The 144,179-nt window shown below is 35.0% G+C and overlaps 4 protein-coding genes across 9 annotated transcripts; 1 reads left to right on the plus strand and 3 right to left on the minus strand.

Moving 5' to 3' along the window:
• Nucleotides 1-512: 512 nt before the first annotated feature.
• On the plus strand, nt 513-52,843 carry LOC136036890 (zinc finger protein 239-like). Of its 6 annotated transcripts, none has more exons than XM_065719270.1 (5): nt 513-575; nt 9,472-9,628; nt 23,796-23,967; nt 36,843-36,945; nt 51,528-52,843. In XM_065719270.1, the coding sequence occupies exons 3-5, from the start codon at nt 23,842-23,844 to the stop codon at nt 52,559-52,561; spliced, it is 1,263 nt and encodes a 420-aa protein (XP_065575342.1). In that variant the 5' UTR covers nt 513-575; nt 9,472-9,628; nt 23,796-23,841; the 3' UTR covers nt 52,562-52,843. The 6 variants fall into 6 exon arrangements, with proteins under 6 accessions (XP_065575342.1, XP_065575328.1, XP_065575350.1 ...); XM_065719256.1 differs by having other exon boundaries at nt 23,812-23,967; XM_065719262.1 differs by having other exon boundaries at nt 568-664; nt 23,812-23,967.
• Nucleotides 52,844-74,454: 21,611 nt separating this feature from the next.
• Nucleotides 74,455-75,213, minus strand: LOC136034039 (zinc finger protein 271-like). The gene has a single exon (XM_065715114.1). The coding sequence runs from the start codon at nt 75,211-75,213 to the stop codon at nt 74,455-74,457; it is 759 nt and encodes a 252-aa protein (XP_065571186.1).
• Nucleotides 75,214-76,563: 1,350 nt separating this feature from the next.
• Nucleotides 76,564-77,604, minus strand: LOC136034045 (zinc finger MYM-type protein 6-like). The gene has a single exon (XM_065715128.1). It carries the CDS (start codon nt 77,602-77,604, stop codon nt 76,564-76,566), a length of 1,041 nt encoding a protein of 346 aa, XP_065571200.1.
• Nucleotides 77,605-103,906: 26,302 nt separating this feature from the next.
• On the minus strand, nt 103,907-113,280 carry LOC136034053 (uncharacterized). The gene is made up of 4 exons (XM_065715155.1): nt 113,205-113,280; nt 110,256-110,326; nt 108,704-108,809; nt 103,907-105,463 (listed from the first exon to the last, which is right to left on the minus strand). Exons 1-4 carry the CDS (start codon nt 113,278-113,280, stop codon nt 105,147-105,149), a joined length of 570 nt encoding a protein of 189 aa, XP_065571227.1. The 3' UTR covers nt 103,907-105,146.
• Nucleotides 113,281-144,179: the final 30,899 nt, after the last annotated feature.

Consider the following 144,179-nt stretch of genomic DNA (forward strand, 5'->3'; position numbering starts at 1 on the left):
CTTCGTACTTGTTGGCTTATTAAGTACAAATAAGAGACGGATTATATCATTTTGAGTTGTTTCATTTTTTTTGCATATTGGTCTTTTGCAAAAGCACCATAAAAAATAAGGCCATAATCAACATGGGGTCTGATATGTGATTTATGACATTGGAGTTACGTTTTCTCATTGTAGCCCCAGTCTGTGGATAGTGGTCTCTTTAATGTTCTTGTTTTTCTATAGTTTTTTTTTACATTGTGTTTGTGATGTGAAAGTGGAAACTAAGTTTTTGGTCAACTATGAGACCTAGGTAATCAAGTTGATTGTCCTCTGGGATAATTATTCCATTTAGACTTACCCTTGCATTATAAATATTTTGCTTATGGTGGAATTGGGAAAAGAAAACTTGTTTTATCTTCTTTTTCTCCCTCAAAGCTGTTTGAGCTTAACTGATGCCGTCAGATTAAAATATGGCCCGTCAAAGAAAGTTCTCTACGGTCCTCGGTGGCACGTCGTCAACAAATTGGTATCCTTGAGTTGGCATTGCAACACTAATTTTTGCAAATATATTTGAAAATCGGAAACGTTGTTACATTGTATGTATACAAAAAATAGTGAATGAATATATCCATGTTTTAAGTTTTATGGTTTTCTAAGGAAAGCGATAGAATAGCAAAAATTTTAGGTTAGGGTGATTCCTCTATACTGATAATTTCACTAGCCTATCATATCACAAAGATTGTAAACAGTCATTTATCCTGAATGTCAGTTCTCTTTGAAGGAAGAAGGAGTGATGACAGTAGATTCAAAATAACTTTCTGTAAGATTTTGGATGCTCTAAATTGCTGCCTGTTTCAACCTCTATGCCTAAGTAGCCCTACTCTCTTAGGTAGGTTTGCCATAATCTGTAAGTTAAAATTTGTCCTAATATTTCCCTAAAACTCACCTAGTCCCTCTTATTATTTCACATATCTTATAGTCCTAAAAATATATATGTCAATTGTTTTTTAGCCTACTGGGTAATACATCATATATTCTTTACTTTATAAATAGCCAAACATGGGCTATTCTAAATTGATATACTATAGAAGTTATAAATGCTATTTCTAGAAGTGCATCCATTTCTGGTGGACCCTCCTCCTTCATGAGGCAAACTAAAAATGCACAAGTGGGCAGGGTCTGAAGCCGAGGGAAAAGTTAGGGTTATACACTATAAATGAAACTACATTTTAAACACTAATTCCAGTTATTAAAGGTAATTTCTATATAGTAGGAAGCAGTAAGACAATTAAGTACCTCATATATCCTTTAATGTTAATATGCAAGATGTTTAACTTTCACTTATAAGTTTAAACTAGCCAGCTGTTTCTGAACAAAACAAATGTCTGATTTTGCTTACAGGTAACATTACTTCTAGAGCAAAGTGCATTAGTCCATGAGCCCTCTGGGCAGCAGAACAAGGTCTATATTCTATATTTATTAAGTAAATATAGAATTCACACCTCGCCCTGCTGCCTGCAAGGCTTGTGGACTAATTTACCTCTAAGTGAGCTCACTTTACACATTTTTAGTTTGCCTCATAAAGGAGGAGGGTCAACCAGAAATGGATACAATTGTAGAATTAGCATTCCTAAGTACTATAGTATAGAAACTATGCTGCTTTGCAGCATAGTTTCCAGTTTAAACAGCTTTTAATGAAACTAAACAATTACCAGAGTATTTTTCTCTAAATCATCAGCTTGGTTACCAGTTAGCCTTTAACTGAGTGGCTTGGACCATACTGAAGGTATGTTCTTATGTCTCTTGAGGCAAAAATATCAATACTAAGGTAATATAATGTGTCTATACTGATCTTGTATTAAGAAACCAAATAGATTACAGCAGCAGTAGGCTTGACAAAGTTGGAATAAATTGTTTTATTTTTCAAATTGGGAATGCAAGGCTTAAGGTCTTTAGTTGGATACAATAAGCTAGTAGGCCTAGGGTTAAATTAATAACTTTTATTTTTAGGTGAGACTCTGTGATAAATATAGATCAGTCCATATTTTACACCTACAAATAAAGTGAATATACCTTTAATGCCTTTTTTATGCTCTTGCTGAATATAATAACTGCTTTTGTTACAAATTGAATTTTAAGCCTCTTTTGGACTCTTGTAATTGGTAATTTCTCTCTATCTACAAGCATTGATTTGTCACAATTAAGTTGGATAAACAAATTCAAAACAATTTTGTCATTTTCCCATCTTTTATGCTTCTTTTGTTGGCTTTGATATTTTTGAAATTTTGTCAAAAAGGGACTATTTGAGTGGCCCAACAGAACAGGAAGAAAACATTATAGAATTGTTCTGAATTTTTTCCAGCTTAATCATGACAAACTGATTCTTATGGATTGTATAACAAAATTGATTTATTATCAAATAGTAAGTTTTAAACCAATATGTTAACTCTTTTTATTCCCAAAAGCTAGGGTAAAGGCAGCAATGGTTCAACAGTACAGTTTTGGAAACACTATCAAAATTTTCATTTAGAACAGCATAACCCTGCTTAATCATCACAGGGAACACCATTATTGAAGCCATCATTATATTTTGACAGTATGAAATGTGAACACTATATCTGATATACCCAGATAAGTAAAGAATATTCAGTTTCCTGCTTTTACAATAAATGAGCTCCTGATAAGTTTTTAGCCATGCAATGTTGAAACTGTCCCTTGGTTAGTTTTTATAAACAAAGCTGGGATCAGCACCAATATGTCAAGAAAAATCTGATCTTCTCTAAAATATAGCCACATTAGCCCTTTCTTGATGAAATTAAGTAAAATTTAAGCAAATATTATATTGACAAAACTATATTCCAAGTGTTGAAGATTATTAATTAATGTAGTAGAACACCTACTCAACTAAAAATGTTCTTTCTGCTGAACTCAAATGTAGATATTGGCATCTATCATGAGAATCATTTCTTCTGAGAATATCTTATAGTAACCTTGTCAAAGTTTTGGACAGGCTGTGTCAAAATATAGGTGACTCTCTTGAAGCTTCACTAAGCATCTAAAACCAATTAGAAACAATTAGTGTCAAAATTCAAGGGTGCTCTGACACAAACTCAGTTGTCAAACTTATGGTTACTTTTGGTAATTGTTATTTCTAATAATCTTTGGCATGAAAAAACATTAAAAATGTTTTTTTTTAATTGTAGTTTTCCTTTTTTGATGCTAGAATTGTTTGTCATCTGAGCCTGTTGCTTGGCCTAATACCATTTTGATTTTTAAAATATTCAAAATGAATTAAAGAATTAAAATAAATTGAAAAAAGGATTTAGTAAAAGTAAAAAAAAAGATGATCAGCTGATCCTTGAAGTATATCATAAAAACATCAAAAGTGACCCCCTCAAAACCTTACCCACATTTTAGATGAAGCTAAGAATTTACACATGAAAGTAAATTTTACTAAGTCAAATATAATGACAATAAACTTCGTTCAAGGATCCTGGACTTTCCAGACAAAATATAAACAAAACTAAAATTTTGAAAGTGGATTAAAATGGTAGATTTACTTTGAGATGCACAAATGATGACAACACTTTCACAGTGAATAACAAAGAAATCTTTATTGTACTGTTAAAGCTTAGAGGAAGTAGACCATTCCAGATAGCATTTGGAGGTCCCATTCTTGTAGCATAAATACAATACTGTGAAAAAAGGAAAAGAGGCATATGACCTAGGTCACATGATTACACTCCATATGATTGTCCAATTTTTTTCCTATACTTGGGACAATTTTTTCTATTATTTGCTTCAACTATCTGAATAGTGTTTTATATGTTAATACAATAAACAAAGCTAAGAAAAATGAAGAAATAAAGTAAAAAGAATAGACTTGTTAAATGCACCAGGATTGGTCAACTAAATTCCCCAGTATTTCAAAACATGTCAAATTGGGCCAACTTGTGTTGAAAACAGGTAATTTTTATTGTTTTTGTCAAATTTGTAGATGAAAACATTCCAATTTTAGAAAATTAGAGTGTTGTACTCTTTTCTGATTCAAACTTCTAATCAAACACTTAGAATCCTAGGTGTTTTTCCTACATAGTGAAACCATTTTCAATCAAAAAGTCTTTAAATTGAGCCTTCCAGGGCACAAAAGTGTGTTTTTTTTTCAAAAGCTCTCTAGTTGTTGTTGCTTTTACCCTATCAAAAAAAATTGTAAGGCAAGAGTGCAAAAAGGGCTTAAAAAGGACTTAGCAACAAAAGCAATTATTATATTCAGAAAGTACATTAATACAATTTAATGACCAAGACTACCTACAAAATAAAGCAACACATAAGCAAGGTAAAAGCATGGTACAAACACAAGTATTATGTAAGCACAAGCATAGCAGGATGCTGTATCTTCTTTCTCTTATTCTTTCAAAAGACCCACAGTTCTTTCAGGCAAACATTAAGCAATCACAAAAGCCAAGCTCAGCAGGCTTACACACTATTATTGACTAGCTTCAAAAAGATATACATAAGAAGATGCAAGGCTTACTTCTTGTATGCACTACTACTCACTTCCTTTATATAGTACTACATACATAACTACTACTTCTATATATTGTCTAAGAATTTAACTATCTATATGAGGCATCCATAAAAAGGCGCTAGGCTTGCTTCTTGTATGCATTACTACTCACCAACTATTTCCACTAATAATTCATGCTGTCCTCTTACATGAACTCTGCCTACAGGTTCAGCCCTTTAGGTGGCCTGATAGCTCTTCCAATTTGTGTTTTGGTTGGTTCAGGAAAACCAATATCCATAGCACATGTACTGGCGCTAGGTATTATATTTATTGCTATTGGTGCTAGTGGCTTTTTGAATATGGGGGATCTGCACCAGTTGTGATGTGATCCTGCTGAGGTCATGGTACCTCTTCCAGCAAGCTTAGTTGGAGATCTTAAAATACACCTCAGCACTTGAACATTTCCTGTTTCAAGACATCCATTTTGTAAAAAAAAACTTTATTTGGAAGTAAATTCATATTAGCAATTTTTTTATATTTGAACTTAATAAATGTTACCATAACAGCCTTGCATATTGAAATAGCTACATTTGTCATATCATACACATGTTATTTTTGATTTGTTTTTAAAATCATCAAATACAAGTAAAAAAAGTGGTTTGTAACACTAATGGCCTTAATTAACTAAGCAATGGATCGTAATAGCAGAACATTCAGTCATTAAGATCATTTTCGACAAGATCTACTGGCAAACGTAGCTCCTCTCCTTCAGACTCAAATTCTGATGACTGTTTCTGCTCTAATTCTTTGATAAGGCTCTGAGGATTATGTATAAATATTTATCTCCAACCTCTCTTCATCTTTCCATTAAAACTAATTCTGTTATTATATGCAAACTTTCAAAACAACTGCTGAAATACAAATGGTGTGAAACTAGAAAAATAATTCTTAAATATACAGCATTCAGGAACAACACATTTGGTAGCAATTGGTTGAAAAACAGGCTAAATCCTATAAAAGAATATTGGAACTTTTGCTTTCCATTTGACTGAGCCTCCAATTTCATTTGACTGACTGAGCCTCCACAAAAATTATCCAACCACCCATTCCAAATAAAAAATGCTATATATTTGCCTCTAACTTAAATAAGAGAGTAGAAATTTCGATTTCCCTTCTAATGAAGATCTGGAATTATCCAGAAAAAATGGGGGATTTCCATGGAGGATGTTTTCCAGAGGATAGGATGATTGTCAGGTCCTGGGGAAAAACAGCAGAAACACAGTATTTCTTATTAACATGAAAATTAAAATAAAATGAGTGTACTTATCCTGCTTTAGTCCTCCACATCATTGAAATCAAGATAATTTAGTTCTTTATGACAGGGCAACTTTAATATCTTAAGCAAATGATTTCCCACATTCTCGTAGGAAGGCAATTGAAGTTAAAAATTGATAAATAAAAACTTTGTTTTAAATAGAGATACTGGAGATATTCCCACAAACCCAATTTACAATAACTCAAAATTGAAGGATTCAAATAACATCTTTTCTTCAGTTTCAGTTAAGATCATCTGACTATACTTTTAGTTAAAATTAGGTCAGTAGACAAGCTAAATCAATCTCTAAGCAGAGAATTCTTGCCCAATCTCATTGGTAAATAGTCTTTTTTTTTATTATGGCTTAGTTTGTTTGATTTAGTCTTTCTTCCACTATGTTAACAGTTACTTTAAAAGGTTAGTTTTCCTTCTTTTTTTGGGTACTGAAGATGGCTAGGCAGAAGTCCCTGACAAAATATCTGCTTCTGCCATTTTTGCTTCTTTTCTGTTCATTGGCTGACATCATCCTTGCTTTTCTTGGCTATTTAGTTAAAAAAAAAACAAAAAAACTCTTGTTTGTCATATGTCAATCCTGCCTGTAGTCCTTTCTGTCTTCAACAGCTCATCAAATTAGTATAGTTTTATTTCAGCTACTATTTCACCATTTCAAAATTATAATTACCTGTACTACAATACAGCTTATGGTTCTGTTAATAAGAGACTGAAGTCAGAAAGACAGCCATTTAAACTAGGTATTACAGCTATACACAAAACTAAATTATATCCAAATTTGTTACTGCCAGCCTTTTCATGCTTTTGTGCTGTAAAAATTGCAAATAAAAATTTTAAATTATGTCAGTAAAATATGTAAAATACTAATAAAATAGGCATAGTTTGCAGATTACATAAAATAGGTAAATCAGGTAAAATAGTTAAAATATCAATGTTTTGTACAGTAAAATACATAAAATTACACGATTTTACTATGACCATTTTTATCAGTTACAACACTACTGAATGTATGCTAAATAATTGTCACAAAATTTACTGCAAATATCTTTTTAGGCCTAAAAATATCACTAAAGTGTTCTAGCTTACATATCATTCGCCAATAGAAAATGCTTACCAAAAAGATAACTACACAGGCAAGTAACTATTAAGAAGAAAACACGGAGAAAAATGTAGCATAGTTTAGGGACTTCTTACTCTTTTAGAATTTTTTTTTTAAGATAAATGAGACTCAAGAATGTATTCAGACCCTTTAAGATCTAGTGGAAAGATATTATGTTTAATGGAAGCATGCAGCTCAACTTCTCTCAGAGGGCAACTTCCTTTGTTGACCTTTTACAATGTTTCAATGATAATTGTCAAGTCCTGTAAAATAGGTCTTCCAGCTCATATGAGCTATTAGAAAGGTGTTTTGAACATTGCACCTTTGCCCAATCCCAATTTAGAAAGTCTAATGAGCTGTATTTCTTATATTTAGAGGAAAGGCACTAATATAGCTGAATATTCTACTGAAATAATAGGAATCATATTTTCTAAAACTAAATCCTATGAAAAAGACATCAAATTAAGTTGAAATATTTTTTTGTCAGAGTTCTGATATGCATAAACTTGTCATGTAAGTATTCTTCTAACCTCTAGATTAGACATGTTATGTTAAACCTTCTTAGGATATATTTTTGGATTTTCATTAATTCCTGGAAGCTTTATTCACCTTGATCAACTACTTCTAACATAGCAACAATTTCTTTAACTTGAATTTTACCAAACATGTTGACATAAACAACAGTAAATATTTTTAGATTTCCCATTGATAATCTTTTGCTAATACAATATTTAAATTCTTGAAAATACCCATAAATAGTCCTGTATTTTCACTTAATGTTTCCGTTGTTAGATTAGTAACTATAGTCTTCACCTCTGGTATCAAAAGCTGCAGATCCTTCCCATAGACTCTAGATAAATTGAATAAATAATCTGTTTATAGCATTGGTAATTGTGGAAGAACCAAAATTATCTGATTAATAAGAATATACTGTATTCTATTAAGTGAGAAATTATTTTTTTTTATATTTAATGTCTACATTGTTATTTTTTTCATGTGTTTATGACTGCCAGTTTGCAGTATGATCTTGCACTCAGCAGTATAACGTAAAAAAGTATTTCACATATGTGAATATATCTGTATAGTGAACTGGTTTTCTAAACTAAATGGCTATTGATCAGTAGACTTGTTGTTGTGACTAACATTTGCTAGAATTTAACTGTGTAAAAAGTTTTAAAGAATTTGCTTTTGACACATAGGCAATTACAATTACTCAGGTGGGCTGTGCCATGGAAAGTTCAGTCATTAAGGAAGTTCCCATGAGGCATGGCCCTTACTTGAAGATAAGTACTTTTTGGTTGGATTTTTACAATTTTGAAGGCTTTTTAACTAGCAGAAATGACTGATCATGAAATAAAATTTTATGAACTTTTAACAGAAATGGCTATCAAAAATTTAGACCAAATAGGGGGAGACACAAGCATCATTAAACGAAATTAAACAGATTCCAAGTAGCAGACAAGGCCTTAAAGATGACATGAAATCTTATCATTCTATATAAAACAGTATTCATTTGCTTGGGCCTGACAAAGTTTTCTACTGAAGTGGAAATAATAAGACTAATATTGTTGTAAATGGCAAAGTTTATCAAAATAAAGATAAAAAATAACTCTCTTTTGTTGAAATGTAGTTATTTCAGAATAAAGAATTTTGTGCCAAGATATTTTGAATCTTGATACAAGTCCTACATCATAATCGGTTCTTCAGTATCTGGATTGGGGCTCTTTGGACCTTTGATACCTCTTTGGTACCTTATAGGCACCTCAAAAATGGAATAATAATTGTTAACTATGATACTCAGGAAAATCAATAAAGTAATATAGATGTCATGCCAGTCTAACAGCAGACACCAATGGGATTATCACATAGAAGGAAACATGGTTGTTATTCCATTGGTTTAACTCCCCTCCTCCACCTCCCCATCAAGAGTCGCAAATTTAAAATAATGGGAATTAAATGCTCAGCAAATTTAAGAATGCTAGTGTAGATGGGTTGACGGTATGATGGCTATAGATTCCAGTTGGATAATTACTTGCGAAAATCTTTGCAATAAAAAACCGAAGCCAATAGTCTGTAGACAGAAATATGAGATATTTGCCCGTTTATTTACTTCTCCCCACTCCCAAGAGCTAGAAATGTAAAGTCATAAATCAACCTCTGTCTACACATAATCAGGGTGATATAAAAGATTGGCAAAGCTTTTAGTTGTAGCTGCCTTACTGGTGTTTCATCTTTTGAAGTTACCCTTTCGTTTTCTTCTGTTTTACTTTTTACATTTGAAAACTTTTTTACATACTTTGTTTATTGTTTTTTTTTTTTATTGTGTAGTGTATTGTTTACTTTGTTTTTACATTGTTCATTGCTTTACTTTTCACATTTTTTAATGCAAACTTTTTTTTTATAAAAAACAAGGCTGTTGTCATTGGTTGTGTATTTTTCTGTAGTGGGGTAAGTTTCTAGAAAGCTGTTTTTGTATCTGAGATTTAAGTTTTTTACTGTCTTTTTTTTTTAGATCAAATAGAAATCGAACTATGTTATAGTTTTTTAAACTATTTTCAGGTCATTTCCTCTTTGTCTTTTTCAAGATGTAATATTCAAATTTGCTAATTATTCTGAGTCTGAGTATTTCTACTTGGAAAAGCTATTCTGCATCACTCATTTGATTTGTGAAATATGGATACAACTTACCTATTCAAATCCGCTGATGTTAAACAAGGTAGCATTTTTTTCTATCAAACAATGCATAGATTTTTTCATTTAGTTTTAGTACAATGACTTTAAAACTTACTTTTGAGAATATATAGAAGAAGTTGCAAATTTCAGTATCACAAGTGAAAACATTGAAAGTCAAACCAAGACAGGAAATAAAATTGTAAACCCTCTCCTGTCTCGCTCTTGATTCAGTAAATGAAATGAATTTTTTTAACAGTTTTTTACCCCTTCCATGTATCTCTGTAGCCAATTACAAACAAATGTAGTACTTATCTATTTAGTATAAATAAATCATAAAAGCTTATATTTACAGTTTTAACTTCAAGAGATAATTTTGACTTGTTTTTCTTAAAAACTTATAGAGGTTCCTGAGGGATGGGGGGAGGGGAGCTAAACGGGATATTCTGCTATCAATGTGGGAAAATATAACTGTTTTATTGTTTAGTGTTTAAAACTACAATGTTTTCTCTTTGGACTAAAATATCTTGATAAAGCATGATGATAGTTGAATGAAACAAAAAAATACAAAATAAAAAGTAGACAATAAAATTGTTAATGTTTCCATACTTTTGACAGGATTAAATCTATCTAGACCTCAAATACCAATTTCTTATTAGTAAATATTATGGTGATAGGAATTTATGGATAGTTAATGAATAATTTCTGAGACCACACTGGCTAATGACAAAAAACTGTCAACCCTAACTGGTTGTTAATTGTTCGTCAAATTTTTTTTATTGGCTGTTATTTGTCCTTGTTCTTCTTGTCTTTGCGATTTTGTGTTTGTCAGGAATTTATGGATTCGAATTAAGATTATGTGAGAAAGCTGGAAGCGTTTTACCTCTTTTTTCTTCTTTTTTTTTTTAGGAAAATGCGACTGACCCAGATTTGTGATTATGACATTACATTAGAATATTTGTGTCATTCTTGTTGAGTATTTAAAAAGATGATTTTGGAAATGCAGCTAAAGAATTAAGGACAGTAAAATTTAAATTTAATTCTTAGATTTTATAAGTTGAAACTTTTATATCTACGTTAGTCATAAATAGAAGGAAAGCCCAAGAACTTAGTTTTAAATAAAATAGACCTTTCATATGTAAATACATCCTTAAGCCACACTGGGTATACCCAATGTCTGACAGAAAAAAGAAAAAATGTAATAAAAAAAAATTACAAAGGAAACAAGGGGGATTTTCAGCCAGTGGAAAAAGATAAACAAAATACAAAAGCAGATACTTTGGTGAGGACACCTCCATCAATCTATTCACAGTTAAAAAAAAAAAACAAAAAAAACAAAACACACAAACAAACAAACTAAAACTTTGGAAATGAAATCTAGCAAAACAGGAGAAACACTAAAACAAACAAACAAAACCAAGCCACAACAAATGATTTTCCATTAACAAATTAAATTGGCAAAGTATCTTCTCTGTAATAATAACTTAACTTATCTGCAGACCATTTTTATGGCACATGGTATTAACCAAGTGACATATAGCAATCGTAAATTCTGTTGGTCTGTTGGTCCCAATTTTGCTACATCAGGCACTTCTAGATAAGCTAGGACGATGAAATTTGGCAGGTGTATCGGGCGTTTTCCCGATTTGACCATCTGGGGGGGGGAGAGTGGGGGTCCCGTTAATTTGGAAAAAATAGAAAAATTGAAGTGTTTATACGTTACGAACGGTTGACCAGATCTTAATGAAATTTCATCTTCGGAAAGATATCGTGTCTCAGAGCTGTTATTTTAAATCCAGACCGGATCTGGTGACATTGGGGGGAGTTGGGAGGGGGAAACCTAAAATATTGGAAAAAACTTGAGTGGAGGGATCGGGATGAGACTTGGTGGGAAAAATAAGCAGAAGTCTTAGATACGTGATTTACATAATTGGAAAGGATCCGCTCTGTCGGGGGGGGGGGGGATTAATTCTGAAAAATTAGAAAAAATGACGTATTTTTAACTTACGAAGAAGTGATCGAATCTTCATGAAACTTCATATTTAGAAGGACCTCGTAACTCGGATCTCTTATTTTAAATCTCAACCTGATCCAGCGTCATTGGGGAGGGGCAGTTGGGGGGTACCGGAAATCTTAGAAAATACTTAAAGTGGAGAGATCAGAATGAAACTGGATGGGAAGAATAAAACTTGTCTAAGATACGTGACTGACATAAGCGGACCGGATCTGCTCTCTTTGGTGGAGTCGGGGGGGGGGGGGTAATTTGGAAAAATGGGCTATTTGTAACTTACGAAAGGGTGACCTGATCTTAAAGAATTTTCATATTTAGAAGGATCTGTGCTTTATAGCTCTAATTTTAAATTCCGTCCAGTTCTTGTGACATTGGGGGCAGTTGGAGGGGGGAACCGGAATTCTTGGAAAACGTGAAAATTGGGGTATTTTTATCTTACGAATAGGTGATCGGATCTTAATGAAATTTGATATTTAGAAGGAGTTCATGTCTCAGAGCTCTTATTTCAAATCCCGACCAGATCTTTTGACATTGGGGGGAGTTGGAGGGGGAATCTGGAAAACACTTGGAGTGGAGAAATCGGGATGAAGCTTGGTGGATAGAATAAGCAAATGTCCTTGATACGTGATTGACGTAACCGCACTGGATTCGCTCTCTTTGGGGGAGTTGAGGGGAGACTTTCGGTGATTTGGCGAGTTTGGTGCTTCGGTACGTGCAAGGATGACGAAAATTGGTAGGCGTGTCAAGGACCTGCATAAATTGACTTGATAAAGTCCTTTTCTAGATTCGACCATCTGAGGGGCGAAAGGGAGGGGAAAAATTCGAAAAAATGAAATATTTATAACTTACCATTGGGTGATCAGATCTTAATGAATTTTGATATTTAGAAGGACATCGTGACTCGGAGCTCTTATTTTAAATCCTGACTGGTATTAAGCCTCTGATTTTCCTTTTAAATCAATCTATTGATTCTTAGAATTTTGTTAGAGCTCATACCATATGAGCTCTTGGCTCTTAGCTCTTCTTGCCTCGTCACAAGTGCCATATGAGCTCTTAGATCTTGTTTTAATTTAGTCAAATGATCTTGGTTTGAAATGAGAAAGAATATCATTTGATTTTATTCGTTTAGATATTATAATTGGGGTAGACCGGGGTAAAAGATTTTGGTAAACTATTTATTTTAGAAATCAAGTTTAGTTTGTCAAAAAGAACTAAATGATATGGATGTACAAAAACATGGAAGGCAAGGCGTTGTCAAACTTATCACTTTCATTTTCAGATTTTAGAGATTTATTTATTGAAAGTTTGCGTCCATGTAGTTGTTCCCACAACGGTTGATGGCTTTTGTCAATGTAAACATCTCAAAAGAACGGAATTTTGAGATGAAACACATTTCTGTGTTTCAGGATATATTGTAAAATGGTGAAATTTTAGGTTTCACGTGCTAATAACTGAATTCATTGTTTCTTTGTTTTTTACTTTTAATATTATACTTGTAATATTTTCGAAAAGTTTAGTAGGGGAGAGGGGGGCGAAACCGTCCGTTGCACCCCTCATCCAAAGTCTTTGTACTAATCCATTCAGAAAATCGCCGCTAGATGGCATTTTTGTAGCGCACATTAGGCGGAAGTTTTGAATATTTGATGGCAAAGACCACTGAGATAAGAGGTAAAGAAATTTTTATATACTCTCTGGAAATTTTGACACCTGTAGTCCTCGTCGAATATTTTTCAAGATATTGTAGCTATAGGGTCGTAAGTTAGAAGAATCATATGAGGAATGATTCCGGTATTTTCATCGTAATTTTCATCAATAAATGTCTGGTGGTTTCCAAAAAAAGGTAAATTTTTCAAAATGGCGTTAATAAGGGGTGACTCCGGACAGTTTTTTGGGGGCGACTCCGGACACATTTCGAAGTGTCCAGTTTCGCCCCATGCTGATGGAAGGATCTCCGAGTCTGAAACTGGAATTAGCTAGAGCTAGGATACCAAGTATTTCAATTTTATTATAGACTAGGAATAGGAATTTATTGAATTCAACTTTCAAAAAACAAAAACAATATTATGCCCCAACAGAGAGCAGAGCTCGTAATGCTGGGACAGTACAAATGCATAAAAAAACACAACACTCGTCATAAAAAAAAATACAAGATAGGAGATAACAGAGGAGTTCACCCCAGCGCGAGAATTCCACAACAAAATATATACTAAAATCTACTATTCATCAATCCAAACATCCGGGCAAAGAACTATTTTTGAAATATGTTTTTTCAAAGAAAATCAGCTCACGAAACTTCAGGGTGTTTCTGCTAAATTAAGTTTATTTACAATATGAGGACATATAGGTTCTCTCTGTCCTTGACATTTTAGATTTTTCTTTTACTTATGGTTCGTACCTATATTCGAAAAGGGGGTGGCCACCCAGATCCAGAATTACTGAAGCGTGCTGTGAGACAAGTCGTAAATGAGAATTCATCTTTCTGATCAGCCGCGGAAGAATTTTCTTTGAAGAAGTCTACCCTTGTGGATGCCGTGAAACGCTACAAGAGTGAAGTGCAAAAATGCCCAAGTGCAAAAATGATAATGATAGTTTTCAGGAGAGTTCTAAGTTCGTTTTTACTCCCAAACAAGAGAGAGAACTCACTATATACCTCGAAAACTGCTCAATATTGAACCACGGACTAACTCCGAATGCAACGAGAAAGTTAGCCTACCAATGGGCAACAACCCTGAAGGTCAAATTCCCACCAAGTTGGGAGCTGAATGAAAGAGCAGGAGTCGACTGGTTCAAAGGATTTATGAACCGTAATGCTGGTTTGTCAATTAGAAAGCCGGAAAACACAAGCCAGGCTCGTGCTGCCGGCTTCAATGCCACTGTAATTGGTACCTTCTTCCGTAATCTTCAGGGACTGTATAGCAAGTTCCATTTTCCTCCTGGTAGGATTTAGAAATGCGACAAAACAGGAGTGTCCACAGTTGTTCAGGCTCCAAAGGTGATTGCTAAAAAGGGGGCAAAACAGGTGGCACAGACCTTGTCGGCAGAAAGAGGGGAAAATACCATAATGCTGTGCTTTGTGTCTGCAACTGGTCAGACTATTCCACCAGTGTTTGTTTTTCAAAGAGTCAAGGTTCCCGAGAGAATGTATCGAGATGGACCACCAGGATGCATTGGCTTAGCCCATCGCAGTGGATGGATGACCTCGGGGAATTTCCTTTGTTCATTGCAGCACTTCCAGAACGAAGTTAAACCCAGCAAAGAGGATCCTGTTTTGCTCTTGTTTGACAATCATGAAAGCCATATTTCAATTGAAGTAGTTTCCTTGTGCAAAGATAATGGCATTCATCTTCTGACCTCTCCTCCCCATTGCTCTCATCGCATCCAGCCCCTTGATGTTTCGGTTTATGCACCATTCAAACATGCCATCAGAGGGTCCTTCGACACTTGGTTGCACATAAATCCAGGTCGGAGGATTTCAATACACGAAATAGCAAAGTTGTGCAAGCAGCCCTATCTAGAAAAGCTGAACCCTCATAACATCACAGCTGGTTTCGAAAAGGCAGGAATTTGGCCTTTGAATCCAAATGTCTTCACAGAAGCCGATTTCCTACCAGCTGAAGTGACAAACTGCCCTGACCCAGCAGAACAGTATCACACAGATTCTACTAAGGATGATCCTCACCCTGGTTCAGTTCATTCTTCTGCTCCTGTCTTGGTGGATCAACCAAAGGACACACCAAACCTGCCTATAACTCCTGAAAGCATAAGACCATATCCAAAAGCAAGAATGCAAATGGGTCCCCGCAAAAAGCACAAGATAGGGAAAACTAGGATTTTGACAGATACTCCAGAGAAGAAATCGTTTGAAACAGAGGCTCAGGCAAAGCTTGACAAGAAATCTAAAAAAAGGGTTCCTAAATGTAAACCAGATGAGTCCTTGAAATCGGAGTCATTAAAGAAGTCCAAGGTTTCATCCATTGACGAGAAGGCTGAAGATAGCATTTCAGACAAGATATGCAGCTAATAGACTATTCAGACTAACGAAGAATTCTCTCCAGGAAATTTTGTACTTGTGAGGTATATGATGGGAAAGAAACCAAACTCCGCTTGTTTACTGTGCTGGTCTGATTGAAGAAGTGAGTGGCAGAATAGCTAAAATAAACTACCTCCGAAAACCAAGTGAAAAGTTCATCTTCCCAGAATGTCCAGATTGTGCTGAAAATGATTTTGTTTATATAATTATGAGGTTGCCTACTCCTTTTACTGCAGGAGGGACAGGGTGAGCAGTCAAAGGCCTTGTATTTGGGTGTGACTTGTCTCGCTATGCCATAAAATAATGATGTGAAATGCCTTTTGAGTTCTTTTGATATTCCAGTTAATTCTGCTACTTTTATATTATCTGAATACACTGTTTGAATCGTTAACTATAGATGTCCAAAAATGCCCCTTATGTGTCCGAAGTCGCCCCACGGTAGGGGCGACTTCGGACACTTTAAGAGGTCATATGTTTTAGGGTCTCACTGAGAAACGACTTGATGGAAGTCATTGAAAAAAATTCCTAAGAGAGATGAATAAATAAGCGTTCTGTACATGTAAGAAGAAAGTTTGTATCTTTAGAAGAACATCTTATAGGGGGCAAAAACCTAAAACCGTACGGTTTCGCCCCCCCCCCACTCCCCTACAGTTTAATAACTTTAAAATGTTTTAAATATTGTATAATTAGGAGATTGCGTGAGTGTGTGCAAAAATTTTTAGGACATGGTTGACCGTAAAACAACCAGGTTTGTTTCAAAGAAGCAGAGTGGTTTCACAATAAGAAAAGAAGAAAAGAAGAAATCAATTGATGAAAAAATTTATATTATTGATTTCATTTATTTTCTGACTGAAAGGAACTAAAGCTCTTGCTTCTCCTTTTGTTTGAGAAGTATTATTTTGCTTTTTCATATAAGTTTATTGCGTGGTTAGAGTTTCTGGAATTTCCCTCTCCTGAACTCAATGTTTCCTAACTCTTCTAGTCCCCTCAGGGAAGGGGGCCAAGCATCTAATTGGTTATCAGAAGCTGATATTCCTATTGTTGTGTCTCCAATATCCAATGATGATAGCCTGAATGAAACCATGATTACTGTCTCTGAGTCACCAATCTCTGAAACTGACAACCTGCTAAATGAGGATTTTCAGACAGTGGGCAGAAAACAGAAACGAAAAAAGCCTTCTATGAGTCCTCCTGAAATAATGGGACTCTCAAACTCAAATCCAGCTCTGGAGATAAAGGACAAACCCATTATCCTTTTTACTCCAACAGTAAAAGATCAATCTTCCTCTATCAAAATAATTACTAACATTAGAATGAATCTTTTCAAAACTTTTAGATGCAGCTTCACTGTGAATGTGAACAGAGATATTTCACTAAGGGTTATGTTTCTAGACAGAAATGAAGCCTACAAAGCCCTTAGCCTACATAAAATTGGCAATATCCCTGTTACACCTGAATGGTGGAAACCAACCCTGAAAAATTCTCAGAAAATAGTACTGTACAACATACCATTGGAACTGTCAAATGATGACTTGAAAGATGGTCTTATGAACAATAAGGGGGAACTGCTGGAGGTTCTGGATGTTCATCGTATGGGCAAACTAGATTCTAAGGGAACAAGAAGTAGTAAGAGTGTCCTCTTTATCTTACCTGCTAGTTCCCAATTTGACTCGGCATTCCTTTTTGGTCAGCAAAAAGCTCATAAAACACACCAATAAAACCTCTTCAATGCTCAAAATGTTTTAAGCTTGGTCACTCATCTAAGTATTGTTCTTCTTCTGAACCAGGGTGCCCTAATTGCCTTGGTAATCACTCCTTGTCTACAGAAAGTATATGCACTGAAGTGCCTAAATGTACAAACTGTGATGGTATACATCAATCAACAGATAACAATTCATGTCCTAAATATGTTCAACGAGCTAAAGTTTTAAAGATTGCTCTTCAAGAAAATGTCCCTTTTCTGATAGCTGCAATGGAGCTGGCCAAGCTGTCCAAAGTACCATCAGGTCCAAGAGTTAATGAGGCCAAGGAATGGAATTTAGCCCTTCCTCAAAAAACCCTGGCTACAGGTCCACAAGAACAACCCAAATCAGGCACTCATACCTCCTACTGAGACTTCTTACCCTCCGTTGGCTAAGGAGCATCCCAAGGTGGCTGAAGCTAGTCCATTCCTCAACAATCCTAAAACTAATCCTAAATCTTGGTCTGAAAGAGTGGCAGCTTTTCCTAATATTTCTACTCAAGCCATCACTATGCAAGATAGAGTTGGACCTCATATTACTAATTTAATTAAATATGTTGCATCAGTGGACCTAATATTACAATCAAATATGGCTAAAGATAAAAAAGCCAGTATAACAAAGAAATTGCAGAACACTACTTTTCCAATTCTATTTTCAATGAAATAGGAACAGAATTATCATCCATTCTCTCAAAATATCATGCATGTCACCTATTCAACGCTTCCTATGTTAACTAAGCTGCAGATCCTACAATGGAATGCGTCTCTTTAAATTCAATAAACTTGCTGATCTTATCCAATGAGCAAATGATGATAGAATTGGAATTATTTGTCTACAAGACACTAATCTTCATCAGTACAAGAAAATCAAAATGCTTGGGTACAAGTGCTACAGGAAAGATAGATCAACTAACAGAAAGGGAGGGGGTGCGGCAATTTTTGTTCATGTTTCAATCCAACACTCCCCTCAACCCTTAACTATCTACAGGGATGAAATAGATGTTGTAGATATATTAATTACCTTAGCCAATGGTAACCATCTTGTCATAAAATCCTTTTATAATCCATGTGGGAGTAAGGACATCCAAAGTATCTTGGAAACAGAATTCTCTGGTAATAATACCTTTATTTTTGGTGATTTTAATGCCCATAGTCCTCTCTGCGAACAATCAGCTGGTAGCAACAAAGCAGGAAGAGGAATAGAGTACATATTTTCCAATTTTCCTGACACCTTGATTTTCACTCCATTTGATTTTCAGACCAGGTATAATATTTCTTCTAACTCTTTCTCAACTATAGATTTGCTTCTAGGTCCTTCTTCATATTATGATTTAGTTCAGATGGTAAAGGTGCCGTCTCTTCAATCTGATCATTGTGCAATTCTTACATCATTTCTAGATTTATGCTACACTCCCAAACCCTACGTCCCTACATTTATCAACTCCAGAGGTAATTGGTCAATTTTTCGTGAGATATTAAATGAAGTAGATTTTTCCTTTGTTTCTCCTAATTATGATATTAATGCCATTGAGTCTAATTTGAGATCAATCCTGCTGGAGTCAGCTAAATCGGCAATTCCAATGACTAGGGTACATTTTTACAATGGCTCCAAAAGACCCAAGAATTGGTGGAATGATGAGTGTAGGGTTGCAGTTCTGGCAAAAAGAAAGGCTAGTAAAATGTTTCAAAGGCACCCATCTCAGTCAACAGCAATCTTTTATAAGCAGTCATGTGCTAAGGTGAAACTAATTTGTAGGAGAGCTAAACAGAGTACATGGCTGAATTTCAGCTCAAGTATCAGTTTTAGAACCTCAATTTCAAAGGTCCATAATTTCATCAGCCAACTAAATAGTGGAAAGCAGCCTAATGATGACCGTAGATATGATATCATTCAGGATGGATATCCAATTGTCTCAGATAAAAAGAAGGCAGATCTGTTTACCAATGTTTTAAAAAATGATTGCTCAGATTTTCATCCTAGCCGACCTCCTTTTTGTAATCTCCCTCTTACCTGTTCTTATAAGGGTACTCTGATGAAACCTTTTTCCCAAGATGAATTTTGTGTAGCACTTAATTCTCTTAACATCAAGTCTTCCCCAGGTTATGATGGTATTTATATGAAGTGGATTCTTGAGTCCCCAAAGGTGGTTCATACAGCCCTCTTAAGTCTTTATAATCTTATTTGGTCAAGTCAAAAGTTCCCAGATGCCTGGAAGATTGCTCAGGTATTTCCAGCTTTAAAACCTTCTTATTCATCTAATTATCTCAAGTCTTACCATCCTATATCGGTATTACCTTACTTTAGTAAAGTTCTGGAAAGGCTTGTCTTATCAAGAATTGAGTGGTTTGCTGAAGTCAACAATCTCTTTCCTAGTGAACAAACAGGTTTCAGAAAAAAACATAGCTCTTTAGACAACATTACCCTGCTAGAAATTGATGTTTGTAAAGCTCTCAAAATAAGACATGTCACAATGGCTGTTCTGTTTGACTTGTCGAATGCCTATGGAAATGTAGTCCACAATAAATTGTTGGAAATCCTAATAAATCTTGACTTCCCATATCCTTTTATAAGTTTTATAAAGTCTTTTCTAACTGATAGATATTTTTACGTTCAAGTAAATCAGTCTAGAAGTGAGCAATGCCCCATTACGAGATGACTTCCTCAAGGTGCAATATTGAGTCCTCTTCTATTCAACTTGTATGTTTTTGAATTTCAAGTATCTCATGCATCATTTGGCCTTTATGCGGATGATTTGATCATTTGGAAGTCAGGAAGGGATATTAGCCTTCTTCAAAGCCTTATTCAACAGGATATAAGTTTAGTCCAGAGATTCTCTTTAGCATTTGGCTTCCCAATATCAATCAGTAAAACTAAAGCCATTATATTTACTAATGGTACTCTAGATCCTCCTAATCCACTGACAATTTTCTCAAGGGAGATCCCATATTGCAATTCAGTGAAGTTACTTGGTTTATTAATGGATTCTAAAATGCAGTGGCATTAACGTATTAATTCTTTGAAATATCTGATTATTCAGAGACTTTGTATTCTAAAAAGACTTGCTGGAAGTAAGTGGGGATGTCACCCAAAAATTATTTTGGATTTTTACAAATTATATATTCGTTCAAGTATAGAATATGGGATTCAAATTTTTTCAGCTCGTCCCCCATCCTCATTCAAAATCCTTGAATCTTTACAAAATTCTGCTATTCGAATAGCTTTGGTGTGCATAAGCATACTCCTCTGTCAAAGTTAAGAACACTGTCGGGATTGGTGTCCCTAAGTGAAAGAGCATCTAGTCTAAGGATAAAGTATTTCTCGCATATCCAGGCTTATGGAGCCAAGCATGCTGTATATGCACATACCTTTGCTGAGAAGTCAGCCTGTCCCAATGCCCATTCATCATGGAATCAGTTTCAACTGGAGGTCCCAAACTGGAATCAACATTCGCTTTATGCATATCCCATTACTGAGTCCCCCCCCATGGGAAATGAGTCCTCCAAGTTGTCAAGTAGAACTTATCTCTATTAGTAAAGATTTGATTCCTAATTACGAGATCCAGACTATTTTGGCTGAACACATCTCAAAGGCTTACCCCAACTATAGAAAAATATATACAGATGGATCCGTCCAGAGGGAAAGAGCTGGAGCAGGAGCATGTATCGCATCCCTGAATTTGAACATTTATTCTCCTCTCCCATTGGGATCTTCTATCTTGTCTGGTGAATTATGCTCCATCCGCCTGGCCTTGGATGCACTTATAAATTATAACATGGAATCTGAAAATATACTCTGTCTCTCCGACTCTAGATCAGCATTACTACTGATCCAAAATATTAATAGAATTGCTAATGACAAAGGTTTATATAATATTAGAAGACAGCTTCTTAAGATCAAGGAAAATGAAGTTTATTTTCAACATGTTCCTAGTCATAAAGGTATAAAATATAATGATATGGCTGATTCTCTAGCTGCAAAGGCTTCCATGTTATCTCCTAGTCCTTCTTCTGAGCTCAATTCACGAGATATTATCAGGCAAAGATCCAAAGTTAATCACAGTAAATTAATGTTATCTCCATTTCATACAAGATTATATACAGTGCTATATTACCGGCTGAAATCAGGTGCCCTACTTCTAAATAGCTTGTTATTTAATTGGAAGCTACATCATTCCCCTTTATGCCGAATCTGCTTTTCAGCAGGGGAAACAATCCAGCATATTTTATTTGATTGCCAGGCTCAGAGTGAGGAGACTGTTGCTCTTAAGCGTTTCTGCTCCTTGGCTAAGATTCCAAATACTTATACAGCTATCCCGGATTCTAACCTGCCATGGGAAATTTATCGTAAGATATTTAAGGTAGCAATTGATACCTTAAAGAAGAGAAATATTGTTTAATAAAGATTAAAGCTTGAAGAAGTCAATTTTTAAAGGGACGCGATTTATCCTTAGTTTTTGATTGTGCAGAAGAGAGCGGGAATGAGTAGGAAGAGCCGTATTGGTACCGGCCGGCCTAGTGCCTTAAACTGCTGGGGACAGGTAGCTCAGGTACTCGCACTTCCCACAATCAATAACAGTGTATTATTGTTCATAATCGTATATATCCATTGTTTGCAGACTGGAGGGGAATAGCGCTTCCAGTAGCTAGTTTTTCTGGAGAAGAAGTCAAAGAGGTGAAAGGACTTGTTGTTAGTCCATATAACTCCTTACAATTTGTGGGACTGGAACTGGATAAATGCAGACAAATATCGTTAACAGTGGATTACTATATAAAAAATTCAAGATTTGGATTTAATTTTAGAAGTAGAACAGCTAAGAAAGAAGGGTGTTCCTCCTCCAACCTCGATTGAATATTTGAATTGAAAGACTTTAAAAACGCAAAAAAATCGTTAATAAAATCATGCCCATGCTCCCAAACAGACAAAATCGTCTAGAAAAGGAAATAGCCCAGAAAAAAGTATCCCAAGAGGAAACTATTCTAACCAGAAATTTTGGTGAAACCCTTGTAGTAACTTGCCAGAAAGGTAGAAAAAAGGTTCATATCATTAAATCTATACTTTGTAGAAAAAAAATGTCTACTTCAAAATAAAAGGAAAATTTGTTGTTGAGGCAAACAAGGGTTATCATAATGTTGGTTTTAAAGGCGTATAATCAGACAAGTCGAAATGATCCTGTAATTTTCTTTGTAAGGCCTGTTCACATTTGTTGACATCAGAAGAGATGCACATGGAAACTACATTGAAACTGGCTAAGATAGTGTTTTCTGTGATACTTTGTTAAGTTTTCAACATTGAAAACTGTGTTGTTTATAGAAGATTTAAATGATCATGTAATAGACTTAAAATGGCGGCTATTTTCAGTAAAGCGTAAATAACGTTATAACTTTTGGCAGCCTTAAGGGTATAGCTAGGCTTTTTTTCGATTTGATTTTAATTTAATTATTTATTTGTTTCTATTTGGGTTTAGGTTTATTGATTTATTGGTAGCTTTTTATATTTTCGTCTTAAGCCTTAAGTGTCATTTTACTTTATTTCTGCTTGACTGGTGCATATTGCAGCTGTTTACTTTTATTTGAAAAATTGCCGTCCTGGATTTTTTTTTTTTTAATTGAAGTAAAGAAAAGGCAAGGTGTAAGGAAAAAAGACGAATATCATGAATAACACTGAAAATGAATTAAAAGTCTTTTATTTTACTTTCCCAAAGACAAAATTGAACCCACCCGAGAAACGAAAATGTTTTTTGGGAGATAGTATCAAACAAAAATATGCACTGAGAGGGCTCTGAGGTTTGAATCTCCACCACTGCAGAAAATTATGTCTGTATAATTTATTATATTCTTATTGTAATATTATTTATTTTATATATTATATTGATACTATATTATGCTATAATTATTTTACTATTTACTATGCGCATAATTTATAATATTATCACTTGATATATATTCTTTTCATAGAATTGCTGAAGCTAACTTTCCCCACTGTTGAAAGTAACGAGATGAGAAAAAAAATGATAAATCTGGCCAATAGTTGGAAATTTAAGTTTATATTCCAAGTTTGAATATCTTGATATCCATTGTTAATGGTGCATACAAATATTTAAAGATATTACATGGGACATGGACTATGTTAGTAAGATGTCGTGTTGTTAACAAAGAATCTTACATTCAATGCATCACCCATTAAAGAAGGAGGGGTGTAATCCATTGATAAAGTACATGAAAGATAGAAGAAAAGCAACAACAACAAGCCCCACAGACAATATTCAGTAATGAAATATAAAAGCTTCTCACTAATCTATAAACGAGTATATAAATAAACAAATTTAGTCTTTTTTGAGATAATATGTGTCACCATGCCACCTTGATTTCATAATGCTTATTACTTTGTAGACCTTGTACACCACTGAAGTAATCTTCGAATTACCTTTTAGATGTAATTCTTTTTAGAAATTGAAGATACGTTTCCAATTGATAGAAATGAGTTTTTTGGAAGGACAAATCCTATTTTTTCATCTGAACATGTTGGTAATCCTTTGGATGTTTTACCTACCCTACCTGATTCCGATCGGCATGAAGTGCAATCACGAATTGGGGAAAATGGAGGTATTATTTTGCCATATAAACCATTGTTCATTCTCACATGAAAAACAATCGACCATTTGCAGGAATAATTTTCCGCACTGGGCGATTCCACCATGACCTGAGAAACGAACAGAAATTAAATAAAAACTGAAATTATTCTGTATATTATTGGGCTGCCTCCTTCTCAGTACCCTGCTCTTTACGTAAAAGTACGGTCTTTTTTCCAAATTTAAGAACAATTCCTTAAACACAAGGGTGATTTAAGTAGAATAAGAGCTAAAACTTGCGAATTCCAATCAGATGAGATCCATCTCCGTTTTCCCCAGTCACAAATTGGGGAAAATGGAGATGGGGATTGTATAAGCCATTGGTCATTTTTGAGCCCAAAAATTAAGGGTTGTGTCTACTTTCTGTCCTTATTTTTTCTTATGTTGTATTGAATGTGAAATGCAGTCCACATATACGTGAAATATGTCTTTTTGTCAATATTACTATATAAATGCTTGCTTTTCTTCCTCTCTAGTGCTACTCGACAAGTTTAATATAGATCTAGGTAATCAAGCATATTTACAACAGTTGCGAGTGTCTAAGGGTATTAAGTTGCAACTTTCTGTGGATATTCAGGGAAGAGTTGACAAAATGGTCTGTCTCTAATAGTTCAAGAATTACTATGGGTATTAAGTTTCGAATCTTGAGACATCTGTGGCGGATGGGTGTTAAACTATATCAAAAGAAACTATTTGTATCTGGGTGGTTAAATTAGCGTATCCGCAATTTTTAAGAAGTAGCTAAAATACTAATTTAAAACTTTTAAGGATTGTTGGAACGACTGTTACATTAAAATGTTAATAGGAAGTTCTACCGTTTCCAAGGTATTTTATGAGAGACTAAAGTCATTGAGTTGAGGCTTTCATGGAGTGTCGAGGGTGACACTGAACAAAATTAATATATATTTTAAGTATCTACGTTGGCCCAGAGTACTAACCTCCCACTCCCTGACGCCACTCATTTCCCCAAACACATCTAATAACTATTTTGATACAACCATTCTGTTCAGCATAGTTGAAAGGTCCAGTATCTTAGTCTTTGGATAAGTCAACTTTCTCCTTCCTCCCTCCACTGCCCTCTGGGCAAGGGCATTAATTTATGCAATTTGTCGTTTGTTTACGTATATAATATGTTACTTAGAAAAGTGGATATGTTTGACCTTTCCAAAACACGAAGGGAATTTATGTGAGCTTTTCAGAGAATGTTGAGGGGAGCATTGAAGTAAATCAATGCATATTATGTGCATAGGAAATTTCAAAAGGGCGTAACTCTGGAATGGCTGAATATATTAATTTGGAACTCTGAGGAAATGATAGTGGACGTCATCATTTGACCAGAAAGACTATTACCACGCCAATACTGCTGCTACTACAATCAGCGCTACTTCTACTACCACCTAGACTACTTCTTCTGTAGTGAGTACTAACAAGGCTGAGGATATTGAAATGAACAAATGACGGAATGATGAAGGAAAGATTAAGTAAATAAAGACACACTATGTGCATAGAGATTGTCAAAAAACCGTATTCGAAATATTTTTGGAATGACTTACCGTATCAAGATGAAACTTTTGGGGCATCAAGAGGGGGTGTTCAACTGCTCAAAAGGAGACATGTATATACTGCCACTACTATTGTTAGCCGTTGTTATTAACGTTGATAATATTGGACTGTCTAGTAACAGTGCCACTATTAAGGCTAAGTGCATGGAGGTGTAAATTGGAAAGAATATTGAAGGGAAATCTGAACAAAATCAAAACAAACTATGGGCATGCAGGTTGTCAAAAGGGTGCATATTAAGAATGGATTTGGGTATTTACTTCTATGGTAACTTCTTGTTAGGCTAAAATTTCCAACATTAAAAGGAGGTTAAAAGGATATATCAGCAATAATTCTTGAACGGCTTACCGTATGAAGATGAAACTTCTGGAGTATCATGAGGGGGATGTTCAGCTGACGAAAATACATTATGTCAATATTACTACTAGTCCTAGAACTACTACTACTACTACTGTGACTACTATTATAACCATGGTCAAGAATAGTAAGGTGAAATTTGAAAGAAATATTTAGAGAGGGAAATTGAAAGAAATCACAAAGGATTTTTGTTTTCAGGTTGTCAAAAGGGCGTATCAGCAATATAATTTGATAAGCTTGGTGTAAGAAGTTGGTTAGTATGTAATATTTGCATTTTAATGCTAGTGCTTCTACTATTTTATTTTAAAGAATTTATAAAAAAATTATTTTATTTTAAAAATTTAAAAAATTTCCCACAAAAAAAGTTTTTCAAAGAAAATTAAGGAGCTCCATTAAGCGAAAAATGAGCAGAAATTGAGGCAAATAATCTTCCAAGCGTAAAACTACCACAAATGACTCAATAAGTAAATGCAACTAAAAACGGACAGAAATTACAATAAATAGCCAAGTCAAACTCATAACGAGAAAAGATTAACGTGAGTAGGGCTGATAAACACCATCTCTTTTCAATTCCAAAACATAATTTCCGCTTTACTGAAAAAAGAAATGACCGTGGATTGTCAGTTTAATTGACATATACTGAACTTAGTCATTAAAATTTTGATAATTTGTTATTTATGAAAGTAAAAAAAAGTGAATTTCTTGAAACGTATTTGGTTTTCAGTCACGTGAAAACTATGTTCTGGTCTTGAAAAAACATGGGGGTTATCAGCTCTATTCATTTTTATTTTTGCTCGTTTTGAGTTTGACTATTACTATTGAAACTACTTGTAAGGCTAAGATCATTGAGGTGAAAACTTTAAGAAGTATACGAACATACAGGTTATCAAAAGGAAATATCAGCAATGGTTAACAGCATTAAGTTGAAATCTCTACGGCTTGATGAGAGGGATTTTCTACTGACCAAAAGGCAATATGTTAATACTACCAGGGGTGTTACTAGCCAATTTTTTTTGAGGGAGGGGTCTTTCATTTTGCCAACTGGCTGATCATTTATACCGACTGTTTTCACCAATACTTAACATAATGCCCATTTCTAATACAAAACTCGGGATTGCAAATTCAGACTAAAGAATCCCATAATCTGAAGAAGAATAGCTGCTTAGTTCTTTTTTCCATAAGAAGTGTCTGGACAACGATATGGTCACCTTGTGAAGAAATGGAGCAATATATTAGGAAAAAAGGAATAATATGATTTATATAAAGAAGATCTCAGAAGATCTTCTTTATATAAATTAGCAAATTTAAATTAAGATACACAGGTTAAAGAAAAAATTCAAACGTCTTAGTTTGGAAGACAGCCAGAATTTCAGTAATTCGTCGAGTTTCAGCTTGTCCGTAAAGTTAGTCTCGCAACACATCAAGATAAGGTAATCCAAACGGTCATCGTCCGTCATTGTGCGTAAACGTGTCATGACCATTTTCAATTTGCTAAAACTTCTTTCTGCTGTGACTATTGTTGTTGGCGCTATCGCAAACCACTGGTAAACTAACCAGAGAGTCGGGAGAATTGATTTGACAGCATTAATTTCACGGAATAGGTGGTGCGATTTATGACTTTGTTGCTTTCAACCTCAGACCTAGCAAAAAAAGTGTTTGAAAGCCTTTAGGTTTAACATCAGCTCTGCGGGATCTAAACCTTTTCCAGGAAACATATTCATGAATTAGGAAGGGCTGTCGTAGCTGTCATCCATTTTTCCCTGTCAACTTTGGTGTGCTTCCCCAGAAAAGATGAGTTGTCGTAATTTGCATCATACAAGCCGTTCACTAGGGCTCTAACGACACCGCAGAGCTCCTTAGCATAGAACTATTTCCAGTTCTTTAGCGGGTGGGTCCAGAATAAGCTGCTGCCTTTGAATGACGATCAGGCGTCTAGGACGCTGTTTAAGTTGGAACTCGTTGTTAGCTAATGAACCAAATTCTTCCGCTACTGCTCTTACTGCCTCAATTTGCCTCCCTATATAATCCGAGTCATCGTGGAGAGAATCTAAGGTATGGCGTGTCGCCCAAAATTTTTCATTTGTAGCCATCAGATCTGAGTGTTCAGTGTGCAACGTTTCTGCAAGAACCTTCGCCCTGAACATGACCTGGCGCATGAGCGTAAGTGTCAGAATAAAATCAAAACAGGCTCTGCGCGCAACGGGTACCATTTCTAAAAGTCTCTCCTGGATGTTGTCGTCGCAGTTGACGCATCTGACACAAATTACAAGCCTTTCTTCGTGCGCACAGTCTGGAGGGGTATTTACGATAATCGAATACGCACCGCTATTATTCACCTCAGTTACAATTGTGCTCTTGATGTCGTTACCCAGTACCTCAATGATTTGGTTTTGCAAAACATCACTAATATAGTTAATGCTCGTTTTTTCTCGCAACCAGTTTCTGAAATATGGATCGCAGTGCAACAAGGTTAACAATTTGACGGAAATTTCCGTCGCTCTCATCAATTGCACCACAAAGAGCATTCTGTTGTTTTCTATGTTCTTACTATATCCATAAGATCCTTGATTCCTCGTCAGTTTTCAATTTATTCCTAATCTTGCTGTCTTTTCAAGGCCTTGGTCTTATCATCCAACATGTTTTTAATGCCGTGCTCGAGTTTTCTATAAACTGCCACATTAATTACTGCTGACCAATGAGCAGCGCTTTCAAATTTCTCTTTCATCTTACCAGGGTTCTTTGTCCCTCGGCTTAACATCTTGTTTCAAAAGCACTCTCCATTTTCAAGCCACGTATCTTTTGTCTTTTAGTGTTTTGGCCCAGTCTGAAACAGCATGCATACGGAGCAGTGGACACGGTCCTTGCTGACGATACACTCGGGGTACCTGTATTGTTTTACCAACCAGTGTTCATTCTGTTTTGGTGTTTGTTGCTCATCGATGCGTTTTTCTGGTCCAGCAAAGCGTCAAGATACGGCTGGTTAGGACCTATATTAAGCAAATAAAGTTTCTGGCCCTCCTTAAGCAGGATTGGTCTCTGTTCTGGGTCGTGATCTACACGACAATTTAACTTTTTGTGTTTCGAAAGAGGATAATTTTTTTTGTCTTTTGTGTGTGTCAGCTACTGACAAAACTCTAAGTCCTCTTAGGTTTTCACCTAAGCTTTCACACATACTGGTAATATCAATTTCCAGAGTCTTTTTGTTGATTACTTGATGTGCTGTCAAAACGATGCTCACCAATTAAACCATTTGCAACATCAATCAAGGCCAAAGACTTTGCAACAAAGACCTCACTGTACCCTGACATAGCACTACTTGATTTTTTTGTATCACTATCACTAACAGATCCCCTTAGACAGACGTTTTCATCCAAGTTCCTCTGCAGGCCAAACTGGACAATTTTTTTTGTGGAAAGATGTTAACAGTACTGGTTCACTTTACCATGCCTAAGCCACGTTTTTGGTATATTCTTTTGCATTAACCGACCAATTGAGATTCTGGTAGACGTCATGTCATTATTTTCATGTTCTTTATATAACCGAATAGGGAATAGTGGCACCGTCCGTAAAATCACTGCACGAGTTATAACTTCTAGATTTACCGGCTGAGATTGAAATTATGGTACACATCATATCATTGTTTTTATTTTCTTTATTTAACCAAATGAACAATTTTGGCACCGTCTGTAAATTCACGACACAAGTACCGCTAGATTTAACTATAGAGATTGAGATTCCATTAGGTGTAGTATCTGTATTTTCATGTTCTATAACCTGATGGAAATCTGTGGCACCAACCGTAAAATCACTGAACTGGTCTTTAAAACCGCTGCATTTACCAACCGAGATAGATATTTCGTTTTGCCATGTCAGTATCTTCATGCTCTTTATTTGACCAAAGGGAACATTGTGGTACCATTTCGCAAAATGTTTGCCGACCAACTTTGAGATTCCTGTAGATGACATGTCAGTATTTTCCTGGTTTTTATGGCACTTAGTATTAACCAAGTGACCTATAGCGATCGCAAATTCTGTCGGTCTGTCTGTCGGTCCCGGGTTTGCTAGTTTAGGCACTTCCAGATAAGCTAGGACGATGAAATTTGGCAGGCATATCAGGGATCCGATAAGATTAAATTATAAATAGTCGTTTCCCCGATTCGACCATCTGGGGGGGGGGTGGAGTGGGGGACGGTTAGTTCGGAAAAAATTAGAAGAAATAAGATATTTTTTAACTTACAAACGGGTGATCGATTCTTAATGAAATTCGATATTTGGAAGGATATCGTGTCTCAGAGCTCTCATTTTAAATCCCGACCGGATCCGGTGACATTGGGGGGTGTTGGAGGGGAAACTTAAAATCTTGGAAAACGCTTAGAATGGAGGGAGCGGGATGAAACTTGGTTGGAAGAACAAGCACAAGTCCTAGATATGTGATTTACTTAACCAAAACGTATCCGCTCTCCTTGGAAGAGTTGAGAGGAGGGTTAATTCTGAAAAATTAGAAAAAATGAGTTATTTTTAAGTTACGAAGGAGTGATAGGATCTTAATGAAGTTTCATATTTAGAAGGAGATCTCTTATTTTAAATCCCAACCGGATCCAGTGTCATTGGGGGGAGTTGGGGGGGGGTGACCCGAAATCTTGGAAAAGGCTTAGAGTGGAAAGATCAGGATGAAACTTGGTGGGAAGATTAAGCACAAGTCAAAGATACGTCGCTGACATAACCGGACCAGGTACGCTCTGTTTGGGAGGGGGGTAGTTGGGAAAAATTAGAAAAACTTATGTATTTGTAACTTACGAACGGGTGATCACATCTTAATGAACTTCGATATTTAGAAGGATCTTGTAATTCAGAGCTATTATTCTAGATCCCTACCAAATCTGGTGACATTGGGGGGGAGTTCGAGGGGGAAACCGGAAATCTTGGAAAACGTGAAAATTGATGTACCTTTATCTTACGAATGGGTGATCGGATTTGAATGAAACTTGATAAATAGAAAGATTTTATGTCTCAGATCCTCTATTTTCAATTGAAATCGGATCCGTGGACACAGGGGTTTGGAGGGGGGTAAAGAGAAATCTTGGAAACCGGAAATCTTGGAAAACGCTTGGAGTGGAGAGATCGGGATGAAACTTGGTGGGAGGAATACACACAAGTTCTAGATACGTGATTGACATTTTTAAGAACGGATCTGCCCTCTTTGGGGGAGTTGGGGGGGAGGTGGGTGTTAATTCGAAAACATTTGAAAAATTGAGGTATTTTTAACTTAAGAACGGGTAACCGGATCTTAATGAAATTTGAAATTTAGAAGGCAATCATGTCTTAGAACTCTTATTTTAAATCAAGACCAGATCTGGTTACATTGGTGGAAGTTGGAGGGGTAACCAGTAATCTTTGAAAACGCTTAAAGTGGAGTACCGGGATGAAACGTGGTGAGTATAGTAAGCAAATGTCGTAGATACTTGATTGACGTAACCGGGCTTTAGCCACTCTCTTTTGGGAAGTTAGGGGGGTGGTGTCCAGTGCTTTGGCGAGTTTGGTGCTTCTGGACGTGCTAGGACGATGAAAATTGGTAGGTGTATCAGGGACCTGCACACATTGACTTGATAAAGTCGTTTTCCCAGATTCGACTATCCGGGGGGCTGAAGGGAGAGAAAAAATTAGAAAAAATGAGGTATTTTTAACTTACGTGTGGGTGATAGGATCCTATTGAATTTTGATATTTAGAAGGACCTCGTGTCTCAGAGCTCTTATTTAAAACCCCGACCGGATTAAGCCTCTGATTTTCCTTTTCAATCAATCTATTGATTCTTCGAATTTTGCTAGAGCTCATGCCGTATGAGCTCTTAGCTCTTGTTGTAAAATGGAATAAAAAGTTTATCAAACAGTTCGTGGTTATCAAACAGTTAATGCTGGTTTTAAATATATAAGTTTCATCAAGTTTAGTCTTACCCATCAAAAGTTACGAGCCTGAGAAAATTTGCGTTATTTTAGAAAATAGGGGGAAACACCCCCCTAAAAGTCATAGAATCTTAACGAAAATCACACCATCAGATTCAGCGTATCAGAGAACCCTATTATAGAAGTTTCGAGCTCCTATCTACAAAAAATGTGGAATTTTGCATTTTTTGCCAGAAGGCAGATCACGGATGCGTGTTTATTTGTTTTTTTGTTTTTGTTTTTTTTTGTTTTTTTTTTTCCCAGGGGTGATCGTATCGACCCAGTTGTCCTAGAATGTTGCAAGAGGGCTCATTCTAACGGAAATGAAAAGTTCTAGTGCCCTTTTTAAGTGACCAAAAAAATTGGAGGGCACCTAGGCCCCCTCCCACGCTAATTATTTTCCCAAAGTCAACGGATCAGCGTAGTCGAAAAACCTTATAACTATGTCTTTGGGGACGACTTACTCCCCCACAGTCCCCGTGGGAGGGGCAACAAGTTACAAACTTTGACCTGTGCTTACATATAGTAATGGTTATTGGGAAGTATACAGGCGTTTTCAGGAGGATTTTTTTGGTTGGGGGGAGGGGTTGAGAAGAGGGGGATATGCTGGGGGAACTTTCCATCGAGAATTTGTCATGGGAAAAGAAAACTTCCATGAAGGGAGAGCAGGATTTACTAGCATTATTTAAAAAAAAATAAAAAATAAATGTGAAAAAGCTTTTTCAGCTTGAAGTAAGGAACAGCAATAAAACTTAAAACAAACAGAAATTATTACCCATATAAGGGGCTCACCTCCTTATGATGCCTAGCTCTTTACGCTAAAGTATTTTTAGTAATTTCAACTATTTATTCTACGGCTTTTGTGATTCAGGGGTCATTCTTAATGAATTGGGATAAAATTTAAGCTTTAGTGTAAAGAGCGAGGTACTGACGATGGGGCGAATCCCATCATATATGTAATAAAAACATGAGAATACAAAAGTTCTTTACGTAAGCTAATTTATAAGCTACGTAAATCTTTTACCAATAAAAAGATTCGTAAAAAATTAAAAGTTCTAGTTGCCTTTTTAATTAACCAAAAAATCGGAGGGCAACTAGGCTTCGCCCTCGCTCTTTTTTTCTCAAAATCATTCGATCAAAATTATGAGAAAGCCATTTAGCCCCCCCCCCCAAAAAAAAAATATTCAAATTTCGTTTTGATTATTCCTCTGCGGAGAGCCAAAATCAAAACATGCATTGATTCAAAAACGTTCAGAAATTAAATACAAAAAAAAAGTTTTTTCAACTGAAAGTAAGGAGTGACATCAAAACTTAAAACGCACAGAAATTACTTCGTATATGAAAGAGGGTGCTTCCTCATCAACGCCCCGCTCTTTACGCTAAAGTTTGACTCTTTCTCTCAATTCTTCTTTCTAAAACAGTAAAAAACTTTAGCGTAAAGAGCGGGGCGTTGATGAGGAAGCAGCCTCTTTCATATACGAAGTAATTTCTGTGCGTTTTAAGTTTTGATGTCACTCCTTACTTTCAGTTGAAAAAACTTGTTTTTTTGTATTTAATATTATACTACGGCTGCTAGAAGTAGTACCGCTATTCAATACTAATACTAATAATATCAATACTACTACTGTGACTACTATTATAACTATGCCTAAGGGCATGAAGGTGAAATTATCAGGGAATTTTGAGGGGGAAGGTGAACTGAATCACAACACGCCGTCTTTATGCAGGTTGTCGAAAGGGTATAACAGGAATATCTTAGGAACAGTTTGGTATGTGAAGTTGAATCTAAATGGACTTAATAACGGATGTTGAACTAACCAAAAGAAAGTATTTGCATCTTAATGCTACTGCTTCTACTCTTACTACTACTATTGTCGGTAATATTACTACTTCTATTACTACTACTGCCACTAAAGCTTAGACTACTACTATTCCACTGCTACTACTACAATTAAAACTAAGGATATTAAGGCGAAAATTTGGGATATATAGAAAATGTATGGAACTTATTCGAAAAACCATGCCCACACTGGTTGTCAAGAAGTGCTTCAGAAGTGCTTCACGTATCAGAAGTGCTTCAGGACCGGTTGATTGTAATAAGCTGAAACTTTCAGTGTGTGTTGAAGGGAATGTTGAAGAAACCAAAGGTTTCTGTGCTTATACTGATATTGATACTAGTACAACTATTGCTACTGTCCAAGCTATGAGTATTAAGGTGAAGCTTTTAAGGAATTAAATAAAAAAAACTAGTTTTTTTAACTGAAAGTAAGGAGCGACATTAAAACTTAAAACGAACAGAAATTACTCCGTATATGAAATGGGTTGTCCCCTCCGCAGTCCCACGCTCTTTACGCTAAAGTTTGACTCTTTGCCACAATTCTACTTTTTAAAACAACTAAAAACTTTAGCGTAAAGAGCGTGGGACTGCGGAGGGGACAACCCATTTCATATACGGAGTAAATTCTGTTCGTTTTAAGTTTTAATGTCGCTCCTTACTTTCAGTTAAAAAAACTAGTTTTTTTATTTAATTTCTGAACGTTTTTGAATTGATGCATGTTTGATTTTGGCTCTCCGCACATAAATTATTGAAATGAAATTAGTATATTAATTTTTTTTGGCTAAATGCCATTCTCTTAGTTTTGATCGTACGATTTTGAGAAATAAGGGGTGGGGAAGGAGGCCTAGCTGCCCTCCAATTTTTCGGTTACTTAAAAAGGCTACTAGAACTTTTAATATTCAACGAATGTTTTTATTAGTAAAAAATATACGTAACTTAAGAATTAACTTACGTAACAAACTTTTATATTCTTATATTTTTATTATGTGTACGAGGGGGTTTGTACCCTCGTTAATACCTCGCTCTTTACACTAAATCGTAAGTTTTGTTCCAATTCTTAAAAATGACCCCTGAATCAAAAAGGCCGTAGAATAAATAGTTGAAATCACTAAAAATATTTTAGCATAAAGAGTGAGGTATTTATCTCCTCCTAAATACCTCGCTCTTTATGCTAAAGTATTTTTAGAACCCTTCATATGCGTAATAATCTCTGTTTGTTTTAAATTTCAATGCTATTCCTTACTTTCATTTGAAAAAACGTTTTCATGTTTATTTTTTCATTGTTTTTTTTTTTATAGTAATGCTAGAAAATCCTGCGCCCTTTTCATTGAATTTTTTCCCCCATGGCATATTTCTCCAAGGAAAGATCCTCCCACATAGCCCCCTCCCTCAACCCTACTCCCAAAACCAAAAAAATCCCCCTGAAAACGTCTGTACACTTCCCAATAACCATTATTATATGTAAACACTGGTTGAAGTTTGTAACTTGCAACCCCTCCCCCAGGGACTGTGGGGGAGTAAGTCATCCCCAAAAACATAGTTATTGAGATTTTCGACTATGCCAAACAAAATGGCTATCTCAAAATTTTGATCCGTTGATTTTGGGAAAAAAATGAACGTGGGAGGGGGCCTAGATGCCCTCCAATTTTTTTGGTCACTTAAAAAGGGCACTAGAACTTTTCATTTCCGTTAGAATGAGCCCTCTTGCGACATTCTAGGACCACTTGGTCGATACGATGACCCCTGGGGAAAAAAAAAACAACAAATAAACACGCACCCGTGATTTGTCTTCTGGCAAAAAATGCAAAATTCCACATTTTTGTAGATAGGAGCTTGAAACTTCTACAGTAGGGTTCTCTGATACGCTGAATCTGATGGTGTCATTTTCGTTAAGATCCTACGACTTTTAGGGGGTGTTTCCCCCTATTTTCCTAAATAAGGCAAATATTCTCAGGCTCGTAACTTTTGATGGCTAAGACTAAACTTGATGAAACTGATATATTTAAAATCAGCATTAAAATGCGATTCTTTTGATGTAGCTATTTATATCAAAATTCAAATTTTTAGAGTTTTGGTTACTATTGAGCCGGATCGCTCCTTACTACAGTTCGTTACCACGAACTGTTTGATATTTAGACAGATTTTGGACTAGTTTAAGACAAACTATAAGCATATGGGCTTTAAAAAAAGTGACAAAGCAATATGTGATTATATTCTTAAGTTGGACCTTAAAGGGTAAGCTGTGGTGGATTTTAACTAGTCAGAAAGCATAATGTGTTTTCTTCGAATACTATTACTACATTTACTATAACTAATGACGCTAAGGGTATTTAGGTGAAAGCTTTAGGGAACATTTAGAAGGAGTTCCAATTAAACCAAAAACTGTAGGTGTGCAGGTTTTCAAAAGGGCATATAAACAATAGCATAGGTAACACCACTCTATAATAGCCATAAATATCATTGGAACTTTTTAAGGAGTTAATTCGATTCAAAATTAAAAGTTCTAGTGGCCTTTTCAAGAGATTGGAGGGCAAGCAGCCTATCTCTCAGGCCCATTCATTTTCCAAACGCATCCAGTCTAAAATTTGATACAGCCATTTTGTTCAACAAAGTAGAACGGTCCAGCAAACACATGTCTATGGATATTAGGCATGTCCACCCCCCCCCAATAATTACGTGAATGGTCCATTATACTTTAAAACAAAATTTTGCTTTAAAATAAATCAAAATGCATTGTGTTTATGGTTGCCAATAAGACACTTCAGCAATATGTCGACAACGACTGGGGGTCTTGAGTTGAAGCTTTGGGGGCTATCATTACTATATATGCTCTTATAATTTAGTTAGATAAAAAGAGTGTAATTATATTCAGGTTGTCAAAGAGCATAGATAGTATCTTTTGGGAATGATATAAAATATTAATTTTCAGGTCGACTTCAGGAGTTATGAAATTTAATTTAAAAAATATTGTTTGTGTTAGGATTAAAAATTATTGAATAAGTTTAATCAACATGCAAATAGTAGCCCAATATGGATTTTTATAGAAAAAATGAAGAGATATAAAATATTATTCATCCAGGTTGTGGAAGTGTATCCAGGTTGTCAAAGAGCATGGATAGAATCTTTTGGAAACGACATTAAGTTTTGTTTTTCAGGTCGAATTCAGGATTAGTAGAAGTAGCAGTAACTGTGGCAGTAACAGAAAATTAACATTAATATACACATATTGCCTGGTGGTGAAGCGATCTTCCCCGTTAAGTAATCCTCGAAAGTTCTAACTTAATACTCCAATTAATTTTTGAGATAAGCTATTTTGACAATGTGCATGCTAATAGCGTTTTTGGATTTAGTTAAAATTTCTCTTTATGGAGTAGGCTAGTGTGGTAGTAGTAGTCGTGGTAGTTGTAATGGTATTGATAGCATGCAGATATTGCGTGTTTGATCATCTTCCTTATCATTTCCTGAATTTTCTAAATTAATATACTCAGGTATTCCTTTGTTACAACCTTTTGACAAAACGTATTCACATAACATGTTGTGATTTGATTTAAAAATCCCCTAAATATTTTCTCTGAAAGGCTTACCCGAATGCTTTTCATCGTTTTGGAAAGTAAAGGTCAAACAAGCATACGTTTCTCAGTAACATATACTATAAGCAAACAATGAACGAATTGTCTAGCTTACAGCTCTTGTCTTGATAAGTACTGTGTGGAGGCCGACATTCTCAACGACATAATTACTGGACCTTTCTACAAGGGTGAACAAAATAGCTCTCTTAAAATTTTTTATCAGGTGTGTTTCGGGGAAACAGTCTAAATACGCTTTGGGGGGCTAGTTGCTCTCCATCATGTTTGACTCTTGAAAGGGAACTAGAACTATACATTTCCAATCAAATGAGCCTCTAATAAATTTCCACGATCACCCCTTCTATAAAAACCTTATATGCCCCTGGTGCATAACTTACAACCCTTACCCCCGACTTTTGGAGATTCTATCAACCCCAAAGGCTCTATTATATGGTATTTGGGCTGTTATCGAACAAATGGCTGTCTCAAAGTTTCTATCGGATGCATTTGGGGAAAATACAATGTGGTGGTGGCTGCTCCTTGATCATTTTGACTCTTAAAAAGGGCTGTAGAACATCTGATTTACAATCCAATGAACCAACTCTGAAGTTTATATGACCGCCCATCCCTAAAAATTTTTATATGACCCTTGGGCATAACTTCCATTCTTTGTGCCGTGGAGGGGGGTCACCCTCAAAGACATGAGTTCCAGGTCTTTCAACGACACTGAACAAAATTGTTCTCTCGGAATTTTTATCCGGTGTGTTTTGGAAATTGATGGGCGTAGGGGGGGGGGGGGGAGGCTTGTTGCCCTCGAATCACTTCTGACTAATAGCCATTTCAAAGGACACCAGTCGTTTCAAATTTTCCATCAGATGCATTTCGGGAAATTACGTGTGGGGGGTTGCCCTTAAATCACTGACTCAAAACACGGCATTAGAACTTCTGATTTCCAATCAAATGTGCCCATTTTGGAGTTTTTATGACCATTCTTTCCACAAAAACTTTATATGCCTTCTGGGCATGACTTAGAACCCTTGCCCTAAGGGTTGTGAGGATTTGTCATCCTCAAGGATATAATTTCCAGACCGTTTGAATCCGCTAAACAAAATGGCTATCTCAAGATTTTGATTGGATTTGTTTGGGGTAGTGAAGGACCTCGGAAGGGTTTGGTCGCCCTCCAATCACTTTTGACTTAACAAGGGCACTAGCCCTTCAATTTTCGATCGAATGATCCCTGTTGGAAGTTTCTGTGGCAACAAATGACCTTCTCAAAATTTCTATCAGATTCATTTCACGAAAATAAGAGACAGAGTGAGGAAGGGGGAGTCATCTTCCCTCCTATCACTTTGAATCTTAAAAACGGCACTAGTACTTCTGATTACCAATCCAACGAGCCCCCTTCGAAGGTCCTATGACCACCCTTTCTCTAAAAGAAACTTATTCGCTCCCAGGGGACAGCCTACAACCCTTGTTCTGAGGACTGTTTGGGGATTGTCACCCTCAAAGACATAATTTCCGGCCATCTTAAAATTTTGATTGGATGTGTTAGGGGAATTGGTGGTAGTTTGAGTGGGCTAGTTGCCCCAAAAAAACTTCGACTGTTGAAAAGAGCACCAGCCTTCGATTTCCATTCGAATGAGCACTTTTTGAAGTTTTTACGACAGCTTCTTCGAAACGATTTGCCCTGGATTAAAACCCCTCCAAAAACAAACATTGTGCCTAAATCGCCCTTGACTTAGGAAGCACTATTGCGCAGTCTATGATACTGCTGCTTCTATTACTACTGCTGTTGCTACTACTGCTACGAAAGTTAAGGCTACTATTATTAATTCTACTACTGTTGCTACTACTACTGCTTATCAAGCTAAGGGTATTAAACCAAAATTTGGGGAATCACACTATGCACATTCAGGTTATCCAGAGGTCGTAACATTAATATTTCAAGAATGGTTTCGCGTATTCAGTTGAAACATACGGCGTGTGGGGGATGTTGAAGAAAACCAAATGTATTATTTGCATGCTGCTACTAATAATACTATAATGCGCAAGCTAAGGTTATAAAGGGAAAACTTTCAATTTATATTTTGACGGATATTGATCGATATCAACGCAAACCATCAGCATGTAGGATGTTGAAAGGGGGAGGGGGATAAATTAATATCTTAGAAACGACTTTCATCGGTAAGTTGGGCCTTTCTGAGTGAGCTGCGTTGGATTCTGACCTAAATAGAAGGCAATATGTGTATACTAATGTTAATGCTACTACTGCGATTACTGTAACTAATGACGCTCAGGCTATTAAGGGAACCTTTAGGGAAATTTCAACTAAATGGAAGGACTATATTCTCGAGGGTTTTCAAAAGGGCATATAAGCTATATCATAGGCAGGGCAGTATTGTCATAGATAGCAATATCATAGATACTTTTCACGGAGCTCATTTGATCATAATTGAAAAGTTCTAGTACTTTTTCTAAGAGCCAAAAGTAATCTGTGGGTAGTATGCCCTCCTCTCATGCCCATTATTTCTTAAATCACATCCAGTCAAAATTTTGAGACAGTCATTCCGTTCGGCTTAGTTGAATGGTCTTTTAACTATGTCTCTTGGGATAATTTGTATTGTAAATGCTTTAAAACTAAATCAAAAGACACTGTGTATGCTGGTTACCAAGAAGATGTCTCAGCAATATCCCAAAGACAACTGAGGGCATTGAGTTGAAACTTTCACGGTTACTACTATTACTGCTCTTGCTCTACAATTGAATTAAATCAAAACAGTTTGTGTATCCAGATTGTCAAAGTGCATAGATATATGTTTTAAGAATGGTATTAAGTTTCATTTTCAGGTCAAATTAAGAAGGTTTATAACTAATTCAAATCATATTCTGTGTGTCCAGATTTTCAAAAGGGCGTGTGTTTTAAAAACTGTTGATAATTTTCCCCAACACATAAATATCAAGCCAAACTACGGAGACTTATAGATAAAAAAAAACAACTTAAAATATGCTTTACTTTTTCCATGGGAAAGTCAATGACAACAAAAAAGAGTAGCAATTAATTAAAAAGTATTTTCCGCAAAATAAGTTTGTCAAATAAAAGTAAAGGGCTACATTAAACCAAAAATGAGAAGAAACGAAATCAAATCATTTTCCAAGCATAAAAATACCAGAAACCATCAATAAATGAATGAAACTCAAAAGAAACATATATTATAATAAACAACCGAGTCTAACTCAAGACGAGCAGACTTAATAATTTAAAAAAAAGTAAAAAAATTTAAAATGTCTTTTTGTTCTTTTTGGATATACAAGGGCAGGCAGGGACGCTGGATTGTGGCTTGTTATGAAGACCTGAGCTAAATCTAAAAGCAGTAATTGCAATCCAGGTTTACATAGTACCATATTAATCTAATGCATTAAAATATCTAATGCATAATGCAATCCATAATATCTAATGCATTAAATTTAACAGCTTAGTTGTTAAGTTTACCAAATTAAATTACCAAATAAAACCCAATTGAAAGTTAGATAGAGTATTAGGCAAACGGGGCGGGATTGCTTCGAAATCAAGTTTCATTTTGGGGGCTCATAGAAAGTTTGAACATTAGAGCGAATATTAGAAAAATGGGGCAGGATCGTTTAGAGTTTAAGTCTGATTTTGTGGGCTCATAGGAAGTTTGAACGTTAGAGAGAATGTTGAAGAATATACCCGTTATACGCAATTGAACGCTAGAAAGATTTTTAGATAAAAAATGAGGCGGGGTTTGCTTATAATTCTAGTTTGATTCTAGGGGCTCACAGAAAGTTTGAATGTTAGAGAGAATATACCGGTTATACCAAATTGAACGTTAGAGAGAATATTAGACAAGTGAGGCAGGGCTGCTTAGATTTCAAGTTTGATTTTGGGGGCTCATAGGAAGTTTATCAAAAACAATGAAGTTTTGAAGAATAAAAGGCCATGAACTTTTCAAGAATTGAAGTCATGAAAAAAATCCCAGATAATGTTTCAGAATCAGAAGAATATCAGACAAGAAACAGTTCTTGTTGTGTTAATTCTTGATGTCATGTTTTTAATCTTGTTTTCGAAGCAAGAACACAACTCTGTAATAAATGAGCATGGACATGGACACTTTTCGGTTGTATTTTTTTTTTTTTTTTGCAGAAATAGAAAAAATTAACAGGACTTGAATGAAACAGAACAGGTCATCATGGAACAGGATATCTGTTTCTGCTCTTTTTTTAGTAAGTGCAGGAAATTGCTATGCTAGACCACGGGTAGCATGTTTAAGAAAGTCTATTACTATCGTAGCACTTTCAGCAAAAACAGAACAGTTTTTCTTTTAAGGGAAAGAAAAATTGTCTTTGCACACAAGTATTGCCATCTTTTTATTCTTTACGGCTATTTTCTTTCATTTCCTGTTCCTTTTTCCAAAAAATACGCTATTTGTTTTTATATAGTATCTCTTCGAACTTCCCTGGAATGTATACTAGTTATTTTTAATATTTCGATAATGTTAGTTTGTCATCAATTTACGCAGTGGGCTCAAATTCATTTCTGTTTAAGTGGAGGTTATAGTTGCTTAGATGGACTGGAACACTCCGCCCCCCTCCCCTCATAGACCATGCTCTGCCCTTACTCCCTCCTGATTTTTGGAAGCTATCTTAAACAAAAGTATGAAGGAAGAAAAATGTTTGGGAAAATGACATTTCTCAAGGATTTGCAGATTTTTTATGATGCTTCGTTCCAAAAAATACTATTCTTGACCACCCACCAAGCTGATTCTTAAGTAAATGAAATGACATTACTAGAATTATGAATTTCAAAGAAACTCAAGACCCTTTGCTATGCAATGTTTCTTCTAAGAATCTTTTTCTCTAAAATAGTGGTTTCAATGGGGTGCAAATATTTAAAAAATTGTACGTTTTGATAACTTTTTTCTACAATTTAATCTGCTTGGAGGCAGATAATCCTTTTTCCTAACAATGCACTTGCTCTATTATTTATATTTTTTGCTACTTCAATTTTTTTTTAAGAATACGAGTGGTTATGCCTTTGATTTTACAGAACGTTTTTTGGTCCCCAAGGAAATGGGGCATGACATCCTTTGCATAACTAACAGTATGTACTTAATGAAAGAACGTTAATTTTATTCTTTATCTGTAGACCCTCCTCCAACCAAAACTCTACATCTGTTACTATTTCAAAAGTTGTAGCTCAAATATTATATAACTACATTTTAGGTAGAAAATGACGGTAATTCATTAAACCCCTCCAGAACTTCTCTGAATTTGTCGTGCTTTATTTAAGCAAAGTAATGAAAAAAGAAAAAACCTAACAGATTTTGATTCTACCTCAATTCTACGTCTGAAAGATAAAGCGGACATACAAAAAGACTTTAAGGCATTATCGGTAGAGTTGCGGACGCTCTATGGCTGCCTCATGGTTTTGAAACACGTTGGTGTATTCGACAAAGGGTGTATTCGACTTTCTGAAAGGGTAAAAGAATGGTCTATGCGTGAGGTAAGAATACGAAAACCAGTTTGCATAGTCAAGGAGAAAGAAGAATTGGTTAAAAAGAAACTAGAAAGTGAGGAATTTCAAAATGGTTGCCACTCGATTTTGAATTTTTCAGAACCAGCTGAAATGGATCAAGCAGTTTCGGTAATTATAGATAGAATCTATGAGAGCATCAGGCCTTTAGTACAGGATAGAAGACGGGTGGCCAAAAAAGATGAGGGTTTTTTCGATGAGGAATGTAAGCAGAAAAGGGAAGAGGTAATTCGGAGTTTTAGGCTGCTTAAAGCAACGGACCCATCGGATCAGGAATTAAACTTCTGCAGGCTATCTGAATATAGAAAAGTAAAGTCAAATTATAATACGGTTAAAAGACTTAAAAAGAGAGAGAGGCAGAAGGAGATTAATGAAGAAATTAAGAGAGCTTACGGTGTGAAAAACCCTAGAGAGTTTTGGTCGGTAGTTAAATGTTCAATCCAGGGCCTGGGAATAAGAGGAGATGTCCCGCCAGTTGAGACGTGGCCAGATTATTTTTAAAAGAGGGAGTCTGAATATGTCAGGACGAATGATTTGAATGGGTCAAATGATAGTGAGTTAGGGAGGGTGAATTACCCTTTAAGGCAGAATGATTACGATTTAATTAGGCCTGTATCTGAAGAAGAAATTTGGGATCAGTTGAAAAAGATGAAGGGTAACTCGTGTCCAGGAATAGATGGTATATGTACAAAGGTCCTGAGATTGGGAAGGACAACTATAATGCCTATGTTGGCCTTGATTTTCTCGTTTGTAGTGGAGATGGCCTCACTCGTGGGACATTTCGGTAGCAGTGCCTCTTTTTAAGAAAGGCAATAAAATGTTACATGAAAACTTTTGGTCTGTCTTTATGGGGAATGCGGTAAGTAAACTATTTCGTAAGGTTTTGGAATTTAGGCTAAGAGATTGGTTAGATAAAGAGGAAATACTGAGTCCAGTACAAGCGGGATTCAGGTCGACGTTCAGCACTGTTAACCATATTTTTACTTTGGAAATATTGAGACGGAAATATGCTACAGGGAAAAATGGTCGGCTATTCGTAGCCTTTTTAGACCTGAGAAGTGCTTTTGACTCGGTAAACAGGAGGTTGTTAATTGAAAGCCTGTTAGAAATAGGCTTGGCGTCTTGTTTTGTAGCGATAATAGCAGCTATATATGGGAGGGTGAAGTTTGTTGTAAAGGTGATGGGGAAATTTTCTAGACTGGTTACGTCTCATTTGGGTGTGGAACATGGATGCACTTTATCCCCAAAGCTTTTCTCCTTGTTTGTTAATGATTTAGACAGTTTTATGAAAGATAATGGAGCCCCATTTGTATCTTTGGATTGATTCAGGCTATCATGTATGTTATTTGCGGATGATATAGTAGTAGTGGCAGATAGTAGGGAGAATCTTCAGAAGCAATTAGATTTAATAAAAGATTACTTAGAAAAGAAGGATTTGGAGTTAAATGCTAAGAAGTTAGTAGTACTAGTATTTAGAAGCAAATGAGAGGTTGATTCTGAGGTTGTTTTTAATTTTGGAAGAGTGATGCTGGAGGCTAAAGAGGAGTTTGTTTATCTGGGTGTTAAGTTTAGTGCGCTAAAGGGGATGTCTAGGCATGTGGAAGATTGTAATTTAAGGGGGTAAAAGGTTAACAAATATGCTGTTGAGAAGTAATTTAGGTCAGCTTGCTGACATGAGGATTCAGAAAAGGTTGTTCCAGACAAAAGTAGTTACTGGTCTACATTGGGGGTCGGAGGTTTGTGGTTTCGCTAAAGCCGCTAAGTCAGAAGTAGTTCAACTAAGATATTTTAAGAGAATGTTAGGCTTGAAGGATTCATTCAGTTCAGTGGTATTGAAAGGAGGTCTGGGGCTTTTCACTTTAAGGAGTGGTAGATTGGTTAAAATCGTGAAATATTGGGAGAAAATAGTTAGATTACCTAGAGTTCGGCTTCTTAAGTCAGCGTATTTGGAGAGTTTGAAGGACAGTAGACGGGATTCTTGGACAAATCAGGTCAAGAAAATACTGGACATTTCGGGCCTTTCAGAGATGTGGAATGAAGGCAAAGGACCAGTGGATGGAAGCGTTTCAGTATAGAAGGAAGTTCAGCGAATCCTAAACGACCGAGAAATCCAAGAGTGGCAAACTCAAAAGGACTAATCGGTGTCTTTGGGGTTTTACTCCCATACTAAAGAGTGTTGGGGAGAGGAAGTTTATTTTAAATATGGGTTTAGTAGGGAGAACTTAAAGAATTTGTTGTTGCTAAGAGGAGATAGTTTAGATTTAGGCATCAGAAGGAAATATTTGGGAAAGTTTAGGCAGGAGGCAGGCCCCTACATTTGCCCTATGTGTGGCGGGGGGAATGAAAATTTAGTTCATTTTGTATCCGAGTGTGAAGAGCTGTCTGAGTTGCGGAAGGAATGTTTTGGACGAGTGTTGGGGAGTGAATGCTGGTTAAAGGAGCGAATGGCTGAGAGGATGGATATGCTATTAAACAGTTGTGTAAGTTTCTTCGTTTAGGGAATAAGCATAGGGAACCATGTTTGAGGAATTAGCTTGGTAAGAGTTTATTTACGGGTGTTTCTGAATTCATAAAGTGTTTGCAAGTTTGTTTGCTTGTTTAAGTTGTTTGTAATTAGGTGTTTAAAGTTGTATGTGTTTTGCTATGGCCTGCAGGCTTTTTTTCAAATAAATCTTATCTATCTATCGTTGTGTCCAAAAATGACTTGTTCAAGCTTTATTCAATGGACCCCAGCATAGCCCCAAGGACTTTAGCTATGCAAAGGCAAGTTGGAGTAGGCACACTTATGGTATCTGCAGCATTAACTAATCCGCCGTGCAGTAATGACGACAAAGATTGACGGGTGAAAGAAGAATCTGTGAGTGACGGCCTTTCAAATGTATAGGGATCCAGATATGCTGTCTTCAGTTAAAGAGATAGCTCGAAATGTTAGTTTGTTTTATTTTTTTTTTTTTTTACTTCATGGCTATGAGTCCTTTGAGGGATACGACAATGGGGTCGTAAAAAATAAATAAATATGGGGTCGTAACCAAAGAGTAAATAAATAAGAGAGTAAAAGTAAATGATTTAATTTAAAATGATCCGCGGTATGCGTTGTCGTGATCACTGGCTCTATTACTACAAAAGAACTGAAGCCGTTTTAGGACCCTGTATGCTTAATCGCAAGCTAGGAATATTAATAATTTAATATGAGTACGATGACATCATGGAAGGGAGCAAGCCATGTAAAAGTAGCTTCTAGTGGAATACAATCGTTACATGAAAACTAGTGACTCCTATTAGAATCTTTGCCATTGTTGAATATATAAAAAAAAAATTCAAAGGCTCTACGTTTTTTGGGATACTCAGTTATTTCCAATAAGCTGCTTCATGGATAACTTATCAAATACATATTGTTGCAGTATCCTTAAGCACTGTCTTGCAATAGAGCTTCTGCGGTGAAGCATGTTCTGATCGCGGAGAAATAAGAAGTGATTGAATATTTGCTCTTGTGGTTCGGTATTTCATGAATACATTAATCTCTTTGTCTCTTACTTTCCTATTTCAAGCTTTCTTGAGGTACTTTATATATTTTGATTTGGTTCGGGTTTCTTTTACCAGCTACGTATATTTTATCTTTGTGCACATTTATCGTTTGATTCCTTTTAAGGTTCCATTTATCGCAGTGTAGCCTTCCTTAACCTATTTGAGACATTTTGCAGAAGTCACACCTGAAACTCTCTTTGCCTATTTTTCTGTTGGGTGCTTATAGACATAGCTTTAAGTTTTACTAGAAACGTCCGATTATTTATCAGTAGATGAGAGCATACTTTTCCTAAAACAAAGGTTGATTTAGGATTTTTCACGCAATTAGGATCCTCTTTCAGTAGCTTATTATTTTTAAAATTGCAACCCTGCATCAAGATCTGACTTCTTTTGACTCATTGGCATAACTAAGAGAAAGGAAGCAATGGTCTAGTGAGAAATTTTGTTTCCGCATATTGCCAAAAAGTTTGTCTGAAACTGAAAGCAAAATGACATTTTCAAACTTTAATTTCTGAAAAACTTAGGCTCTTTTCAGGACAATTTTGACTTTTATGGGTATTTGCTTGCTATAAAGGTATTTAAGAGACAAATGTTAGCAACAATACGTTGTTTAATGATACATTTTTAATATCAAGTAGAAAATACCTTATTCACCTGAAGATTGCTTTGTTACTAAATGAGAAAAGCATTTTGTTGCGACTTTATAGACCTTTGGCCCTTTCCGGGAATCAGCTAGTTGCGTCACCACTAAAGAGATAGGCTCTTTAGGCTTTTTTTTGGAAGGGTTACCATTTGATTCTATTTAGAGATGGTTTTATCAACAATAAAAAGTATATTTTTAGAATGCTAAAATCCATGATTACGACGGCAGGTAGTATGGCTATAAGGCTATATCTTTGGTACTTGTCTTTCACTAAAGCCTAGCTGCAAGCTTCAGGCTGAGGATTAGGTGGTAGTATTAGGTAAACCTAAAACAAGGGGTTAGAGAACCTTGCGCAAAGTACTAATAATATACCTGGTTAGTTGGGAATGGTTAGTCCTCCAGGCGTATACCAGCCAAGGAAATTCAGGATGAGGGATGATCCTTACTAATCAATGGTTGTGTGTTGAAGACAAAAGTCTACTTCTCTGGATCTGTAAATGTCAGGATTTGTGGGATTTGAAGAGAGGTTTTAAATGAAATGTTGTTTTAAATGAAAGTTAACGTAATATGTAATAATTTATAATACTTAGAAACAATACGATGATTTGTAAGTAATAATAAGCAGTAATGCTGAGTAATTATAAACAAAATACTCAGGTTATAATAAAATGAGTTAACGAAATAATCGCTAAAATGCAAGGATTCATTCTCTTTGTTAGTCTAGTTAATAAAAAGGGTGCATAACGTGAAAATATAAAAACAAATTACCCAAAAAAACAAAAGTCTTCTTCAATAAGATGAGTGCTTGGAGGAGCAAAGAAAGATAGGCTAAATTTTTTAAGCTGTTGTCGAACTATTGTTTTAAGGCATGCGTTTGATTGACCATATATTAAAATTGAACTTCTTCGAAAATCATTGTTCGACATCTGTCGAAAAATTTAAAGCTGTTGTCAAAGTGTTGTTTGAAGACACGTGTTTCACTGGCCGTATGTTGAAAATGAGCCTCTTCGAGACTCGTTGTTCGACATCTGTCGAAAAATTCACATGCTGTTGCCAAAGTGTTGTTTTAAGGCAAGCGTTTGACTCATGGTATATTAAAAATGAGCTTCTTCGAAAATCCTTGTATGACATCTGGCGAAATTTTTTTAAGCTGTTGTCGAAGCGTTGTTTTAAGGCACGCATTTGACTGGCCGTATATTAAAGATGAGCCTCTACGAAAATTGTTATTCGACGTCTGTTTCCAAGGCAATGATGAACACTAACGGCCTATATTCTACTGGTAAGGGATGATAGTTTGCTAATAATATGAGATTTTGATCATCCACTGGGTATAATGAAAACCTGGTTATCCCTAAATCAGCTTGGAAGAAGTCCTTAATCGTTTGTTTTTGTGGAATGGAGAAAATATGCAACCTATTTGTTATCATAAGTTTTTGGTAGTGGCAAAAGATTGGTCATATATCTCGGTTTAAAAAGATAAACATACCTAAGTTGATGTTTTTTCGGCTTTCCTATGAAGGTATTACGCCTCTTTAGTTAGAATTAAATTTAAAAAACTAGTTTTTTTAACTGAAAGTAAGGAGCGACATTAAACTTAAAACGAACAGAAATTACTCCGTATATGAAACGGGTTTTCCCCTCCGCAATCCCTCGCTCTTTACGCTAAAGTTTTTAATTGTTTTAAAAACTAGAATTGTGGCAAAGAGTCAAACTTTAGCGTAAAGAGCGAGGGATTGCGGAGGGGAAAACCCGTTTCATATACTGAGTAATTTCTGTTCGTTTATGTTTTAATGTTGCTCTTTACTTTCGGTTAAAAAAACTAGTTTTTTTAATTTAATTTCTCAACGTTTTTGAATTAATGCATGTTTGATTTTGGCTCTCCGCACATAAATTATTAAAATGAAATTCGCATACTAATTCTTTTTTTTGGCTAAATGGCTTTTGAGAAATAAGGAGTGGGGAAGGAGGTGTAGTTGCCCTCCAATATTTCGGTTACTTAAAAAGGCAACTAGAACTTTTAATTTTTAACGAACGTTCTTATTAGTAAATAATATATGTAACTTAAGAATTAACTTACGTAAAAAACTTTTATATTCTTATATTTTTATTACGCATATGAGGGGGTTTTTCCCCTCGTTAATACCTCGCTCTTTATACTAAATCTTAAGTTTTGTCCCAATTCTTTAAGAATGACCCCTGCATCAGAAAGGCCGTAGAATTAGTAGTTGAAATTAATAGAAATACTTTAGTATAAAGAGCGATGTATTTATCTCCTCCTAAATACCTCGCTCTTTATGCTAAAATATTTTTAGAACTCCTCCTATGCCTAATAATCTCTGTTCGTTTTAAGTTTTAATGTCCTTTAATGTTTTTTAATGTCCTGTTCGTTTAAAGTCCTTACTTTCAACTGAAAAAACTTTTTCATGTTTATTTTTTCATTGTTTTTTTTATAGTAATGCTAGAAAATCCTGCGCCTTTTTCATTGAGTTTCTCTTCCCCCATGACATATTCCTCCAAGGAAAGATACTCCCACATAGCTCCCTCCCCTCAACCTAACCCCCCAAACCATAAGAATCCCCCTGAAAACGTCTGTACACTTCCCAATAACCATTACTTTATGTAAACACTGGTCAAAGTTTGTAACTTGCAGCCCCTCCCCCAGGGACTGTGGGGGAGTAAGTCATCACCAAAGACATAGTTATTATGGTTTTCGACTATGTGGAACAAAATGACTATCTCAAAATTTAGATTTGTTGACTTTTGGAAAAAAAGAGCGTGGGAGGGGGCCTAGGTGCCCTCCAATTTTTTGGTCACTTAAAAAGGGCACTAGAACTTTTCATTTCTATTAGAATGAGCTCTCTTGCGACATGCTAGGACCATTCGGTTGATACGATGACCCCTGGGAAAAAGAAAAAAAAACAAAATCAAATAAACACGCACCCGTGATCTGTCTTCTGGCAAAAAATACGAAATTCCACATTTTTGTAGATAGGTGCTTGAAATGTTTTCTATAGGGTTTTCTTATACGCTGAATGCGATGGTGTGATTTTCAGTAAATGTGATGGTGTGATTTAGGTAAATTTTCTTAGGCTCGTAACTTTTGATGACAAAGATTAAATTTGATGAAACTTATGTATTTAAAATCAGCATGAAAATTCGATTCTTTTGATGTATCGGAATTCCGACTTTTAGAGTTTCGTTTACTATTGAGCCGGGTCGCTCCTTACTACAGTTCGTTACCACAAACTGTTTGATAAATATGCCTCACTTCAGAAAATTTTAAAACCCAAATAAACCAAAAAAGTAGAAGATTTAATAGGATCATGCACTTTGTCAGTGCCTGAGCATAGGCAATTTCTGAATGTAGTATTTAAATTACTTTTAGAAATGGTTATTTTAATAAGTTTTGCTTTGTTAAGTCAATTGTAGTGAATAAGTATTTTTAAAATATTTTCAGTGAGTATTACATTATCATTACATTTATTTATTTTTTTTCGACAAAAAAAAACGAACTCAATAACACATTCAGAGATCCCACCTAGGCTCTGTGGCCTGTTAAGTGGGACAATCGCGAAACAGAACTTACACATATTAAGCTATTAGTCGATTAAGCACATAAACTTCAAAAACGAGTACTGACAAAAATAGAAAGAAAAAAAAGAGCAGAAAAAAAGCATCAAAAAAGACAAAAAAAAGGAAGTGACAAAATGATAGAGGGTTTTCCTACAAAGGACAAAATCGAAAACTGATACGCAAAGCTTATGATATCACATTTGAATAACTCATCTTGGGGTCGTCCTCTACTTTTTCCAGCTAAGTAGAAGTCGATGACTTTTTCCTGCATGTTATATAAGACGCAATTTGATTATTTAAATAAATGAAAAATATAGCGTCTGAAACATCAATAAATGTCTATACATGACACATATAACAAATGTAGACATGATGAATAATATAAAAAGATAAATAAATCAATTTTTAAATAAGAGACACAACGGAAGAACTAGATTAAATAACGTTGGATGACAATTAATCACAGTAAGCAGCTCAAATTGAAAAAAGATTCAACACAGTAATGAGCTTATAGGCATTGCCAAGGTGGGAAAGTTTAGCTCGCTTTATCTCGGGTATCGGCTTACTTTACAGAAAATTTTCTATTCCAGAGAAGAATTTCAATTTATACAACAAGCTTGGGTAAATTTTGTAAGGTTTGGAAGACCTATACCCTAACCTGGTTCGTTTGAGGTGACATAGCTGGCTAAGCTGTTTTTATAGAAAAGATAACTGGCCCTAACAGTTCTTAAGCGTACACGATGCTGTCTTTCTGGTGGCTCCCTCTTCTCACTTAGACCGTTGTGGTTCAGTTTTTGGTTTCTCAAATTTTATCGAAGGAGGGAAGGAGAATGTCTACTGTAACTTGTCATTCCTTTTGGATAAATTTTTGTTGACAAAGTTGTGTTCGTGACTAAATTTTATTGCTAAATTTTTGTTTGTGCCTAAATTTGTTGGCTATTTGGGTTTGTAACTAAAATAAGCCTTGATTTTTTTTTTCTAGGTGATACTATTGATTCAATCTATGAAAATGACCCGTTCAAACAAGAACACGGAAAACAGTTTGTTCCTGGCTTTACAAGTGTATATCTTAAGCAAGAAACCGATTCAGATTGTGAACCTGTGCTGGCTAGTGACTTCCACGTATTTTCTAACAATGATGTCACTGAAAAGGAGGACCGTAAACAAAATCCATGTAGTTCATTAGAAATATTACCCGGAGGAGATCTATATAAACATCAAAAACCTTATGAAGAAGAAAAAGTTTTTGGGTGTGATATATGTGAGAAAACATTCTCACAAAGATACCAAATGTTGAATCATAGAAGAATTCATACTGGAGAGAAACCTTTCAAATGTGCTATGTGTGAGAAAACATTTACCACCAGCTCAGTGTTATCGCGTCATCGAATAGTTATTCATGGAGGGGAAAAACGTTTCAGCTGTGACACATGTAGAAAAGGCTTCTCTTCTAGTTATAATTTGTCTAAACATCAAAAAACTCATACTGGTGAAAAGCCTTTTGTTTGTAATATATGTGAAAAAAGTTTTACTTTTGCATTCAGTTTGTCTTCACATCGAAGACTTCACACAGGTGAGAAACCTTTTGAATGTGAAAAATGTAATAGAAGCTTTCATTCTGCTTCCAGTTTATCAAAACACCGAAAAACTCATAGTGGAAAAAAATCCTTTGAGTGTGATATGTGTGAAAAATCTTTCACTTTTAGATTCAGTTTGTCGTCACATCGAAGAATTCACACTGGGGAGAAACCTTTTGAATGTGATATGTGTAAGAAAAGTTTTTCTACTAGTTCCAGCTTGTCCCTACATAGAAAAATACATACTGGGGAAAAACCCTTCCAATGTGAGGTTTGTAAGAAATGTTTCCCCTCTAGCTCTAATTTATCAAAACATCAAAAAACCCATACAAGGGAAAAACTCTTTGAGTGTGGGCTATGTAAGAAAACCTTTGTCTCGAGTTCTAGCTTAGGGAAACATGGAAGAGCTCACGATGAAGAGAATGTGTCTTCTAAATAAAACACGCTTTTGATGAAAGTGGTAGCACGGCACTTATGTTTGGCATTTTGTTTTTGTCTTCATGTTGAGTCCACTCCTCTTTGTAGTTTTATTTTAACCTTTTTTACTTTATTTGTTAATCAAAGGAAGTTCTGATTGTTGTAACCTTGGTATTTTTTAAATTTGCTCTATGCTTTTGTGAAAAACTTTTTTCTGTTTTTATTTTGTAGTTGGTTGGGTATTTTATTTATCAGTGCTTGTTTATTAAACCGCATTGGTTAATAAAGGTAATTTATGAAAAGTTTAAAATGTTTTTTTTTTAATTGGAAAAGCTATAGCACAAATATTTCAATAAGAATAATAATATGTATGAAAAGATGTTTTGTGAAAGGCGACTCGTAGTAAACTATCCAAGTATTTTAAAGTTAGGCGTCTTGAAGTAGTTAGAGGAGAAATAAAAAAAAAAACTCATAAAAAAAATGTAAAGGATACAGAACTAGACTTTTCAATTTCCAAACAAACAGAGCTGATCTCTGTTTCAAGATCTTTAAGCCAGGACGGGCAATGAAGGGATGGGGCCAGACGCCTTGTGCTTTCGAACACTCTTTCTGAGTGTGCGTTAGAAGGAAAAATCGTGGCTGGATTATTTTTAGTTAGTTATGGTAAAGACTCATAAAATAATTACCGCAGTGGGGGTAGTCATTGTATTGGTGGTTTTAGAAGTGGTAGTTTAAGTATTAGAACAAGATCCTTTCTGCCTTGCAAACCGAGATAATTTCTTGAACCCTATTTCTCATTTGTTTGAAAATGACTCATATTCATATGCAAGCATTTTAAAACTTCTGGAAAAACGTAAAATTTAACTGTGAAGATAGTGATTGTTAAAACAAGACAAATTATAAGACTTAAGTAACAAAGCTCGAATATTTCAGTTGCATCTGGGAATATTTATAAACAAAATAGAATAATATTGAAAGATGATTGAATTACATTGAATGATGTCTGTATAAGGTAAGATACTGCCTATTAAACCTTCCTGATAAATCTGTCGTTGTTTTGTGCTCTCAAAATTTGTTTATTAAGTGTCACTGCGTTCTAAATCAAAAGATAGTACCTTCATCTATACATATTATATATATACGACTTTGTCAACGTCGTATATATGGGGATGATAGATATGGAAAATTTTATACCTATAAATTCAGCAACATTTCATTTACAATTAAAAGACGAAGATTGTGCCAACTCTGTTAAGAATTCAACAGAAACTTAAGCAAGATTATGGAACTCATGACTTTGAATGAATAGTTAATGAACTTTTTAAGGCAATGGACCGGTAACGTTTAGTGATCTGGAAGTTATTACATTTTTTTTTATGCATAAATATAGTTTGTGTTAGTTATAATACTTAGTATTTCTGCTGATGATGAATAGGGACTGTGTCCTCAAAATGTTCAGAACTTTAATATTTGTTTTTTCACTATGTAATATGGATAAGTTCTTTATTAGACAGTAAGAAGCAAATATAAAAGTTCTGAATATTTCGAAGACTTGGTCAGTCTTTTAAGACCTGTTATATAGTTGAAATATGTTTGAAAATCCAAGTCTTCGGATGAGTCATCTTGCGGGCTCCACAATGATTTTTTTACTTTTGATGGTCTAAGTTTAGAAAGGTAAATATTTTCGTATAGGACTGGAGAGGGGGTTGTTTCTCGCAAGGCCATTTGTGTCTAAGCTCAAGTGCTTTAGTGTCTACAAAAAAAAATAGCAAGACAACGATTGATTGAATGGAATTTAATTATTTAGCATGATAATATTTACCGTTAAAAGAACTTAAGTATCCAATGGAAGAATATTTAATATTTGAAACAAACTTTTTGTTGACAATTTACCAGGATAACATTCGGGCTTGGAAGAAAATTTCTCAACATACCCTGCTTTATTGTGCTACCTCTTGAGGGGTAGAATAATTTTTGAAGGCATTAAAAAAAATCACATGGCAATAATTTATATATAAGTATAGTAGAGAATAATAAAGAGATTTCAGGGTAAAATAAATGTCAGACGTTTCATCATTCCAATATTCCTTGGCAGTTTCATCCTAATATAGATTGCATGGCAAAATTGGCCTGTCAAATAAAAATGAGTACAATGAATAAAAATTAGTTCATAAGCAAAAGTAAAACATAAGTAACATAAAAAAAAATGAATAAAAGTGAGTAGATAACTACATTATAAAAAACATACAGCGATGGACCCAACTGGCCTGTCAAATAAAAAGTTCATGTTAATGTCATGTCATGTTATGTCCTGCCTGTCAAATAAACTGGCCTGGCCTTTCAAATAAACTGTCAAACCCAACTGGCCTGTCAAATAAAAATGTCATGTTAATATGTAACCCAACTGGCCTATCAAATAAAAATGAAACAAACACATTAACAATACACATGACACAAACATGTGCAAAAGTGACCTGTCAAATAAAAATGAGTACATAAGTAAAATGTAAGTAACATAAGTAAAGTGAATAAAAATGAGTATACAAGTACATTATAAAAACAACCAGCTATGGATCCAACTGGCCTGTCAAATAAAATGAAACAAGCAAACTAACATATTAACATGTTACATTACAATTTTCATTTATTTCTGATTTCAACGAATACTGGCACAAAGCTATTCCTGTAACGCTCAGTTTTTGCATTACTAGGATTTGGAACCGGGACTGTTTGTTCTTTTCATCGGGGTAAACGGGACTTTGAGGAGGCAATGAGGGGCTGGGAGTATGCATTGAAAGTATGATTTACGACGCAGACTATTTCCGAAAATAGTGCAAAGGGTAACACGTGGGCCTGCCAAGGTAGGAACGTGGACTTCCTTAAGGAGGAGAATGTAGGGTACTTTACCCTGACCGAATTCTCACGGCTCTCTTCTGGATAATTTCTAGCTTATCCGACTTATCCACCGTAAGCCCAAAATGTCACACTGGGCAAACATACTCAAGCTGTGGACGGGTAAAGATATATAAAGGTGGAGGATATGTTCTTTTGGGTATAAAAATTTTGCAAATAACTTAAGGAGAGACAGATGTGCACTAGTCTGTTTAACAATAGAGGAAATGGGGTTAACAAGCCCAATGCCACCGACAACCACTTTCCTAATTTTGCCACGGGTAATGAAAAAGTTGATACAGTAGGATGGAGGGGGACTTCCGTCTTATTAATTTTTGGTAGACCATAGATCTTGGGTGTGGAACAACTGGCCGCAGTCTCGTTTGAGTTTTTTTTGTGGAGTTTTATCTCTTTGTTGTTTACTGTAGTTTCAGAGAACATTAAAGTCAACAGTTTTTACTATTTTACCACTGATTTTCTTAACCCTATTATATCGCTGCTTCGGTCGTGCTTTAAAGAGTTCACTTACTCTGTTATGGCAATACTGGACTGAAGCTTTCCGAGTCTGCTTTTTTGTAGATTTCCTTAGTAGGTTAGCTTCTTCAGTTTTTCCTTGGCGAAACAGTCTCGGATTAAATTTTTGTTGCATGATTTATATACGGCTTATCATTAGAACATCTTCCCTTTTTGATCTTGGGAAAATGGTGTAGACAGTTATTGATAAGTTTTTCTTGGAAAAAATTCGGCTCTCTTATTCGAATCGTCGGCAGCAAATACATCTTCCCATTGCTCTTCTAAAAGCCATGTTCCAAAATTGAACTGTCAGTAATTCGTTAATACTTAAGTTAGTCAAATTTGTACCTGTGGATGTTATCTTGTATCGGATTTAGCGAAAGCGTAAAATGGTAACTGCGACCAAGGAGGGGGGGAAGGGAATTGGGTCTTTGATAGAATTTATGTATATTTGCACAAATAACGTCAAGGCAAGTACCACCTATGTTGTAGAAATATTAACAATTTGCTTTAAATTAGCTTCGTACTTCTCGTACTTCTAGCTCCAAAAGTCTCTGGTTGGTCGAGTCAGTCGCTTTTATTTGAACATCTAGTGTAGATTGAAGCGCAGCGATTATTGTGTCCTTTTCTTCAATCTCAGACTTCAGTTTTACGATTTCCGATTTTAGCTGATTAAATTGTGACGCAATTTCCGCAGATAACTGATCTTTTGTTGCTGTCTGACTCGCTGAGATTGCAGATAGCCTGGAATCAAGTTTAGCGACGGCCTCCTTCAAAATCTTTTCCACGAATGCCTCTGTTACCACCATTCTTGCTATAATAGCTGTTGAATTTGCTTAGAATGACATGAAACGAGACTTACTCGCAAGGGGGGCTTCTATCGGAATTCTTCGCCACTGAACAATTAGTTATTCTAATGAATAATTAGTCTCGCCACCTCTATCAGAGCGTGATTGCCTATAAATATCGGAATTCCTAATTATATTCTTACTGCTTGATGGCTAAATGAAGTGTCTAATTTCTTGCTAAAAAACTAGTCAGACAGGTTTCGTAAGAGATCTTCGTTTGTTCAGAGATTGCAAAATTAGTTCATAAAAACTTGCCAAACAGCTTTGTTAAAATCCAGAAAAATGTTATTATTGAGTTGTTCACGGTACGAAATCTATTTGAAGACTGAAATTGGTTAATAGAGGTAATTTATGAAAAGTGTAAAATGTTTTTTTTTTTTTTTTTAATTGGAAAAGCTATAGCACAAATATTTCAATAAGAATAATAATATGTATGAAAAGTTGTTTTGTGAAAGGGTATTTTAAAGTTAGGCGTCTTGAAGTAGTTAGAGAATAAAAAAAAATCGTAAAAAAAATGTAAAGTTTACAAAACTAGACTTTTCAAATTCCAAACACACAGTGCTGATCTCCGTCTCAAGATCTTTAAGCCAGGACGGGCAATGGAGGGATGGGGCCAGGCACCTTGTGCCTTTCAAACACCCTTTCTGAGTGTGCGTAAGAAGGGAAAATCGTGGCTGGATTATTTTTAGTTAGTTGTGGTAAAGACTCATAAAATAATTACCATAGTGGGAGTAGTCATTTTATTGGTGGTTTTAGAAGTGGTAGTTGTAGTATTAAAACAGGATGCCTTCTGCCTAGCAATCAGAGATAATTTCTTGAGCCCCATTACCCATTTGTTTGAAAATGACTCATATTCATATACAAGCATTTAAAACCTTTGGAAAAAACGTAAAATTTAACTGTGAAGATAGTGATTGTTAAAACAAGGCAAATTATAAGACTTAAGTAACAAAGCTCGAATATTTCAGTTACATCTGGGAATATTTATTAACAAAAATAGAATAATATTGAATGATGATTGAGTTACATTGAATGATGTCTGTATAAGGTAAGATATGGGGATGATATATGCGGAAAATTTTATAACTATAAATTCAACAACATTTCATTTACAATTAAAAGATGAAGATTGTGCCAACTCTGTTAAGAATTCAACAGAAACTTCAGCAAGATTAAGGAACTTATGACTTTGAATGAATAGTTAATGAACTTTTTAAGGCAATGGACCGGTAATGTTTAGTGATCTGGAAGTTATTACATTTTTTTTATGCATAAATATACTTTGTATTGATTATAATACTTAGTATTTCTGCTGATGATGAATACGGACTGTGTCCTCAAAATGTTCAGAACTTTTATATTTGTTTTTTCACTGTCTAATATGGATAAGTTCTTTATTAGACAGTATGAAGCAAATATAAAAGTTCTGAATATTTCGAAGACATGGTCAATCTTTTAAGACCTGTTATATAGTTGAAATATGTTTGAAAATCCACGTCTTCGGATGAGTCATCTTGCGGGCTCCACAATGATTTTTTTTACTTTTGATGGTCTAAGGTTAGAAAGGTAAATATTTTCGTATAGGACTGGAGAAGGGTTGTTTCTCGCAAGGCCATTTGTGTCTAAGCTCAATTGCTTTAGCGTCTACAAAAAAAATATTGCAAGACAACGATTGATTGAATGGAGTTTAATTATTTAGCATGATTATATTTACCGTTAGAAGAACTTAAGTATCTAATGGAAGAATATTTAATATTTGAAACAAACTTTTTGTTGACAATTTACCAGGATAACATTACGGGCTTGGAAGTAAATTTCTCAACATACCCTGCTTTATTGTGCTACGTCTTAAGGGGTGGAATAATTTTTGAAGCCATTAAAAAAATCACATGGCATTAATTTTTATATAAGTATACTAGAGAATCATAAAGAGATTTCAGGGTAAAATAAATGTCAGACGTTTCATCATTCCAATATTCCTTGGCAGTTTCATCCTAATATAGATTGCATGGCAAAATTGGCCTGTCAAATAAAAATGAGTACAATGAATAAAAATTAGTTTATAAGTAAAAGTAAAACGTAAGTAACATAAAAAAATGAATAAAAGTGAGTATATAAGTACATTATAAAAACATACAGCGATGGACCCAACTGGCCTGTCACATAAAAATGTCATGTCATGTTATGTCCTGCCTGTCAAATAAACTGGCCTCACCTATCAAATAAACTGTCAAACCCAACTGGCCTGTCAAATAAAAATGTCATGTCATGTCCTGTCATGTTAATGTGTAACCCAACTGGCTTATCAAATACAACTGAAACAAACACATTAACAATCCACAAGACACATAAACATGTGCAAAAGTGGCCTGTCAAATAAAAATGAGTACATAAGTAAAATGTAAGTAACATAAGTAAAATGAATAAAAATGAGTATACAAGTACATTATAAAAACATACAGCTATGGATCCAACTGGCCTGTCAAATAAAATGAAACAAGCAAACTAACACATTAAGATGTTACATTACAATTTTCATTTATTTCTGATTTCAACGAATACTGGCACAAAGCTATTCCTGTAACGCTCAGTTTTGCATTACTAGGATGTAGAACCGGGACTGTTTGTTCATTTCATCGGGGTAAACGGGACTTTGAGGGGGCAATTAGGGACTGGGAGTATACCTTGAAAGTGTGATTTACGACGCAGACTATTTCCAAAATTAGTACAAAGGGTAACACGTGGGCCTGCCAAGGTAGGGGTGTGGACTTCCTTAAGGAGGGAAATGTAAGGTACTTTATAAGCTAACTATTGAAGCGCTTTATAGGCTAGGATGTTTTCATCACCTTATCCGTCTTTTTTTCGGAATTTGATTAAATTTGTTTCTTTTGTATTACTTTTGCTGTTTTTCTTTTGTATTTTACTCCACTTAACCTCTGTTTTGTGAAGTAGGTGATAAATAAATTATTATTAATTACTCTGATCGAATTCTCACGGCTCTCTTCTAGATGATTTCTAGCTTATCGGACTTATCCACCGTAAACCCAAAATGTCACACTGGGCAAACTTACTCAGGCTGTGGACGGGTAAAGATATATAAATGTGGAGGATATGTTCTTTTGGGTATGAAAATTTTGCAAATAACTTAAGGAGAGACAGATGTGCACTAGTCTGTTTAACAATAGAGCAAATGTGCTTAACAAGCCCAATGCCACCGACAACCACTTTCCTGATTTTGCCACAGGTGGTGAGAAAGTTGATACAATGGGACAGAGGGGGACTCCTGTCTTAATAATTTTGGGTAGACCATAGATCTTGGTTGTTGAACAACTGGCCGCAGTCTTGTTTGAGTTTTTTTGTGTGTGGAGTTTTATCTCTCTTTGTTGTTTGCTGTAGTCTCAGAGAACATTAAAGTCAACATTTTTTACTATTTTACCACTGATTTTCTTAACCCTATTATATCGCTGCTTCGGTCGTGCTTTAAAGAGTTCACTTACTCTGTTATGGCAATACTGGACTGAAGCTTTCCGAATCTGCTTTTTTTGTAGATTTCCTTAGTAGGTTAGCTTCTTCAGTTTTTCCTTGGCGAAGCAGTCTTAATTTTTGTCGGATTAAAGTTTTTGTTGCATGATTTATATACGGCTTATCATTAGAACATCTTCCCTTTTTGATCTTGGGAAAATTGTGTAGACAGTTATTTATAAGTTTTTCTTTGAAAAATTCGGCTCTCTTATTCGAATTGTCGGCAGCAAATACATCTTCTCATTGCTCTTCTGAAAGCCATGTTCCAAAATTGAACTGTCAGTAATTCGTTAATACTTAAGTTAATGTGCATGCGGATGTGATCTTGTATCGGATTTAGCGAAAGCGTAAAATGGTAACTGCGACCAAGGGGGGGGGGGGGTAAGGCAATTGGGTCTTTGATGGAATTTATGAATGTTTGCACAAATAACGTCAAGGGAAGTACCACCTTTTGTTGTAGAGATATTAACAATTTGCTCTAAATTAGCTTCCAGACAGAAATTACTCGTGTTTAGTTCGTTTCCGTCACCGGTAAGTAGGATCCCAGCATCATACCAGTTTGTTCCTGGAACACATGCTTCCATTGGCAACATATTATCACGACAAAAATCATTACCCCTCCGCCTTTTTATGGCACTTTGTATTAACCAAGTGACATATAGCAATCGCAAATTCTGTCGGTCTGTCCGTCTGTCGGTCCCGGTTTTCCTACTTTAGGCACTTCCAGGTAAGCTAGGACAATGAAATCTGGCAGGCATATCAGGGACCGGACCAGATTAAATTAGAAATAGTCATTTTCTCGATTTGACCATCTGGGGGGAGTGAGGGGCCCGTTAATTTGGAAAAATAAAAAAATGAAGTATTTTTAACTTACGAACGGTTGATCAGATCTTAATGAAATTTGATGTTTGGAAGGATATCGTGTCTCAGAGCTGTTATTTTGAATCCCGATCGGATCTGGTGACATTGGGAGGGAGTTGGGAGGGGTAAACCTAAAATCTTGGAAAACACTTAGAGTAGAGGGATCGGGGTGAAACTTGGTGAGAAAAATAAGCACAAGTCCTAGATACATGATTGACATAACCGGAACGGATCCTCTCTCTTTGGGGTACTTAGAGGGGGGAGGTGAATTCTGAAAAAATAGAAAAAATGAGGTATTTTTAACCTACAAACGGGTGATTGGATCTCAATGAAATTTGATATTTAGAAAGATATCGTGTGTCAAAGCTCTTATTTTAAATCACGACCGGATCTGGTGACGGGGGGAGTTTGGGGGGAGCCTAAAATAATAGAAAACGCTTAGATTGGAGGGATCGGGATGAAACTTGGAGGGGAAATATGAAGAAGTCTTAGATACGTGATTTACATAATTATATGAACGGATCCGCTCTATTAGGGGGGGGGGGGTTGATTCTGAAAAATAAGAAAAAATGACGTATTTTTAACTTACGAAGGAGTTATCGGATCTTCATGAAACTTCATATTTAGAAGGACTTCGTAACTCAGATCTCTTATTTTAAATCTCAACCGGATCCAGCGTCATTGGGGGGGGGGGGGCGAAAATCTTATAAAATACTTAAAGCGGAGAGATCAGGATGAAACTGGATGGGAAGAATAAAAACCTGTCTAAGATACGTCACTGACATAACCGGATCTGCTCTCTTTGGTGAAGCTGTGGGGGGGGGGGTAATTTGGAAAAATGAGGTATTTGTAACTTACGAAAGGGTGACCTGATCTTAATGAAATTTGATATTTAGAAGGATATAGTGCTTTAAAGCTCTAATTTTATATTCCAGATCCTGTGATTTTGGGAGGAGTTGGAGGGGGAAACCGGAATTCTTGGAAAACGTGAAAATTGGGGTGTTTTTATCTTACGAATAGGTGATCGGATCTTAATGCAATTTGATATTCAGAAGGAATTACCGACCGGCACTAAGTCTCCGATTTTCCTTTTAAATCAATCCATTGATTCTCAGAATTTTGTTAGAGCTCATACCATATGATCTCTTGGCTCTTAGCTCTTCTTACCTCGTCACAAGTGCCATATGAGCTCTTAGCTCTTGTTCACTAAGGTAATGATCATATGGGCAAAGTTTAACAAACTCATTAAATTAAGCCATCTTCAGAGTATCCAGGTTTTGGGACTGAACCTCAGTTATACAAATTAAATATGATAATAGGCTATTTGCCACATTTTCAAGCTCAATAAATTATTTCAAAACTTAAGGCTTTCTGCATTATTTAATAACAACCTAGGGAGATGGTACTGTAATATATTATTCTTGTGTTTGCTGATGGGTACCAGAAATACCCGTCTTATCTGTCAAACGATTTTAAAAAGGAGTTGGGGTGGTCTTTGGACGATTTCGAAGGATGGCTAGGGTTTAGAAGGGATGGGGTCACTATTGGTAGGCTCATGAACAATTTGCCTAGTAGTAAGGTGACCAGAAGAGAGTACCAGGGACTATCGACTCGCAGTATTAGGAGTAGTAGCATGCCTTTACACCATATCATATTGAGGGTTTGACAGAAAGCGGGTAAATCTATTGGAAGTGAGGGTCAATACTTTGGGGGAAATTTGGCGAAAAGAAACAGCGGGGTACTCTCGACAAGAAGCCGAGAGCCACTTCGGTTGGCGAGGAAAGGCGTAAACTGTTACTTCTTGTGCCCGTGCCGATTTCCATCGTAATTTCATTTTTTGTAATTTCAATAATAAACGTTCACTAGATTGATGCAGATCAATAGACTGAAATGAAACCATCGAGACAGGCCTAGGTAAGTTTGTGTACCGGAACCGAATCCAGGATCGACTTGGAAAGCTTAGGCCCAAGGGCACTTGACGGTGATATGATACCGATGGGGACGTAACGTGGCCCAAGGCTACGGCAGCTTTTCCGTTTTTTGTCAAAATTAAATTATTAAGTGGGATCGAAGATCTAGAAGCATGGGCCAAATCACAAGCACTGTCAAGACATAATAAATCTGCACATGAATTAAGATGATCGAAAGAACAGGAACTAAACGATTAAGTGACTTAAATTAGAAATAAATGGCAGCAAAAGCGTGATGCTAGGTAACGGAAGATCGATGAAGCTGAAAGTTTTACTTGCCTGGGTAATTAAAGATTGGTAAAGAGGGCAAATTCAGTAAAAATATGAGAAGTAGAAATGGAAGAATAGTAAGATAAGTCTACGAACCAGGATGAACAGCTAAGAATAGACTAGGAGTAAATAACGATAAAGGATGATACTGGGTCGCCGAAGATCGATGAAGTGACTAGCTTTACTTACCTTTGTCACTGAAGATTCATAACGAAAGCAAATGCAGTCAAGATATAAAAAGTAGAAAAGCTAATAGAAAAGCTGGACATCTTTACTTGCCATGGTAAATGTAAAATAATTAAAAAATGTACATCAAGTAAAGATACAAGCAGTAGAATCACCAAGACCCAACTGTATTTTCATTATAAATAAAAAGAAGCAAGAACAGTAAGTAAGCCCACTAACCAGGATGTGAAATTAAGAAAACACCAGGAATAAACGACGATAAAAGGTTAATGCTGCGTAGCGGAAGATCGATTAGATATCTTTACTTTCCTGGGTAGGTAAAAATTTTTAAAGGGGGTAAATCCAATAAAGATATAAAAAGTAGAATAAGCCCAGTGTGTTGTTCGCGATTAACGAAGAGCTATGAATAATAGTAAGAAAATTCTATCAACTAGGATGAGGAGCTTGCGCTGTCTAAGTAATGAGCGATGTGTCCAAAATAAACTATTATTTTGTTTTAAACCAGGGCACTTCGTATCGAAGGAGCTGTCGTAGAAACTTCGAAAAGGGCTCAATCGATTGGAAATTGAAAGGCCTAGTTCATTTTTTCAATAGTTGAAAGTGATTGGACGGCAACCAATCCCCTCCAACGCCCACAATTTCCCCAAATCGATCGAATCAAAGTTTTGAAATAGCCATTTTATTCAACGTAGGTGAAAGATCCGGATATTATGTCTTTAAGGATGGGAGGCCAGATATCCCCGCCCACACTTCGTATTTTCCCGAAATGAGTCAGATAGAAATATTCAGATGACCGTTTGTTGTCGTAGATATTCTAAAGCCCTTTTTATGAGTCAAATTGATCGAAGGGCAGCCACCCCTCTCGTTTTATTGTATATTTTGTTTCCCTGCCATTTGTTGTTGTAAATTTTCTAGTGCACTTTTAATGAGTCAAAGCGATCGGAGGGCAGTCATCCCCCTTTCCCTAGTCGTATATTTTCCACAAAATCATCCGATAGAAGTTTTGAGATAGGCATTTGTTTAAAAATGATCCAAAGATCATATAATATGGCCTTTAGGGTTTACATAGTCCCCCAGAGTGTGAGGGTTGCAAGTTACACTGCAGGGGCATATAACATTTTTATGGAAGGGGGTTATCGTGTGAACTTTAGAAGAAGCTCATTTGATCGTAAATGTATAGTTTTATTTCCCTTTTAAGAGTCAAATGTGATGGCGAGGAACTAGCCCTCCCTCTTCCTGACATCTTCTTTTCCCGAAACGGGCATTCAGCTGAAATTGTGAGATAGCCATTTAGTTACGAATAGTCCAAAAATCATTTAACAATATCATTCGGGTCGGCACAATCCCCCATGGCTTGTGCCATGGGCAAGGGCTATAAGTTCTACCCTGTGGCATATGAGGTTTTTATGGAACTGTTTGTCATATAAGCTTTGGATCGGATAGAGCTTATTTGATTGGAAGTCAGAAGTTTTAGTGCCCCTTTTAAGAGTCAAAAATGAATGGCGGGCAATAAGCATCCCCCCCCCAAAGTTCGTCATTCCCATAAACATATCTGATCGAAATTTTAAGAGATCTATTTTGTTCAGCCTTGTTGCAAGGTCCAGTAATTATGTCTTTGGAGATATCAATCTCCCCACGGCCCTAATCAGGAAAAAAGCTGTGAGCTAGGCAATTCGTTTATTGCCACACATAGTATACAGTTATTAAGAAAGATATGCAAGTTTGAACTTTACTTTCCAAGGAGACGAAGGGCATGAAGGTGAGCCTTTCAGAGAATTTTGCAAGGAGTGATAAACTAAATCAAAACACATTATGTGTATAAGGATTATCAAAAGGGTGTAACACGGGAGCTTAATAATTTGGAAAAATCAGAAAATGATATGGAATATAGCTAAAAAGGCAATATTTGCATACTACCAATACTAATACAGCTACCTCCACTACTACTACCAAAATACTCCGTTTACAGTATTGATGTGAAATTCAAACTGAATCGAAAGACGCTATGTGCATGCAATTTATCAAAATAGAGCATCTCAAGAATCGATTTGGGTGTAAAGTTGGAACTTTCAGAGAATGCTTAAGCGGAAGATCATCTCACTAAAAGGCAGTAAATGCATGCTACTGTTATGTTACTGGTGCAATTAGTACCACTACTGTTGTAAGGCAAAGAGCAATGACATGGAATTTTCAATAAGTATATAAACATACTGGTTATCAAAAGGACGTATCAGCAATGTCAGACCAAAGGCTAATTGTATTAAGTTGAAACTTCTAGGACTTGCTGAGAGAGATGTTCTACTGACCAGGAGGCAATATGTTAATACTATTAATATCAATACTACTATTGTGACTACTATTACAACTAGACCTAACGGTTTGAAGGTGAGATTTTCAAGAAATTTTGATGTGGGAAAATCACTGTATGAAGGTGAGATTTTTAAGGAATTTTGATGGGGGAAAATCAAATGAGTCATAACACACCCTCTTTATGCAGGCTCAAAAGGGTATAACAGCAATATCTTAGAAACAGTTTAGTGTCTGAAGTTAGAATAGGGCTTGTTATGAGGGATGTAGAACTAACCTAAAGAAAATACTTGCATCCTAATGCTACTGCTTCTACTCCTGCTACTACTACTGTTACTATTATTACTAGTTCTATGACTACTGCTACCACTACAGCTTAGGCTTCTACAGTTAATTTTACAGCTAGTACCACTATTAAAGCTAAGGATATTAAGGTGAAAAATTTGAGATAGATAAACTAAATAGAGCTAATGCGAAACTCGCAAGGTCCACACAGTTTGTCGAGCAGACATATCAGAAATTCTTCATGGACGGTTGATGGTATTAAGCTGAAAATTTCAGCAATGTGTTGACGAGGATGTTGATGAAACCAAAGGTGCTATGCACATACTGCTACTAATCCTACAACAACTTTTGCTACTGTGTAAGCTAAGGCTATTGAGGTAAATCTCTTTAGGAATATTTAGGCGGATGTTGAACTAAGTCAAGACAAAGTATGAGCATATTGACTTTCAAAAAGGTGACAAAGCAATATCTGAAGAACAACTTATGTTATTAAGCTAGACCTTTAAGGGTAAGTTGTAGGGGATTTGGAACTAGCCAGAAGGGAGAGCTTAGGAGGATTTCATTCAAACGAAAAAACTGTGTGAATGCAGGTTTTCGAAAGGGCATATAACCGAGATCACAGGGCACCGCTCTATAAAAACTAGAAATATCATTAAAAATTTGGAAGGACACAATTAGATTCAAAACTAAAGTTTCTGGTGCCCTTTTCGCGAATAAAAAGATATTGGAGGACCAGCAGTCCTTCTCTCAAGCCCAATAATTTCCAAACGCATTCAATCAAAATTTTGAGACAGCCATTTTGTTGAACATAATAGAAGGGTCCAGCAACTATGTCTTTAGGGATATTGGGCTTGCCAACCCCACACAATCATGGAACTTGCCCATTATGCCTTAAAACTAAAGATGGCTTTAAACTAAATCAAAAGATATTTTGTTTATGGTTGCCAATAAGACACCTCAGCAATATATCGAGAACGTCTTTCCATGATCAGAAGCTAAGTGATAATTTAGAAATAGACCATCCAGGAATCACCATGTTATGGGAGGAGCATTTTCCTTCCTTTTTTTTCTGAACGCTTTACTTTCAAAATACAAGAAATCAGATACAAAAACATGACGAAATAGATAAAGGCACGGTAACTAGAACACAAAAGCATTTGTTTCCATTTTTTTCACAGCCTTCTACTGGAGCAGAGATGTGGCTGTTTCCTTAACTAATTGATGCTGATTCTTTGAGTCCCATCTATCATAGCCTACAACAGTTGTATCCCGACCATGTTCTTCTTTTTATTGCCTTTTTGAGCCGGTTATGAGCTCCCTTCAGCAACTTGTCTGTGGCCTGTTTCTTGATACCAAACGCTTCTTTTTTTTTTCTTTGAGAGATTTTTGAAGAATCTCTATTCTCTGTCTTTTCAAAGAGATTGCAAAATCTAGCAACAAAAGCAAATTAGCACAAAGGAAATTTGGTATTTATAGAGCAATGTGACTCGGGAGTTGCTCGACTCTGGAGTCACGAATTTTTTCCCTAGTTGATGTTAAACTGTGAAAAATCTGTTAGTAAATAATAAAAATATATTCACATTTCTGCATAGTTTCTCCTTTTTGGCCAATTTTCTCCTGTAAACCCTCCCCATATGTTTACCACTTCTGCTCCAGCTGTTCTCTTGTCTCGAAATATTCCCGCTCTTTCTCAGTTTTTTCTTTCAAGGGTGTTTCGTGATGTAGGTATAAATAACAGCTCTTTTTAGAGGAATTGATCAGTTTTATTAGGTCTTCAGTGACGGTAACATTTTGCGCAAGTCCTCCAAATCTGCCCAACTTATCAATCATAAACAGTTTTGCATTCAAAGTTCGCTCATTCATCGTAGCTCTCTCTTCGCTGAGAACTCGCCCGGAAAGGGAGAAACCCCACTTAATGTTGACAGACCCGTGGGAATTTGTCAAAGCATTTTTATGACTTCAGATAAATCTTGGTATTTTCATCCATAGATTACGCTGGTCCACTTGTCGTCGATCCTTCCTGTTTCTGATGGAAGTCCGGATAACTGGACTAGCTGGCAACATAAAATAAATAGTGAACACAAACTGGAAATGAAACTTCATTGGAATACAGAAAAGTTAACGATTTGAACAACTGCTTTCCACCAACTTCAGCAAGGGTTATTTTCCGGATATATTGACAAGATCTTTGGAAAAGAGATCATTCTTTTATTTGGTCTACCGTTGCTTCTTTCTCTTCCAAGCATGTCTCCCAGAATTGCACTGTCAAGACGGTAACACTGTATCCTATGTAATGACAAGTTTTGTATTTCTTAGACAAGCCAAAACAGGTTCCAAGAATCTTTCACGCCTTCAGTATACAAAGCTTTAAACCAGGGCGAGAAAAGGGACATAGGTCGATTTAAGGGACCAATAGGGACCTTCAATCGATTCTAGAAACTTTGTGGCAGCCCTGCAGTATATGCCAATTAAACTGATAATCCCCAATCATTCGTATCTTTTTATGGCACTTGGTATTAACCAAGTGACATATAGCAGTCGCCAATTCTGTCGGTCCCGGTTTTGCTACTTTAGGCACTTCCAGGTAAGCTAGGACGATGAAATTTGGCAAGCGTATCAGGGACCGGACAATATTAAATTAGAAATAGTCATTTTCCCGATTTGACCATCTGGGAGGGGGGAGTGGGGGCCCGGTTAATTCGCAAAAAATAGAAAAAATGAAGTATTTTTAACTTATCAGCGGGTGATTGGATCTTAATGAAATTTGATGTTTGGAATGATATTGTGTCTCAGAGCTCTTATTTTAAATCCCGACTGGATCTGATGACATTGGGGGGAGTTGGAGGGGGAAAACCTAAAGTCCCGGTTTTGCTACTTTAGGCACTTCCAGGTAAGCTAGGACGATGAAATTTGGCAGGCGTATCAGGGACCGAACCAGATTAAATTAAAATTGGCGTTTTCCCGATTTGACCATCTGGGGGGGGGGGGAGTGGGGGCCGGTTAATTCGGAAAAAATAGAAAAAATGAAGTATTTTTAACTTATGAGCGGGTGATTGGATCTTAATGAAATTTAATGTTTGGAATGATATTGTGTCTCAGAGCTCTTATTTTAAATCCCGACTGGGTCTGATGACATTGGGGGGAGTTGGAGGGGGGAAACCTAAAATCTTGGAAAAAACATAGAGTGGAGGGATCGGGATGAAACTTGATGGGAAAAATAAGCGCAAGTCCCAGATACATGATTGACATAATCGGAACTGATTTGCTCTCTTTGGGGTAGTTGGGGGGGGGAGTAATTCTTAAAAATTAGAAAAAAGAGGTATTTTCAACTTACGAACGGGTGATCGGATCTCAATGAAATTTGATATTTAGAAGGATATCGTGTCTCAGAGCTCTTATTTTAAACCCGAACGGATCTGGTGACATTGGGGGGGTTGGGTTGGGAGGGAGAAACCTAAAAATTGGAAAACACTTAGAGTGGAGGGATCGGGATGAAACTTGGTGGAAAAAAAACACGAATCCTAGATACATAATTGACATAACCAGAACGGATCCGCTCTCTTTGGGTTAGTTGGGGGGGGGGGTTAATTCTGAAAAATTAGAAAAAATGAGGTATTTTTAACTTACGAACGGGTGATTGGATCTCAATGAAATTTGATTTTTAGAAGGATATCGTGTCTCTAAGCTCTTATTTTAAATCCTGACCGGATCTGGTGACATTGGGGGAAGTTTGGGGTGGGGAAACCTAAAATGATGGGAAACGCTTAGAATGGAGGGATTGGGATGAAACTTGGTTGGAAAAATTAGCAGAAGTCTTGCATACGTGATTTACATAATTGGAACGGATCCGCTCAATTGAGGGGGGGGGGGGGTAATTCTGAAAAATAAGAAAAATGACGTATTTTTAACTTACGAAGGAGTGATCGGATCTTCATGAAACTTCATATTTAGAAGGACCTCGTAACTCCGATATCTTATTTTAAATCTCAACCGGATCAAGCGTAATTGGGGGGGGGGCAGTTGGGGGGACCGGAAATCTTAGAAAATACTTAAAGCGGTGAGATCAGGATAAAACTGGATGGGAAGAATAGAAACCTGTCTAAGATACGTGACTGACATAACTGGACCGGATCTGCTCTCTTTGGTGGAATTTGGGAGGGGGGGGGGGTAATATTGAAAATTGAGGTATTTGTAACTTACGAAAGGGTGACCAGATCTTAATGAAATTTGATATTTAGAAGGATCTTGTGCTTTAAAGTTCTAATTTCAAATTCCGACCAGATCCTGTGACATTCGGGGGAGTTGGAGGGGGGAACCGGAATTCTTGGAAAACATGAAAATTGGAGTATTTATATCTTACGAATAGATGATCGGATCGTAATGAAATTTGATTCTTAGAAGGAATTCATGTCTCAGAGCTCTTATTTCAAATCCCGACCAGATCTTTTGACATTGTGGGGATTTGGAGGGGGAAATCTTTGAAAAACATTTGGAGTGTAGGAATCGGGATGAAGCTTGGTGGATAAAATAAACAAATGTCCTTGATACGTGATTTACAGAATCGTACTGGATTCGCTCTCTTTGGGGGAGTTGGGGGGAGGGGTTCAGTGATTTGGCGAGTTCGGTGCTTCTGGACGTGCTAGGGCGATGAAAATTGGTAGGCGTGTCAGGGAGCTGCACAATTTGACTTGATAAAGTCGTTTTCCCAGATTCGACCATCTGGGGGGCAAAAGGGAGAGGAAAAATTAGAAAAAATTAGGTATTTATAACTTACGAGAAGGGTGATCGGATCTTAATGAATTTTGATATTTAGAGGGACTTTGTGACTCAGAGCTCTTATTTTAAATCTTGACCGGCATTAAGCCTCTTATTTTCCTTTTTAAATCAATCTATTGATTCATAGAATTTTGTTAGAGCTCATACCATATGATCTCTTGGCTCTTAGCTCTTCTCGCCTCGTCACAAGTGCCATATGAGCTCTTAGCTCTTGTTTCCTTTAGTAAAGCGCAAATTATGTTTTGGATTTGAGAAGGAATGGGGGTTGTCAAATTCAAATCACTTTATTAAAAAAAAAAATGCGACAGACAGAGCCGATTATTAGTTTTTGTAGTCATATACACACGCGAATCAGTCGACAAGTCAAAAATTAACAGACAAAAAACTATAAAAAGTAAGAAATTACTCCGTATATGAAATGGGTTGTCCCCTCCGCAATCCCTCGCTCTTTACGCTAAAGTTTTTAATTGTTTTAAAAAGTAGAATTGTGGCAAAGAATCAAACTTTAGCGTAAAGAGCAAGGGATTGCGGAGGGGACAGCCCATTTCATATACGGAGTAATTTCTGTCCGTTTTAAGTTTTAATATCGCTCCTTACTTTCAGTTTAAAAAACTAGTTTTTTTATTTAATTTCTGAACGTTTTTGAATTAATGCATTTTTGATTTTGGCTCTCCGCACATTAATTAGTAAAATGAAATTTGCATATTAATTTTTTTTGGCTAAACGGCTTTCTCTTAGTTTTGATCAGACGATTTTGAGAAATAAGGGGTGGGGAAGGAGGCCTAGTTGCCCTCCAATTTTTCGGTTACTTAAAAAGGCAACTAGAACTTTTAATTTTTAACGAAAGTTTTTATTAGTAAAAAATATACCTAGCTTAAGAATTAACTTACGTAACAAACTTTTATGCTCTTATATTTTTTATTATATATATGAGGGGGTTTGCCCCCTCGTTAATACCTCGTCTTTTACACTAAAAATTAAGTTTAGTTCCAATTCTTTAAGAATGAACCCTGAATCAGAAAGGCCGTGGAATAAACAGTTTAATTTACTAAAAACACTTAGCATAAAGAGCAAGGTATTTATCTCCTCCTAAATACCTCGCTCTTTATGCTAAAGTATTTTTAGAGTCCCTCATATGCGTAATAATCTCTGTTAGTTTTAATGCTACTCTTTACTTTCAGTTGAAAAACTTTTTCGTTTTTATATTTTCATTGTTTTTTTATAGTAATGCTAGAAAATCCCGCGCCATTTTCACTGAATTTCTCTTCCCCCATGATATGTTCCTCCAAGAGAAGATCCTCCCACATAGCCTCCTCCCCTCAACCCCACCCCAAACCCAAAAAATCACCCTGAAAACGTCTGTACAATTCCCAATAACCATTACTGTATGTAAACACTGGACAAAGTTTCTAACTTGCAGCCCCTCCCCCAGGGACTGTGGGGAAATGAGTCATTCCAAAGACATAGTTAATATGGTTTTCGACTATGCGGAACAAAATGGCTATCTCAAAATTTGGATCCGTTGACTTTGGGAAAAAAATGAGCGTGGGAGGGGGCCTAGGTGCCCTCCAATTTTTTTGGTCACTTAAAAAGGGCACTAGAACTTTAAATTTCCGTTAGAATAAGCCCTCTTGCGAGATTCTAGGACCACTTGGTCGATACGTTGACCCCTGGAAAAAAAAAAAAAAAAAAACCACGCACCCGTGATCTGTCTTCTGGCAAAAAATACGAAATTCCACATTTTTGTAGATAGGAGCTTGAAATTTTTGCTGTATGGTTCTCTAATACGCTGAACACGATGGTGTGATTTTCGTTAAGATTCTATGACTTTTAGGGGGTGTTTCCCCCTATTTTCCAAAATAAGGCAAATTTTCTCAGGCTCGTAACTTTTGATGAAAAAAATTAAATTTGATGAAACTTATATATCTAGAATCAGCATGAAAATTCGATTCTTTTGATGTATCTTTTAGCATCAAAATTCCGTTTTTAGAGTTTCGTTTACTATTGAGTCGGGTCGCTCCTTACTACAGTTCGTTACCACGAACTGTTTGATTATTGTTCTGAACTGATTTACCGACTTTCCTTTCCAAGACACCATTTGCATTTTATCGAAAATTTACTTGAAAAAATACTGATGAACACTGTCTGAAGAATCGTGGCAGTCTCTGTAAGAACATGGAGGCAAATATAAAGGCAAAACTTACCTTCCATCTTCATTATTTTGATTTAAATGTTTCAAAAATACAAGATGGCGTTTTTGGGATGTTTTGGCAGTTCTGGGTGCAAGAAGATGACTGAAACAATACTTTCACAGACAAAAACAAAGTAAAGGAAAAATCCTATCCAAAGCTTACTCAGATAGCTAGCCTATTATTTTAGCTATTACCAATTGAGGGGGAGAGTCAGGGATAGATCCTATTTCTGAACTGGCTGCTGAGTCAATTTAATTTTTTAGCTTTCCTCAAATTTTTCTGTGATTTTTACAGAAAGCAATTGATAGCAAAAAAAAAGCAAGGATACATACACTTGTGGAAACCTGTCTAGTTTATTCATTTCTGATACATTACATAGGCGACATACATTTAATAATCGACTGGCGGTAGAAGTGAATATTTTCTTTCTAATATATTCAAGGGTATATTATATGACAACTCTTAGACCAGTCCGAACTATCACCAAATATCAAACACAGACTATTACTTTAACAGTAGTGACAGTCAAAACCACAGTTTCTGCCTATTGATATGTTTCAATAGTAAGCCCTATACTAAGTCAAAAATATACAGAAGTTTAATTTTAAAAATTTCACTTTTCTGAAAATTGAAATAAAAAATTAAAATGAAAACACCTTCACCTAATCATGCCTAGAATCTAAACATTATTTCTAGAAAGTTAAGATTTAATACAATATAGAAACTATGACTATTTATTTTTACAATCTGCATATTCAAAAGGGATCAGTTCCTCAAGCTTTAGTTTCTTTTTATACATATTTTTTGTTTACAGAAATGAACACTTTTTCCGCTTAAATAATTGTTTTCGTCAAGTCTTTAGCTATTTCGATAAATGGGAGTAAGCAATAAAGCTTTATTTTATCTTATTGACTACGAGTTTTTCAAATTCTGATAAATCAGAAGATGTTCCTCGAGCGTAATTTCTATGTGACAGAACAATAATGGATAGGATTGGAATTTTCCATTCATGGAATTCAAAAATTATTTTCTCTCCATATTCTGGTACACGAATTACATTGCTAAACCTTCTCCCCATTGTGAGTTCTTGGGTGCTGATTTAAACTCTTGTTTATACTGACTTTTTCTTTTTTGCATAGTATGTTAAACTCAAAACTTGATGTTGACTCCTTTTGTGTTTAGATAAATGATAACTTTCTCTGAAGCTTTTTTCACATATTTGACACTTGAATGGCTTTTCCTCAGTGTGAGTTCTTGTATGTCGAGACAAACCAAGTTTACAAGCAAAAGTTTTTAAACATGTGTCACATTCAAAAGGTTTCTCCTCATTATGGATTCTTTGGTGCCTAGATAAAAGGTAATTAGTTGTGAATCGTTTTCACAAACTTGACATGGGAATTGTTCCCCAGTATGCTTTCTTTGATGTTTAGAAAAATCAGAACTAAAAGTGAATCGTTTTTCACATACTTGACACTGAAATAGCTCCCCGGTATGCTTTCTTTGATGATGTTTAAAAAAATCAGAACTAGTAGTGAATTGTTTTTGACATACTCGATACTCATATGGTTTTTCCCCAGTATGAGTTCTACTGTGAACAGATAAAGCAGATCTACAAGTATAAGCTTTATTACATATATCACATTCAAATGGTTTCTCCCCAGTGTGAGTTCGTCTGTGTATGGATAAAGCAGATTTACAAGTATAATTTTTCTTACAAATATCACACTCAAATGGTTTCTCCCCAGTGTGAGTGCGTCTGTGAACAGTTAAAGCAGAATTGCGTGCAAAAGTTTTCTTACATATATCACATTCGATAGGTTTTCCCATAGCATGAGTTCTTTCTAGTGGCAAAACTTTTACGGAAAAACTTGAGTCCTGCACACGATTTTCATTTTCTGTTATATTATCTTCAGCAATTTCACAAAACTCAACCGCCAGTCCATGTTCAAAATCAAAATCCGTTTCTTGCTCAATATATACATTGGTAGAGCCGGGCAGAAAAGGATCTCTGGAATCTTCTCTTGCTTGAGAATCTTGGAAAACCAAGTCCATGGTGATATCTAAAAAAAGAAAAAAAAATAAATCATACATTTTCACAGAAGGGTAGGTGGAGGGGGTCAAATTAAAGCCATTTTAAAAACTGGAAATTGGACATTGTATGGGTATTCAAGCATCAAACGTATTTTGAAAACTTCTAGAGTATTTTCGTTATTAATTTGCTTGTAGATTACCTACTCCTTATGCCCAACACCCAGATATTACAGATTTGCCAATACGACAATCTTGGCCAACAGATTGCTAATTAATTTAACTTGCCATCTTTGCAGCATTCCCTGGATTTTTCTTACCCACATACCGTGAACTTAATACCCTTGACCTTTGCAAGATATAGCAAATACGCCTTTTTGACATTCTAGATATATAAAGTGTATTTTTTATGTGTATTAATATCCATTAGAACAGGGCTTCTTAAACTTTTTTATATAGCGACCCCCTACAAGCTTAGGAAATTTTAAACGACCCCCTCCTCCGTATAGTGAAATATATATTAACCGTAGATGTAGATGTAATATCGCACTATTTTACAATGTAAATAAAATAAGGATTAAAGAATACGTGCCCATTCATTTCACATATATGTAATTGGAAACGTTGACGGGATACTGGTCATAATAAAACACAATAAATAGAATGACATAAAACTATATCTATATATTCAATAGAAAAAATAAACTTTTGTAACAATTTTTTTAATAAAAACATATTATTAACATAAAAAAATATTAATGTGACGGACCTGATTGTTTATTTTCACACAAATAATTAAATCTAGGCTCAATTTGAGTTAGTGCAGATCGTAATAGATTTTCAACGTTTATTAAAGTTGAACGGTATTTTGATTTTATGTAAGTTAATGTTGAAAAGGCTGATTCACATAAATATGTTGTACAAAATGGCAGTAATTTGTTCATTGCCATATCCGATAGTAGGGGATATTCTGATTTGATTTCTATCCAAAATTCATGCACAGGCACTTGAGAAAATCTGAGTCGCAAGGTAGTATCACTTGTCAATTCGGCAAATTCTTCTTGTGCTTTTAAGTTTAAAAAATTAATTTCTTCCATTTCAACTGAAAATGGATTGCAAATCCATTGTACTGTATCGATATCATTGGGAAAATACCTATGCATGTAAACTTCCATTTCCTTCAAATGATTAAGTATAATTTTTGTTATAGGAGTATCTTTTTTTTGAAATATTGTTACTAATTATATACTCGTCAGTAAATGGAAACATTTCGAGCGATCCACTTTCCACTCTGTTCTTCCATATAAGAATTTTTTTAACAAAGGCCTCAAGTTTATTTTTTAACATAAACATATTAATGCAGACTCCCTGTATTTATAAATTCATGTCATTGATTTTATCAAAAATATCTGCCAAATAGCATAGCTTGAGAAGCCATAAATTATCGTGAAAATAATCGGCCAAATTAGAATTTTGCTCTGTTAGAAATATAAGAACTTCATCTTTTAAAGTTAATAATCGTTTCAAACTTCGACCTCTTGATAGCCACCTAACCTCAGCATGTAGCAATAAACTTGTATAATCCGAATCCATATCAATGCACAAATTTTTAAACAATCGACTATTAAGTGCTCGACTTTTAATAAAGTTAATGCTTTTGACTGCATCAATAAACACAGTGTTTAATTCTGGTGCAATTTTTTTAACAACAACTGCCTCTCGGTGAATTATACAATGTGTAAATGTAATATCATCATTTCCAGCTTTAACAAATGCTGTAAAACCAAGATCTTGTACGGTCATTGCTGCAGCACCGTCCGTGCACACACCAACACAATTTTTCCAATTTAATCCTTTTTTTTCAAAAAACTCATTTACTTTTTTATATATACCTTTTCCACGAGTATGACCTTCCAGAGGACGACAAAACAGTATATCTTCATGAATTTTTCCCTCATAAATATAACTTACAAAAAGTAACAACTGTGCCATTTTTGAAATGTCTGTCGACTCGTCCAGTTGTATTGCAAACTTTGAGCTGTCTTTAAGCCTCATAAGAAGCTGTTGAAATTGATCATTGCTAATGTCTGAAATTCTTTTGGACACAGTGTCATTTGATAATGGAATTTTACTAATTTCAGCAGCATACTGTTTTCCATGAACAATTTCAGACATTCTTATAGCTGCGGGCAGTAAAAGTTGCTCTCCAATAGTAAAAGGCTTTTTCGTTTTTGCTATCAAATACGAAACTTCATACGATGCCAATAGATATTTATCATTCAAAGTAACATACTTCTCCAAAGTGTTCTTATCTTTATTTGATGTTTGCAAAAGACGCTCAAAATATTCCATTGGCTTTTTTGATAACGTTGCATGTTTAGTATTCAAATGTCGTTGCAGTTTGGACGGTTTCATGCTTTCTGCAGCCAAAACTTCTTTACAAATTAAACACACTGGTTCTTCTTCATTGTTCTGAGAAGAGCAAGTGAAGCCATACTGCAAATATGATTCGTCGTATTTTCTTTTTTTTGTTTTGCTAGAAGTCGGATTCGAAGCATTGCAACTTGGTTGTGACGGCGTGGCCTACTTATTAGTTGGAATTTTAATTAGCCATCTATCCATGATGGTTAAATAATTAAACAAAATGTAGTTGAACTTTAACGTAATAATTAAAAACACCAACTGAAAATTACACAGTAAATACACATGTCACAACGAAGACAAAGCTGAGTCCAAACTGAAGTACAAACAGAATGTGTAACCTGTAAGCCCAAGGCGACGCGGCGTCTGGGTACTTATAATCACTAAGTTATCTTGCAAACACTGACGCCGGCGGCCAGACATCAATGTCGTAGCTTCAGTTGAAAATCGAGAAGCGCGTTGTATTTATTATTTTAAATGCTACTTCCATATTTTCATTTATAGGCCCTACATAACAGTTTTGCATTGCCAATTTTTTCAAAAAAAAATTATAATAAAACTACAATAGTATTTTGTATGATTTTTATTTGTATTTATATTTTTGTACGTAGTGTGTATACTAATTTTAAAATTTTATTTATAATGATTGAAAAGTATCAGATCTTTGCGACCCCCTTTCAGTAGTCTCGCGACCCCCCTGGGGGTCGCGACCCACAGTTTAAGAAGCCCTGCATTAGAATTTACCATCAGCCGTTTTTGAAAATATTACAGGTTAGTCTTTTTTGCAAGATTGTCTAATTGTGTCTAGTTTGATAGTACCCTGAAAATTTCTACTTAACATCTTTAAGCATTCCAGGGATACTGAAGATCCACCCTTTTGAAAATATGGACTGAACAGTGCTTTTTTTACTTACTTTAACAGCCCCCTCTGTATTCCTTAATTGTTCTACTTAAAGTAGCAGGGACATCAAAATGAAAACATTGTAAATAGGACCCAACCAATTTGAATTTTTCGAGTATGATACCAATATACCAGTGGCGTACCGATACATTACCGAAATAATTTGCCAATAAATTCCCTTTCTGAAAAAAAAACATTACCTAAATTTTAACCCCTCCCTCCCAATTGTTCGTCCATATTCATACTCATATGTTTCTCCCTGGTCTATTACGCACGAAAAAACAGCCTCAATGATCCACTATTATTTCGATAATATATTGATTCGAAATTATTTGATTTTCCTTGCGTTTTCTGATCATTAGCTTCTGAACACACAGACGAAATGTTTGTGTGCTCACGTGCGAAAGATATAAATAATAAAAATTTAATCAAAGAAGCCAGTTTAGTCACATAAACACAAATACATGAAAATCTGAAACAAAGCATAATATATTCATTAAAATTGATGATTCAAACCTAAACTTCAATAGCAAGATTTTGAATTTTAATCATTCAAATATTAACGTGAAAACTTTACATTTATATGATATGATCTCTTACAAACAAATTCATGCTAGGCACACTGAATACAGGGGTATAGCTAGAGCTTTAAGTTTGGAAGAGGGATTTGATGAATGTATTGACAAAATCGTCCAGTATCTCAGCAATTGCGGACATACAAGCTAAATTTTCAAGGGAAATATTCCAAGGTGTTGAAGCCTTAAAACTCCCCCTCCCCACCTTAAAACATCCCCTCTCTTCCTTGGCTGTGACCCTAACTGGATATCATGGTCCTAACCAATTAAATATCAGATCTTTCACCCACTCAAGACAACATCTATTAAAAAGGAAGGTATGGTTGATTGTATTCCTTTATTATTTATTTTGTAGAGAGGATGCACTGTCTTTAAGTCACCACAAGCTTAGAACATTGCTGCACTGGGAGTGTATTGAAAAGCATTGACAATAGATATACTTTTACTTTGACCCACCTGTGCTGCTCTCTCTGCAATGGTCAGGCTTAAAGGGTGGCTCTGATACAAAGAATAGGACAAGCAAGAATAACCTGAGGATATCTGGTACCAATATCTAATATTGGTAAATTCAATAACACAGTACTGAACTAGCTTTCAAAGTGAGAACATCTCAAATAATCGGATTATATTGATTCAGAGTTCAAAGTAAAAGAATTTGTTTTGAATTGGATATTTATGAACTACTCCGTCCAGTTAAGACCAGTGTTGAAAAAGGATTATATTTTTGAATAGTGATTTCTGTGTTACGCAACAGATTGATTTGATACGTTCTGTAAAAGTACTATATCAAATTACTCAGTGACGAAGAGATTAAATGTTTTTTGGATACTTTTTCTGGATAATTTTAACGAGAAATAGACGAAGGTTGACACGTCTATGAATAAGAAATACAATTAAAAGTAACGTCAGAACCGGTTTAACGGACTAAGCTTTCGGATTATCTTTGGGACTCGTAAGATGGGTGAGAAACTGATATTAAATGCAGTATTGAACTTCATTAGCAGAGCACTTAGCGATGGAATTAAAATGGAATCAATTATCAAATCAGCGGTAGGCTACTACGACCATGAGACAATTATACTAGCTAAACGAATTCTCCGTACAGAACTTAATGAGCCTAATAGAGTAGTAATCCGTGCCAAAGATGACGACAATATTATCGAAATGTCGAAAACCTTAGTAAACGCCGCGAAGCAAAAAGTGAACATTCCTAAATTCGTGATATTCAGCCCCTGTGAAGTTCCCGCAATAGGCGATGCCGTTAGCGCCACAGCTATTTCTAAAATAAACGAAATGTCTAGGAAGCTGGACGGTGATCTAACAACGCTAACCCTCCCTCAAATGAGCCTGCCAAAGCCCTCTCAACAATCGTTAAATTGTGCACCCTCCTCAAAGCCGTTACACGCTGTTATGGTGAAAAACCCACCAACTGACTTAAAGGCCCAAACGAACGCAAGGTTTTCTTGGACTCCACATGCCAGAAATCTGTGGAAGACGTTACGGAATTAAAGCGCACCAAAAACGAGAGGAAACTTGTCGTTTGAACTAAGACAGCAGCCATGAAAATAGTTGAAACTATGAAAACTTCAAGCCCAAGTCTAAATGCCTCATTAAAACAATCTGCTTACATCAACATGGTCAAGCGCGTGCCGGAGGATATCGATCACTCGAAGAATTAATACCAAAATGTTCAAAGGTAACCAAATGTGGAAAGTCGAGAATATATAAAGTATATTTTCAGACGCGGAGTGATCTTGAAGTTTTCCTTGAAAACTCGGTTAGAATTGGCTACGAACGATTACAAGCCGAAGAATTTGTTTTCCTTCCGCGCCGTTGTTTCAACTGCCACAGGATAGGCCATCTAGGTTCCAACTGTGAAAACCCATCAACATGTTCAAAATGTGGCTCGCATGAGCACAATTCCACGCGCGAAGCTCCCTGCTCTAAACTCCCTTTTTGTGTAGAGTGTAAAGTGCTGGGTCATACCTGCTACAGTATTATTTGTCCCAAAAACAGGCAACTACAGAAATCATGAGCAAGTACTATAGCTTCATTTCATGGAACATCAATGGCTCGTTCATTGAGAAGCTCCCGATCCTTAGTGATTTAAGTGTCGAACATGATGTAGCGTGCGTTCAAGAGCACTTTATTACCGTGCAAAGTGAAAACCTGCTACAACTGAATCATACCACGAAGGCCTACAAAGTCCCAGCTAAACAGAGCTGCAGCCGAGGAAGACCTTGAGGAGGCCTAGCTACGTTTGTTCGGTCATATTTTCTGTCCAGTCTATTCGAAAAATCTGACAATTTTCTCGCAGTACGAATTGAAACTTGTGTAGTTATTAACGTGTATTTACCAGCAGATTATAGAGATGAGCGTTCAGAACGTCTTTTTGCCCTTTCTTGTGAGAAACTAAATTCATGTATATCTAAAATTAAACGCCTGAGTTTTTCTTGTATATTAATTGGAGATTTCAACTGCAACCTTTCTGAGATTTCTTCTCTACAATCATCTCGTACCTCTTTGATAAAGAATCTTTTTGGTGATTACCTTGCTGTGGTAGGAAAAGATAGGGATTTTACATATATTCACAGCTCCTCCAGTGTGTCAAATCTAGACCATGTTGCCATTTCTCATAATTTAACTGTTCAAAATGTTAGGGTAGTAACGGACTATCAAATTTCTGACCACCTTCCTGTCTCGTCTTCTGTACCTATTGTCTGTTCGAATTGTCACCAAACCCACCAGAAAACTCAACAGCCTAAATTTCGTCTTGATTGGCTTAAGGCTGATAAGCAACTATTTGCTCTGGCGACAGAAGAAATTCTTAATAAAATCCGTATTCCCTTTAATTTCCTCCAAAATCCGAAAGATCTCTCTAAAGAAGAAGTCCGAATTTGTCTCAATATTTATTGTACTGAAATTTGTCACGCTCTCCTTCATGCTGAGAGGTTAGCGGTACCTAAAGTAAAAGTTCGTAAAGGGATGGTGCAAAATGGCCCGAAAATCATTCGCTTGTAGCCGCTTGTCATCGAGCAAAATTCTGGTTTTCGGTATGGAAAGACTGTGGGCGCCCGAGGTCATTAATAGCATCAGACTGACTACGAAGCGTAGATTCTCGAAGGAGCTCTCCCTCAACCGCAAATCTCTCGTTGATAGCTATTCCGCCCATGCAAAATAGGATCGAAATTTTCTTTTCAAGTCTGTATCTTTGGCAAAGCCTACCCCTCTGGTGTCGCCGTCTGAAATCCCTGTCGAGGACTAGTATTCTTATTATGCGAGTGAATTTGCTGTTCCTAACCCCAAGCTTGGAGACATGTACGAGAGAGAATTGGTTGAGTTCCTTGATAAGCTTCCGCACGGTGATTTTGTTGTCAGTTTACTGTCGGTTATTCAAGCAATTCGTTGGTTGAACCATAAGTCTTCTTGCGGAATTGACCGTGTTAGCGCAATCCATATTAAACATGGTGGTCCGGTTCTCGCTATGCATCTTTCGCTTTTTATGCAGATGATCTTCACGCAAGGCGTTGTTCCCTCCTCCTTCTGCGTAGGGGATCTTACCCCCATTCCGAAGAAAGGGAAAAATGACATCAAATGCTCGTCTTTCCGCCCCATTACAGTCGCCTCATCTTTATGTAAACTATTCGAGCTTCTATTCATTAATGAACTGGAAACTAAATGCTACACCCCGCCATGTCAATTCGGATTTAAGCGCCGCACTGATTGTGCCGATGCCTTGACGGCTGTAGTGAGTGTGCTACTCGATGCGGATTTTTCTGAAGAGAGCATAGCCTTAGCTAGTCATGACATCAGCCGTGCATTCGATTCACTTATACACGCTGCAATGTTATTAAAAGCTTCACAACGAGGTCTGAATCCCAGTTCGATCCCTAAGTGATATGTACTCGAGGCTGCCCATTCGCCTAAAGCTTCCTCCTGACAAAAATTTGCCTCCCCGGCCTCATGAAAAATTGATCCCCGTTTTGAAAGGTGCCCGCCAGGGAGCTGTCTTCTCTCCTCATTTGTTTAATAATTATGTTCTTCAAGCACAGGATAGACACCTTTATAGACACCTCCTTAGTATGCTACGCCGATGACGTCTTGAGCTTAAGTGGAACATTGCAAAAAGCTTCTGACATCTTTGAAACGGTTAAAACCGAATATCCAAAACTTGGCCTCAGTTTTAACACTGAGAAAAATGAGATAGTTCTCTTCAATTGGCAAAAAAACACCGCACTTGCTTTCACTACTTTTAGGTGAAAATCTCGTGAATACTGCTGACCACATAAATTACCTCGGAGGTTCTTATTGGCTCGTCTCTAAGGCATAGATAACTTCGAAGACCACACTGCCTTTCCATGAAGAAAGTAAAACAGTTCAAAATAGGGATGATACCTTTTTATTGACAGTGAAATATAAAATTATTTAACTGGATATTTCGAACACATATACAGTGTTCATCATCAGCAGTAAAATTCCACTGCTGATGAGAAAAAATGAGTTTTACTGCTGATGATGAACACTGTATATGTGTTCGAAATATCCAGTTAAATAATTTTATATTTCACTGTCAATAAAAAGGTATCATCCCTATTTTGAACTGTTTTACTTTCGTCTCTAAGGCATACACGTCTTCTACTGATCAAACACCTCAATCGACAAATCTCCGGCTCGTATGATTCCATAGTCTCTGCTAAATCCCGTTTTAGCCGCCCCCTCCTTGCCAGCCTATACAACGCTACTGTGTTACCTCATATTCTGTACCTGGTACCATTTTGGAAACTATTCTCGAAGGCTGAACTGTCTAAAATCCGTGTGGTTTTCTATATTAAAATAGTAAGATCACGATTGGTTTAATCTCCTTTTACAATAGATCTGTTTTCGTTTTATTCATTTTAGTGCTATTTTGTTTGCCCTTTTATTAGTTGAGTCTCTTTCTTGTTATGTCTCTTCTGATATAATCTTATATATTTTCTTATATTTATATTGTTCGTGCTCCGTTTTTTTTCATTTGTATGATTGACGGGTTTTCAAATAAATAAATAAATACCAGCACTGACCCTCATATTGGTCCAATAATATTGGTCAGCCAATATATATATATATATATATTGGTTGGGCCCTAATTTTTACCACAAAGATCAAACAAGGGTCTATCTGTACTTGTAAACGAGGGTTTTCAATGATTTTCATAAGATATTAAAAGGGAGTTTTATTGCAGAAAAAGTTCACCAGTGTTTCCAAACCAAACCGTAAAAACAATACGTGGAAACTAATCTGATAAACATGATAATATTTTTAGCACTTAAAAATTCGAAGATGGTGCATAAAACGTCCAAACAAATTATTTTAAGGAATATCTAGTTTTATATTGTGCAATATTCCATATTTACTTTACCATTTACCAAAAAAGTAGTCAGAATTATATAAAATGCTATTCTAAATAAATTTTGATAAATAACAGCTTGAAAACATTTACTTAACAATTTATAAACAAGCAGAAAACCTTTCTAAAGCTAAATTACAAAGAATAAATGCCAGGTCAGAGGGTTAAATCTGCTTCAAATAAGGAAACAATATCATGTATGCACACAGGAATATTCTTGGTTGCATTTATTAAGAAGAAGTCATAACTTAAAATGAACGAAAACCACTGCTATACAGTTAATGCAAAACATTAAAAAAAATAGTTTCAAATGAATAAGTTCTTAACATTTTCAAATGTTCGAAGAATTCTGAAAAACTAGCACTTCACTGAGAATACAATGAATAAACGAAGGCCAATGCTAGCTACAAATGCCCATTAGACATGTTTTATGTTGACAAAATTTAAAAAATCACTAAGTTCTTCTTTTAAAATAAATGGCAACATAAAACCAACAAAAATGACTCCTTGGCATTTGTTACTAGGGCCCAACCAATAGAGATACTTGAGGTTTGATATCAATATTGATATACTGGTATTTTACTAATGTGATACCAATATAATTTGCTGATGTTTTCATTTCTGAAAAAACAGTATACATAAAGTTTAAACCCTACATTCTCTGCCCATATTCACACTCACAAGTTTCTCCCTGATCTATTACATACCCAAGAAAAGCCTCAATAATCCAGATAATACAAAAAAGAAGTATTTAGAAAGGATTTAGAAAAACACCTAAACCAAACTAAAGTTAATTTGGATGAGAAAACCATTTTATGCTGGTTAAGTTAAAAAAACAGAAATAAATGAAAATCTGATTAAAAGAAGTATGAGATATTTATTGATACTAATTATTCAACACTCAAATTTCAGGAATGTGAATTTGTATTTTAATTTTTCACATATTAATGCGAAAATTTTAAAATGATATGATACAGTCTCTTACAAAAAAATGTATGGTCATTTAAAAGATGTGCTAACACACCTTGTGTCAGCACATGGTACCAACCATACAATTTTAATTATCAAAAAGTCTTAGGCAAGTGTAGTTTTCAATAAAGAACAAGCTATTCGAAAAACTGCCAAATTGTAAAAGCATCAAGAGCCACTATGTCTGAAACATTTTGTTTCAAAATATGTTGCATAAATTTTAAAAAACCTGTTTTTATTTCTTTTAAGTATCAGTTTTACTTTTCAGTTTCATGAAAATAACTTTGTCATTTTAAGGTATTTTTTTATATACACAATAAAACTTTTGAAAAGAGTATTGTCCAATTTAGGCACAGAGACAAAGAAGTCACCATGCTTTTTGCTGAAATAGGGTAGTCTATTATATACATAAATACATTAATACACACACACACACACACACACACACATATATATATATATATATATATATATATATATATATATATATATATATATATATATATATATATATATATATATATATATATATATATATATATATATATATATATATATGTATATATATATATAATATATATATATATATATATATATATATATATATATATATATATATATATATATATATATATATATATATATATATATATATATATATATATATATATATATATATATAAATATATACATATATATATATATATACATATATATATATATTGAAAATATATAATATAAAAATATATAATGAAAAAAGAAATCACCAATACACCAGCACAACCACATACACAAAAAAAGACAAAAGGGGAAAAGGAAGACTGTTTTCCTACATTAGTAATTAATATAGATCAGTGCTTGAATGAGGCCTTAACACTACTCATCCATACAATTAAATAGGTCAAACAGCATAGCCATACACAATCAACCATAAGACTTGTTCCCGTTTTTTATATAACAAGTAGGACCAAAAGAAGTGCTCGTTACTGCACTTTTGTCGTTTTTACCTCACTGGCAAGTGCACTAAAGCAAAGTTTAATTTTCACCATTTTCCTATATATAAGTTAGTATCAAGCAGGCATTGTTTTTGGTGTGATAGCCTGCATATTTATGTCCCTTCTTCCTTTTGCAAAAAATCTATATAACCTTAATATATATATATATATATATATATATATATATATATATATATATATATATATATATGTGTGTGTGTGTATTTTCAATAAAGAACTTGTTTATTTGCAGTCCTTCCTTGTTCCATCCTGATTATTTGAACTATTGTTATTTTGAACATCTTTGTAATTTGAACTTTTCTTCCAGTTCCTTTAGTTTCAAATTACTAAGAGTCGACTGTATCACCAATCTATCCAAATTTTATGTCATTTTCCCAATATATATCTTGATAGAAAAAATTTATATTCAGGATCGAAAATTGCCTTAAATCTTCTAAAGAAACAAAAATCTTTGATTCAATTAGTCAAACTTAAGGCAACAAGGAAAAAGCTTACAAAAAGCATATATAGTATTTTTCTAGGATTCTAAGCAATCCAACTGATCACGGTGAAGAAAACAAGAATCTTTCAGGACATATCTAGAGTAGAGTCTGCTGAACGGAAAAATTTTGAATTCAAGGTAATTTATTAACAGGAAATATTGTAAAAAAAACAAGATTTAAGAGCTCATATGGCACGAGTGATGAGGTTGGAAGAGCCAAGAGCTCATATTGCATAAGCTCTAGCAAAATTCTAAGAATCAATAGATTGATTTAAAAGGAATATCAGAGGCTTAATGCCAGTCAGGATTTAAAATAAGAACTCTGAGACACAAGGTCCTTCTAAATATCAAAATTCATTAAAATCCGATCACCCACACGAAAGTTAAAAATACCTAATTTTTTCTAATTTTTCATCTCCTTTAAGCCCCCCAGATAGTCGAATCGGGGAAAACAACTTTATCAAGACAATTTGTGCAGGTCCCTGACACGCCTATCGATGTTCACTGTCCTAGCACATCCAGAAGCACCAAACTAACCAAAGCACTGGACCCCCCCTAACTCCCACAAGAAAGCGGAACCAGTCCGGATGCCAAGTAAGATTTGAATAATATCATGCAAGATTTTGTTAACAACTTGCATTTTTTGATAACCAAGTAAGGATTTAATAATGCAATAGAGGATTATCGTTATAACAGACGAGATTTCGATAATGTAGTGCGAGATAATTGACAATATCAGGCAAGATTTTCATAATATCATGTAAGATACTGTTAATAGTAATTTACAAAATGTTCTGTTAATTTAATGTTCTGTTAATTTACAAAAATATGTAAAGGTTGTAACATAAGTGCTAGAAGTTGGTTTATAATGTGAGTTGTTCTTATTATTTTTTTTCTTCTTCTTCGTGTGTTTAGTTGTCGTGTTTTGTGTGTGTGTTATTTTCAAAATAAATATTTTTGTTTTTTCATTCGTTTTGTTTTTTTTTCATTGAGAAAGGCTCCCGGACGTGGGATAGAAATATTCAGAATATTTTAAAAATAAAGTGCTGTTTCGTTTTATTTTTTTGTTCGCTTCTTTGTTGAAACGAAAACCCGTTTTTCCTGCTTAATATTTCGTAAAGATTTGAGAATATCAGGGCTCTCATTATACCACATGGGATTTTAATAATGTAGCGCAAGTAGTTTGGTAATTTCAGACATGATTTTGATAATATCACACAATATTTGCAAACATTTGGTAAGATTTTGATAATAAAACATATGATTTTGACGGCGACATTTTAAACTTGATAATAAAAGACAAGACTTTGATATCACCATTTCAGCTTTTGATAATATCAGACACGTTTTGGCAATACCAGAAGATAATTTTGCTAATACCAGGTTGAGAATTGTTATCGTGTCTGACAAGATTTGCTAATCGACGGGATTTTGATAATATCGCACAACATTGAGATACTGCAACAAGTCCATGGCTTTCTCCTTTCTCGAATTTTTATAGATAAATAAATAATGATTGGTATGATTTTGATAATGACAGACACGAAATTGATATCATTATGCTAGATTATGATAGTATCAGATAGTAACAGAAAATAGTTTGTTAATATCAGTTATGACTTTTATTATACCAAGTATGATTTTCTAATAAGTTACTAGACTTAGGTAACACCAGAGAGGAAACTCACAAAATCTGGCAAGACTTTGATAATGCAAGAAATTAATACTGCAATGTAAGATATTTGACAATATGAGACAAGTTTTTGTAATATTTGACAAGACTTTGATAACCTCGATTATAATAGACATGATTTTGATAGCACTATGTTAAAGTAGTATTAATAGTGGAAATGTTATAATTGTAGCTAAAATAATTTATTAATGTCATTTAAGATTTTTATTGTACCTTGCATGATTCTGTTAATAAATTGCAAGATTTTGATATTATCACGTATGGTTTGGATAGTACCATAGAGAAATCTCATTATATCAGTAAATATTCTGATAGTGTAGTGCAAGATGTTTGATAGTACCACAAAACGTTTTGGTAATAATTGGCAATATTTTGATAATCTCGATGATAGCAGAGACGAGTTCGTAGTACTACGTTGAATTTGGGTTGTAGCAGATAAGGTTTCGACTACACCATTTTAGATTTTGACAATATCAGACATGTTTGATAGTACCAGAAAATATTTTGCTAATGTCAGGTAAGATTTTGAAAATATCACGCAAGATTTTGTTCATAACTTGCATGATTTTGATTATACCAAATAAGGTTTTGAAATTGCAAAAGAGAATTCTCGTTCTATCAGGCGAGATTTTCATAATGTAGTTCAAGATGTATGATAATATCAGAAAAGACTCTGATAATGAAATCCTTTTTCTGGATGGTTAGATGTATCAAGACCCCTAGGGGCAATGTAGGTATGAATGCAATTGCATGGATCAACATAGATATGAGGACGACCGTAAATATCAATGGAGGGAACATATTGCACAGATCATTATGCACCAAATCGTTCAATTTTAAGCAAAATATGCACCAACGATATAGCAATATTGACTTTTAATATTTGGTGAACTTAACATTTTTGGTAAACCACTTTGTTTTGAATGAAATGTGAGTTTTATTGGTGTTTCTATGAGAGTGAAGGAGGACCGCGAGCAAAACTCATCCCACCGTTTTAACATTAGATATTCAAGATTATCATAATTGAAAACCTCTAAAAAATTCATATTAATTTATCAATAGCAGAAGAATTAAATGTAAATGAATACGAAGAGTTTCCAAATACGGAAATCATATTAATGAGAACTTAAACAAATAAAATGTATGCTAAACCATACATTTGATCAATGAAGCGTATCTTCATCGAACTTTGTACAAAACAGAGTACAATTTTTTTGTATTTTAAAAGAAGAATTTGCAGTAGCTCCAATAGTATATCCCCTATGGGCGTCGTTAAATCCATAGCCCCCTCACTGCTGCTTTATTTCAATATTATTAAAATTTTATTCTCGGAGCCTTTTAATTTAATATATTTAAAATCCCGCTTTATATTCAGTTAATGTAGGATTCATATAAAAATGTAAACCAGTTTCATTCAACCCAAAGAAAAAGTTTATTTATATAACTGTCATTGGATTTACCTGCTTCATCATGTTCAGACAGGTATCACTCGCTCCTAAGTTAAAAATACTTATTTTTTTCGAATTAACCGACCCCCACTCCCCCCTCCCCAGATGGTAAAATAGGGAAAACGACTATTTATAATTTAATCTGGTCCGGTCCCTGATACACTTGCCAAATTTCATTGTCCTAGCTTACCTGGAAGTGCCTAAAGTAGCAAAACCGGGACCGACAGACCGACAGAATTTGCGATCGCTATATGTCACCTGGTTAATACCAAGAGCCATAAAAAGTAGCTGAAACCACGATACTCTGGATCAACAGTATCTTTCTCTGTATTTTCAGTTTATTTAACAGTATTTTTTTTCTCGTATAACGAAAAATTTAATGGCCCATTCTAAAGGCAATTGATGTGGTGTAAAACCTTTTATAACTTAAAACAAAATTTTTTTATTAATAAAATCATTTTTTTTATTAAAAACTGCATTTCTTATAGCACTGTAATAGCTAGTGTTATTAACATCAGGAATTTACCATGCCATACAAAGGACGTTCCTTCAAATAATGTCTTCTAGGAAATAATTGACGACACAAAAGTAAGCTGTGTGGAGTTTTTAGTAAGAAATTTGCTTTTTTGAATTATCAAACAGTTCGTGGTAACGAACTGTAGTAAGGAGCGACCCGGCTCAATAGTAACCAAAACTCTAAAAAAATTTTGATATCAATAGCTACAGCAAAAGAATCACATTTTAATGCTGAGTTTAAATATATAAGTTTAATCAAGTTTAGTCTTACCCATCAACAGTTACAAGTCTGAGAAAATTTGCCTTATTTAGTAAAATAGGGGGAAAACACCCCCTAAAAGTCGTACGATCTTAACGAAAATGAAACCATCAGATTCAGCGTGTCAAAGAACCATACTGTAGAAGTTTCAAGCTACTATCTAAAAAAATGTGGAATTTTGTATTTTTTGCCAGAAGACAAATCACGGGTGCGTGTTTATTTGTTTGTTTGTTTTTTTTGTTTTTTTTTTCCAGGGGTCATCGTATCGACCAAGTGGTCCTAGAATGTCACAAGAGGGCTCATTCTAACGGAAATGAAAAGTTCTAGTGCCCTTTTTAAGTGACCAAAGAAATTGGCCCCCTCCTACGCTCATTTTTTTCCCAAAGTCAACGCATCAAAATTTTGAGATAGCCATTTTGTTCAGCATATTCAAAAACCATAATAACTATGTCTTTGGGGGTGATTTACTCCCCCACAATCCCTGGGGGAGGGGCTGCAAGTTACAAACTTTGATCAGTGTTTACATATAGTAATGGTTATTGGGAAGTGTAAAGACGTTTTCAGGGGGATTTTATTTGGTTTGGGGGTGGGGCTGAGGAGAGGGGGCTATGTTGGAGGATCTTTCCTTGGAGGAATCTGTCATGGGGGAAGAAAAATTCAATGACAAGGGTGCGGGATTCTCTAGCATTACTATAAGAAAACAATGAAAAATAAACATGAAAACGTTTTTTTCAAATGAAAGGAAGAAGTAGCATTGAAACTTAAAACGAACAGAGATTATTACGCATATGAGGGGTTCTAAAAATACTTTAGCATAAATAGCGAGGTATTTAGGAGGAGATAAATACCTTGCTCTTTATGCTAAAGTATTTTTAGTAATTTCAACTATTTATTCTACGGCCTTTCTGATTCAGGGGTCATTCTTAAAGAATTGGGACAAAACTTACGATTTAGTGTAAAGAGCGAGGTATTAACGAGGGTACAAACCCCCTCGTATAAATAATAAAAATATAAGGTTATAAAAGTTTGTTACGTAAGTTAATGCTTAAGTTACGTATATTTTTTACTAATTAAAACGTTCGTTAAAAATTAAAAGTTCTAGTTGCCTTTTTAAGCAACCGAAAAATTGGAGGGCAACTAGGCCTCCTTCTCCACCCCTTATTTCTCAAAATCGTCTAATCAAAACTAAGAGAAAGCTATTTAGCCAAAAAAAAAGAATTAATATACAAATTTCATTTTAATAATTTATGCGTGGAGAGCCAAAACCAAACATGCATTAATTCAAAAACGTTCAGAAATTAAATAAAAAAAAAACTAATTTTTTCAAGCTGAAAGTAAGGAGCGACATTAAAACTTAAAACGAACAGAAATTACTCCGTATATGAAATGAGTTGTCCCCTACGCAATCCCTCGCTCTTTACGCTAAAGTTTGACTCTGCCAAATTTGCCAAAAATCTGGACCCATCTAGACCGTTTTTTTACACCAGAAAATAAACATCATCGAAGTTACAATTGCCTTAAAAATAAAGTTGTCATAAATAATTTGTGTACCTATTTTTTGTTTCCGTTGTATTTGATGGTAAGACCAATTTGGTTCCAGTGGTAAGACATGTAGGGGACTTGTAAGTAATAATCGGCTGTAAGGCTACAATCATCTTTAGCAATAAGGAGTTTGTAACTTTTGCGAGTTGGTGTACCTAGTATGTATTTTAGCATCCTTACAGATTAACAACTTCAGCGTTTAGTCGCAGCGAGGAAACAAAACCAAAGTGTTGCTCTCGCAACACTTTACTCGGCGAAGCCGAGCAAAGGTTGCCGCAACACCTCACGTTGCCCATGCAACGTAGATCTAGTTTCGTCTGATTTGTGAATTCTCTTGCACACAAATTCGCTGCATATGAGTTTAGTTAACCCAAAATAAAGATAAAAGAATATCAATGACTTTACTGCTATTCACTTACCCTCGTAAGGTCCAGAGCCAACTTTCAACCTTCAGGTTGAAAGTTGGGCCTAAGGGTTAAGTCCCTAATTTAATTCAAATGACGATTTTGGAAAATATATTAAGGGGGTTGAGAGGGAAACATGTTTTTTCTTGTCTTGACCCTCCGAATCTGTTTTTGTATACACCAAAAAATGGTCAACACGTAAATTTTCAGAAAAACCGTTTTTGAGAAAAAATATACACACACATAATAGCAACAAATTTGTTTAGAGACTTAGTTTTGAAAAAAAAAACATTTTTCCATATGAATGACGTCACACTCATGCATTTCCTATGATTCTGTTTTGTTTTGCAATAGAAATTGAAAGAAGAATGTGGAAGCTAAGAAAAACAAGTGCCTGTCCTTTAGATATCCCATTTCCCCTTATTAGAATACTAGTTTTGAGGGTGTTCATCCGATCTTATTTATTCTGCTAACTATACAAAGAATTTTTTGTTGATTGGCAGAGAAAAAATCCTTCCTCCTCTTATAGGCCTGGGACCATTCGGGAACCTCAGTCCCACATCTACCTATAATTCTTGTGCTTATCTTGTCTACTTAACTGGTAAAATTCCTCAAAAGCCTAATGCCTGACTTAAATAATTTCCATTTAAGATCTAAAAATAGCATTTGACTTGGTTAATTACAATGTATTATTTCAAAACTTTCACTGAATTCAATATTGACCTTTTCTAGTGAAATTGGTTTCTTCTTTTATATCAAATAAATCATAAGTAATCAAATACCATATTCGTTGTTTCACCCTCCCTGTTCCAAATGCAGTTCGACTCCATATTCTCCCTAAGGAGTTTTCCCAAGAATTGAAATTTGCTGATGAGCTTAAGGTTGTTGAAACCTTCTAAAAAAAATAATGAGTATTTTGATTAACACTGGACAAGATGCCTTTCTCAATAATGCCAATGTGTTTCCTTAACCCTAGAAGGGCAAGAATTCGTAAATTTTACGACACCAAAACACGTTTAAGCAGTTACCATGGAAACAGAAGCTTTGCACGAACCCACCTCCCATATATGCTAATACTATGATTAATCAATTCTTCTGCTGTCACCAGGTTTTATTATCTGAACTGGTTGGGGAGATATTAAGGATTAGTAGAAAAAATTACGAAAGCTTTACCATTTATGTAACTTTTTCACCTGTTCATGAAAACTGATATTTTTATTAAAACTGTGTAATTATAGAGCTTTTCAAACCTTGTTTACACGCTTCGTAGTAAATTTCATCAGGTATAGTGTATGAAAATGCTGAATTTAGCTATTTTCTGATGTAACATAATTAAACGTCACACTTGACAACGGGTTTACATCGGTTACATTTGCAGCAGAACTTCTGAAAAAAAAATGTTTTGACTAAAGACAATTGGGACTGTACGAAAAAAAAAAAAAACAGGGATATTCTGGCAGAGCTGCTTGTGAGCAATGGGGGAATTACAGGAACCAGTATGTTCTGTTTCGATCAAGAGCTGACTCTAGTGTCTTATCTTGCTGATCTATCAAAAATGGTTCTGCTTCTGTCAACTTGCCAGAAGACTTTTCAGTATCACACATCCAATCCAGACGCCTGATATCGCTGAATACTATGACAACACAAAAGGCGGTGATGAAATATTTGACAGACTGTTTAGTTCAATGTCAACCGTTTTCGAGTGCATAGGGATCATTTTCTGTAATCTAGTTGCTTATTAATACAGAATAGAACATATCTATTCACTACAAATATTTCTTTGTCTGCCCCCATCTTGAATATCTCTCTCCGGTTTGGCACCCGCAAATTTTTCAAGAAATCCAAACAAATTAATTTTATTCAAAGAATAGCTTCTTCACCTCAAGATATGCTGCTTGACTTTAAGATACGAAAAAAAAATATGCCTTGTGTCCGGGGAAAACTATCACAAGAAATTTCATGTTTTTTACGCTTGTAATGACCTCTTCAAGTTCACAGTGTTTTTTTTTTTCATATTGCCGCCCATATAATATGGCCAAAAATTTATATAAGGGTTTTTAATTTTTTCTTTTTTTTTTTTTTTTATTGACTGTTTTTATGACGGTGCTTTCTTTGCCTGTTTTATATATGGAATTGCTTATAAGCCTTTCATGTGTTGTCCTGCTTTTGTTTCTATTTCAGAATGGAAATTTGGCCATGTCAGGCTTATGAGTTATTTCTAAAATAAATTTTATCTAACCGTTTTATTTGATGGCGCTTGCATTTGCTTAAATCTTCTGTTTAGTCAAAGGAAAAATTTTAATATTTGAAAATTTGAACCGTAAGCAAAGATACATGATTCGGCTCTAATTGATCGACTATCTGTAAATGAGGATAAACGTTATCAAATATTAAAATTGTTACTAATGTAACAAACTTAGTTTATGTCCCCTTTAAATTCCCCTTCTTAAAATTCTCCTTTAAATCTCTATGGCTTTAAATGTACTTTTGCCGTTCAACACCACATACTTATGTGAAGTTACTTTCTCAGCACACATTAAATCCCAATATCATTCAGCGATAAAAAATGTTGAAGAGGTCTTACGTCCGGCAGTTTCAAACATTACACCAAGATTTGATTTGTTAGGCAATAAAAAACAGGCACGTCCATTTCATTAAATTCTTAACACAAACTTTAATTTAATATTTACCACGCAACTACTTGGATATATTCGAGAGAATTAAGACGGTCAGAATCTACTTTTGTTTTTGAAACTATAATAAAAACATTTCTAGAACATTTTGTGCAAATTTCAATTTTAGATTTTTATATGTTTCAAAACGAATTCTAAGTTTATATATTTTCATAAGCATCTGTATAGTGTTACCTAATAAATATATCATAAAAAAATTTTATTTTATTTTTCTTTTATATTTGTTGGGGTCGTTAAGAAACTCCCAATGATAAATGGGGTAGGGAATTACAAAAGTTTAAGAAGCCCTGATATAGATATATATATATATATATATATATATATATATATATATATATATATATATATATATATATATATATATATATATATATATATATATATATATTAACGGATTAATTAGGAGGCGTCTTGTAGCACGATAAGGAACGGTTAGTTCCTTGCAGGGGCAACAAATTTCTTAGGAGGTAAAGGATGCAAAAACTGATGAAATCCATGAAATATTAGGATTTTGTGTTATTGTGAATATCACACGAATGTTGACATTTACCGGTGAATATAAGACATACATTTTTTCTAGTTGGTTTTATTCAGCTTGGCAGTCATTAGTTTTATGCACGGTTTGATGGTGATAGGTTTATATAGGTTATATTTTTTACCCATTTTTAAGATGTATAACTTAATTTAACCTAACTTTTACCATCAAAGCTTGCATAAGACTGAAAATGCTGATTCGCAAAGCTAATTGATTCAAATTAGAGAAAAGGGATTTTCGGCCAGTCAACGGTCAATGACGAAATTAACCAAACTGCGGAAATTCACAGTAACAACTGAACTGCAATGACTATCCCTTCTTCTGGAAAAGGAAGATCAAAGTTCGAGTCGCTCTGTAGATACAGACAAAAGGGGACTTATAGGTGTGAAGAATTTTGAAATCACTACTTTTTGTAGATTCTTTAACAACTACTAGAACTTACTACGATACCAAGCTGCCTAACACCAACATTGCTAGGCACGCTTCTCCTCCGTACCAACATCTCTAGAGCCACTCTCTTTGTATCCTTCCAAGAATTTCCAATTCCCCTTAGATCCTCCGAAATGAACTCGCCAGCCTAATTTGGAAACGGCTTGTATTCAGTTTGGCCGTGGATAGTTGGTTGATAGTAGAGTATTTGATTGTCTGCCATTTTTCATTTGTAGCACGGGTCTTAGCCATCTCAACCTTTCTCTCATTCTAACACTTTAAAGCAGTATCGAATCTAATTTTCTCTACAGCTTATGGATTGAAACACAATTAGTCCGGCAGGCTTACTTAAAGGAGTAATTATTTTTAAATGAGCTCCACCGGTTGCGGCCAGGGATGCCCCCCCCCCCCTGGGTTTTCTAAGAAAACTCCGAAACAATTATCAAAGTATGGAAGTGAGAAATAAGGTTCTCCCGTTTTAGGAATTTCTAGTTTCCCTCCTTGTCTGAACTTGCCCATCCAAAATAAATAAGGTGGGTAAAGAAAAAGGTAAAGAATACCCCATTGGACTATACAGTCCCTAGAGGCGGCTCTGCTCTCCGTTTCTTGAACCTTCAGCCCAGAAGTGCAATGGGGGTGGAGGGCCAACCGTCCTGTGTTTTCGCACACCCTTCCTTCTTACCTTCCACAGATTTCTTCCGGTACCCATTTACAGCTGCGTTGACTCTAGCCGAGTTTACAGAGTCTAGCCATTGACCCCCATCCCAAACTAAATAATTGGGTAGGTTCAAAATAAATACGACAAAATAAATCAGGCATTACGGCACTTTTCCTGGCCTGTCAGTTTTTCTGGTAGAATAGTGTTTTTTTTTTAATATTCGAGTTACTTTTCTGAATTTTCAATTCATCAAAAAAAAGAAAAGTGACAATAATAAAAAAGGGGCCACAAATACCTGTCAATCTTTCGTAAGACCCCTTTCCAGTCCACTTGAGGATACCCTGCCCTTGATTGGGTCCATTGAATGGATAAAAGTAAAAGCAAGATCTTCTGATAGATGTTTGGATGGTAGAAAGACGAACTTTGGAAGTTATAACTACTACTACTAATAATAACTCACTGCAGCACCAAGCCGCCTGAGGCCAACACAGCTACGCACGCTCCTCCTCCAACCTAATCTATTTAAAGCCCTCCTCTTTACACCCTCCCAGGAAGTTCGCATTTCCTTTAAATCTTTATTTATGACATCCTTCCAACCCAGACAAGGACGACCTGCTTTCCATGTAGCCCCAGACGGTTGGCCAAAAAGGACAATCTTCGGTAACCTGTCATCCTTCATCCGTAGAACGTGGCCTAGCCATCTCAACCTTTCTTTCATTATAGCCCAAGAAAGCGGGATTGAACCACACTTTTCGTACAACCCACGGTTTGAAATACGGTCAGTCAGCCGGGTACCCAGAACAATCCGTAGGCAATTTCTCTGGAAAACATCTAGTAAATTTTCATCTGCTTTTCGGAGTGCCCATGCTTCAGAGCCATATTTGACCACTGTCATCACTGTAGCTTCCAATATTCTAATCTTGGTTTGTAGAATTATCTTTCTATTCTTCCAAACTTTTTTTTAACTGTGAAAAAACACCCTGGGCCTTGGCTATTCTACTTTTAACATCTTCACTGCTCCCACCATCTTTACTAATAATACTACCAAGGTAACTGAAGCTCCCAACCTGATCAATCTTTTCGTTACCTAATATCACCTGTTCATCTTCACTTATTCCTAGCCTTAGTGACTTAGTCTTCTTAACATTAATTTTCAAGCCTATTTTAGCACCATGAACTCGTAAAACCTCTAAAAATTCATTCATTTTGCTCACACTTTCATCTTCCTGGATTTCATCAGTTTTTGCATCCTTTACCTCCTAAGAAATTTGTTGCCCCTACAAGGAACTACGCGTTCCTTATCGTGCTACAAGACGCCTCCTAATTAGTTGAATTTTCCGTTAAAAATGAATCTATTTGCAGGGGACCTGTCTAATTCTTGCCTTTACTGATCTGTTCGCTTGAGGAGGCGCCTAAGTTTTAAAACAATTAAAAGTAATGCAATTTTATAGTATGTTATACTTCTTTTTCTAGAAGTTGACCTTAGACGTAAGCGACATATTTTGTATTGATTATTAATAGATATTTATGCAAAATGCTTGCTTCCAGATATGATAATTATGAACAATGAATTTAAGAACTATTAAAGTCATATTTCTTTCGGAATACAATCTAGGTGAGGGGGCATATCCCCTATATTTGTTGCTCCTTCCTTTAGATTTTGAAAGTTACATTGTTTTGCGATTCTCTCGTATAAAAATTGAAAAAACTCACACCCCGTCTAGATTTTGCAAAATATTTTTTATATAAGTTTGGAGATAAATTCTTTACTTACATAGGAATAAAGCGGACCCTACTCAATGCCTTTTTTAGGCCTTTCCCGGATATAATAATCGTCTTAATCGAAAATATACCTTTCCCCCCTCATATATGTCATGATTTTTGTCATCTTCTCCTTAAGGTTTTACCACTAGCTGTCTATATGAGTTCTCAAATCGGTCACCCTATTTTTTTAGTTTGTGGATTTGTTTGATTATCCTTCGTGTATGTCATGCCACAGGATTTGGAAGGGATATGGCTATATGAAGTTTTGCTTAGAAGTGATTTTTTGTTTATATATATATATATATATATATATATATATATATATATATATATATATATATATATATATCTATATCAGGGCTTCTTAAACTTTTGTAATTCCCGACCCCATTTATGATTGGGAGTTTCTTAACGACCCCAACAAATATAAAAGAAAAATAAATTAATATTTTTTTATGATATATTCATTAGGTAACAATATCTGACCGTCTTAATTCTCTCGAATATATCCAAGTAGTTGCGTGGTAAATATTAAATTAAACTTTGCGTTAAAAATTCAATGAATCGGACGTGCCTGTTTTTTATTGCCTAACAAATCAAATCTTGGTGTAATGTTTGAAACTGCTGGACGTAAGATCTCTTCAACATTTTTTATCGCTGAATGATATTGGGATTTAATGTGTGTTAAAGCTGAGAAAGTAACTTCACATAAGTATGTGGTGTTGAACGGCAAAAGTACATTTAAAGCCATATCGGCGATTGTGGGAAATTCAGTTCTAGTTCCGATCCAGAATTCGGTCAAGGGCTTTTTTTTGGAGGGCTTCAGTAATTTATTTATAACCTCAGGGCCACTATATTTAAGAAACTCGTCTTCTATTGTCTAATCATGTACCGGCTGACACGATTTCCCCTTTCTCCCAGTGATTTTTGCAATAGAAATTAAAAGAAGAATTGGGAAGCTAAGAAAAACAAGTGCCTGTACTTTAGATATCCCATTTCCCCTTATTAGAATACTGGTTTTGAGGGTGTTCATCCGATCTTATTTATTCTGCTAACTATACAAAGAATTTTTGTTGATTGGCAGAGAAAAAATCCCTCCTCCTCTTATAGGCCTGGGACAATTCGGGAACCTCAGTTCCACATCTACCTATAATTCTTGTGCTTATTTTGTCTACTTAACTGGTAAAATTCCTCAAAAGCCTAATGCCTGACTTAAATAATTTTCATTTAAGATCTAAAAATAGCATTTGACTTGGTTACATGCAATCTATATATATAAAAATAAGTTGTCTGGGTGTGTGGGTCTGTCTTTCGGGTGACGTCATGTTTGTTTGTCGACTGACGTCATGTTTTCAACTGACGAAATTACAGACCGGCACATCGGGACACAAATGACGACCGGGACACTGGCACATAAGGAATATAAATGACGACACTCAAAGAGAAAGCGACCGGGACAAAAGGAATGTTCGATTAGCAATCACCATCAACAAAGCACCGGGACACAAATGACGACCGGGACACAGGGAGTATAAATGACGACCAGGACATAAGTAAAAAAAAACTAAAAAAAGAATAAAAACTACAAAAATGCTAAAAAGAAAAAAGAACTAAAAACTAATAAATAAATTAAAAAAGCTAAAAAACTAAAAAAACTAAAAAAGAAAAAAAAAAAAAAGGAAAAAAATGAAAAATAAAGGAGAAAAACAAAACTAAAAAACGAATGTATATACAGACCGGGACACCGGGATACAAATGACGACCGGAACACAGTGAATATAAATGACGACCAGGACACAGGGGCACAACTACAACGGGGACGCCGGGGGGCACAGGGGGATATAAATGACGACCGGGACACCGGGACACAAGGAATATAAATGACGCCCGGGACACTCAAAGAGAAATCACAGACTGGGACACCGGGACACAGGGAATATAAATGATGACCGGGACACAGGGATTTTTTTATTTGTTTTCCGTTTTTCTTCAAGTTTATACTCCACTATTTATCTTTTTGATGTAAGTGGGTTAGAAATAAATATTTTATAAAACTACAAAGGGGACGCCGGGGGGCACAGGGGGATATATAAATGACGATGGCGACACAGGGAATGGTCGATTAGCAATCACCATCAACAAAGCTCAAGGGCAATCATTAGAATCATGAGGTATAGATCTGAATACGGAATGTGTTCCCATGGACCTTTATATGTTGCATGTTCAAGAGTCGGTAAACCTGACAATCTATTTATATGCACAGACAATGGGACAGCAAAGAATGTTGTATATTTGCAAGTTTTACGTAGTTAAAAACATATATATATATATATATATATATATATATATATATATATATATATATATATATATATATATATATATATATATATATATATATATATATATATATATATATATATATATATATATATATATATATGTATTTATATTCACAGATGGGACATAGGGACACAACTACAATGGCGCGTAACTAATATGGCGCGTAACGACTTACGTGCGCGCGGGGGGGGGGGGGCGAAGCGCCCCCACCAACAGCTAGTTATAAAATAAAATCAAGCCGCCTTTTTTGTTGTGGGCTAGTTTTTTCCAAAAGGCCTTCTGCATTGACTGAACATACCAGTGTATGGATAATGAATGAATGAATGAACTTTATTACCCGTAAAAGTATAAAAAACATAAAGTACGGAGTATTATAAATAAACTATGTGTAATAAACTAATAAAATAATAAGTTAATTAAGTAATTAAGATGTCAATAGACCCTTAAGGTTCAAACCGGCGGTGCTGATCTGTTTCATGGCCTTTTAGCCAGGAAGTGCAATGGGGGGCAGGGGGCTAACTATCCTGTCCTTTCACACACCCTTTCTGCTTATCCGACTTCTCCAGGTACTCATTTAGAGCTGGGTGGACTCTGGCTGAGCTTACAGAGTCTCACAATTGGGATTGAACCGTGCCCCTTGGACAAATAATTCTCACACCAGCTCGCCAACCACTTAGTCTCAGAGACTGGAAGGTCCCTGTGTATGGATAATAAAGTAAATCCATTAAGCCGTTCCTGACCTGAGGCACTCCTGGTATAAGATTTCACTCTTCTCAGGGTAGTAATAGAACGCTCGCACGTAGCCGTTGTGACGGGGGTTGTTGCAACAATCTTCAAAAATTGATGTAGAGTGTAGAGAATCGTCATATTCTTTTAAGCAAACTATGAAATATCTTGATGCCAAGTTTCCCGATTGTATCCACATCCTCCTCCACAGAGCTAACTTAGCAGCAGTGACTCCAGCAACTTTCTGTGACTAAGGAATCGCTTATGCAGCTGCTGCAGAAAGCAGTCCATAAATAGGATAACCACAGAAAGTCAGTAATACGTTTCAGAATCATCTAATACTGTTGCGTAATTATTCCTATACATTTGTTTTGGAGCTTATAATGGGCACTCTAATGCTGATTTTATAATCCTGACACAGTTCAATCTCTTCAGCAATAAGTGGATGAAACATAGCTTCACTCCTCTCTCTCATGTCTTTGCTCCTAAGATCATCAGAATGTTTGAGAAAGTATACAAGATCCATAGATTCTGATTGTAAAGATGTCGATAAATTGTGTGACGGACTAAAAACTTTACTGACAGTAACCAAAGCTGCAACAAAACTGTATCTCTCAATAACAGATAGCAAAGAATAAGCTTTGCTTTCACGGATTATAGAAGCCCATCCTTGAAACTGGCCACTCACAGACGAAGCTCAATCATAACCTTGTCCCCTTAAGTACTTTAATTGCTTCCCATTCCAACTAACATTTGTATCAACCAAGGTACTGTTATCCATCAACAGTTTCTATTTGAAAAAGTCGATAATTTTTTATTTCCGTTTTGAAATCATGGATGACTAATTTACAAACAGGGCCATAGACTTCTTGATCTATAAGATTACTCAAGAACTTTAAGAACGTCGACCCTACAGGGCAAATTTCGCGGGGAAGGGGATGTATCCCTTTCCCCCCTGGGTTCTCTCCTGTTATTAACTATAGATTCGTTTTTAAGAACAATGTCATAAATGGTAACCAAACATTTGATTTTCGGAGTAGGCTAGACTCTTCAATTTATTTTTCCAGCATGTTGCTTACCAGGCCATAATTTCCTGTTATGCGCCATAATTTGCCCCTTATCATTATAGGCCATAATTTTCCCCTTTCCTCTTAGGACGCCACTCCTCAAGGTGAAATTTGGATGCTGCTCACGATCAGTTCTTCATAATTAGCTCCTTAGGGGCAATCTAGTAAAGAACGAACCCTAGTCATTAGTAACCATAAACTTAAAAACGCGTTTCGAAAAAACTGTCAAGTTAGGAAGAACCGTCATTTGATCCTGATTCAGGAACTATAACTATTATTCAAATTAATCTCTAAGGATAAAAGTTTGTTGAGAAAACAAATATAAGCAAATTAAAAATAAATAAAAAATTGCCTGAATTATAACAATAGTAGTGTCGCATAGAAATAGAAATCTGAACCATTGGAATCACCATACTCAAAAATCACACGAATTAAAGCTCCCTAATTGAGTAACAAGGAAAATGACTTTTTGGCAAAAGAAGCAGTGATGCCTCTCTTTTTTTTTTCATTCTCCTGCTTTGTTTTTTTTTTTCTTTTGCCAATAGTAGGGCGCTGAATAATTATAGAGATGTTTAATCATGGCTGCAGTCTTCGTTATAACCTATTCAAGAAGAAATTCAGCCCATAGTAACCAAAAATTTAAAAATACTATTTGATTAACTTTTATGCCACATAGGTGAGAAAGAAAGAATCCTTAAACAGAGTGGCTTATGACGGAATTTCAAGGAATATGACGATATTTTAGGAAAGCAGGTAACGGAGTCAGTCAAATATGACATCATACCCCAGAGAAGCATATTTTCCTACACGTGTTACAGTAATTGAAATATACTTATCTTATAAATGAAGCAGATTTTGTCAAAAACTGTAATTTATTTTAATATTATCATTTGTTACTTACAGAAGGTACAAAAAAAATGGTAAGTTTCTTTCAAATGAGTTCTCTCATTACATTAAACGACTCTACGACCATAGGTTTGCAGTTCAAATTACTCAATCTGCCTAGTTGAAAAAAACTCTGCTGTAAATGATAATTTTAGCGTTGATCAGAGAGGACTCATACTTGAGGAGCAGCCTCAGCAGGTTCAAGACGTTCCAGGTTCAAACCTCGATTTTAATTCTAAAAATTGGAGCAATTTCCATACACTAGTAAATGTTGCTGTGTCAGACTATACCAAAGAAAGAACCTGTCTTAGGTAGAAGCTCTTAAGGTGCCAGTAGATCAGATTTGCAACCCAGCTTTCTTCCTTTTCCGCTTGCTTACTATGATCCATATTTATATTGGAAAAACTATTTTCGTGATTTAAATCCGACCTAAGATGAAGGTGATCATCCTGGTACCTCAATTCTGAATAATAATCACACTTGGTCAGAAAAAGTTGGAAATATTTTGGCTCATACTCATCATATGCGGATTCTGAAATCGGAAGACGCTGCTACAAACTTTCAAGTTCTGTCTTATCATGATTTTCTTTGTCAAAATAGATTAGGATTGAGCGGGACAAATGACTCATTAAGTAACGTTGAATCTTATCAGGGATATACTCTGACTATTATGCCAAAGCAGCCCTATTATAGAACGCCATTTTATAACTATCAGTCGAGCAGTCATTTTGAGCATGGAAAACCTGCTGCTGCCGCCAGTAACTTTCCTTTTTTCTTTGACTATAATCAGAGCTCATCGCTTAGTAACACCATAAATGAGAGACTATTATCAAACCAAGCTCAAAGCAACCCTTCCTGTCAAATGTATCTTGAAATGCTTTACAAAGGCGAATCTAGTCTTGCAGAAAAAGCATGTACCGACACCGCAAGTGAGGCAGGACCGCGTGGAAATTACTTAACCAAATATACAAATCCAGAAACTAGTTCTAGAACGTCTTCTCCTACACCTGCGTCAACTTTTTGCAAAAAGAATTAGCTCCACATCCCCCATACGCTATATTGATAGGGCGGAAATTCGCTTCTGTCAGGTCGCCAGCAAATTCTTCTTTCAGTAGTAGCCAACCAAACATTTCAAAATATAAGCAAAACCAAATTTCTTCCAGCAAATTCATTAACAGATTACGTCATCCTGGAGCTAGTTTAGCGTGAAGTAGCCATTTTGATCTACAGCAACACAACAATTCTTTTACTCATTCGTTTCAACATGTTTCAACCACAAAACTAAATTGTCAACGTTCCCAGATCCTGTCTGAGGCTCAGAAACCTTTTCATGAATACTTGAGCTAGAATTATACCTCGACAGAGGAAAATATTCCGAAGTATTATCGTCAACTGGAGTGCAATTCGCTCTATTCCTTTCAATATCTGAGGAACTAGTGACATTAATGACTTCGTCTGTACTATCGAACGTATTGTCTTCAACTTGTACATGTATCACACTTATATCATCATTTGCAGCATCTTGTCCTATGGTCTCCATCTTTAACTTTGATTTGGAGCTTCCTATAATTAAAAACAATTTATTTATTTATTTAATTTAATATTAATTAAAAAATTAACATAAACACATTCCCCCAAATATCACAGTATGTATGATATGGACGGAGGATAATGAAACGAATCTACAAAAAAATAATAACAATTAATATTAACGTCAGAAAGGGTTTAAAAACAAAAACTTAAATACAACATCATGTACCCTGCTACCACTAACTTAAAACTCAACTCTTTCATAAACACAAATAAATCAAAATAAAGATCTTAAAAGGAATAGAACTCTCAAAGTCTCTAGGGACAGAGTGGGTATATATATATATATATATATATATATATATATATATATATATATATATATATATATATATATATATATATATATATATATATATATATATATACTATATATATATATATATATATATATATATATATATATATATATATATATATATATATATATATATATATATATATATATATATATATATATATATATATATATATATATATATATATGTATATATATATATATATATATATATATATATATATATCATGAAAAGAGAAATCACCAATGCAACAGCACAAACACATAAAAAAAAAGAGACAGAAGGAGAAAAGGAAGACAGTTTTCCTAAATTAGTGGTTAATATAGACCAGCACTTGAATGAGGCCTTAACCCTACTCATCCATACAATCACATAGGTCAAACAGCATAGCCAAACACAATCAACCATAAAGAATAATCCATGGACAGGCAGTCATGTCGTCAATAAGTATAAGTCGTCATTTACCAAACAATAGAAAAAATAATAAAGACAAATAATTCAGAGGCAACAACCCAACACAAGGGCTCATCAGGAAAATAAACTGGTCTATAGGGTTTCGCCACTTTAAATTCTCTACCCAGCCAAGTGTTTTGGCTACCACAGAATATCCATGGCATCCCCGTCTCAGGTATCACCCCCAAAATACATGCCTATGAAAAAAAAAACAGCAAATGTAAAACAACCAAGTAACACCAAAACAAGCTTATCCTGTTAATATATCCCTCTTTTTAGTAACAATAGGTAAACTAAATATGATAAAATTTACCAAATCACAAATATTAACACATTGCAAAAAAAAAAAGAAAAAGAAAATTTAATGAACTAAACAATTATAGAATTCATCTTTACCATGAGGCTATTTTTAAAAAAATTCCGCTCTATTAGAAACACAATTCAAAATAAATGGCGCTGCATCATCATTTGTCGAACCTCCGAAATTAGTTGAAAATGTCTTTAAGTATTTCCAGATAATTCTTTTTATATTTATTTAAAAGTTCGTTATAATGAAAACTAAATTTTTTAAATATAAAATATATATATATATATATATATATATATATATATATATATATATATATATATATATATATATATATATATATATATATATATATATATATATATATATATATATGTATATATCATGAAAAGAGAAATCACCAATGCAACAGCACAAACACAAAAAAAAAGAAAAAAAAAAGAGAGACAGAAGGAGAAAAGGAAGACTGTTTTCCTAAATTAGTGATTAATATAGACCAGCACTTGAATGAGGCCTTAACCTTACTCATCCATACAATCACATAGGTCAAACAGCATAGCCACACACAATTAACCATAAAGAATAATCCATGGACAGGCAGCCATGTCGTCAATAAGTATAAGTCGTCATTTACCAAACAATAGAAAAAATGATATAGACAAATAATTCAGAGGCAACACCCAACATAAGGGCTCATCAGGAGAATACACTGGCCTATATAGGGTTTCGCCACTCTAAATTCTCTACCCAGCACAGTGTTGTGGCTACCACAGAATATCCATGGCATCCCCGCGTTAGGTATCACCCCCAAAATATATGCCTATGAAAGAAAAAAAAACAGCAAATGTAAAACAACCAAGTAAAACCAAAACAAGCTTATCCTGTTAATATATCCCTCCCTTTAGCAACAATAGGTAAACTAAATATTATAAATTTTACCAAATCACAAATATTAACACATTGCAAAAAAACCTGAATGAACTAAACAATTATAGAATTCATCTTTACCATGTGGCTAATTTTTAAGAAAATCCGCTCAATTAGAAACACAATTCAAAATAAATGGCGCTGCGACAACATTTCTCGAACCTCCGAAATTAGTTGAAAATTTCTTTAAGTATTTCTAGATAATTCTTTTGATATTTATTTAAAAGTTCGTTATAATGAAAACTAAATTTTTTAAATTGCCAAGTTAACTTATTTGCAGAAAAACCTCTTGATATCAATTTTTGGCTTAAGATTTTACATCTATTTTTAAAATCAATATAATTACTACAAATCCTTGCATAACGAAGTAACTGTGAGAAAAACGCTGAATATGTGATATTTGAGTGTATATTACTTTCTGGGAATGGGAAACTAATCACTTCAAAATCCAAATCATCCGTTTTATTATACATTTTAAAACTTATTTATTATTATCACAAATATTAATATTTAAATCTAAGAAATGATCTTCATGACTAGCGCCATGACTAGGCTCAAGAATAAGCTCTGATGGATATATATTTTTAGAAATATCAATGAAATCCTTACAATTTAAGACCAAAATATCATCTAAATATCTTTTATTATTTGACAAAGCATGTTTTAAATTAATCGGATTATTCTTATCCATCATATATTTATATTCTAGTTGACTTAAAAACAAGTCAGCTATAAATGGGCTGGCATTCCCCCCCATGGGAATTCCCACAATTTGCTTGTACAAATCACCCCCAAATCTTATATAAGTATTGTATAAAACAAATTCCAATAACTCAAAAATCATATCCAAGCTGTAACATGTCAAGTTAACTGTAGTATTAAAGCAATTTTTCCATATAGCTTTTTTATTATAAATGTCTATTTTTAAGAACCTTTTACTAGATAAGAGGAAAGCTGGAACTAGGGGTATGAGATATAAAGTGCCAATAACGCTAATGTGTTTCATATCCATCCGTTACACATCTGTTACACAGAGGCCGATCTGAAACCAAACTCTACCCTGGATATGCCTTCCCATACTTAGCAAACATCAAAATATACGCCAAATAGGCATATTTGAGATATGATTCACCAACTAACTGAAGTTAATAATACGTTTTTGTCCAGTTTGAAAACGTGCACGTATACTATTAGGCTGCACAAAACAAAAGGCGTTTCTTTGCTTACCGCTTTCATCTGTTTCCACTTCTTCGAATACATGACCCTTGTCGCTTTCTTCGTTGGCACATACAATCGAAGTGTGGACCTCCATGATAAGCAAGCATGGATAATCCTAAGAAAAATAAATTAAGTTTTGTTAGAAAAATTTATAAAACAGGATAATGAAAATTATTTATACGAAAGTCCCAAAAATTGGGACTCTTTCGTATAAAAAATGGACCATGAGAGTCAGAACAAAGAAAAACATCAATCCAGACCCTAAAATAGGAAGAATTTTCCCAGCGCCATAGATTATAGTATTAGAAAGCTACCATCTTCCTATTTCCGAAGAATTTTTAATTCATTCAGAAATCAAAACATTCCGTATGTTTCGAGATTTCGAAACATTCGAGACTGTTTCGAGAGTAACCATAGATGGGAGTCGAACCCATGACCTCCTTTTCAGTACAAAGACAAATCTGCTACTAACGTATGATAGTCCAGTAACGAATTCGACATAGAAGCCCAACTTTTATGCAACATTATCGCTCCTAGTCATAACAAAGTGCAACATATTTAAAGCTCAGTGTTTAGTCTTCCACTGCTACTAAAAAGATTCATGCGTAATAAATACAACATATTTGATTAGGTATAATTTAGGTAGAATAAAAATCAATTTATTTTTTAAGTACCAAGGACACCAAAAACGAAAATTAGTTTTTTGAAATTGGTTAACTGAAAACTTAGAAAACCATATACGTCTTATAAAATTAGGAAAGACCGAGAATTCAATTTTAAATGAAGAAGGTCTTCAATTTTCGAATTTTTTCTTCAAGCGCCAGCCAATTTAAAAGATGAAGAACGTGTATTAAAATTCAGCAGAACATGAACACAAAAATATATCACCATGGAGCTCTTGGAAGTGTAACTTTCCCGGCAGCTGTAGAAGAAGGAAAACGCAACCATTAATTAATTGGTAGTAAATTGAATAAAATCTAGTGGTTCGATGAGTAAAATATAGATTAACCCTAACATTTTGTTGACAAATTGGAATTGGAAAGAAGCGTATGCATCATGGAATAGCTAAAACTCTAAGCTAGGGATTAACTTGTTTATTATTAAGATTATTGAACGCTTTAAATTATTAGTTATTGGCTTATCGTTAAGAGTATCAATTTTTTTTGGAAATATCAATTATTCTATTAGCTATAGGGACTTGTAGGTGACTAGATTATTCGAGGCAAACTGTTATAATTTTTACCATCCTTGTTCCCTATTTTGAGTTTTTTTTTTTTTTTTTTTTTATGAATTTATATGGAAATACTTTTATGACGTATCTTGCTTAGGAATGCATAACAGAAAATAAAGAGTAAATCCAAACTTTATTTTGAACAAGAAAAACGAAAAGCAATAAAATCTTTCATCGCGACAAATAAATAAATAAAGAGTAGAACAACAAAGCCGACATAAAAATAATCGAGCATATAAAATGTGATAAACATTGCAAAAAAAAATATATAACAAATATGAAATAAAATAAATGAAAACTTGATAAATGAATAAATGAAAGACAAATTACCTTTGCTTTTTGCTCAATAGGGATTTGAGCATCTTTGTCACATTGAACAATGAATTCTATAGCCCTTTGACCTGCAATTTTAAAAACAAAGCAAATAAATTTCATTTTACCCTTCAGACGCTCTGAAAATTTCCATTTATTTTCCAAGATCCTTGATGAAAAAAAAAACTCCTACCATCAGCTGAAAGAATAAATTTGGACCATTTTGCAGTATAGGCTCTGACATTAAAATTCGTTTAGAGTTAGTAAATTTAAAAATTTTTATGTGTCCTTTGTGGACACCCTGTATTCAGGTGCTTATAGGCACAGAGGTAGAAAGGGTGGAAATGTCCCCTGTATCAAGACTTTTCCGACGACCCCTCCTTGAAAAACAATTTATTACAAGTATCTAATTTATCTATTTATATAAAACATAACAAGAGCTAAGATCTCATACGGCACTTGTGACGAGGTCGGAAGAGCCAAGAACTCATATGGTCTATGAGCTCTAGCAAAATTCTAAGATCTGATCACCCACTCACAAGTTAAAAATACCTTAGTTTTTATAAATTTTCCCTCTCCCTTCAGCCCTCCAGATGTTCGAATCGGGGAAAACGACTTTGTCAAGTCAATTTGTACAGCTCCCTGATACGCCTATAAATTTTCATCGTGGTAGCACGTCCAGAAGCACCATACTCGCCAAAGCACTGAACCCAACCATCTTACTCCCCCAAAGAGCGCGGATCTTGTCCGGTTACGTCAGTCACGTATCTACGACATTTATAGGCATTTTCCAAGATTCCTGGTTGCCCCCCTCCAGCTCCCTCCAAGGTCAACAAATCTGGTCGGGATTTGAAATAAGAGCTCTGAGACATGCGTTCCTTTTAAATATCAAATTTCATTAAGATGCGGTCACCCGTTCTTAAGGTAAAAATACCTCAATTTTTCTAACTTTTCCAAATTAACAACCCCCAGCTCCCCCAAAGAGAACGGATCCGTACCAATTATTTTGATCTCGTATCTATAACTTGTGCTTATTCTTCCCATTAAGTTTCATCCCGATATCTCCACTCCAAGCGTTTTCCAAGATTTCTGTTTCCCCCTCCAACCATCTATGTCCCCGGATCCGATTCGAATTGAAAGTGGAGCATCTGAGACATAATATTCTTCTATATATCAAGTTTCATTGAGATCCGATCACCCATTCGTAAGATACTTCAATTTCACGTTTTCCAAGAATTCCGGCTTCCCCCTCCAGCTCCCTTTGATGTCATTGGATCTGGTCGGGATTTAAAATCAGTTTTAAAGCACAAGATCCTTCTAGAATCAAATTTCATTAAGATCTGATCACCCGGTCGTAAGCTACAAATACCTCATTTTCTTAATTTTTCCAAATTCCCCCCCCCCCCCCAAATCCACCCATGAGAGCGGATCCGGCCCGGTTATGTCAGTCACCTATCTTGGACTTGTGCTTATTCTTTCTACCACTGGACCCGGTCGGGATAAAAAAAAAATAAGAGATCTAAGTTTTGAGGTCTTTTGAGATCTAAGTTTTGAAATTTCATTAAGATATGATCACTCTTTCACAAGTTAAAAATACCTCATTTTTTCTAATTTTTAGAATTACCCTTCCCCACCTCAACTCCCCCAAAAAGAGCAGATCCGTCCTGGTTATGTCAATCACGTATCTAGGACTTGTGCTTATTTTTACCACCAAGTTTCATCCCGATCCCTCCACTCTAAGCGTTTTCCAAGATTTTAGATTCCCCCACTCAACTCCTCCCAATGTAACCAGACCCAGTCGGGATTTAAAATAGAAGTTCTGGGACACGATATCCTTCCAAATTTCTAATTTCATTAAGATCCGGTCACTCCTTCGTAAGTTAAAAATACCTTATTTTCAAGCCTTATTTCATACCTTATTTCATATTACCTTATTTGGTACCTTATTTCATGCCGAGTTTCATCGTCCTAGCTTGCCTGGAAGTGCCTGAAGTAGCAAAACCGGGACAGAAAGACAGACCGACAGAATTTGCGATCGCTATATGTCACTTGGTTAATACCAAGTGCCATAAAAATTGTTCAAACGCAACTTTTTGTATTTGGTATAAAGGTGACAAAAATTCTTGACTTATCTGAACGCAGTGGGAAATTTTTGGACAAGTCGGTACGGGGTTTGGAGGACCGTATGTCAAAGAATAACCTGTGCCAAAAGTGTGGCTCAATCCCGCTGATTAGGCCTATAATGAACATAAGGTTAAGATTATGTTTATGTTTTATGCGTATGTTATGTTTTTCGGTTTAAGGTTATCTTATACAGATGAAGGAAAATAGATAGCAAAACTTCAGCTTTACAGTCCAGCAACAGGGGCTAGACGGAGACATCTTCAAATTAGGTAGGAGGTGGTTGTATGGGCTTGGCAGCACCTTACTTTAAACAATATACAATAAAAGAAATGTGGTTCGATTCCACCTTCTAGGTTTATAATGTCAGAAAGATTGAGATGGTCAGATCTCGTTTCGCAGATGAAGGAAGATAAGGTGCAAAACTTCGTATTTTTTTAGTCAAACAAGAAGAAGGACATCCTCCGACAACGAAGAAATGGTAATAAGAACGGATTTGAATGAAGCAGACTTTGGCGGCTGTATATAAAAAATGAGCCGTAAGGAAAATCCGGTTCGATCCCGCTTTTTATGGCATTAATGAAAGAAATATTAAGACGGTCAGGTCACTTCTTACAGATGAAGGAAACTTCATCCTAATCCTTCCTTTCCTAATCCGAAACCATGTTGTTGTTAGGCCTAATGGCTTAACAACACGATCCAAACGAGAAGGAGAAAATCCACAGGTAAGGCCAAACAAAAAGGAGGATATTGCTGAATAGCGTAGGAGATTTCAAGAACAAATTTCAAGAAGTAGAAATTTCGCAAGAGGAAATGAGTCACAGGGCATAGTATAGGGCAGGATACAGCTATGTCGGCCACAGGTGGCTTCGTGCTGCAAAGAGGTGTAGTCGCATAAGAAGGTGTCTGCTTTTTGAACCATTATGGAAAAAGGAGTTTAATATTTAAAATAAGAACACAACATATATCAAGGTAGGCATTGCCACAACCAAAGAAAAGTCTGTAAAGAACTGACTAGATGGACAGAGGTGTTTCTCCAACTATTCAAAATGATTTCCTAAAAATATTTTCAAAGGAATTAATGAGAGGGTGAAACAAACTGTATGAGAAATTAGTATTCGAGGACATTGTATTTTGTCACCGAGAAAAATACAGAACAACCAGTCCCATCTAGCGTTGTTCGGCAGAATCAAACAAATAATGATAAAAATCTCAACAAAAAGTTTTTTATTTTGTTTCATCTCCTTTATACTTTTTTCTCATTGGGGGACAAAACCGGAAAGGGCACAACAGGTACATTTTGTAGAGTTTATTTAAAACAAACCTATATTTTGCAAACCAACCTAGCTATTTTAGCGCATTTAGCTCTAACTATTTTAGAAACAACAAAAAACTGTAAAAAAAAAAATGTCTGCTTTCAGAAACTTTCAGTTTAAGTCAAAGCAACCGTAGAGGCCAAACTGCAGTACAAATTCAAATAAACTAAAATAAAGCCTATTTCATTTTTCTCTAAATCTCCTGGATAATACTACAAAATGTTAACACTCCAAAGTTACGACTCTTGCCAATTTATCATTCTTTAGGACAGTCAAACCAGCTTGAGGGTATTTTTTTCTTTTTTTTTCAAATACTCTTATGTTTGTTTTTTAAAATTAGTTGTCTGCTTTTTTTTTATGGTTTGCTTTGTTCTTATGGGTTGATACCTAGCCCCAAAAATCATACGTCAGAAATGGTGAAGTATAATCAATAACTAAAATCGAGAGAAAATCATGAGCAGTCTAGCTCTTTAGTACTAAATTAAGATAATAACTATGTAGTTGTAAAAATAGAGAAAAAATGAAGGAAGAGAAAAAAATTTTGAATAATAGTGGTCTCCTAGCCTTTTTTTATATTTAACAAAATTATATTTTACAAGTAATTGCAATAATGTATTCTTTTTTCAGAAATTTGAAATTTATTTTGGAAATACAATATTTGCTATTATTTCTGGATGAAATAAATGCGAATTGAATAAAAAAGATCCAAATCAAAAAGTCTTTTTTTTATAACTATAACATTTCCAGTTTATTTCCAGAAAAAATGAAAGAAGAAAGAAAAGGTAAAAAGGAGAATCAAAACTAGAAATAAATCAATGAAATATCGCTCGACAATCACCTCCTAAACTACATATTTCTTCAGTAGTTTGCGTGATGACAACAGTTTCAGGGAGTATTTCATAAACAGAGCTTTGAGATTCAACAGTGCATATTTTCCGATTCTAAAATATAAAAAAAAAAATTATAAATTAAAATTAATAACAACAGACTTACTTAGAATAAACAGAGGGTTTTTTAGTTAATAAGAAGTATGTTGAGCATATGTAATTTTGTTATAACCGTCCTACTATGGAAGGGCATCCTGCAAAATGGCTGGACAGATGTTTGACTATGGTAATTGGTTGTAAAATGCCCTGAAATCAGATATATTTGTCTGATATGTTCCTGATCAGATATGACTTCTCAGACTTATAGCTTAATTGAAACTGTGAAAATTTTAAATTTGTTTGCTTTTAAGTGTAGGTGGTACATAAATAAAGTTACTAGTTTTGGAACTTAAGGATGTTTGTACCACTGAGAAGAGAGGAGTTATGATAAAAAAAAAGAAAAAAAAGGAAAAGCCTATCAATTTTTTAAGAACATCGATCACTATTGCCAAGCTTTGATTTCAAATGCTCACAAAAGAGATTGTGTGTCTCTTTATCAAACAGTTTGTGGTAACGAACTGTAGTGAGGAGCGACCCGACTCAATAGAAACCAAAACTCTAAAAAATGGAATTTTGATACCAATAGCTACATCAAAAGAATTGCATTTTAATGCTGATTTTAAATATATACGTTTCATCAAGTTTAGTCTTACGCACCAAAAGTTACGAGCCTGAGAAAATTTGTGTGATTTTAGAAAATAGGGGGAAATACCCGCTAAAAGTCATAGAATCTTAACAAAAATTACACCATCAGATTCAGCGTATCAGAGAACCCTACTGTAAAATTTTCAAGCTCCTATCTACAAAAATGTGGAATTTTGTATTTTTTGCGAGAAGGCAGATCACGGATGCGTGTTTATTTGTTTGTTTTTTGTTTGTTTGTTGTTGTTTTTTCCCAGGGGTGATCGTATCGACCCAATTGTCCTAGAATGTTGCAAGAGGGCTCATTCTAACGGAAATGAAAAGTTCTAGTGCCCTTTTTAAGTGACCGGAAAAATTGGAGGGAACCTAGGCCACCTCCCACGCTAATTATTTTCCCAAAGTCAACGGATCAAAATTCTGAGATAGCCATTTTATTCAACATAGTCAAAATACCTTATAACTATGTCTTTGGGGACGACTTACTCCTCCACAGTCCCCTCAGGAGGGGCTATAAGTTAAAAACTTTGACCAGTGCTTACATATAGTAATGGTTATTGGGAAGTGCACAGGTGTTTTCAGGAGGATATTTTGGTTGGGGGAGGGGTTGAAAAGAGGGGGATATACTGGGGGAACTTTCCATCGAGGAATTTGTCATGGGGGAAGAAAATTTCCATGAAGGGAGCGCAGGATTGACTAGCATTATTAAAAAAAAAAAACAATGAAAAAATAAATATGAAAAAGGTGTTTTCAGCTGGAAGTAAGGAGCAGCATTAAAACTTAAAACGAACAGAAATTATTACCCATATGAGGGGCTCACCTCCTCCTAATACCTCGCTCTTTACGCTAAAGTTTTTTACTGTTTTAAAAAGAAGAGTTGAGAGAAAGAGTCAAACTTTAGCGTAAAGAGCGGGGCGTTGATGAGGAAGCAGCCCCTTTCATATACGAAGTAATTTCTGTTCGTTTTAAGTTTTAATGTCGCTCCTTACTTTCAGTTGAAAAAACTTGTTTTTTTTATTTAGTAGTATAGAGAGGTTCTACATATATATATAGAGTAGTATATAGGATGTTGGTTCCAAACTCATGCTTGAAACTTTTGTGCCGATTCCGCAGAAATCTTCACTAGAGCACTTACCGTGGTGCCACTGCAAAATTATTTCTTATGAGGGTGTATCAAAATATGGGTGTATGTATCTGTGCACAGTAGCAAGGTCAAGTAGCTTATACAGATGTGAGGAGTGGGATCAAAGCACAAAAACGTGCTTGTTCGGCCTACATCTTTCAATTTCTCGGGGGAGTCTTTCGGATCAAGCTAAGGACGATAAAATTTAGTTTAGTTTTGATTTTAATTTTAATGAATGTGTTGAAATCTTTCATGGTTCAAAAAAAAAAAATTGAGCACTAGCAGTGAGGTCTCAATTGCGGACCTTAGCTAGGGCAAGAAACAAATCCCGTGAAAATTATTGCTTGCCAATAATATCAGAAAGCCTGAATTTCGTGCATTATCAGCAAGACCTTAGGTAGTATCTGAAAAGCTTGATGACTTCGTTATTTTTTAAATGCAACAAGTTTAAGATATATACATAAATGCAGCATCAAATAGCTCTTTAGTGTAAGAAAATAAAACAATATGGCTTTATTTGGCCTATGGGTCTATTCATCGCAGCATTAAGTACTGTATAATGTGCTTTATGTTAATTTAGCGAATTCGGTAAGTTTTACGTTCATACGGAATATAATTAATTGTCAAAGCTGCCGTATTACTTATTACAGGCACGCTACTAAGCATTGGTAAGATATTCAAAGGGCCAAATTCTAAGTAAGTTCACTAATAAACTCATTAATAAAGTAATATCTTGTTAATAAACCCCGATCCACAATATATATGCTGTCTTTTACTCTCTTTTATTTGTTTCATTTTACTTAATGATACACTTCATATAGGAAATAGTTTTTTGGGGTTATCAGAAATCCTTAGCAATTTTTTTTCTTGGTTCAGGATCAAAGGCTTGGCTACCATTGAATTGAAATTTGTATCCAAATCATTCAGTTTTATTTCATTTTTTTTGTTGTAGTAGTTTTTACCAGTTTCCCCATTTTTAAAGAAAAATTTAAGACTTTTCTTGTCATATTCGTATTCCATTTCTTTGGTTTTTGTCTTTATGCTTAAGTCTGCTATTTTAAGAAAAAGATTTTCTTTCGATTTTTTTTTATTCCTGATTCCTTTGTTTGTACCTTGAATTCCGGCAAAGATTTGAGGGCTAAAAGATCCAGCTGCCTGTCATAAAGTTCGTCTTCTAGAACGCAATTGGTTGGAACATCTCTGAGCTTCTTTGCGTCGGGACAAGCGTGCTTAGTTGGCCAATCGAAAATATACTGACAATCATGTGAATAGCGTTCCAAAGTAGGCCTTCGCTAGAATGCCCAAAAATACGTGAACTAAATGTAATTTTTTTCAAGAATACAAATCTTATCATTTTAAAATATAAAATAGATAAAGCGTATATAAAACGAAATGATAAATGAAATAATACTGACAATCATGTGAATAACGTTCGAAAATAGGCCTTCCATAGACAACACAAAATCTAAATACGTAGAATCAGTAGACTAATTTTTTAAAATAGAAATTTAAAACTTCAAATACAAAAATAAATATATCGTACAAATATACTGACGATTTTACAATAGCGATCCAAATTAGGTCTTCTCTAGAAAATACAATCATAAAAAACATGTGAAATAAATATGATTTCTTAGATTGTAAATCTTATTAAAATTAAAATATAAAAAAGAATATATTGTTTATAATGAACATAATACTATGGTTTTGATCAAATAAATATAATATTCAATAAAGAAATACAAACATATACTTTACTCTGATGCTTCAAAGGAAAGAACAATTAACAAACATAGCTTGAACCACAACTTTGCCTTATGCTGCGTATGTATCTAAAAGCGATATCAAAGGGCGAGTTATTCCTCTAAATATGTAGCAGAGGGGGGGATTGGGATCATGGTCCCCTTGAAAATCACACGCTTTTCAGAATTTCACATTGATTTCATATACCTATCGTGTGATTCAACCATTTTGCGATTTTTTTGAATCCCTTTACCTCAATTTTAATTTTTACCAGTAGTCTGTGAACTGACACTATTTGAAATAAAGCTAGATTTAAAAAAAGAAAGCTTTATATTAAAGTTAGATTTAAACAAGAAAGCTAGATCTAAAAAACAAGAGGAAAAAAAAACTAGAATCACGGACACTGTTAATGGGAAATATTGATCAGGCACAATCATTTAATCTATTTAATGACTAAATCTATTTAAGTAGGCAAAAAGGTTCCCCGAATTAAGGCCCCTTATATAAAATGTAGGACTTTTAAATATGGGGCTTTATAAAATGTGGGTTTTAAATATGGGGCTGAAAATGGATTCACTTTCTTTTGGCATGGGTATCCTTGCTTTGAGGTAAGAATTTTACTAGAAGCTAAATGAATTGTTTGGAAGCATGAAATTTCAAAAATGTTTACTCATATTCGGGAAGAACTTAGACCTTCCAAAGTATGGGACCCCTAATCTTCTACACTAGCTTAGTGGGTAGTTTTGCCTTGAATAGATGCCCACTCCAGATTAAAATTAAACAAAGAGCGACATCAAAACTTAAACTGAACAGAAATTGTTCTGTATATGAAAGGGGATGTCCCCTGCTCAACGCCTCACTCTTTACACTAAAGCTTGACTCTTTGTCACAACTCTGCTTTTAAAACAATAAAAACTTTTAAAACACTAGAAAAGCGTTAAGAGCGAGGCGTTGAGGAAAATTTATTCCGTAAAAATCCCTTGGATAATTCCCCCGGAACATCTCCACATGACAAATTTGGCAAAAAAGAATACGAAACAATTGAAAAGATTTTCATACACGTTAACAATGAACGAATTTCATAACTTACAGGCCTCTCCCCACGGACTGCGAGGTTTCATTTTACACGTAAAGACACAATTATATGATCTTTCATCTATACTGAACGAAATGGCTATCCCAAATTTTGATCAGATAATTTTGGGAGAAAATGGGAATGGGAGGGGGCTCAGTTGCCCTCCAATCTGTTTGGTCATTTAAAAAGGGCACTAAAACTTTTAATTTCCGCTCGAATGCACCCTCTCCCGATCTTCTAGACCATTATTTCGATACATTCATCCCTGAAAAAAAAAATTGCATTCATGATCTGTTTCCTACCAAAAATAGCAAAATTCCACATTTTCGCAGATAGGAGCTAGAAACTTCTGCAGTAGGGTTTTCTGGCATGCTAAATCTGATGGTGTGGTTTCCATTAAGATACCTTGAATTTTAAGGGGTGTACCCCCCCCTCCCATTTAGAAAAGGCAAATTTTCTGAGACTCGTACCTTTTGATGGATAACACTAAACTTGATGCATCTTATATACTTGGAATAATCTTAAGAAGAAAATCTTAAGATATTATATGCATCAAATTTGCCAAAATGGAGTGTGTAATGTCTCAGGAATGGCTAAGAGTATTAAGACAAAACAATATTGGAACAGCTAGGTGGATTAAATTTAAACTTTCAGGAAATATTGAGAAGCACGTTGAAGAAAATCTTCAACGAACAGCTAGGAACGGTTAAGAGTATTAAGACAAAACAATACTGGAACAGCTAGATGGATTAAATTTGAACTTTCAGGAAATATTGAGAGGCACGTTGAAGAAAATTTTAAGATATTATATGCATCAAATTTGCCAAAATGGAGTGTGCAATGTGTCAGGAATGGCTAAGAGTATTAAGACAAAACAATATTGGAACAGCTAGGTGGATTAAATTTAAACTTTCAGGATATATTGAGAGGCACGTTGAAGAAAATCTTCAACGAACAGCTAGGAACGGTTAAGAGTATTAAGACAAAACAATAAACTCTTTTTACCAAAACTTTTTACCAAAACAAAACTTTTTACCCTCTTTGAAGTAATTAGCAATTGTACTGTTAGTTTTCTTGTAAAGGGAGTTTGCTTTCCACAACAAAATAGAATTATCCTTGATATTAGGGCGTTTATTCCCCCTTTTCAGGATAAAGTACAGCTTTTAAATGATCAATTTGGAAACAATCATTTTTCATTAAAATCTACGTTTTTTCTGTATTTTCCGATATACGTGCTTTTTGCATTACTAAATAAACAATAGCTAAGAGCTCATATGGCACTTGTGACGAGGCGAGAAGAGCTAAGAGCCAAGAGATCATATGGTATGAGCTCTAACAAAATTCTATGAATCAATAGATTGATTTAAAAAGGAAAATAAGAGGCTTAATGCCTGTCAGGATTTAAAATAAGAGCTCTGAGTCACGATGTCCTTCTAAATATCAAAACTCATGATCACCCACTCGTAAGTTATAAATACCTAATTTTTTCTAATTTTTCCTCTTCCTTTAGCGCCCCAGATGGTCGAATCTGGGAAAACGACTTTATCGAGTCAAATTGTGCAGCTCCCTGACACATCTATCAATTTTCATCGTCCTAGCACGTCCAGAAGCACCAAACTCGCCAAATCACTGAACTCCTCCCCCCAACTCTCCCAAAGAGAGCGAATCCAGTACGATTCTGTCAATCACGTATCAAGGACATTTGTTCATTCTATCCATCAAGCTTCATCCCTACTCCTACATTCCAGGTGTTTTTCCAAGATTTCCCCCTCTAACTCCCCCCAATGTCAAACGATCTGGTCGGGATTTGAAATAAAAGATCTAAGACATGAATTCTTTCTAAAAATCAAATTTCATTAAGATCCGATCATCTATTCGTAAGATAAAAATACCCCAATTTTTATGTTTTCTAAGAATCCGACTCCCCCCAACGTCACAGGATATGGTTAGAATTTAAAATAAGAACTTTAAAGCACAATATCCTTCAAAATATCAAATTTCATTCAGATCTGGTCACCCTTCCGTAAGTTACTAATACCTCTATTTTCAAAATTACCCCCCCCCCCTCCAATTCCACCAAAGAGAGCAGATCCGGTCCGGTTATGTCAGTCGCGTATCTTAGATTGGTTTTAATTCTTCCCATCCAGTTTCATCCTGATCTCACCGCTTTAAGTATTTTCTAAGGTCCCCCCCCCAATTACGCTTGATCCGGTTGAGATTTAAAATGAGAGATCTGAGTTACGAGGTCCTTCTAAATATGAAGTTTCATGAAGATCCGATCACTCCTTCATAAGTTAAAAATACGTAATTTTTTCTTATTTTTCAGAATTAACCCCCCCCCTCCCAATAGGTCGAATCCGTTCCAATTATGTAAATCACATATACAAGACTTCTGCTTATTTTCCCCACCAAGTTTCATCCCAATCCCTCCAATCTAAGCATTTTCCATGATTTTAGGTTCCCCCTACCCAAACTTCCCCCAACGTCACCAGATCCAGTCAGGATTTAAAATGAGCTCTTTGAGACACGATATCCTTCTAAATATCAAATTTTATTGAGATCCGATAACCCGTTCGTAAGTTAAAAATACCTCATTTTTTCTAATTTTTCAGAATTAACCCCTCCCCCAACTACCCTGAAGAGAGCGGATCCGTTACGATTATGTCAATCATGTATCTAGGAATCGTGATTATTTTTTCCATCAAGTTTCATCCCGATTCCTCCATTCTAAGTGTTTTTTCAAGTTTTAGGCTTCCCCCTCCCAACCCCTCCCCCAAATGTCATCGGATCTGGTCGGGTTTAAAATAAGAGCCAGAGCCACGATATCCTTCTAAATATCAAATTTCATTGAGATCGGATCACCTGTTCTTAAGTTAAAAATACCTCATTTTTTCTAATTTTTCAGAAATTACCCCCCCCCCAACTATCCCAAAGAGAGCGGATCCGTTCCGTTTATTTCAATAATGTATCTAGCACTTGTGTTTATTTTTCCCACCAAGTTTCATCCCGATCCCTCTACTCTAAGTGTTTTCCAAGTTTTAGGTTTCCCTCTCCCAAATCCTCCCCCCCCCCAATGTCACCAGATCCAGTTGGGATTTAAAATAAGAGCCCTAAGACACGATATCCTTGTAAACATTAAATTTAATTGAGATCCGATTACCCACTCGTAAGTTAAAAATACCTAATTTTTTCTAATTTTTCAGAATTACCACCCCCCCACCCTAACTACCCCAAAGAGAGCGTATCCGTTCCGATTATGTCAACTATGTATCTGGGACGTGTGCTTATTTTTCCCATCAAGTTTCATCCCGATCCCTCCACTCTAAGTGTTTTCCAAGATTTTAGCTTTCCCCCCTCCAACTCTCCCCAATGTCATCAGATCCGGTCAGAATTTAAAATAAGAGCTCTGAAATACAATATCATTCCAAACGTGAAATTTCATTAAGACCCCATCACCCATTCATAAGTTAAAAATACTTTATTTTTTCTATTTTTCCGAATTAACCGGCCCCCCACTCCCTCCCAGATGGTCAAATCGAGAAAACGGCTATTTTTATTTTAAGCTGGTCCCGTCCCTAATATGCCTGCCAAATTTCATCGTACTAGCTTACCTGGAAGTGCCTAAAGTAGCAAAACTGGGACCGACAGACAGACAGACAGACCGACAGAATTGGCGATTGCTATATGTCACTTGGTTAATACCAAGTGCCATAAAAAGTGCTACTTTATATCTGCCGTTTCGAAGGTTTTGGGCCCCCCTCGAAAAAAAATTACTGCGTACGTACCTGAAATTACATCTCGTATTTTGTTTCCGCTGGTTATTTTATCACCCGAAACGATTTGTTTTTTTTTTTTTTGTTTTTTTTTATTAGTGTGCAAAAGATAACACATCCTGACTAATTTATAATCTTACTTCGTCTTTTTTGTTTTAAAGCTTATTTTCTTACATTTTCTTCCACACTTGTTTCTTGTCTATTCTAACTAGATACTTGAGACTTTTTGCTATACTATCCTGGAACAATGGAAATGTTGGGCCATTTTAACGCCTTTCTCTTGCAAGAACAATTTTTCCCCTGCAGCATGAACTATGTGTGAAGGAATCGGTGTAGACCCTCTGTTGGCCTCATATTTTATCTTAAATGGGATCTTGCAGATTTATTTCTGATGTAATATAATGATGTAATTATTCATATTCCTATATGGCCTTACTTTAAGCTATGTTAACACTTTTAAAGCATAGAACAATGAAAAACACTGAACAGGGTTTCAGCTTGGGGGAGTTACTCCCTAATAGGTACACCAATAACTGTGGGGATTTTTTTGAGTTGGAACTTAGGGAAAAACAATCAAAACAGCGATGGATATGAACTTAATTGCATACTAGAAGGAAGTTATCGAGTGTTTCAAGACAAGGGGAAATGCCAAAGGCTAACCCCTTAGCAATTGTATTTCTATTTGAAGTAAGCATATTTTTGGTCGAGGAATTCAAGCAACGTTATTTCTGACCTAAGTTAACGGTTTATTTCGAAATTCACTTTCAAAAAAAGTCAATCCTCCTATAGGATCTGATTATAGGCGCCCGAAAGTTTGAATAACACCCTAATAAATAAAAACTAATATACAAATAAGACTAAATAATATATATAAACTAAATAAATAAAAAAAACTATTAATAAATAAATAATAATAAAAACACCCTGAATAATACTCTCTTAGCTTAAGAAAGTGCACAATTTGCATTTTCGTTATTTTTGGTGACGTCATCCTTTCATCATCATAATATAGACGCTCACTGATCAGCATATTTCCTAGGTTCATTATTTAAACAGAAAAAAAAAAAAAAAAAATACCTTCTTAGCTTCTGGACCCATCACTTTCTTCGGAAACGGAGTGACTGATGCCAATTTATGACGATATAATGACAAATTCGTTACACAACTCCTTTTGAGAAGGTATTCAGCATACATATCTTGGTTATTTGAGCATGCCTGATTATCTTCAGTTGTGGTTGAAGCATGTTGAAACGAATGAGTAAGAGAATGGTTGTGTTGCTGTAGATCAAAATGACTACTTAACGCTGAACTAGCTCCAAGATGACGAAATCTGTTAATGAATTTGCTGGAAGAAGTTTGGTTTTGCTGATATTTTGAAATGTTTGGTTGGCTAATACTGAAAGGGGAATTTTCTGATGACCTGACAGAAGCGAAGTTCCGCCCTATCAATGTAGCGTATGGGGGATGTGGAGCTAATTCTTTTTGCAAAAAGTTGACGCAGGCGTAGGAGAAAACGTTCTAGAACTAGTTTCTGGATTTGTATATTCGGTGAAGTAGTTTCCACTCGGTCCAGCCTCACTTGCGGTGTCGGTACACGCTTTTTCTGCAAGACTAGATTCGCCTTTGTAAGGCATTTGAAGATACATTTGACAGGAAGGGTTGCTTTGAGCTTGGTTTGATAATAGTCTCTCATTTATGGTGTTACTAAACGATGAGCTCTGATTATAATCAAAGAAAAAAGGAAAGTCACTGGCGGCAGCAACAGGTTTTCCATGGTCAAAACGACTGCTCGACTGATAGTTATAAAATGGCACTCTATAATAGGGCTGCTTTGGCATAGCAGTCAGAGTATATCCCTGATAAGATTCAACATTACTTAATGAGTCATTTGTCCCGCTCAATCCTAATCTATTTTGACAAGGAAAATCATGATAAGACGGAACTTGAAAGTTTGTAGCAGCGTCTTCCGATTTCAGAGTCTGAATATGATGAGTATGAGCCAAAATATTTCCAACTTTTTCTGACCAAGTGTGATTATTATTCAGAATTGAGGTACCAGGATGATCACCCTCATCTTTGGTCGAATTTAAATCACGAAAATAGTTTTTCCAATATGAATATGGATCATAGTAAGCAAGCGGAAAAGGAAGAAAGCTGGGTTGCGAATCTGGTCTACTGGCACCTTCAGAGCTTTTACCTAAGACAGGTTCTTCTTTGGTATAGTCTGACACAGCAACATTCACTAGTGTATGGAAATTACTCCAATTTTTAGAATTAAAATCAAGGTTTGAACCTGGATCGTCTTGAACCTGCTGAGATTGTTCCTCAAGTATGAGCTCTCTCTGATCAACGTTAAAATCACCATTTACAGCTGAGTTTTTTTTCAACTAGACAAATTGAACAATTTGAATTGCAAACTAAATTGTCAACGTTCCCATATCCTGTCTGAGGCTCAGAAACCTTTTCATGAATACTTGAGCTAGAATTATACCTCGACAGAGGAAAATATTCCGAAGTATTATCGTCAACTGGAGTGCAATTCGCTCTATTCCTTTCAATATCTGAGGAACTAGTGACATTAATGACTTCGTCTGTACTATCGAACGTATTGTCTTCAACTTGTATATGTATTACACTTATATCATCATTTGCAGCATCTTGTTCTATGGTCTTCATCTTTAACTTTGATTTGGAGCTTCCTATAATTAAAAACAATTTATTTATTTATTTAATTTAATATTAATTAAAAAATTAACATAAACACATTCCTCCAAATGTCACAGTATGTATGATATGGACGGAGGATAATCAAACAAATGTACAAAAAATAATAAAAATTAATATTAACGTCAGAAGGGGTTTAAAAACAAAACTTAAATGCAACATCACGTACCCTTCTACCACTAACTTAACACTCAACTCTTTCCTTAACACAAAAAAAAATCAAAATAAAGATCTTAAAAGGAATAAAACTCTTTAAGTCTCTAAGGACAGAGTTGGGAATTGACATCTCTGGGTCAGCAAGAAAAGAAACAATAGAATCCGAAAGCGCAATGAAACGCTTTATACATTTTCCCTTTGATAGCCTCTTTCTCACCTCTGTATTTATTTGATATGGGTAACTACTTTTATTACAACAGTGAGACTATCATGCAGACATGCACTCATTTTCTTTGCAACTAAGTGTTGGCAATCAAATAACTAACCGTCTCTTGAGTGATATAGATACTGAAATTGAAATTGAAACTGAAATATTATACTGAAATTCATTTGTTTAGCTGGCTAGCAACTGAAATCTTTTTTTAATGTTAGAGTTGACTGAGTAATTAATTTAATTTTAGTGTTTGTAACTTAAACATAAATTTGAAAGAGGACGAACAAATAAATTTTCAAAAGAATGTAAGGACCAACATTGTATATATATATATATATATATATATATATATATATATATATATATATATATATATATATATATATATCTTCTATCTATATAAAAATAAGTTGTCTGTCTGTGGATCTGTGGATCAGGTGACGTCATGTTTCTGTGTCGGCTGACGTCATGAAATTAGTTGTCGTCATTTTTGCTTTGACGATGCTTAGTATATTGTAAAACACATTAATTTGGTTAATAATATACCATTTAAAACACCAAAATGAACATGCTGGAGTAGTCACTCGGTGAGAGAGGGTGTCAGAACGGAGAATGAAGGTCCCAGGTTCAAATCCTGGTTAGGCTAAAAAAGGTAAAAAACTAAAAACTAAAAAAAAAAACTGAAAAAACTAAAAAAAGGCAAAAACTACAAAAAAAACTAAAAACTACTAAAAAAAATAAAAAAGCTAAAAAACTAAAAAAACTAAAAAAAAACTTAAAAAAAGGAAAAAACTGAAAAATAAAGAGAAAAAGAAAACTAATAAAATTAAGAATAAAAATAAAAAAAAATAAAAAAGATAAAAACTAAAAAAAAAGTAAAAAGAAAAAACGAAAAAAAACTAAAAAAGCTAAAAAAAAGGTAAAAACCAATAAAAAACTAAAAACAAAAAAAGGAAAAAAACTAAAAAAAATTTTCATCTAAAAAACTAAAAAAAACTAAAAAAGGTAAAAACAGAAAGAACTAAAAAAGAAAAAAAAAACTAAAAAAAGGAAAAAAACTGAAAAATAAAGGAGAAAAAGAAAACTAAAAAATATAAATAAAAATAAAAAAACTAAAAAGATAAAAACTTCAAAAAAAACTAAAAAGAAAAAAGAAAAAAACTAAAAAACCTAAAAAAAGGTCAAAACCAATAAAAAAAAAACTAAAAGGGGAACACTGGGACACAAATGACGATCGGGATACTGGGAATATAAATGACAACCGGGGACACAGGGAATGTTCAATTAGCAATCACCATCAACAAAGCTCAAGGGCAATCATTAGAATCATGAGGTATAGATCTGAATATGGATTGTTTTTCCCATGGACTATTATATGTTGCATGTTCAAGAGTCGGTAAACCTGACAATCTAAATAAATGACGACACTCAAAGAGAAAGCGACCGGGACAAAAGGAATGTTCGATTAGCAATCAACAAAGCACCGGGACACAGGGAGTATAAATGACGACGACCGGGACACAGGGACATAACTAAAAAGGGGACGCCGGGGTGCACAGGGGGATATATAAATGACGATGGCGACTCAGGGAATGGTCGATTAGCAATCACCATCAACAAAGCTCAAGGGCAATCATTAGAATCATGAGGTATAGATCTGAATACGGATTGTTTTCCCATGGACCATTATATGTTGCATGTTCAAGAGTCGGTAAACCTGACAATCTATTTATATGCACAGACAATGGGACAGCAAAGAATGTTGTATATTCGCAAGTTTTACGTAGTTAAAAACACACATATATATATATATATATATATATATATATATATATATATATATATATATATATATATATATATATATATATATATATATATATATTCACAGGTGGGACATAGGGACACAACTACAATGGCGCGTAACTAATATGGCACGTAACGACTTACGCGCGCGGGGGGGGCTTGGGGGGGGGGGGGGGGCGCGAAGCGCCCCCACCAACTAGGTGTTGGGATGACGCGCGAAGCGCCACCCCAACAGCTATATATATTTATATTTATATATATATATTTTATTATATATATATATATATATATATATATATATATATATATATATATATATATATATATATATATATATATATATATATATATATATATTATATATATATATATATATATATATATATATATATATATATATATATATATATATATATATATATATATATATATATATTATATATATATATATTATTATATTATATTATTATATTATATATATATATATATATTATATATATATATATATATTATATATATATATATATATATATATATATATATATATATATATATATATATATATATATATATATATATATATATATATAAATATATATAAATATATATATATATATATATATATATATATATATATATATATATATATATATATATATATATATATATATATATATATATATATATATATATATAGACTTTTCAATAATAAAGCAAGATGATCTTCAAATTATAATGAATAAAGGGGCTAATTTCCGTCTTTCTCATCATCTGAAACCATCAAGTGTTCTTGATGGCTTGGAAAATGATTTTGATTTATTTATTGATAAGTGGTGTAAGAAAGAGAATAAAAAAAAAGAGAGTTTTCAAAGTTGGAAGAATTTAATTATTAGTAGAGTAAGAAATAAAATGTATTCTAACTTAAAAAATAGTAACACTAAATCATTATTTTATAATGCGAAGATTAAACAAGCAATTGCTAATCTAAAGAATGAATTTGTAATTGTGCTAGTGGATAAAGCTAATAATAATTTTGCCATAATTTGTCAGAAGCCGTATTGTGATATCTTAAAAAGGGAGCTATGCACAACTAATGTTTACGAAAAGGTAAATTTAGAGGATGAGAATTTAATTGAAAAGACTGAAGAAATACTTTTTAAAAATTTTAATATTAAAATAAATGACAATGATAAAAAGTTCCCTTTCCTATATTGGACTGTAAAATTTCATAAGAATCCCCCTAAACCACGGTTTATTGCTGGAGCAGCTAAATGTCCAACCCGCATTGCTGCTACTGACCTCTCTTTAATTTTAAAGGAAATTGTAAATAAACTTAAAACCTATTGTTCTGGTATTAAAAAATTTTCGAATTTTAATCCATAATGGAGTGTTAATAATGCACTGCAGGTGATAGATTCTTTAACAATGGTTTCAGCTAAAAGAATTGAGTCTTTCGATTTTGCGACAATGTATAATAATTTATCACTTAATTTAGTGTTTGATAATTTAAAAACTGTTATAAGGAAATCTTTCCTCTTATCTAGTAAAAGGTTCTTAAAAATAGACATTTATAATAAAAAAGCTATATGGACAAACTGCTTTAATACTGCAGTTAACTTGAGATGTTACAGCTTGGATATGATTTTTGAGTTATTGGAATTTGTTTTATACAATACTTATATAAGATTTGGGGGTGATTTGTAAAAGCAAATTATGTGAATTTCCATGGGGGGGGAGTGCCAGCCCATTTATAGCTGACTTGTTTTTAAGTCAACTAGAATATAAATATATGATGGATAAGAATAATCCAATTAATTTAAAACATGCTTTGTCAAATAATAAAAGATATTTAGATGATATTTTGGTATTAAATTGTAAGGATTTTATTGATATTTCTAAAAATATATATCCATCAGAGCTTATTCTTGAGCCTAGTCATGGCGCTGGTCATGAAGATCATTTCTTAGATTTAAATATTAATATTTGTGATAATAATAAATTAAGTTTTAAAATGTATAATAAAACGGATGATTTTGATTTTGAAGTGATTAGTTTCCCATTCCCTGAAAGTAATATACACTCAAATATCTAATATTCAGCGTTATTCTCACACTTACTTCGTTATGCAAGGATTTGTAGTAATTATATGGATTTTAAAAATAGATGTAAAATCTTAAGCCAAAAATTGATATCAAGAGGTTTTTCTGCAAATAAATTAACTTGGCAATTTAAAAAATTTAGTTTTCATTATAACGAACTTTTAAATAAATATCAAAAGAATTATCTAGAAATACTTAAAGAAATTTTTAACTAATTTCGGAGGTTCGAGAAATGTTGTCGCAGCGCCATTTATTTTGAATTGTGTTTCTGATTGAGCGGATTTTCTTAAAAAATAGCCACATGGTAAAGATGAATTCTATAATTGTTTAGTTCATTCAGGTTTTTTGCAATGTGTTAATATTTGTGATTTGGTAAAATTTATAATATTTAGTTTACCTATTGTTGCTAAAGGGAGGGATATATTAACAGGATAAGCTTGTTTTGGTTTTACTTGGTTGTTTTACATTTGCTGTTTTTTTTTTCATAGGCATGTATTTTGGGGGGTGATACCTGACGCGGGGATGCCATGGATATTCTGTGGTAGCCACAACACTGTGCTGGGTAGAGAATTTAGAGTGGCGAAACCCTATATAGGCCAGTGTATTCTCCTGATGAGCCCTTATGCTGGGTGTTGCCTCTGAATTATTTGTCTGTATTATTTTTTCTACTGTTTGGTAAATGACGACTTATACTTATTGACGACATGACTGCCTGTCCATGGATTATTCTTTATGGTTGATTGTGTGTGGCTATGCTGTTTGACCTATGTGATTGTATGGATGAGTAGGGTTAAGGCCTCATTCAAGTGCTAGTCTATATTAATCACTAATTTAGGAAAACAGTCTTCCTTTTCTCCTTCTGCCTCTTTTTTTTTTTTTTTTTTTTTTTTTTTTTTTTTTTGTGCTATAGCATTGGTGATCTCTCTTTTCTTTTCTCTTTTGGTGATTGATTTGGAGGTGATTTGATGATATATATATATATATATATATATATATATATATATATATATATATATATATATATATATATATCATGAAAAGAGAAATCACCAATGCAACAGCACAAACACACACAAAAAAAAAATGGTTTTATGGACCATCCTTCTTTGACTTGTCCTACTATACGTACAAAACGATCGAGAGGACATAAGAAAAATAATAGAAAAAATGAATTTAATTTACATATGCTTTCTATAGATCTACGCCAGCTACTTGAATCTAGGGGTATGATTTCTGTAATAAAATGTCTTAATAATTTATCCAAGAGGAATTTAATCAAATTTTTCTGGATTGTTAAGAATAATACAGCTCTTGAATATAATTTTAAAGTAATATGTGATACAATTTGCATTCTAACTAAAACAAAATTTATTTCAAAAAAGAAAAAGTTTGATAAGATTGGTAATAAGGATAAGAGATTATGTTTACCTATTAATTTTACTTGTAAGCAGATTGAAGATATTAATTTACCAGAAATTTTAAATCAGCGGCATGTGAAACAGGCCCTTCCTAGTAATTTGAATTATAATGATAGTCCAGTTTTAACTTATAAATTTTCAAAAACTATTGGGCAAATTATTTTTAATTATAATTTAATCAAACAGTTCTTGGTAACGAACTGTAGTAAGGAGCGACCCGGCTCAATAGTAACCAAAACTCTAAAAAATGAAATTTTGATACCAATAGCTGCATCAAAAGAATCGCATTTTAATGCTGGTTTTAAATATATAAGTTTCATCAAGTTTAGTCTTACCCATCAAAAGTTACGAGCCTGAAATCTTATATAACCCCCAAATCTTATATAAGTATTGTATAAAACAAATGGCAGGCGTATCAGGGACCGGACCAGATTAAATTTGAAATAGTTGTTTCCCTGATTCAACTGTCTGGGGGGGGGAGTGGGAGGACGATTAATTTGGAAAATTTAGGTTGGATCTCATTTGGGATGAAACTTAGTGGGAAAAATAAGACAGGGGATATTTTATAGGCAGGGGAAGGGGCTAAGAAGCCTTTAGAATGGCTTTAAAGAAGGTAGCATGTGCTTTACATCAGAAATATATATATATATATATATATATATATATATATATATATATATATATATATATATATGTCCCCTGTCATTCCTCTCTTGGAAATCTTAATCAAGAACCAGAATTTCCGTTTTATCGTTTTAACCGTTTCGCTTGTTCGGCTAATACACACCCAATGAAGTCCAAGAAAATAATCTTAACCAATTTTCAACACAACAGCTTGAAAGGAAAAGACTATCAAAACAATTAAGCGCTGTCAAAAAACTCCTGATTGGACCAGACAGATCACATGACAGGATTAACACAGCGCAGGTAGAGTTGAACTTCTGGCGATTAGCGTTCAGTCAAATCTGGCACGTTTGAAAAAATACAGGGTTATTCTGAAACATGTCGGAATGGTGGAAAAAATATTGAAAATGGAAAAACAGACTTTGGATTGGCTTTAAAACAAATAAAAGGCGATAAAGTAGTTCATTATCCGATTCAATAAGTAAAAACCTTAGCAACAAACAAACTCAGATTTAAAAATAAGGAGCCAAGTGAGTCAGTTACAGACTTTTTTTAATAAGAGAAATCAAAGCTCAATAATCAAAAATCTATTGATGACATATCTCGCCCTCGGCACTTTTACAAGGAAACTGCCTCAAGTTTTCAAGTTAAATTTCAGACACGCTATGAAAATGTATGGCATCTATATCCTTTGGCTTGTTTTTACTCAAGCAAGCCGCATGCTGTGTAGTCAATTCAGATGGTCGGTAAAACTCCCTACAGACGTATATTATAAAATCACGGGCCTGCAGCAAGCCCGCTGATTCAGATGCATTCCATACGACTGGTCAAACTGCAGAATGAATCAATGAATGAGCTTTATTATCCGCAAAAGTATAAAAAAAACACAAAGTACGGAGTATTATAAATAAACAAAAACAAAACGATAAACAGCAAGAAAAAAATTCAAACTAAGAAAAGACAACATGGACTAATTAACCAGTATCAATATGGAAAAAAGGCTGCAGAGGGTCGTAAACGTGAATAAAGTAGAGAGTCTTTTTACATAAATCATCACTGGAAGACCGAATCCAAGAAGACATATCTGTTAAACCAAATTGAACAATTATTTTTCTGTTTTGGTGCCATCTAGGAAGCCGGAGGAGGAATTTGCAATATCTGAAATAAGCCACACGTAGAGTATGGAGATTTTTCTTACAAGACGGATGAGCCATGACGAAAAAAACAAAAGCACAGTGGCGCAAAAAGCGTTACCATTCACAAACTGTTGCGGTTGTAACGGCTTTTGTTTGGGGATATTTTTCCCTAAGCGACGCGTAGGTTTTTCTCGGCTTGATTCACTAGGGATGAAAAGGTAGTTGAAAGTGTTGGACCGAAACATAGACCAAGTCAATTAACTAAAGAAGAGCATGGCAGAATTGTAGTCCCAACAACGAATGGAGCGACCGCATAAGGGGTATTAAAACAAATAATCTCAATCTTAGTTAGTTCATTGGTTAATATAGTAAAATTGAATCTCGCATTTAGACACATTAACTGACAGTCCAATCTTAGATAGTTCATTGGTTAATATAGTAAAAGTGGAAAACAATCCACGGCGAGTCCGGGCAACAAGAAGAACATCGTCTGCATATGCAACAGAAGACAAACCAATATTACCGTAAGAAACAGAACTTTTAAGGGAACGCAGGCATGATGCAAGCACACATTTAAATATACTAGAAGACAATAAGGCAGAAGTTGCAAGCTATCCATTCCTAGCAGCAGTTTTCACACCATGAAGTGGCAAAAACAATGAGACTAAGTCGAAAATATTCTGAGAAAAAAGGAATACAACAAGAGCTAAGAGCTCATATGGCACTTGTGACGAGGTCGGAAGAGCCAAGAGCTCATATGGCATGAGCTCTAGCAAAGTTATAAGAATCTAAAGATTAATTTAAAAGAATCAGAGGCTTAATGCTGGTCGGCATTTAAAATAAGAGCTTTGAGACACAAGGTCCTTTTAAATATCAAAATCCATTATGCACCCACTCGCAAGTTAAAAACATCTCATTTTTCTAATTTTTCCTCTCTTTTCAGCCCCCCTCCAGATGGTTGAATCAGGGGAATCAACTTAATCAAGTCAATTTGTGCAGGTCCCTGAAACGCCTACTAATTTTTGTTTGTCCTAGCACGCCCAGAAGTACCGAACTCGCCAAAGCACTGGACTCCCCTAACTACCCCAGAGAAAGTGGATTCAGTCCGGTATCGTCAATCACGTATCTACGACATTTGCTTATTCTACCCACCAAGTTTCATATCTCTCCAATCTAAGTGTTTTCCAAGATTTTCGGTTTTCCCCTCCAACTCTCCCCAAATGTCACCAAAACTGGTTGGGGGGTTAAATAAAAGATGTGAGGCATGAGTTCCTTCTTAATATCAAATTCAAAAATACATCACGAACGGTCACCCGCTCGTTAAAAATACCTCAATTTTTGTAATTTTTCTGAATTAACTCCCCTCCAACTCCCCCAAAGAGAGCGAATCCATTTCGGTTATGTCAATCACGTATCTAGAACTAGTGCTTGTTCTTCTCACCAAGTTTCATCCTGATCACTCCACTCTAAGCGTTTTCCAACATTTCCCCCCCCCCCAAATCCCCCCAATAACACTGGATCCGGTCGGGATTTAAAACATGAGATATGAGTTACGAGGTCTTTCTAATATGAAATTTCATCCTATGAAATTCAAGATCCGATCACTCCTTCGTAAGTTAAAAATACCTCATTTTTTCTAATTTTTCAGAATTAACCCTCCCCCCGAGTCCCCAAAAGAGAGTGAATTCGTTCTGTTTATGTCAATCACGTATCTAGGACTTGTGTTTATTTTTCCCACTAAGTTTCATCCCAATCCCTCCACTCTAAGCATTTTCCAAGATTTGTTTCCCCCTCCAATGTCACCTGATCCGGTCGGAATTTAAAGTAAGAGCTCTAAGACATGATATCCTTCTAAATATCAAATTTAATTGAGATCCGACCTAAATTTTCCAAATTAATCGTCCTCCCACCCCCACCCCCCAGACAGTTGAATCAGGGAAACAACTATTTCAAATTTAATCTGGTCTGGTCCCTGATACGCCTGCCAAATTTTATCGTCCTAGCTTATCTGGAAGTGCCAAAAGTAGCAAAACCCTGACCTGCAAAACCCTAGCTTATCTGGAAGTGCCTAAACTAGCAAGACTGGGACTGACAGACCGACAGACCTACAGAATTTGCGATCACTGTATGTCACTTGGTAAATACCAAGTGCGATACAAAGTAATTTTTCTCTGGGGATGGAATGTTTGGTTGAACCAAGCCATGGTTGGAAGTAGTTATAGGCCCTATTAAACTGAAGGAAAACTCGACTTTCTTAAAATTTGAAACCCCCTTCCCCTCGCCCTATTTTAGATAAGGGTGTTATATCAGATCTCGGTATGAGCCCTGATCCTAGTCATATTTGGTCTAGCTTTCATTTGGATCCGTTGCTCTATTTGCAAGTTATACTAAATTAAACCAAAATCTTGACTTTTTTCAGCACTTAAAACCTACTCTAGGGTTTTCATCTCAAAACGTGATGCCTGTCACAATCTTAGGCACCTTTGGTTCAATCTTCACTGAGATCCATCAATCTCTCGCAAGCTACACTGAATTAAATGAAAATCTCAACTTTTAATTAAGCTTGGATCTCCATCCCAGAACTCAATGCATATCATACTCTCAGGCATCTTTATTCAATTTTCATCGAAATTCATCTCCATATGCAAGTTACAGTGAATTAAATGAAAAACTCGATTTTTTTTTTAACACTTAAAGCCCCATCGCCCTAATTAAGCTCAATTTTAATCCAAGTAGTTCAATGTCAACACAAATCTGACTGGCGGTTCTCCCGCTATACTCGATTGCAAAGACGGGCGGACAGACAGACAGATCTCAAAAACCTATCATGATGGATATTTTGCACTATTCCAATAAGTGATGATATGCCATTGTTTTCCTTTTTTGGATCCAATTAGCCAACATGGCTACCTAAGACGTTGCAAAATCCGTCCGTCCGTCTGTGTAATCACGTATAGGGGGAGAAACGCTGGTTAGATTTGGATGAAAATTTTGATGGCCATATTTGGTGCCAAGGATAATGAGACACATCAAGTTGAAAGATTAAGACCCTAGCTCAAATAAAACAGGGGGAAGAGGGCTTTACCTGCAAAAAACAGTTTTTCGTTTAATTCAGAGTAACTTGCGACTGGAGTGATGGATCTGAATGAAAATTGAACCAAAGAGGCCTGAGACCATGACACATATCAAGTTTTGAGATAAAAATATAAGCCCAAATGGACTGCAGTATGCAACATTTAGCACAAAACAAGGGATTTTAGCTCACTGTCGACCAGTGAACTGTGAAATAATTTCAATTTTCTTTGTTATATAACTTTTAAACGAAAATTAAACCAAGTGTTAATCATACTATAATTTTTTTCATCAAAAACAAAAACCTTATTTCATATCCAAAAATAGGGCATAGAGCTATATCTGAGTTTACTCTAAATCTAAAGGGTGATGTTTTCTTGTACATTGCCAAAGCACTGACACACAAAAGCTATATCTGAGATTGCTCTAAGTCTAAAGGTGATGTTTTCTTGTACATTGCCAAAGCACACACACACACAAAATTTTTTTGTCAAAGGTAAAGTATTTGAAAAACAAGTACATTAAAAGTATCTTAAGTAATAAGTATTTCGTAATCTTACTTAAGTATCAAGTAATAAGTACACCCTAGAGTTTTTACTTAAGTACAAGTACAAGTAATGGCAAATTTTACTTAAGTAGTACATCAAGTAAGTGACAGCACTGCCACAGAATATCCATGGCATCCCCGTGTCAGGTATCACCCCCAAAATATATGCCTATGAAAGAAAAAAAAAACAGCAAATGTAAAACAACCAAGTAAAACCAAAACAAGCTTATCCTGTTAATATATCCGTCTTTTTAGCAACAATAGGTAAACTAAATATCATAAATTTTACCAAATCACAAATATTAACACATTGCAAAAAACCTGAATGAACTAAACAATTATAGAATTCATCTTTACCGTGTGGCTAATTTTTAAAACAAAATCCGCTCAATTAGAAACACAATTCAAAATAAATGGCGCTGCGACAGCATTTCTCGAACCTCCGAAATTAGTTGAAAATTTCTTTAAGTATTTCTAGATAATGTTAATAGTTAGAGACACAACTGGTGACTGTCTTGTTTCTTTTTTTACCGGAAGCTAAAAAAATTTTCTTATCTGACGATTTTGGGAAAAAAGGGCGGGGAGGAGGCCTAATTGCCCTCCAATTTTTTGGTTACTTGAAAAGGAAACTAGAACTTTTAATTTTTAACGAACGTTTTTATTAGTAAAAAATATACGCAACTTAAGAATTAACTTATGTATCGAATTTTTATATTCTTGTATTTTTATTATGTATATGAGGGGGTCTGTCCCCCCGTTGATACCTCACTCTTTGCACTAAAGCTTAAATTTTGCCCAAACTCTTTAAGAATGACCTCTGCAAACACCAAAAACAAGAAGAACAATAGGGGATTTTTTAAGACAGTGGGAAGCAATTCCCTATTGTTTTTCTTGTTGTTGGTGTTCGTGATGAAAAGGCAGTGTGGTTTTTGTCGTTATTTAATGACCCCTGAATCAGAAAGGCCGTAAAACAAATAGTTGAAGTTACTAAAATACTTTAGCGTAAAGAGCGAGGTATTTAGGAGGAGATGAACCTCTCATATGCGTAATAATTTCTGTTCGTTTGAAGTTTTAATTTTCATATTTTTTATATTTTTTATTATAATGTTAAAAATCTTGCGCCCCCTTCATTGAATTCTCTTCCTCTATGACATATTCTTCCAAAGAAAGAATCTCTCGCATAAACCCCTTCCCTTAACCCCTCACCCTAACCCAAAATAATCCCCCTGAAAACATCTGCACACTTCCCAGTAACCATTACTGTATATAAACGCTGGTCAAAGTTTGTAACTTGCAGCCCCTCCCTTAGGGAATGTGGGAGAGTAAGTCATCCCAGAGACATATTTATTATGATTTTCGACTATTTTGAACAAAATGGCTATCTCAGAATTTTGATCCGTTGACTTCGGGAAAAAAATGGGCACGGGAGGGGCCTAGGTGCCCTCCAATTTTTTCGATCACTTAACAAGGACTCTAGATATTTTTTCATTTCCCTTAAAATGAGCCCTCTTGCGACATTCTAGGACCACTTGGTCGATACGACGACCGCTGAAAGAAAACACGCACAGAAACAAGTTTTTTTTAAACTGAAAGTAAGGAGCGACATTAAAACTTAAAACGAACAGAAATTACTTCGTATATGAAAGGAGCTTTTCCCCTCAACGCCAGCTCTTTACGCTAAAGTTTGACTCTTTCTCCACTCTACTTTTTAAAACAGTAGCTCCAGGGGCAAGGGCTGTAAGCTATATAAGTTGCCAATTGTTGACATTTATTGTTTCTATGGAGGGGGTTGACGCATAAACATTCGAGCTGCTAATTTGATTGGAAATCGAAAGTTTGTGTGCGCTTTTGAAGAGTAGAATGTGATATGATGGTGAACAGTACCCAATCAAACCTTTTTATCCCCAAATGAGTCAGATTACATTTTATAATTGCAATCTTGTTGACAATTGTACAAAGGTCAAATAACCCCTCCATAAGAAAGGTGATAAACAGGGTGTGGTAATTAGAGACATTGGCCTGGTTTCTGTAGGAAGCAAATTACATTTGTATGATACATTTTAAGACTTGGATATTCTCTAGATAGTTTTAAGAGAATAACAGTTTGATTTTAGAAAGAGTAGAAGATGCGTCGACCAAATTTCCAATCTTAGGTTAATAATTGAGAAGCGGCTTAGTTATCAAAAAACCCTTTAATCCTCACTCTCTAGATTTACAAGTTATATCATAGCATGACTATGAGGGTTTTTGGCTCTTTTTAAAAATTTCTGTAAATTTTGTTTTTGTACTGATATCTTACTATTAAGACTAATGAAAATAATAATTACCATTCCTGAATCAGCTCCAAATGGCAATCATAGTACTTGTGTTTTATACCGACAACAATTTTGTTCTTGACTTGTTTAAAGCCGGTTTCTCTGTGAGCATTCAGAGATAATCAGATTAACTAGATAAACATTAAGGCAGGTATATTTCAACTAAAAATTGTTATAGGCTATTTAGAGTTGGTTATCTTAGGTGTTTGATATAATACGTTCTGGGTGGCCTGGTTTCTAAATAAAGCATTATATTTTCATCAGATTTGGATACTATATTTCACTATGAGTAATCATAAACTCCACTTCTTGAGTGTGTTTGGTATGTTACACAAGTAGGCTACCCAAAAAATTTTGAAGGTAAAATTCTAGTTTAGCTACTTTTTGCTATCTTGGAAAGGGGTGAGGTTAGGAACTTGAAACTTTCAGAAATGGGTCTAAAGACTAAAGAATGTACTGGGAGATATTTTGAAGTACCCACATCCTTCTCCCTCTAGAGGGCCCTGAAATTCGCCTACATGACAGGTCCTATACATATTGAAATTTTGACAAAACAACATTTTACGGTAAGAATTTGGTAAAATTCTAGTTAATGGACTTCTTGCTATCTCAGAAAGGGTTTAGGTTGAGAAAATGAAATTTTCAGGTATGGGTCTAAAAGCTAAAGTATGTCCTAAGGTGTTTTGAACTACCTACCTCCACTCCTTCTTCTTCTAGAGTGTTATAACCTTTTATGACCTTTAAAAATACGTGTGTTATAAAAGTGAAACCTTGTAAAATAGAACTTCTGTTTAACTGAAGTACAACCAAATTGTTTTCAGCTTCGTAACTTTCCTTAATCCCATTTTATGAGGTTTTAAATATATACAAATACATTTCCTAAATTTTGAAAAAAAAACATTTGTTTTTTATAAATGTCACGCGGGAAAATTTCAGCGCCCTCTAGAGGAAGAAGGAGTGGAGGTGGGTACTTTAAAATACCTTCCCGGGACATAATTTAGCATATAGATCCATCCCTGAAATTTTCATTTTCCTAATCTAAACCCTTTCCAAGATAACAAGAAGTCAATTAACTAGAATTTTACCTTTAAATCTACACCACTCTAGCCTATCACAAAGATTTTGCCTCTTTATACACTTTGTTTCAAATACCAAATTTATCCTTTGTCGATTCAAAGCCTACCATTTTCGTCAAAAACTCGTTACCAACTAAGTACATTTGGAGAGAACGCCTCCAAACCCAAGGCATCGACAGAGTAGGTCAAGGGTACAGTGTCAGAGGCAATTCTATAGCGTTTCCCATAGTAAAGAGCCATGAGCGTCGAGTGTATTAATATTTATTTATTTTTTGAAAGGGGCACTTCATATACAAGGGATGGTCGTATCAATTTTGAAAGGGGCTTATTCTACTTGAAATTAAAGGTTCTAGGGCTTTTTTTCAAGAGACAAAAGTGATTGGAGGGAAACAAGCCACTCACCACTTTGTTTTTTTCCCCAAACACATTCGATCACAATTTTAAAAAGACATTTTGTTCAAAATAGTCTAAAGGTCAAATAGCCATGCCTCTAGGTTTGACAATCCCCCTTCCATCCCCCGGGGCAAGGTCTGTCAGCTATACAAGTTGCCGATTTTAAGAAATAAGGAAGGACCTCGTAACTCAGATCTCTTATTTTAAATCTCAACCGGATCCAGAGACATTGGGGGGTGGGCAGTTGGGGGGACCGGAAATCTTAGAAAATACTTAAAGCGGAGAGATCACGATGAAACTAGATGGGAAGAATAAAACAAGTCTAAGATACGTGACTGACATAACCGGACCCGATCTTCTCTTTTAGGTGGATTTGGGGGGGGGGGGTTAATTTTGAAAATTGAGGTATTTGTAACTTGCGAATGGTGACTGGACATTAATGAAATTTGATATTTAGAAGGATCTTGTGGTTTAAAACTCTAATTTTAAATTCTGACCAGATCCTGTGACATTAGGGGGAGCTGGAGGGGGAAACCAGAAATCTTGGAAAACGTAAAAATTGGGGCATTTTTATCTTACGAAGAGGTGATCGGATCTTAATGAAATTTGATATTTAGAAGCAATTCATGTCTCAGAGCTCTTGTTTCAAATCCCGACCAGATCTTTTGACATGGGGGGGATTTGGATTGAAAAATCTTGGAAAATACTTGGAGTGGAGGAATCAGGATGAAGCTTGGTGGATAGAATAAGCAAATGTTATTCTATCCACCGCAAAAGCGACCCGGCTCAATAGTAACCAAAAGTCTAAAAAATGGAATTTTGTTACCAATAGCTACATCAAAAGAATCGCATTTTAAAGCTGATTTTAAATATATAAGTTTCATCAAGTTTAGTTTTATCCATCAAAAATTACGAGCATGAGAAAATTCGCGTTATTTTAGAAAATAGGGGGAAACACCCCCTAAAGTCATAGAATCTTAACAAAAATCACACCATCAGATTCAGCGTATTAGAGAACCCTACTGTAGAAGTTTCAAGCTCCTATCTACAAAAATGTGGTATTTTATATTTTCCTTCTCAACTCCCCGCTCTTTACGCTAAGTTTTTTTTCACTGTTTTAAAATGTAGAGTTAAGAGAAATAGTCAAACTTTAGCATAAAGAGCGGGGCGTTGAGAAGGAAAAGCCCCTTTCATATACGGAGCAATTTCTGTTCGTTTTAAGTTTAAATGTCGCTCCTTACTTTCATTTAAAAAACTTGTTTTTTATTTAATCAAACAGTTCGTGGTAACGAACTGTAGTAAGGAGCGATCCGGCTCAATAGTAACCAAAACTCTAAAAAATTGAATTTTGATATCAATAGCTACATCAAAAGAATCGCATTTTAATGCTGATTTTAAATATATAAGTATCATCGAGTTTAGTCTTACCTATCAAAAGTTACGAGCCTGAGAAAATTTGCCTTATTTAGGAAAATAGGGGAAAACCCCCTAAAAGTCGTAGGATCTTAACGAAAATTACACTATCAGATTCAGCGTATCAGAAAACCCTACTGTAGAAGTTTCAAGCTCCTATCTACAAATGTGGAATTTTGTATTTTTTGCCAGAAGACAGACCACGGGTGCGTGTTTATTTGTTTGTTTTTTTGTTTGTTTTTTTTCCCCAGGGGTCATCGTATCAACCAAGAGGTCCTAGAATGTCGCAAGAGGGCTCATTCCAACGGAAATGAAAAGTTCTAGTGCCCTTTTTAAGTGACTAAAAAATTGGAGGGCATCTAGGCCCCCTCCCAAGCTCATTTTTTTCCTAAAGTCAACGGATCAAAATTTTGAGATAACCATTTTACCATTTTGTTCAGCATAGTCAAAAACCATAAAAACTATGTCTTTGGGATGACTTACTCCCCCACAGTCCCTGGGGGAGGGGCTACAAGTTACAAAATTTGACCAGTGCTTACATATAGTAATTGTTATTGGGAAGTGTGTAGGCGTTTTCAGTAGGAATTTTTGGTTGGGGGGAGGGGTTGAGAATAGGGGAATAGGCTGGGGGAGCTTTCCATCGAGGAATTTGTCATGGTAGAATAAAATTCCATGAAGGGAGCGCAGGATTTACTAGCATTATTAAAAAAAAAACAATGAAAAAAGAAATATGAAAAAGTTTTTTCAGCTGGAAGTAAAGAGCAGCATTTAAACTTAAAACGAACAGAAATTATTACCCATATGAGGAGCTTACCTCCTCCTAATACCCGATCTTTACGCTAAAGTATTTTAGTAATTTCAACTATTTATTTTACGGCTTTGGTGATTCAGGGGTCATTCTTAATGAATTGGGACAAAATCTAAGCTTTAGTGTAAAGAGCGAGGTACTGACGAGGGGGCGAACCCCCTCATATATGTAATAAAAATATCAGAATACAAAACTTCTTTACGTAAGCTAATTTATAAGTTACGTATATCTTTTACTAAAAAAAAGATTCGTAAAAAATTAAAAGTTCTAGTTGCCTTTATCTTAATTAACCAAAAAATCGGAGGGCAACTAGGCTTCCCCCCCCCCGCTCTTTTTCCTCAAAATCATTCAATCAAAATTATGAGAAAGTCATTTAGCAAAAAAAAATAATAAATATGCAAATTTCGTTTTAATTATTCCTCTGCGGAGAGCCAAAATCAAACATGCATTGATTGAAAAACATTCAGAAATTAAATAAAAAAATAATTTTTTTTAACTGAAAGTAAGGAGCAAAATCAAAACTTAAAACGAACAGAAATTACTTCGTATATGAAAGGGGCTGCTTCCTCACCAACATCCCGCTGTTTACGCTAAAGTTTTTTACTGTTTTAAAAAGAAGAGTTGAAAGAAAGAGTCAAACTTAGCGTCAAGAGCGGGATGTTGGTGAGGAAGCAGCCCCTTTCATATACGAAGTAATTTCTGTTCGTTTTAAGTTTTAATTTTGCTCCTTACTTTCAGTTAAAAAAACTTGTTTTTTTTTTTATTTAATCGCGGTAAGAGCTTACATACTCTTCATAGGACACAAATTCAAATCCTTGAAACTGATAAGCTAAACCCTGGGAAAGAAATATTCTTAAAAACAGATAGCGGCTTATCATGAGAAAAACCATACCGAAGGGGGCGTTCCCAGGGGTCGTCTATGCATACACGTTGTACTTTTCAGTCGTTGTAAAGAATATGAAGCTGTGCTGTTTGGGGGTTTAATCTAGACTAACTTCTTGGTACTACTAAAATAGTCGACAATGCTATGACTGACATTCATTGATGCGGTAGATTACAATAATTTGATAAATTGCATATTTGCCACTTTTCGATTGCTTGGAAGACTAACTAATGAAAGCTATCAGAAGTAGATCTACAGCCCAAATAACGAATATCAATTGTAATTCCTTAACAGCGCACAAAAAGGAATTTATTTTAAGCATTTTACATGATTAAATAAGCGTATTCCTCCTTACTTTCAGTAGAAAACACTTATTTTTCCTTATTTAATTCCTGGTCGTTGTTTAAATACTCCCAGGAAATTCGGCTTCCCCTACATTGTGAATTCCCTTACCCTGCGAAGAGTTTCTCCATGGAGAGAGCCTTTACCAAAAAAAGCTTTAAAAATCACATAAAAAATGTTGTTATATGCGCTTCAGTTAC

This window comes from Artemia franciscana, chromosome 2 (assembly GCF_032884065.1).
Source record: "Artemia franciscana chromosome 2, ASM3288406v1, whole genome shotgun sequence".
Taxonomy (NCBI): Eukaryota; Metazoa; Arthropoda; class Branchiopoda; order Anostraca; family Artemiidae; genus Artemia; species Artemia franciscana.

What these genes read in the sequence shown, in the direction of transcription:
- LOC136034053 (XM_065715155.1), bottom strand. Translation starts at nt 113,280, where the DNA reads ATGGTTCAAAAAGCAGACACCTTCTTATGCGACTACACCTCTTTGCAG. An exon ending in CACCTGTGGCCGACATAGCT is followed by an intron (nt 110,327 to 113,204) that starts GTATCCTGCCCT and finishes TTAAAATTGCAG; the next exon opens with GTCAAAGGGCTATAGAATTC. An exon ending in AGTGGAAACAGATGAAAGCG is followed by an intron (nt 105,464 to 108,703) that starts GTAAGCAAAGAA and finishes TTTTAATTATAG; the next exon opens with GAAGCTCCAAATCAAAGTTA.
- LOC136036890 (XM_065719256.1), top strand. An exon ending in ACGAATTGGGGAAAATGGAG is followed by an intron (nt 23,968 to 36,842) that starts GTATTATTTTGC and finishes TTTGTTTTTCAG; the next exon opens with GTCGAATTCAGGATTAGTAG. An exon ending in GAAGCGATCTTCCCCGTTAA is followed by an intron (nt 36,946 to 51,527) that starts GTAATCCTCGAA and finishes TTTTTTTTCTAG; the next exon opens with GTGATACTATTGATTCAATC.
- LOC136034045 (XM_065715128.1), bottom strand. Translation starts at nt 77,604, where the DNA reads ATGAAACCGTCCAAACTGCAACGACATTTGAATACTAAACATGCAACG.
- LOC136034039 (XM_065715114.1), bottom strand. Translation starts at nt 75,213, where the DNA reads ATGGACTTGGTTTTCCAAGATTCTCAAGCAAGAGAAGATTCCAGAGAT.